Source organism: Muscardinus avellanarius (genome assembly GCF_963383645.1).
Source record: "Muscardinus avellanarius genome assembly, chromosome: 3".
In the NCBI taxonomy this organism is placed as follows: Eukaryota; Metazoa; Chordata; class Mammalia; order Rodentia; family Gliridae; genus Muscardinus; species Muscardinus avellanarius.
In genome coordinates, this window is record NC_137788.1 from 147,420,256 (window position 1) to 147,540,322 (window position 120,067).

The 120,067-nt window shown below is 49.0% G+C and overlaps 8 protein-coding genes across 12 annotated transcripts in view; 3 read left to right on the plus strand and 5 right to left on the minus strand.

Moving 5' to 3' along the window:
- The window catches only part of UNC45A (unc-45 myosin chaperone A), a gene marked incomplete at both ends in the record, with an annotated part of 16,888 nt that extends 454 nt beyond the window's left edge, over window positions 1–16,434 (plus strand). For both annotated transcript variants that reach the window (XM_080691801.1, XM_080691800.1), the window contains 18 exons: window positions 126–162; window positions 426–601; window positions 4,729–4,821; window positions 5,713–5,880; window positions 7,940–8,108; window positions 8,378–8,548; window positions 9,665–9,836; window positions 10,962–11,262; window positions 11,848–11,942; window positions 12,023–12,164; window positions 12,418–12,558; window positions 13,813–13,940; window positions 14,046–14,112; window positions 14,520–14,633; window positions 14,823–14,938; window positions 15,682–15,799; window positions 15,886–16,041; window positions 16,177–16,434. In XM_080691801.1, coding sequence (XP_080547927.1) covers window positions 126–162; window positions 426–601; window positions 4,729–4,821; window positions 5,713–5,880; window positions 7,940–8,108; window positions 8,378–8,548; window positions 9,665–9,836; window positions 10,962–11,262; window positions 11,848–11,942; window positions 12,023–12,164; window positions 12,418–12,558; window positions 13,813–13,940; window positions 14,046–14,112; window positions 14,520–14,633; window positions 14,823–14,938; window positions 15,682–15,799; window positions 15,886–16,041; window positions 16,177–16,434 — 2,622 coding nt within the window. The remainder of the gene's footprint in view (window positions 1–125; window positions 163–425; window positions 602–4,728; window positions 4,822–5,712; window positions 5,881–7,939; window positions 8,109–8,377; window positions 8,549–9,664; window positions 9,837–10,961; window positions 11,263–11,847; window positions 11,943–12,022; window positions 12,165–12,417; window positions 12,559–13,812; window positions 13,941–14,045; window positions 14,113–14,519; window positions 14,634–14,822; window positions 14,939–15,681; window positions 15,800–15,885; window positions 16,042–16,176) is intronic.
- A 2,202-nt stretch (window positions 16,435–18,636) lies between these two features.
- On the plus strand, window positions 18,637–24,061 carry RCCD1 (RCC1 domain containing 1; the record flags this gene model as incomplete). Its single annotated transcript, XM_080691185.1, has 7 exons — window positions 18,637–18,799; window positions 18,901–19,291; window positions 19,376–19,497; window positions 21,050–21,136; window positions 21,416–21,586; window positions 22,597–22,626; window positions 23,913–24,061. The coding sequence occupies 7 exons, from the start codon at window positions 18,637–18,639 to the stop codon at window positions 24,059–24,061; spliced, it is 1,113 nt and encodes a 370-aa protein (XP_080547311.1).
- Window positions 24,062–28,720: 4,659 nt separating this feature from the next.
- On the minus strand, window positions 28,721–52,162 carry PRC1 (protein regulator of cytokinesis 1; the record flags this gene model as incomplete). Of its 3 annotated transcripts, XM_080692287.1 has the most annotated exons (14): window positions 52,046–52,162; window positions 51,514–51,636; window positions 48,837–49,070; window positions 48,354–48,524; window positions 47,997–48,146; window positions 47,325–47,472; window positions 44,184–44,320; window positions 41,260–41,355; window positions 36,049–36,195; window positions 35,799–35,909; window positions 33,144–33,254; window positions 31,793–31,969; window positions 31,427–31,468; window positions 28,721–28,792 (listed from the first exon to the last, which is right to left on the minus strand). In XM_080692287.1, the coding sequence occupies exons 2-14, from the start codon at window positions 51,622–51,624 to the stop codon at window positions 28,721–28,723; spliced, it is 1,707 nt and encodes a 568-aa protein (XP_080548413.1). In that variant the 5' UTR covers window positions 51,625–51,636; window positions 52,046–52,162. The 3 variants fall into 3 exon arrangements, with proteins under 3 accessions (XP_080548413.1, XP_080548414.1, XP_080548415.1); XM_080692288.1 differs by lacking the exon at window positions 31,427–31,468 and having other exon boundaries at window positions 28,764–28,792; window positions 31,870–31,965; window positions 33,140–33,254; window positions 52,046–52,144; XM_080692289.1 differs by lacking the exons at window positions 31,427–31,468; window positions 41,260–41,355 and having other exon boundaries at window positions 28,764–28,792; window positions 31,870–31,965; window positions 33,140–33,254; window positions 52,046–52,144.
- Window positions 52,163–61,372: 9,210 nt separating this feature from the next.
- On the minus strand, window positions 61,373–79,527 carry VPS33B (VPS33B late endosome and lysosome associated; the record flags this gene model as incomplete). 2 transcript variants are annotated; one of them, XM_080692611.1, is made up of 23 exons in its annotated part: window positions 61,373–61,452; window positions 61,739–61,855; window positions 61,948–62,023; window positions 62,196–62,297; window positions 62,741–62,814; window positions 63,367–63,499; window positions 64,258–64,304; window positions 67,115–67,169; window positions 67,281–67,345; window positions 67,574–67,648; window positions 67,890–67,980; window positions 68,167–68,253; window positions 68,950–69,019; window positions 69,206–69,287; window positions 69,487–69,583; window positions 70,133–70,237; window positions 70,511–70,605; window positions 71,290–71,335; window positions 72,983–73,050; window positions 73,521–73,570; window positions 75,573–75,634; window positions 75,978–76,058; window positions 79,432–79,527. In XM_080692611.1, 23 exons carry the CDS (start codon window positions 79,525–79,527, stop codon window positions 61,373–61,375), a joined length of 1,854 nt encoding a protein of 617 aa, XP_080548737.1. The 2 variants fall into 2 exon arrangements, with proteins under 2 accessions (XP_080548737.1, XP_080548738.1); XM_080692612.1 differs by lacking the exon at window positions 75,978–76,058.
- A 2,123-nt stretch (window positions 79,528–81,650) lies between these two features.
- Window positions 81,651–86,677, minus strand: NGRN (neugrin, neurite outgrowth associated; the record flags this gene model as incomplete). The annotated part of the gene is made up of 3 exons (XM_080691041.1): window positions 81,651–82,260; window positions 86,076–86,186; window positions 86,517–86,677. The coding sequence occupies 3 exons, from the start codon at window positions 86,675–86,677 to the stop codon at window positions 81,651–81,653; spliced, it is 882 nt and encodes a 293-aa protein (XP_080547167.1).
- Window positions 86,678–87,376: 699 nt separating this feature from the next.
- On the minus strand, window positions 87,377–101,837 carry TTLL13 (tubulin tyrosine ligase like 13; the record flags this gene model as incomplete). Its single annotated transcript, XM_080691016.1, has 14 exons — window positions 87,377–87,633; window positions 88,009–88,327; window positions 89,217–89,396; window positions 89,687–89,867; window positions 90,164–90,349; window positions 91,131–91,315; window positions 92,439–92,670; window positions 92,976–93,061; window positions 93,170–93,313; window positions 93,629–93,785; window positions 93,999–94,129; window positions 99,585–99,703; window positions 101,007–101,047; window positions 101,578–101,837. The coding sequence occupies 14 exons, from the start codon at window positions 101,835–101,837 to the stop codon at window positions 87,377–87,379; spliced, it is 2,478 nt and encodes an 825-aa protein (XP_080547142.1).
- Window positions 101,838–105,821: 3,984 nt separating this feature from the next.
- On the minus strand, window positions 105,822–106,979 carry GDPGP1 (GDP-D-glucose phosphorylase 1; the record flags this gene model as incomplete). Its single annotated transcript, XM_080691685.1, has 1 exon — window positions 105,822–106,979. The coding sequence occupies one exon, from the start codon at window positions 106,977–106,979 to the stop codon at window positions 105,822–105,824; it is 1,158 nt and encodes a 385-aa protein (XP_080547811.1).
- A 4,930-nt stretch (window positions 106,980–111,909) lies between these two features.
- CIB1 (calcium and integrin binding 1) lies at window positions 111,910–117,099 on the plus strand (the record flags this gene model as incomplete). Its single annotated transcript, XM_080691686.1, has 6 exons — window positions 111,910–111,960; window positions 112,070–112,104; window positions 113,697–113,796; window positions 116,404–116,554; window positions 116,703–116,821; window positions 116,890–117,099. The coding sequence occupies 6 exons, from the start codon at window positions 111,910–111,912 to the stop codon at window positions 117,097–117,099; spliced, it is 666 nt and encodes a 221-aa protein (XP_080547812.1).
- Window positions 117,100–120,067: the final 2,968 nt, after the last annotated feature.

Below are 120,067 nucleotides of genomic sequence, written 5' to 3' on the forward strand. Positions count from 1 at the left end.
GCCGCGGTTGCTGGGTGTCTGTGGGGGATCTGGTGACTCTGGAACCACAGGGCCCTACTGCCCGGCGAGTTAGTGCCTGGAGAGGGAGACGACCGACCTCTCAGGCGCCTCTCTTGCTCTTACAGGAAGATTATGAGAAGGCAGAAGCAGAGGCATCTAAAGGTAGGGGCAAGTGGGCCCTCCTGCAGCTGTGGGCCGGAGCACTGCCATGTCTTCTCCTCTGGAGCCCGAAACGCACTGCCTTCTTTCTTTCCCACTTCTTCGGGCATTTCCTTTTCTGCAGCTACCCTCACCTTTTCTGAGGCTGAAGTACCAGGCCCCACACGCGTCCCCCACCTTCCTCTGGCCCTCGAGATATTTTCCTTCTGCTCTTGCCTGGAGACGGTGGCCTCGCGGGTGCTGACAGAGCTCCCGTTTGTGCTCAGCCATTGAAAAGGACGGTGGGGATGTCAAGGCACTCTACCGGCGGAGCCAGGCCCTGGAGAAGCTGGGCCGCCTGGACCAGGCAGTCCTGGACCTGCAGCGATGTGTGAGCCTCGAGCCCAAGAACAGAGTTTTCCAGGAGGCCCTGCGGAGCATCGCGGGCCAGATTCAGGAGAAGGTGTGTGAGGGACTGCGAGGTGGGGGCATGGACGCCCTGGCGGAGGGGTCTGGGTGGAAGGTGTAGACGTCTCCTGAGGGGAGCTGATGGCAAATGAGCCACCCATGCCAGTGGTTCAACATCTGTGATAATAATAGTAATAGTAATATTAATAGTGGTAGCAACAGCAACAGCATGGTACTGTATATTTTAGTGACCTATTTGGCAAATGGGTAAAAACTTTTCCAGAAAGACAGAGGCAGCAACTTAGTGGTAAAGTGGGGAGCGTGCACTTGGTCATGACCAGTAGGGTATACACTGATACGGTTCCTTTGGAGAGTACATTAGTGTATCTGTTACTTTTTTGTGGTACTAGGAATCCAGCTCAGGGGCATTTCTTCCTCCAAGCTACAACCCAGCACTTTTTTTTTTTTTTAATGTTTTGTTTTGAAACAGGGTCTCGCTAGTTTGCTGAGAATCTCACTACTTGCTGAGGCTGTCCTCCTCGAACCTGTGATCCTCCTGTCTCAGCCTCTCAAGTACTGGGATTACAGGCGGGGGCCACCACACCCAGCATCTGTTAAAATTTTTAAATGAGAAGCCAGGCATGAAGCTACTTAGTGAGCCCTCTGCAACTTAGTGAGACCCTGCTTCAAAATAAAGAATGAAAGATAAGGCTGACAGTGATTCACAGAGGTAGAATGCCCCTGGGTTCAATCCCCAGTACCGAAAGGAAGGAAGGAAGGAAGGAAGGAAAGAAAGGCTGGCTGAGGGTGTAGCTCAGAGGTAGAATGTTCCTGGGTTCAATCCCAGTACCGCAAAAAAAAAAAAAAAAAAAAAAAAAAACCCAAATGAGTATGTCTTGTGATCCAGTATGTCAGTATGTTTACTTCTTACTGTTTCCCCTAGAGAAATCTTGCTTATGTCTACAGGTACGCTTGCATAGATACGCTTGCATGTGTTATTTTTTTTATTTATTGGTACATTATTTAAATTTTTTTTTTTGGTGGTATTTTTTGGGGGGTTCCTGGAAGCCCTCCTACCTCCGGGCTATACTCCCAGACCAATTTTTACATTTTTATTTGGAAACAGGGTCTCCTAAGCCAGCGTGCGCGGCTGGCTTCGAATCTGCGCGATCCTCCTGTCTCTGCCTCCCAAGTGCGGGGATTACAAGCGTGCGCCACCACGCCCGGCTAAAAATATTTTTATTGGTGCAGTTTTTACTGTTGTATATATTTATAGGAAGGAAAACTTGGAATTCACCTAAATGCCCAACAACAGGGGAATGGCTACATAAAACAGGGCAGTGGCATTATTACTACTCTGTTGTCATTACTGATAATAGATCCACATGTATTCACATAGAAAGCTGATATTTGCTGGATGAAAAAGCAGAGTACACAGTAATATATATAGCAGCTGCTCTACCACTGAGCTATATTCCCAGCCTAATAACATGTACAGTGTCAGATTATGTATCTCCCACGTACATACCAAGACAGTCCCCCTCACCGTGGGTTTACTTGAGCAAAGACATACAAATATATTGAAAAAAAATCTTTACATAAAAAATAATTGTGATGGCTGGGCGTGGTGGCACACACTTGTAATCCCAGGATTTGGGAGGCTGAGACAGGAGGATTGCGGTTTGCGGCCAGCCTCAACTACTTAGGGAGGCCCTTCGCAACTAAATGAGACCCTGTTTCAAAAATAAAAAGATAATTGCCGGGCGTGGTGGCGCACGCTTGTAATCCCCCGCGCTTGGGAGGCGGAGACAGGAGGATCGCGCAGGTTCGAAGCCAGCCGTGCGCTGGCTTAGGAGACCCTGTTTCCAAAATGAAAATGTAAAAATAGGTCTGGGAGTGTAGCCCCGAGGTAGAAGGGCTTCCAGGAACCCCAGTACCACCAAAAAAATAAAAAATAAAAAAAATAAAAAGATAAGCTGGGTGTGGTGGTGCGTGCTTGTAATCCCCGAGCTTGGGAGGCTGAGAGAGGAGGTTCACACAGGTTCAAAGCCAGCCTCAGCTACTTAGTGAGGCTCTCAGCAACTTAGTGAGACCCTGTTTCAAATAAAATATAAAATAGGTCTGGGAGTATAGCGCAGAGGTAGAAAAGCCCCTGGGTTCCATCCCCAGTACCACACACACACACACACACATAAATAAATAAAAAGAAAAAGAAAACCCTGTTTCAAAAAATAAAGAATAAAAAATAGGGCAGGGGGTGTAGTTCAGGGGTTGAATGCCCCTGGGTTCCATCCATAGACTTGCAAAAAAAAAAAAAAGACAGCTGGGCGTGGTGGTGCACGCTAGTAATCGCAGCATTCAGGAGGCTGAGACAGGAGGATCACGATTTGCAGATAGCCTCAGCTACTTAGGCCCTTTGCAACGCAGTGAGAATCTGTCTCAGCCCGGCTGAAACCTTTTTTTTTGTGGTACTAGGGATGGAACCAAGGGGCATTGTACCTCCAAGCTACAGTCCCAGCCCTAATTTTTAGTCTTTTTAATTTTTGAAACAGGATCTCACTGAGTTGCGAAGGGCCTCAATAAATAGTTGAGGCTATTCGCCTGGCTGTAACCCTCTTATTTTTCTTTTTTTTTCTTTTTTCTTTTTTTTTTTTTGTGGTACTGGGGTAGAAACCAGGATCTTTTACCTCCAGGCTATACTCTCAGACCTATCATATATACACACACACACACACACACACATATACACATATATATACATATATATAATATATATTACCTATTTATATATCTATATTACCTATTATATATAATACCTATTATATATAAATAGGTATTATTATAATATACCTATAAATAGGTATATTATTATATGTATAATACCTACATATATATATATATATATATATATATATATATATATACTCTCATACCTATTTTATATATATGTGTGTGTGTGTATATATATATATATTTTTTTTTCAGGTCTAGGGATGGAACCCAGGGGCATTTGACCCCTGAGCTATATTCCCTGCCCTATTTTTTATTCTTTATTTTGAAACAGGGTCTCACTAAGTTGTGAAGGGCCTCACTAAGTAGCCGAGGCCGTCTGCGAACCACGATCTTCTGGTCTCAGCCTCCTGAATGCTAGGATTATAAGCATGCGCCACCACGCCCAGCCTACTTCATATTTTATTTGGAAACAGGGTCTCACTAAGTAGCTGAGCCTGGCTTCGAACCCGCGCGATCCTCCTGTCTCAGCCTCCCAAGCGCGGGGATTACAAGTGTGCGCCACCACACTCGGCTATTGAAACCTTTTTTCAAAAGAAAAAATAAGCTGGGTGGTGGGGCACGCTTGTAATTCCAGTGCTTGGGAGGCTGAGACAGGAGGATCTAGGTTTGCAGCCAGCCTCAGTTACTTAGTAAGACCCTGTTTCAAAGTAAGAATAAAAAACGGGGCTGGGGGTGTGGCTTGGAAGGTTGAATGCCCCTGGCTTCCATCCCCAGTACTGAAAAAAAGAAGAAAAAAGAAGGGAGAAAAATAAATTAAGAGAATTCTGGAGCTGAAGGGGGTAGCGGAAGCGACCTCCCAGCTTTCCAGCTCCCTTGCAGGGTGTGGAAGTGCTGCTCTGGGCCTTGAGTTCAGAGCATGGAGGGCGCTTCAGGTTGGGTCTCCTTGGGGCCGAAAGATACCTCCTGTTCTTCTTCTTTTTTTTTTTTTTTGATACAGGGATGAACCCCAGGGGCATTGTACTTCCGATCACCCCCAGTTCTATTTTTTATTCTTCATTTTGAAACAGGGTCTCACTAGTTGCAAAGGGCCTCACTAAGTAGCTGAGGCCGGCCTCAAACCGTAATCCTCCTATCTCAGCCTCCCAAATGCTAGGATTACAAGCGTGTGCCACCATGCCCAGCTATACCTCCCCTTCTGTAAAGCTCTCCCTTTAGCATTGGTGCTGCTCCTATTGCTCAAGTAGGAAACAACTCGGAGAGAAAAATAGCTTCAGGAAGTTTAGGAGACGCTACCTTGCAAGTCCTTTCCTGCCCAAGCTAGCCCGGTGCTAGGCCTGAGCCCAGACATCCTCCCTGTGCCTCCGGGAGCCAGGAGCTGGACGAACACATAGACAGGGAGATGTGACTGGCCAAGAGAGCTCATTTCTTCTGCTTGTCGGTTCATTACAGGTGCGGTACATGTCCTCAACAGATGCCAAAGTGGAGCAGATGTTTCAGATACTACTAGACCCAGAAGAGAAAGGCACCGAGAAGAAGCAAAAGGTGCGGACCCTGGAGTGAGCGGGAGGGGGCTGACCCCACTAGAGCCGCCCGTCACAGCCCGTCCCTGTCGCCCGGTGTTGGCCTCGGGCCCTGCTGAAGCTGGTGTCGTGGCGCACACCTGTAATCCTGGTACCTAGGAGGCTGAGACAGGATTGTAGGTTCAACGACAGCCTCAGCAAGTAGTGAGACTCTCCTCAGCCTAGTGAGACCCTGTTTCAAAATGAAAAATGAAATAGGGCTGGGGGTGTATCTCAGAGGTAGAATGCTCCTGGGTTCAGTCCCTAGCACTGGAAAAAAAAAAAAAAAAGGTGGCCCTGCTGGCCCGGTCTGATGTGTGTTGCCCCTCAGGCTGTAGGGCCTGGGCCGGAGCTCTGAGGGCTCAGTGTGAACCAAGGAAAGAGAACCCGTGTTCACCAGAACAACTCATGGCCAGCCCTGTGCCGGGAGCTGGGAGCACAGAGGTAATGGAGCCACTGTCGCTGCCCTGGGGGCCCCATTTGCTCTAACCGTCCATGCTGGGAGCGCGGACTTCCTCTCCTTACAGAGGAGGAGGCTGAGGCTGGGAGTTAAGTGCATGGTCGCTCAGCTGTGCGGGCCGGAGCACGGGCCTCTGCTTCACCTGCCCCGTGTGCCGGGGCAGCCATTTTTTGTATGTGGTACTGGGGGTGGAACCCAGGGGCTTTTCTACCTCCGGGCTCTACTCCCAGACCTATTTTATACTTTATTTGGAAACAGGGTCTCACTAAGTTGCTGAGAGCCTCACTAAGTAGCTGAGGCTGGCTTCGAACCTGCGCGATCCTCCTGTCTCAGCCTCCCAAGTGCGGGGATTACAAGCGTGGCCACCACGCCCGGCTGGGGGGGCAGCCTTTTAATGTGCTTCCTTTGACACAGGCTTCTCAGAACCTGGTGGTGCTGGCCCGGGAGGATGCTGGGGCTGAGAAGATCTTCCGGAACAATGGGGTTCAGCTCCTGCAACGCCTGCTGGACACGGGAGAGACTGACCTCATGCTGGCCGCTCTGCGCACGCTGGTTGGCATTTGCTCTGAGCACCAGTCACGGGTAGGTGGGGCAGAGGGTCTAGTTGTCGCTTCAGTTCATTTGTCTGTGAGTTGTCCATCCATCTGTCCATCCACCTGGCCACACCCTTCCATCTATCTTTCTGCCCTGTGTGTGTGGGGGGGGTGGGGGGGCACTGGGGATTGAACCAGAGGCATTCTACCTCTGAGCTGTACTCCCAGCCCTATTTTATATTTTTATTTTGAAACAGGGTCTCACTAGGTTGATTAGAGTCTCACTACTTTTTTTTTTTTTTTCAGTACTGAGGGTGGAACCCAGGGGCATATTCTACCTCCAAGCTACACCCCCAGCCCTTTTTTTTTTTTAATTTCTTTATTTTGAAACAGGGTTTCACTGAATTGCAAAGAGCCTCACTAAGTAGCTGAGGCTAGCTGTGAACCGCGATCCTCCTGTCTCAGCCTCCCCAATGCTGGGATTACAAGCGTGCGCCACCACGCCCAGCTTGAGAGTCTCACTACTTGCTGAGGTTGCCCTTGAGCCTGCGATCCTCCTCTCAGCCTCTTTGTGCCACCTCGCCCAGCTTCCGCCCCCCATCTTATTCCAGAAAGAACTTAGGACAGAGTATAGTAAACAGAAGATATACAACTAAGGAAAAACAAGCTAGCAACTGAGAGACCAACGTGAGTCAGTATGAAGTGGGGGGGCAGGAAGGACGAAAGCAGCCCCCGCACCCGGAGCCCGCTAGCCCACAGCAGCCACAGACACCAGGCCCTGACGCATCAGCGTCCGTGGGTAAAACAAGCTTGTTGCCCAGAAAAGGCACCTGTCCTTGCCTCAACACCAAACGGCCTTCTCTGAAGAGGGGTCCTCACATCAAGTTCTGAGGTCGGAGATGTCACCCACCCCCTTCACCATGGAAACAGTGACCTGAGACCGAGGGCCCGCCCCCGCCCTGATTCTCAGCCTGGCCTGGCCCAGCACAGACGGGCCAGCGAGAATGGACCTGCCCTTGGGCAGCGTAGCGAAGTCCACGCCCCGGGCTCTCGCCTGAGCTGACTTGAGCTAGGACAGGACTAGGCCCTCGGCTGCTTGTAGAGGCAACTAGAGCTCCTGGATAGAGGCAGGACTGGGAAGGACTCAGTGAAATCTCCTTAGCCGAGCATGGGCTATATATTTCTGGGCCTCTCAGGGCTAAGAATGGTCAAAACTTGTAAATTCTGTTCTTAGCCAGATGTGGTGGTGCGCACCTGTATTCCTGGTAATTGGGAGGCTGAGACAGGCGGATCACAGGTTCGAGAACAGCCTCAGCAACGGAGTAAGGCCCTCCCCAACTTCGCGAGACACTGTTTCAACATAAAAAATAAAATTAGGCTGAGGGTGTAGCTCAAAGGTAGAAGGCCCCTGGGTTCGATCCCCAGTCCACATTTAAAAAATTTGTTTTTGACGCCGGGCGTGGTGGTGCACGCTTGTAATCCCCGCGCTTGGGCGGCTGAGACAGGAGGATCGCACGGGTTAGAAGCCAGCCTCAGCTACTTAGTGAGGCTCTCAGCAACCTAGTGAGACCCTGTTTCCAAATAAAATATAAAAAAGGTCTGAGAGTATAGCCCGGAGGTAGAAAGCCTTTGGGTTCCACCCCCAGCACCACCAAAATAAAAAAAAAGATTTGTTTGGCCCTCTGAGATGGGCCAATGTGAACTGGGATGGAATGGACCTTCTGGGGTTCTCCAACTTAGAAATGGGGCCTTGCTCTGAAAAAAATAAAAAGAAGGGAGGGAGGGAGGGGGGAGCCTTTGAGGTCCATCCCATGCATCTGCACGTCTTCCAGCTGTGGCTGGACCTCAGGCAGCCTCGTCCAGCTTTGCGTGTCTCCTTTTGGGGGGGACAGGAGGCAAAGCACTGCTCCTAGGGCCAGAGTTTGCCCCCCTGGTTGGGAGGAGGGAGAGAGGAGGTGGGGGACTTCTCGGGAATGTTCTCTTCCCAACATGGCTGTCCTGGCCTGACCTCACTCCTTCCTCTCAGAGGTCCCCCCACTGCTGGCCACCCTCTCCAGCTCGTAGATGGGAATCTCAGGAACCTCCTGTCTGCCTCTATCCCATCCCAGACAGTGGCAACCCTGAGTGTGCTGGGAACTCGGAGAGTGGTCTCCATCCTGGGCGTGGAGAGCCAGGCCGTGTCCCTGGCTGCCTGCCACCTGCTGCAGGTTATGTTTGATGCCCTCCAGGAAGGCGTCAAGAAAGGCTTCCGTGGCAAAGAAGGTGCCATCATCGTGGGTGAGTGAGGCCGGTCTGTGGAGGCTTGCTCAGAGTATTTTACTCTAGATTCTAAGCAGCCAGGGTGCCTGAGGGGGAAACGGGAGCTCAGCCCCAAGCCCAGCACGCAGGTCCCTGCTCCCTATGTCTCCCTGGCTCCTTGGAGTTCAAGGGTCAGGCAGTCTGGACCACTGTGGATCCCACTAATGCCCTCTTCCCCCGCCCCCTTGGCGCTGAGGCTTGAACCAGGGCCTTGCGCATGCTAAGCACGGATGTGTTCTTGTGACCAGATCCTGCCCGGGAGCTGAAGGTTCTCATCAGTAACCTCTTGGAGCTACTGACTGAGGTCGGGGTCTCTGGCCAAGGCCGAGATAATGCCCTGACCCTCCTGATTAAGATGGTGCCCCGGAAATCTCTGAAGGACCCCAACAACTCCCTTACCCTCTGGGTCATTGACCAAGGTAGGTGGTATAATTCACAGATACTAGTTTGGGCAGCTGAGGTCGGCTTATCCTAGGAGAGATGGGAAAAGTAGCAGCAAATATACAGTCATGCGTCTGCACCGAAATACATCCAGGGCCTGCGTGGTACCTTAAGACAGCTCAAAGTGAAAGCCTTTGATTGTGTAAGTGTGCAGATGGTAACCAAGCCTTCTTGCAAGCAGGTTGACAGAAAAGCTAGATTAGTTTTTTAGCTAAAGTGTTTTTTTTTGTTGTTTTGTTGGGGTTTTTTGTTTCTGTTTTTTTTGTGTGTTTTTGTTTTTTTGGTAGTCCTAGGGATTAAACCCAGGGGCATCTACCTCCGAGCTACATCCCCAGCCCAACTTTATTTTTATGGTATGGGGTGTTGAACTCATGAGTGTTCTACCTCTGAGCTATACCCCTAGCTCTATTTTATTTTTTATTTTGAAATGGTCTTAACTAAATTTCACAGGGCAGGCCAGGCGTGGTGGCGCACGCTTGTAATCCCAGCGTTTGGGAGGCTGAGACAGGATGATCCCGGTTTGTGCACAGCTTCAGCTACTTAGTGAGGCCCTTTGAAACTCAGTGAGACCCTGTTTTAAAATAAAGAATAAAAAATAGAGCTGGGGGTGCAGCTCAGAGGTAGAATGCCTCTGGGTTCTATCCCCAGTACTGCAAAAAAAAAAAAAAAGAAAAAGAAAAAGAAACAGGGTCTCAAGTTGTGGAAGGCCTCACCAAGTAGCTAAGGCCGGCCTCAAACCCTTGATCCTCCTGTCTCCGGCTCCCAAATACTGGGCTTACATGTGTGTGCCTCCATGCCTGGCTTGCATTCCCCTTCTTAAAATCCATCCTTAGTCACTATCACTGTAAAGTATATCATGATGTGAGACTATAATGCACCAATGAAAGTATAAAAAAAACCCGGCTGGGCGTGGTGGCACACCTTTGTAATCCTAGTACCTGGGAGGCTGGGACAGGAGGATCGCAGGGTTGTGGCTGGCCTCAGCTGCGTAGTGAAGCCCTCTCCAACTTTTCTGTGCCTGCCAGGAAGCCTCTTCCTTTACCTGTAGGGCTTGGAACTCGTGTTTTGCTGTCTACATGGGGTGTCCTTTGCAGGTCTGAAAAAGATCCTGGATGTGGGGGGCTCCGTGCAGGAGCCTCCCGGGGAGCTGGCGGTGACAGCGAACAGCCGCATGAGTGCCTCCATCCTGCTCAGCAAGCTCTTCGATGACCTGAAGTGTGATGCTGAGAGAGAGAATTTTCACCGACTCTGTGAAAACTACATCAAGTAAGGGGGTTTGTCCTCCTGCCCGTTCCCAGGGGTTCCAGCAAAGAAGTTCTGATTCCTTAGGGAGGGACAGAAATGCCGAGCTTTTAGCCAGTAGAGCGGCTTTAGGAGTTCTAGCAGGGACTAGACAAAGTGGTCCCAAGGCCCGCTTTTGTGTGTGTGTGTGTGGGGAAGGTGTCTTGCTATTTTGTTCAGGCCGGCCTTGAATTCCTGGGCTCAAGAGATCCTCCCGCCTCAGCCTCCTAAATTGCTGGTACCGCAGGTGCGAACCACTACGCCCCGCATAAGGCCGTCCTTGTTCCAAAGTGAGCGCGCCGGGGAGGTTCTTTCTCAACTGATTTTCCAATAATGTAACAAATGGATCAAGCCAGACCGGGTTTACTTAGAGCTTTGTTTGCATTTGTCCCAACACAGAAGGAAAACAAGATAAGCCTTGCCCTTAAGGGGCGTAAGGCTATGGGGAAGATGACTGATAATAAATTTGGAAATTCGGAATGTTCTCAGAGCTTCTAAGTGCCAGAAAGGAATAAGCAGGTGTCGTGAGTGAGGCTCACTGTGGTAGGCAGTGGCTCATCAGGAAAGGCCTGGATGAAAGTTGATAAAACCAAGTTGATAAGCCAGGTGTGGTGGCACGTGCGTGGCAGCCCAGATCTTGGGAGGCTGAGACAGGAGAATCACAATGTGAGGCTTAGTGAGACCCTGTTTCACTTAAATTAAAAAATAAGAGAGGAGCCAGGCCTGGTGGCGTACATTTGTAATCCCAGCATTCGGGAGGCTGAGACAGGAGGATTGTGGTTCGAGGACAGCCTCAGCTACTTAGGCCCTTTGTAACTCAGTGAGACCTGTCTCAAAATAAAGAATAAAAAAAAAAAAAATAGGGGTGGAAGTGTAGCTTGGAGGTAGAATGCCCCTGGGCTCCATCCCCAGTACCGCTAAATAAATAAATAAATAAAACGAAGAAAAGAAAAGAAAATCTACTTCCATCCTGGAAGAAATGCCTGTCTTCCCTGGCAGCTGTTTCAGCCCAGCAGCTCAGGTGCCCGCAGCGGAGCAGAGCTGGGGGAGGGGAGAGAGGAGAGTCCCTTGGTGCCTGCCTGCTGTGACGCTGTCACCCTGTGCCCCTAGGAGCTGGTTTGAGGGCCACGGGCTGGCCGGGAAGCTCCGGGCCATCCAGACGGTGTCCTGCCTCCTGCAGGGCCCTTGTGACGCCGGCAACCGGGCCCTGGAGCTGAGTGGGGTCATGGAGAGTGTGATCGCGCTGTGCGCCTCCGAGCAGGAGGAGCAGCAGCTGGTGGCGGTGGAGGCTCTCATCCACGCGGCCGGCAAGGCCAAGCGGGCCTCGTTCATCACTGCCAATGGCGTCTCGCTGCTGAAGGACCTGTACAAGCGCAGCGAGAAGGACAGCATCCGCATCCGGGCGCTGGTGGTGAGGGGTCGGGCGCTGGTGGCGAGGGGTCGGGCCTGGGCCGGCGGGGTCTGGCCTGGCTGGTGACTCGTGGTTCGGCCTCGGTACGATCTACGTCAAGAATCCAGCATGTGCTGATGCCATAGGCCAGGGCCTGCTTCCTCCTGCCTCGGTTGAGCCAGGGAGATGAGCCAGGAACGGAGGACCCGGGGATGAGGCGCGAATGCCGTCCCCTCCTGGTCAGAAGGGCCGCGGGAAGGCTGGCCTGTGGGCGTCAGGCGGCACCCGGGCAGCGGCCTGGGCACTGCCTAGCCATCCGCGGGCCGGCTGGCTCTGCTCCTCGGGGCACTTAGTCCTGGATTGCTCTGTTCTCGGAAGGATTTGGGCCATGGCTGAAGCACCCCTCTTTCCCTGGTACAAAGGGCTTTCTTGTACCACATGCAAAGGAACAGCCGTGTTCAGCGTAGACAGGGCAGGGTGGGGCCTGGACGCCATGGTGTTGGCCCGGGGCTGGCTCCGGGGTGTTTGTGCTGCCTGGAGGGAAGGGTGCCGGTGTGTGGGCTCTGGAGAGCCAGGGAGAGGCCGACGCCTCGTGTCCTCCTCCAGGGACTCTGTAAGCTGGGCTCTGCTGGAGGGACCGACTTCAGCATGAAGCAGTTTGCTGAAGGCTCCACGCTCAAACTGGCCAAGCAGTGTCGGAAGTGAGTTGGGTGGCGTCCCTGCGGCCGTGGGTGGGCCTGGGGTGGGCGCCCCGGCCCTTCACACCCCTGCGTGTCCCCAGGTGGCTGTGCAATGACCAGATAGACGCAGGCACGCGGCGCTGGGCAGTGGAGGGCCTGGCTTACCTCACCTTTGATGCCGACGTGAAGGAGGAGTTTGTGGAGGACGAGGCTGCCCTGAAGGCTCTGTTCCAGCTCAGCAGGGTAGCTGCTTGGGACCCCGCGGTCACCCGGGAGACAGGATTAGAGCTCAGCGGGCTTTCTTGCAGGCCTTGGCACGGTCCTCTGCCCCAGGGAGGGAGGGAGGGCGCCTGGGCAGCCCGGGCACCGGCCGTTTCAGGATGGGGAGCTCTGGGAGGAGCTGGGGAGTGGAGTTTGGGGCCCCCAGGTCTGCGGTTGGAGGGGCGCTCCCGCCGCTGCTGTGCGGGCGGCCTGCTCAAGCCTCTGCTCCCGTCAGTCTGAGGAGAGGTCGGTGCTCTTTGCGGTGGCTTCGGCACTGGTCAACTGCACCAACAGCTACGACTATGAGGAGCCAGACCCCAAGATGGTGGAGCTGGCCAAGTACGCCAAGCAGCACGTGCCCGAGCAGCACCCGAAGGTGAGGAGCGTGCCCGCTGGGCCCGGGTCCCTGCATGGGGCCCAGTGACCAGGCATCTCCAGAAGAGCCTTCATTTATCTGTTTACTTGTTTGTTTTTGTGGTGCTGGGGATTGAACCCAGGGGCACCACGTCACCATGCCTGGCTCAGAGATAAAGCCGGACGCGGCGCACACTTGTAATCCCGGTACTTGGGAGGCTGAGACAGGAGGATCAAAGGTTCGTGGCCAGCCTCAGCCACTTAGGGAGGCCCTCCACAACTTAATGAGACCCTGTTTCTAAATAATAAAAATAAAAGGCCGAGCTGGGCGTGGTGGTGCATGCTTGTAATCTTAGTATTTGGGAGGCTGAGACAGGAGGATTGCAGGTTCAAAGCCAAAGCCAGCCTCAGCAATTTAGCAAGGCTCTGAGCAACCTAGTGAGACCCTGTTCCAAATTATTTTCTTTATTTTTTATTTTTTGGTGGTACTGGGGTTCCTGGAGGCCCTTCTACCTCCGGGCCACACTCCCAGACCTATTTATACTTTTTTATTTTTGGAAACAGGGTCTCTCTTTTTTTTTTTTTTGTGGTACTGGGGTTCCTGGAAGCCCTTCTACCTCCGGGCTACACTCCCAGACCTATTTTTACATTTTTATTTGGAAATAGGGTCTCCTAAGCCAGCGCGCGCGGCTGGCTTCGAACCTGCGTGATCCTCCTGTCTCTGCCTCCCAAGCGCGGGGATTACAAGCGTGCGCCACCACGCCCAGCCCCTTGTTCCAAATTAAAACAAAAAAAAAATTAGGCTGGGAGTGTAGCTTGGAGGTAGAATGCCTCTGGGTTCAATCCCTAGTTTGTTTTTTTTAAAAAAAAACCCCAAAGATTTAAGCCAGGCATGGTGGCGTGCTTGTAATCCCAGCATTTGGGAGGCTGAGATGGGAGGATCATGGTTTGAGGACAGCCTCAGCTACTTAGGCCCTTTGCAACTCAGTGAGACCCTGTTTCAAAATAAAGAATAAAAAATAGGACTGGGGGGTGTAGCTCGGAGGTAGAATGCCCCTGGATTCTATCCCTAGTATCAAAAAATCCCCAAAAAACTAGGGATGTAGTTCAGAGGTAGAATGGCCCCTGGGTTAATTCTCCAGTACCAAAATTTAAAAAAACAAAAAGAGGCCGGCTCTTCCCCTGTGTTCTGGTGTATGCTCACCAGTCCCTTCTGTGAGAAGGACCCTTTCGGGTCCAGCTGGCCAAGCCCCTCCTGAGCAGCTCTCTCCTGCAGGACAAACCGAGCTTCGTGCGTGCTCGAGTGAAGAAGCTGCTGGCGGCGGGGGTGGTGTCGGCGTTGACGTGCATGGTGAAGACCGAGAGCCCCGTGCTGACCAACTCCTGCAGAGAGCTGCTCTCCCGGTGAGCTAGCGGTGTGGCTGCAGAGCGAGCAGCCGGTGCTTCGGGCCTCTTGGAAGGAGCGAGGGCTGCCTTCGCTTGCTGAGCCTGGCCCCCCGCCCCCCGCAGGGTCTTCCTGGCCTTGGTAGGAGAGGTGGAGGACCGAGGCGCCGTGGTTGCTCAGGGAGGAGGCAAGGTACAGTTTCCTGACCTCTTGCTGATGCTAAGCCAGAGTGTATAAAACATGACTCGGTGCCTGCGATGCCGGAGACTGGGTTGGATGCAGCACCGAAGGACATTATTAGTGGCCAGCGGAACCTCTTCCTGTGGAGTGATGCGGGCGTGGGAGGCTCCGCGGAGTCCCTCAGCACTTTCTGCCCATTAATGTCCCAAGCTCACCTCCTTTTCCCATCTCATTACCGCCAGGGCCCCGGGGCCTGGCACAACCCATGCTAGCCCTTAATTGGGTAGCTTAATTAGAGGCCTCAGAGGTGAAGAGGGTCTGAGCAGGGAGAGGCCCAGGTCTGGGCAGAGGAGGGCCAGGGCACAGTGAGGGCCTGATGGTTTGGACACATCCTGGCCACTGATGGGCTTGTCCTATAGGCCCTGCTCCCGCTGGCCCTGGAAGGCACGGATGTGGGGCAGACCAAGGCCGCCCAGGCCCTGGCCAAGCTCACCATCACCTCCAACCCGGAGATGACCTTTCCTGGTGAAAGGGTGAGTGCCTCGCCCTGCACCGGCCCTGATGGCTCTGGCCCCGGCTCCGCCTTGGGGCCGGCAGCAGCGGGGGCTTCGCTGGCCCTGGGGTAGGGGCAGCCCTGGAGAGCAGCTCTTGGGTGGGCTCCTCCCGGGTCGGGGTGAGTGGGGGCTGTGACGACAACACTGATAGGTGTTGTGCGCCCACAGATCTACGAGGTGGTCAGGCCCCTCGTCTCCCTGCTGCACCTCAACTGCTCGGGACTGCAGAACTTCGAGGCACTCATGGCCCTGACGAACCTGGCAGGGATCAGCGAGAGGCTGCGGTAAGGGCCCGGCTGGGCGCCTGGACCTGGGTTATCTGAAGGAGGGCACTTTACAGTTTGGAAAACACTCCCCAGTCACTGGCCTCATAGCGACTCCTCTGTGTCTTGTGAATGAGCGAGGGGAGGCACCAAGTGCGGTGTGAGGACGTGGTGGGTCTGGAATCAGACGGCCTGGGTACAGATCCTGGCTTTACTAGTTACCCATGTCTAACCTCAAGCAAGTTATCTGCTCTGCCTCAGCTTCCCCGTCAGTGGGACGATGGTAGTAGGTACCTCAAGGAGTAATGGTGAGAGTTACACGAGACAGTGGCGGTACACGGTGTCCGGCCGTAGCACCATGCCCAGTCAGCATGTGTTTGCTGTTAATACTGTGACCCTGAGCACTGAGCTGGGTCCGCCCTCCTGCAGACAGGAAGGATAATCACGCCGCCTCCTTTACCGCAAGGTCACAGTAACAAGAAAAGAAAGCCCGAGCCTCTGTCGGGTTTACGCAAAGGTTAGGTGTTAGCATTGGCATCACCGCCACCCTGGTCTCCTGCTCCTGGTTTCAAGCATTTCCCGTGGTTCTGTGCTGCTTCCTGGTGTCAGAGGGCTGGACGCCACAGCGCCTCACAGAGGCACCCGAGGGTCCTTGAGCGTTGCTGCCGGGAATCCCCGGCCCGGAGCTGGTTTGATGGGGTGCGTAGGGTGCTGGGGGTGGACATAGAAGCTTGGCAGTGCTGACTCATCCACTCCGTCCGCAGACAAAAGATCCTGAAGGAGAAGGCCGTGCCCATGATTGAGGGCTACATGTTTGAGGAGCATGACATGATCCGCCGGGCCGCCACAGAGTGCATGTGTAACTTGGCCATGAGCAAGGAGGTGAGGGTTGGTCCAGGTCGTCATGACAACCAGGCAGGCAGCCAACCCAGTGCCCGGCTGATCCGTCTTCCCTCACGGGGCCACAGGTGCAGGACCTCTTCGAAGCCGAGGGCAACGACCGGCTGAAGCTGCTGGTGCTGTACAGCGGCGAGGACGATGAACTGCTGCGGCGGGCCGCTGCCGGCGGCCTGGCCACGCTCACCTCCCTGCGGCCCTCCCTCTGCAGCCGCATCCCCCAAGTGGTCAGCGCCCTCCTCGGTGTGGGAGGACTGTGGCCCCTCCCGGTGGTGACTGGTGGGCGAAGTCCCAGGGCTCGGGTGCGTCTTGCCAGGGTCGAGCCTGATGCCGGGGGTTTCCACCTGCCCTGTTCCCTGCAGACCACCCATTGGCTGGAGATCCTGCAGGCCCTGCTTCTGAGCCCCAACCCGGAGCTGCAGCACCGGGGCACCGTGGTGGTGCTCAACATGGTGGAGGCCTCGAGGGAGATTGCCAGCACCCTGATGGAGAGCGAGGTGTTGGAGATCCTGTCAGTGCTGGCCAAGGGCGAGGAGGGCCCCGTCACGAGAGCTGCCGCGGCCTCCCTCGGGAAAGCCGTAGAATATGGGCTCATCCAGCCCCATCAGAATAAAGAGTGAGGGGCCGCCCGGCCGGCCCACGCACACGCCACCTACCGCAGCACCAGCCCAGCGAGGACCGAAGCAGCTCTGGCTGATGGGGTGGGGTGCCAGCACCCTTGCCTCTCCGCCCCAGCTGCACATCCGTCTCCTCTGTTCGAGTTGAGACCACACGCAGTCACCGCTGTGCGCTGCCAGCACTCCTCCACTCTTGCTCAGAGGCGCCTTCCCTACCGCTGGAGGGGAGCGGCGTCCCCCCATTGGCAGCAGCCTCTCCAGCCGTGAGCATCACTGGAGCTTGCCAGCGAGTCTGCCCCTCTAATAAAGTGTGGAACTCTAGTAAAGTGTGTGCCTGTTCCTGGGCAGGGAGGGCTGCTGTGGTGGGCAGTTTGTGGATGGGCTGGGTGTGGGTGTGCAGCAAAGCTCAGCGGTAGCAAGACCCCTTATGGAAGGCCCAGGGCCCGCCAAGTTGCTTTTTAATCCTGATGGAGGAATAGAGGGTAGGACTAGGAAACTAGTTAATGTTTTTGTGTGTGTGTGTGTGACACTGGGGATGGAACCCAGGGGTGTCCTACCTCCGAGCTACACCCTCAGCCCTATTTTTTGTTCTTTCTTCTTTCTTTCTTTCTTTATCTCATTTTGGTGGTACTGGGGTGGAACCCAGAGGCTTTCTACCTCCAGGCTATACTCCCAGACCTTTTTTATATTTTATTTGGAAACAGGGTCTAAGTTGCTGAAAGCCTCACTAAGTAGCTGAGGCTGGCTTCGAACCCATGCGATCCTCCTGTCTCAGCCTCCCAAGCGCGGGGATTACAAGCATGCGCCACCACGCCAGGCTTTGCAAGTCTCACAGACTTGCAAAGGGCCTAAGTACTAAGCTGAGGCTGTGATCCTCCTCAAACTGTGATCCTCCTGTCTCAGCCTCCCAAATGCTGGGATTACAAGTGTCCACCACCATGCCTGGCTTTAATCAATAACTGTGTGTGTGTGTGTGTGATACTGGGGGTGGAACTCAGAGGCTTTTCTACCTCCCAGACCTATTTTATACTTTATTTGGAAACAGGGTCTCACTAAGTTGCTGAGAGCCTCACTAGTAGCCGAGGCTGGCTTCAAACCAGGTTTGTAATCCCAAACGCTGGGATTACAAGCCTGAGCTATTATGCCCAGCATTAATAATTTTTTTAAAGTCCAGTTTCAGCCAGATGTGGTGGCGCACGCTTGTAATCCCAGCATTTGGGAGGCTGAGACAGGAGGATCACAGTTCAAGGACAGCCGCCGCTACTTACGCCCCTTGCAACTCAGACCCTGTTTCAAAATAAAAAATAGGGCTGGGGATGTAGCTTGGAGGTTGAATGCCCCTGGGTTTCATCCCCAGTACTGCAAAAAAAAAAAAAAAAAAAAAAAAAGGTCCAGATTCCTGGAAATAAGGCCATTTGTAGGGTGCAGATTCCCGTTTGCTTGCTTTTCATTACGTCTGTCTTTCTAAAGTTCTCGGTGACCTCCGCTCAGGCAGGGGTAGGGATTCGGGCTTGGCGGTTCCTAGGCATCCCGGCGGGAAGAGGCGGCGTTCGGAGCCCAAGCCAGCGCGGAGCTCTGGCTCGGTGAGTGACAGGCCCCGAGCCAATCACCGGGCGGGAGCGCCCGGGGCGGCCACGCGCTTCCGGTGGGCTGGCGGGGCGCGGGTCACCGGCCCCCGGGAGCCCTCCCCGGGCCCGCCGAGCTCTCGCGGGTCGGCTGGCGACCTGGGCGGGCAGGCGGGGGCGCGCGCCGTCCTCGCCCCTCTGGGCCCGGGGGCGGCCCCCTGCGCCCGCGTGTCCTGGGGAAGGGCCCCCGAGCCCGGGAGCCGCCTCCAGGTGTTGGGAAACACCTGTACGGTTCCGATCGGGCCGAGCCTGCGGTGGGCGCAGGTGGCGGTGTGGCCCAGAGTTGGGGCGCGGCGAAGGCGTGTTGAGGGAACACATGGCCAGACGCGGGCCAGTCTAGACCTCTGAAAGCCAGTAAGGTCACACTGGTCAGCTCCGAAGGCGCTTTGGTAAAAGTAGAGATGCCGTGGGGTCCAGGTTCGCACATGGGCCAGCTGCAGAGGCGCACGGGAGCCGGGAGCTGCTGGTCAGGAGGATGGCACTTCCCTGTTTTACAGATAAGGCCTCTGCAGCCCCTGGACGGCCAGCGGGTCCCTGCCAGATCCCCCTCGGTCCCGGGCGCCGCGGGAGTCGTGGGAGCATGGCCGAGGAGGCCGGGGCCTGGTTCGGCTTTGGCTTCTGCGGCTTCGGGCAGGCGCTGGGCTCTGGGCGCGGATGCCAGGTGTGGAGCCCGGAGCCGCTGCAGGCAGGCGGCGACCTCTGCCGGGTGCGCGCCAGCTGGAGCTACACCGCCTGCGTTACCCGTGAGCCTGCACCTGTACACTACCCCCACCCTGTCCAGACCCCGCTTACCCCTCTGGGCGGAGGCCTCAATAGTGTGCCACCCTGCTCTCTGCCCTCGCAGGGGAAGGCTGTGTGGAGCTGTCCGGCTCAGTGAGCGGCGTGGCAGACGGCTGCAGAGACGCGTGGGCCTCCGAGGGGCTCCTGGTGCTGCTGCGGTCAGGGCCCAACTCTGGGATGGAGCTGCAGGCCTGGGTGCCCCACTCAGCGCTGCATGGAGAGCCCCTCTGGACCCAGAGGCTGGTGCCGGAGGCTGAGCAGGAAGACGAATCCTCCAGCGAGGTCCAGGCTGGGTTGCTGCCCCTGCTACCCAGTGCCTGCGCCTACGTGAGCCCCCAGCCGCCCTTCTGCCGGGCTCTGGCCCCGGAGCTGCGGGCCCGCCAGCTGGAGCTGGGCGCAGAGCATGCGTTGCTGCTGTGCGCTGGGGGCCAGGTGTTCTCCTGGGGTGGTGGCAGGTAAGGAAAGGCCAGCAGAGCGTGATGAGGAGAAGCAGAGGGGGTGCTTAAGTGACTGCAGCTGACCAGCTGCTCCCTACTCAGGCACGGACAGCTGGGCCACGGGACGCTGGAGGCTGAGCTGGAGCCCAGGCCGGTGGAGGCCGTGCAGGGCCTACCGATGGCCGAAGTGGCGGCTGGCGGCTGGCACTCTGTGTGTCTGAGTGGTGAGTAGCCCGGTATTTCTCCAGGCAAGCTGAGTGTCCTGTTCATGCTTTCCTCCCCTTCCAGTTCTGTGGGCGCCCCCAGGCCCGCACCCGGACTCCTCCAGCTCAGCCAGCCTCTGCCTGCACCACCATGGCTCCACGGGGCCCTCAGGAGCCCCTCCTGTCCTCACTACCCTTCCCACCCCTCCCCAGCGGGTGAGGGGCTGACTTCCTAAGGCAGCCCCACCCAGGGAGCACAAAGGGTGAGAGAGGCTGCCCTGCTTGGCATTGGCTGCAAGGATACCCCCCAGGGAGGTTGAAGGGTGAGTGTGACTGGCAGCGGCCTGAGAAGGAAGGGAAGTCCCTCTTGTTTTTTTTTTTTTTGGTACTGGGGTTCCTGGAAGCCCTTCTACCTCCGGGCTACACTCCCAGACCTATTTTTACTTTTTTTTCTTTTATTTGGAAACAGGGTCTCCTAAGCCAGCGCGCGCGGCTGGCTTCGAACCTGCGCGATCCTCCTGTCTCTGCCTCCCAAGCGCGGGGATTACAAGCGCGCACCACCACGCCCGACCGAGGAGGTCCCTCTTGTTGAGTGAGCCACATGGTGGGCCACCCAGGTGCCGCCATTTCCCAGGCGCCGGGTGCTTGGACTCAGAGGCTGTGGCTGGGAGCGCATGACGTCTGTCTGGGGCTTAGTCTGGCCGCCACTTACACCACCACCTGGGGCTTTAACAGCTAGAGTGCCTTCACTCCCCAGTCTCAGCCGCGGGGGTCGGAGGGCAGAGAGCAGAGGGCGGGAGACAGCTTGAGCCTTGAATTTGGAGCAGAGGCTGCTGAAGCATGAACGCATCAGGCTCTGCCCCGGGAGCCTGGGCCTGGAGCCTGAACTCTGCCTCGGTGGCCATAAAAGATGGGGATATTGTCATTCAGTTCTCTGCAGAGTTGTTGTGAGAATTAAAGGTTATGTTTGGAAAGTACACCAGCTCAGGTTGAGCACTTATGAAATCAGCTGCTGTCATTAGTGAAATTTAGCATGAGGGCTATGGCAACTCTCAGCCTCTCAGCCTCAGTGCAGCAGGAGACAGGAGAGGCCTCGGAAGGACCCGGCAGGTGGGGGGGGGGGAGGACACCAGAAAGTTCCAGGGATACTACAGCGTGGGGGCAGTTTAGCAATATAAGAATGAGAACGGAGAAGGTCCAGCAAGGGAGTTAGCTCAAAGAAAAGGTGGCCCAGGCTGGGGATGGTGGCACATGCTTGTTATGGTTTGTGACAGGCGCCATGAGGTGGTTTTTTTTCAATTCAAATAGATAATATTGAGTCAGAAAAACTGAGAACTCATAGACCACTCATTTGCAGCTCAAGCAAATAATCTTTATTACAAAAGGAAAGATAGCCAAAGAAAGGCTTGTAGGTCAGAGAGCTTCAGACAAGGAAGGGCCTGGGGCTGCGGGCACCTTTGCTGCTGCGAGGGAGGGCAGGCTGCAGCTGACCCGGGGCGCTGACGGGAGGGCTGGGCAGTTTGGATGATGGACGGGCTTCGCAGCTTGTTTAATGGCCCCTGATCTCTTGCAGAGATGGGGGATATTTACATCTGGGGCTGGAATGAGTCAGGGCAGCTGGCCCTGCCTGCGAGGAGCCTGGCAGAGGACGAGGAGGAAGGTGAGGGTCTCCACAGTGTCGCTGTCCTTCCTGGCCATGCAGCTGGAGAGCGAGTGCCCAGGAGCCCGCAGTATCCTCGTCACCCTAGAGCACACTGCGGAACTCCGAATCCCCTCTGCAGGCCAGGCTGCGTCCAGCCGGCACTGCATAGTCAACACTTCCTGTAGTGTGTGGGTGGGCGCCAGCGTCGGAGCCAGAAAATAACGCGCTGTCGTGGTGATAACTGAGTAAGGCGCAGCTCGGAAGTCAGGGTTGAATGTCGGTACGATTGTTCTGAAGCCACAGAGCTGAGTGAAGATGGTTCCAGAGCAAAGAGGACGGCTGGGGCAGAGGACGGAGCCCCCGCCCCCTTCATAGCTGTGCAGCCCTTCCCGGCTTTACTGGATCTTCCCCTGGGCTCAGATGCAGTCAGCGCCAGCTGTGGGTCCCGGCACACCGCCGTGGTGACACGTAAGTGGGGCTGGGCGGGCTGGCTCAGGATGGAAGAGAATGCTCCGCTGTGCGCTAGCTAGGACTGCTGCAATGGTGCCGTCAACTTAAAATCTTTCTGAAGCCGATTATGCTGGCGCACACTTGTAATCCCAGTACTTGGGAGGCTGAGACAGGAGGATCGTGGTTCTCGGCCAGCCTCAGCTACTTAGTGAGACCCTGTTTCAAAATAAAGAGTAAAAAATAGAGCTGGGAGTGTAGCTCAGAGGTAGAATGCCCCTGGGTTCCATCCCCAGTACTACAAAAAATAAATAAACAAATAAATAACAAAGAAAAAACTATCTTTTAGCCGGGCATGGTGGTATACACCGGGTGTGGTGGCGCACGCTTGTAACCCCCACGCTTGGGAGGTAGAGACAGGAGGATCGCGCAGGTTCGAATCCAGCCTTCCTGGTTTAAGAGACCCTATTTCCAAATAAAAATATAAAATAGGTCTGGAGTTGTGTAGCCCGGAGGTAGAAGGGTTTCCAGGAACCCCAGTACCACGAAGAAAAAAAAAAAAAAAAAAGGAAAGAAATAGGGCTGGGGTTATAGCTTGGAGGTAGAATGCCCTGGGTTCAATCCCCAATTTTGAAAAAAAAAATTGTTTTTGGTGCTGGGAATCAAACCGAGGCCCTCATGCGTGCTTGGCAGGCGCTGAGCCTCTCAGCTACGTCCCATGTGTGAGTTTGAGACTCCTGTCTGAGGCATAGTTGACATATACGAGCGGCTGCCTTGGTTAGAGTCAGGCTCCTACTCCCAAGCAGCTCTAACATACCGCCCTTCAGCCCAGAGGTTCTTCCTCTGACATACAGGATGAACTTTGCAGCCTGATGCTTTACCACAGCAAATCCCACTAGACCACTATAAAGAGGGAACGTGGTGTTTTGTGCCGGGCACCCCCCCCCCCCGAGGGTTGGAGCATGTGGGCTGTGCCTTGTGCCAGGCTACATTGCCGAAAAACATACCGCTTCCTGTCCTTTTGGTTGCAGGAACAGGAGAGCTGTATACCTGGGGCTGGGGTGAGTACAAGATTGCTTTTGCTGACCTTTAGCCAAGGGGAGAAAAGAAGGCGGCAGGCGCTACAGCCCCACAGACAGGACGGTGCAGGGGCTTGGCCTGAGCCCTGGGAGGCCGAAAAGCTGAGCAGAATGATCTAGGTGCCCCCAGAAGGTCCAAGGCCAGAGATGACATCAGCAGTACCTATTGGCCTTTTTTTTTTCCAGGTCTGGGGATGGAACCCAGGGGCATTCTACCTCCAAGCTACACCCTCAGCCCGATTTTTTATTCTTTATTTTGAAACAGGGTCTGAGTTGCAGAGGGCCTACGCTGAGGCTGTCTACGAACCACGATCCTGAGGGACTTTTTTATTTTTTGGTTTTGTACTACTGGGGTTCTACCACTGAGTTACACCCCCAGCCCTTTTTATTTTTTAGTACTAGAGATTGAACCCAGGAGCATTCAACCTCTGAGCTATTTTTATCTTTTATGGCACTGGATATTGAACGCAGGGACATTCTACCTCTGAGGTACACCCCTATCCCTATTTTCTTTCTTTCTTTTTTTTTTTTTTTTTGGTGGTACTGGGGTTCCTGGAAACCCTTCTGCCTCAGGGCTACACTCCCAGACCTATTTTATTCTTTTTATTTGGAAACAGGGTCTCTTAAGCCAGCGCGCCAGCTTCAACCTGCTTGATCCTCCTGTCTCCGCCTCCCAAGCACGGGGATTACAAGTGTGCGCCACCACGCCCGGCATCCCTATTTTTTTAAATTTTTGACACAAGGCCTAATTAGCTGAGGTTGGTTGCAAACCCAGATCCTCCGGTCTCAGCCTCCCAAGTACTGGGATTAGAAGTGTGTGCCACCATATCTGGCTCTTATTTTTTTGAGATAGGGTCTGGCTGTATTGCCTAGGCTGGCCTGGAACTTGTGATCCTCCTGCCTCAGCCTGTCTCAGGGATTAGACCTGTGCCACCATGCCTGGCTTTGAAAGGAGAGTTTAGCTGACATTTACAGAACATCCTTGTGTTGTCTTGGCATTGGAAGAAAAAGTTAAAATGGAAAACTGTGCTCTGGACATCTTGGACAGGCAGCAGAGGAGCCTGGAGGGGGCTCTCGCCTGGAGGGGCTGGTGGCCACTGGTCTCTGGGGACCCGGAGGGGTGCCTGCTCTGGGGCTCTGGTCCTGGCCTGCTGGGTTCAGAGCTGGTACCGGCAGGTGGTGGGTGCGCCCTTGCCCTCCCCTCCCTTTCTGGAGGAGAGAAGCAGGGGAGCCCAGCAAGGGGTGTCATGGGGTTCATGTCACTGCAGGTAAATACGGGCAGCTCGGCCACCAGGACCTCACCAGCGTGGACCGGCCCTGCCGAGTGGAATACTTTGTAGAGAGACAACTCCATGTAAAGGCTGTCACCTGTGGGCCCTGGAACACCTATGTGTACGCGGTGAAGGGGGAGAGCTGACATACATGTGTGCACATGTATGTATAGATGCTTATATTAGAATATAGAAATGTGCATAAAACAAGTGTATATTATATTTAAAAGTTATGATGCTAGCACTTGAAACCCCAAACGCCAGCACGCAAAGGCCCTGTCTGCATTTATGCATCCCCATTGGAGCCCGCCCTTCATTGCAGTGTGTATGACAGACACACACTGAGGATGGAACCCCAGGGACATTATCTACCACTGGCCCTTTATTTCTTTGAAACAGAGTCTGTTATGGAGGGCATCAGTAATTTGCTAAGGCTGACCTTGAACCTGCAATCTTCCAGCCTAAGCCTTCCAACTCCCTAGATTACAGGCGTGGGCCACCACACTGTCCAGATTTACTGCACTTCAGAAACACCTGGGGATCTTGAAAACTGTGCCCCAGGCCAAGACCCCAGATGAGGAAATCAGCTTCTGGGTATGAGGCTCAACACTGGTACATTTTATTTATTACCTCAATATTTTTATTGAGGTACTGGGGATGGAATCCAGGGAATTCTCTCTCCAAGCTACACCCCCAGCCCTGTTTTTATTCTTTATTTTGAAACAGGGTCTCATTAAGTTGCGGAGGGACTCACTATGTAGCCAAGGCTGGCTGTGAACCTGTTATCATGTCTCAGCACCCCAAGTACTGGAATTACAAGTGTGCACCACCACATTTGGCTAATACCAGTACATTTCAAAGTGTTTTAACTTCACCCAGCTGGGTTTTTTATTTTTTAGGTATTGGGGATTAAACTCAGGGGTGCTATACCATTGAGCTACATTCCCAGCCCTTAGCACTAGGGATCGAACTCAGGGTTATTCTACCTATACCCACAGCCCTATTTTATTTTTTGTTGTGCTAGGGATTGAACCCAGTGGCATTCTACCTCTGAGCTACACCCCAGCTCAATTTATTCTTTTTTTTGAAACGGCCTAAGAAGTACCTCACTAAGTAGCTGAGGCTGGCTGAGAACCCAGATACTCCTGTCTTAGTCTCGCAAGTACTGGGATTACAAGCGTGCGCCACCACACCAGGCTGTTTGCTTCTGCATGTTAATTTTGTTCTGTGAATTAGGATTGCTCTTGTGGACATTACTTGGTGTCTCTTTTTTCTACTCAACATAGTATGATCCATCCGTGTTGGGTCCTGGAGGTCTTTTTTTTTTTTTTTTTTTTTTTGCGGGTCTGGGGATGGAACTGAGGGGCATTCGACCTCTGAGCTACACCCCACCCTATTTTTTTATTTATTTGAAACAGGGTCTAAGTTGTGGAGAGCCTCAGTAAATAGCTGAGGGTGTCCACGAACCACGATCCTCCAGTTTCAGCCTCCTAAATCCTGGGATAACAAGCATGTGCTACCATACCTGGCTGGTTTTTTTGTTTTTTTTTTTTTTTTGCGGGTCTGAGGATGGAACCCAGGGGCATTTGACCTCCAAGCCACACCCCCTGCCCTATTATTTATTTTGAAACCGGGTCTCACTGAGTTGCAGAGGGCCTAAGTAGCTGAGGCTGTCCGCGAACTGTGATCCTCCAGGTCTCAGCCTCCCCAATGCTGGGATTACAAGCATGTGCCACCACGCCCAGCCATTTTTTTCTTTTTTTATTGTGGGCTTGGGAGTGGAACCCAGAGGCATTCGACCTCCGAGCTACACCTCCTGCCCTATTTTTTATTCTTTATTTGGAAACTGGGTCTCACTGAGTTATAGAGGGCCTAAGTAGCTGAGGCTGTCCACGAACCACGATCCTCTGGTCTCAGCCTCCCGAATGGAGGGATTACAAGCGTGCGCCACCATGCCCAGCTGAGTTCATTCATTTTTATACCAAACTATTCAATTGTTTGAACATACCTCAAGCTATGTCACAATGGCTGAGGCTGTCCTTGATCCTCCTGTCTCAGCCTCTAAAATGCTGGGATTACAAATGTATATCACCACGCCTGGCTTAAAAGCAACTTTTTTTTTTTTTTTTTGTGGTACTGGGAATAGAACCCAGGGGCTTGCTACCCCCGGGCTACACTTCCAGACCTATTTTATATTTTATTTGGAAACAGGGTCTCACTAAGTTGCAGAGACCCTCACTAAGTAGCTGAGGCTGGCTTCAAACCTGCGCAATCCTGTCTCAGCCTCCCAAGTGCTGGGATTACAAGCGTAAGCAACCATTTTTAAGCATATAATTCACATGTATTTCAGCAGGTCTGTTGTTCTGGGAAGAACTGGGGCATTCTACCTCTGGAACTATAAAAAGTATTTATTTGGAAATAAGGCCTTGCTGAGTTGCTGAAACTCTCCTGGAACCTGTGATCTTCCTTTCTCAGTGTCCCACATACCAGGGCTACCATTTGCTACCACAACCAGTTTATATCTTCTTTAAATATGTAGTATGACCCACCAGCTGGAGTTCTCATTATCAGAAGCTTTTAAAATGGATTTCATTTTTTCCATAGATACAGGACTATTCAAACTATTTCTTTTTGGGTATGCTTTGGTGATTGAAGGATTTGTCGGCCAGGCTCATACCTGTAATCCCAGTACTTGGGAGGCTGAGACAGGACGATGGCAGGTTTTAGGACAGTCTCAGCAACTAGTGAGTCTCCTCAACCTAGGTAGACCTTGTTTCAAAATAATAAAACAGCTGAGGGTGAAGTTCAGATGCAGAATGCCCCTGGTTCGATCCCTGGCACCACACAAAAAATATACAGGCACAATTATTGGCTGCAGCAAGTATTAGATGAGGGACAGTGAGCATCAAAGAGGTCGGGAAAGTTTACAGAGGGGAAAGGCTTTCAAAGTCCTCAGAGCCAGCCGTCGTAGTGTACACCTATAATCCTAGAATGTGGAAGGCAGACGGGGTTTAGGTCAACGAGCACCCCTGGGTTCAACCTCAATACACACAAAACAAGCCCCTCCCCCAAACAATGTAAGCCATAGTCTCATAGTCTGTTATAGATATAAAGTTGCCCCTGAAGAGCTCATCAATTGGTGTTTGGAATTAGTATAACTGAGTCACGAAGGTCTAGTCCTAGGCCTAGGCGGTGGCCCAGATGAGCAAGCAGGGTGTGGCTGGAAGTGGGTCCCTGGGGGCGCACCTCACCTGAGGATAGATTGTCTGTGGCAGCTCCTCTTGCTCTCTGGCTTCTGCCTCCTTGCTACTCGATAAAGCCTGTGCTCTTCCTCTTCACTTCTCACAACCATGCCCTGAGATCTGCAGTGTTTGGCCTCATAGGGATAAAGCAGCCTTCCTTAAACTGGGAGTGATGGGGCACGCCTATGCTCTCAGTAACTTGGAAGGCGGAGACAGGAGGTCCCAGTTTCAAAGCCAGCCTCAGCAACGTGGTGAAGTTCTTAGCAAGTTGGTGGGACCCTGTTTCCAAATTTAAAAATGGGCTGGAGTGTTGCTTGGAGGTACACTGTCCCCTGTGCTCAATTCCTAGCAGTACACACAAAAATCTTCCTTCTTCTGTTACATGGTCAGGTGAGTTCTTTAGCTTACAGTGGTGAAAGTGCTGAGAAATAACATAGTCCTAAACTAAGAAATTCTATGTCTTTTTTAGTATTTTGTTTTCTACCATCTAAACCAAACAAAAATTAATTTGGGGAAAAATCAAAACAAACAGTGTCATTCCTTAAAGGCCACTATACACATTTTAATTTATTTTTAAGAATATATTTATGTCTTAAAAACAGGCCATGTATACATATAACAGCATGGCTGACCTACAGATCAGGTCCACACTGGTGAGCTTTTGAGAACCATTTAACGTGTGACAGTGGTACTGGCGCATGCAGGTGGAGTAAGAATAAATAGTGCTTTAGGAAGAGCAGTAGTGATGGACAGGGGAGGTAAAGCCTTGTCGTAAAAGTTATAATAGGAATAAGACATTTAATGACATGTGCAAAGATGCTCATCTCCACGACAAAAATAGCCCAACCCACTCAGACAGCCTCCCCACTTGGCTGGCCTCTGCAGGGGTAGAGCTCACAGTAGGCCAAGAAATAGGGGGACTGGACCCAGAGAAACCTCTGAAGAAACAGTTCAAACCAGCATGTGTGTCCACAGCCACAGAGAGATTGTACTCTGATAGAACTGTACACAATTTAGCACAGGTGCTCTCGGCCACTCTTTGGCAGTAGAGCAGGCCACCTCAGGCTGATACGCAAAGGCATCTGCATCAGGAGGAAGGGGACAGGCCTTTTGGTGAGAGCAAAGCTGTAGCTACGTTATTGACTATCTCTAGACAAAAAATGTCAGTTGCTAATTACAAATAAGCCAATATTACTTTGTGTAACACACCACAAGGTTGGGTGCAGTCACTACACAAAAGTGAAATAAAAGTCCTCAATCATGCTTCAACAAGTAGAACTGGGGTGGAAGAAGAAATTGTGTCCCAGATGCTAAGATTTGTATTTACTGCTAAAAACTAAGTTTAAAGTATTTGAGTCAAAAATAAAGAGCCTACCTCTGGAACTTTGGCTGGCTAAATCACTAACAGACTTCTACCTGTCACACTCAGGTCCTTAGGTTAGGCCCATGGTAACAAAACTTCTCCAGGGTTTGGAGTACACCTAAACTGAAGAGAAACTAAAACCACCCCTCTACAATGAAGTCCATTCCAGGCACAGGAGGCTGACTGCTCAGGGCTTCTTCTCAGGCCTGGATGTTGGTTGAGTTGAGGACTTGAGAAGTAGCATCAGATTTGGAAGCCTTTGAAAGTTCTCGCTGTTGAAAAATAAATAACATGAATGGCAGTGCTACCCCTATCATGCACGCCCCTCCTTTCCAAGCACTGTGAAGTGCCAACACAGTCCCGAGGACAGTTTCTCTGCACAGGCTGTTAGAATTGGAAGGCTCAGGACCCTGAGCGCCATTCGGTTAGCCACATTCCAAGCACACGTGCACACAGGCCCCTTCCTCAGCCAGTCCATTCTTTTTTCTTTTTTGCGGTACTGGGGATGTAACCCAGGGGATTCTACCTCTGAGCTATGCACCCAGCCCTATTTTTTATTTTGAAACAGGGTCTCAAAATAAAGTTGCAAAGGGCCTCCTCAATAAGTAGCTGAGGTTGTCCTCGAACCGCAATTCTCCTGTCTCAGCCTCCCAAATGCTGGGATTATAAGCGTGCACCACCATGCCTGGCTAGCCAGTCCATTCTTTTAAAATGACACCAAGAGAAACCCCTCAGACATCACAAAACTACTCTTGGCATCATCGAGTTATGTAACCAAACTTTGGTTTCAAAAGCCCTTTATAAACAATGGGCTGGACTATCAATCCCTGGGGCTGAGGGCCTTATAACCTGCTGGTGATTTGATCTCATGCTGGAGCACATGGCAGAGAAGCAGAAGATGAAGCTTGAACAACCACTGAGAAAGGTGTTAGCAGAGGTTAGTTTTAGTTAGGCTTTTATACTTGCTAGTAGAATCTATCAGCTTTTTATTGTATATGTGGTACTGGGAGTTGACCTCAGGGGCATTCTACCACAAAGCTATACCACCAGGCCTATTTTTTTTTTTTTTTTTTTTTTTTTTGCAGGTCTGGGGATGGAATACAGGGGCATTCGACCTCCAAGCTACACCCCCTACCCTCCTTTTTTTTTTTGGTGGTACTGGGGTTCCTGGAAACCCTTCTACCTCCGGGCTACACTCCCAGACCTATTTTTTTTTTTAATTTTTATTTAGAAACAGGGTCTCTCAAGCCAGCAAGGCTTGGCTTCGAACCTGCACGATCCTCCTGTCTTAGCCTCCCAAGTACGGGGATTACAAGCATGCGCCACCACGCCCGGCTCTTGCCCCATTTTTAATTCTTTATTTTGAAACAGGGTTTCACTAAGTTGCGGAGGGCCTCACTAAGTAGCTGAGGCTGTCTTCGAACTGCGATCCTGTGGTCTCAACCTCCCGAATGCTGGGATTACACGTGTGCACCACCACGCCCGGTTTATTTTTTATACTTTATTTTGAAACAGGATCTCACTGAGTTGCAAAGGGCCTAAGTAGCTGAGGCTGGCTGCGAATTGGGATCCTCCTGTCTCAGCCTCCCAAATGCTGGGATTACAAGCGTGTGCCACCAAGCCCAGCTCAGGCCTATTTTTTATTTTGAAACAAGAGTCTCACTAAATTGTGGAAGGCCTCCCTAAGTTGCTAAGACTGGCTGCAAACTTGCAATTCTGTCACAGCCTCCCAAGTACTGGGATTACATGTACATACACCATGCCCAGCTGAGTCTATTAGCTTTAACAACCCAAACTAGATACCACCCCCATACCCCGGGCTGGCCATAGAGATAGGCAGGCACTTTTTTTGTAGTTATTTTTTGTGGTTATTTTGTATTTGTATGTTACTTGGGGTTGAACTTAGAAGTATTCAACTTCTAAACTATACCCCCAGCCCCATTTTATTTTCTGTTTTGAAACAGGATCTTGCTAGGCTGCCAAGGCTGGCCTTGTACCTATAATCCTCCTGTCTTAGCCCCCCAAGTACTGGGATTACAGACATGTGCCACCAGGCCCAGCTGGCAGGCTCAGTTGGCATTTCATTTAAATGGATGAAATAGTGTTTGCTGAGCCAGCATAAGAGAAAGCCTGACCCTCTGTCCAGCAATCAGGATCCAGAACATGAAGCCAGCTCAGTGCTCCACACTAGTTACAGTTATGGTAACTTTCCCATTCTCCATCCTGGCAACAGGAGAGGAGACAGCCCAGACTTTAACTTAGCCTCCTAACCTCCGATTGTCCCATGGTAAGACACTCAAGGGAGAGAACTGCTTGTTAAGAGAAAGGCACTGCAGTTAGGTATTAGCAGATACAGAAGAGGTTCAAGATGAAGACCATTCTGGAAAACCTATGGTGGTATAAACAGGCAAAAGTGAGGAGAGGAGCAGTAGCTAGCGAAGGTGGTCAGAAAGTTTGAGATTCAGCCCTGAGGGGTTAGTAAGGCATATACTCCAGGAAATAATCAGCACACAGGCCAGGAACCTCAGTATAAGCACACAGCTGGGGCTCCCCTCCCCATGTGATGAGCCGCTATTCTTTCCATCACTTTCTAGGCCTTTGGTGTCATAATTGGGGAGGGTGAAGATTTTCTTCTGTGAAATGTTTTTAAAATTCTTCACCTGACTTTGGATGGGGCTGAGAATCCAATTCAAGTCTGAACAAGATTTTTATTAGTCAGCAGGTTAATTGGTCTGTTGGGAACATAAGCCAAATATTTATTTTTGAAGTTCCTTTGTAAACAGGTTCAGTAATACACAGCTGAGGTTATGGGTTAGTGTAGCTCAATGCCCAGATGGGAATGACACCAGCAGATGACAGATCAGTTTGAAAAGGGACTTTGGACATGCAGGGGTTGCCATACAGACCTGAAGCCCAAAAGTGGAGCTGTCAGAGAGGGACGGATCCTTCTAAGAACAAAGAATTAAGGCAGTTACCAAGAACTCCATCACGAGAGCACCAGGGTAGTGATGAGGGCCGCCTCCTGCAGCCAGGGAGTGGTATTATCTTAAGCAGAAGGACCAGTGTAAAACGTCTGGCAGCTACTGCCAACTGTCTTGCTATGCAGACCCCCCTTCAGCCACCACCCCCTCACCATGGTCAAGACAGGAAAGGGATTCTCAGCCTCCAAGACACCTGTCCTGACCAAATAGCCTGGCCACCCTTGGGAAGACACCAACTGCCCCAACTGTGTGCTCCCCAGAGACTGGTAGATATCAGAAAAGGTGAATTACCGCAAACTCAGAATAGGTGCTGGCAACAGAATTAATGCTGAAGTTGCGCTGGAGGGGGGCAGAGTCGGGGTACCCACCACTCAGGATGCTTCCATTGAGCTCCAGGTTTTCTTTGTTGGCCCCGTACCTAGCAGCTCGGGGTGTTTTCTTTCCAGAACAGGTAGAAGTGAGGACTGGCTGCAGAGAAAGGAAAGATGGATCCATGTCACCTTATAATGAAGGCATAGATGCATGTAAAAACCCTAATGGACAAGGGTTGATACTATTTATATGCCTATAATCTTTTGGTTTATAAAAATATGGGTTTTTTTTTTTTCTTTTTTCGAGTGGTACTGGGAGTGGAACCCAGAGGCTTTCTACCTCCAGGCTATACTCCCAGACCCATTTTATATTTTATTTGGAAATAGGGTCTCGCTAAGTTGCCGAGAGCCTCACTACCTAGCAGCTCGGGGTGTTTTCTTTCCAGAACAGGTAGAAGTGAGGACTGGCTGCAGAGAAAGGAAAGATGGATCCATGTCACCTTATAATGAAGGCATAGATGCATGTAAAAACCCTAATGGACAAGGGTTGATACTATTTATATGCCTATAATCTTTTGGTTTATAAAAATATGGTTTTTTTTTTTTTCTTTTTTCGAGTGGTACTGGGAGTGGAACCCAGAGGCTTTCTACCTCCAGGCTATACTCCCAGACCCATTTTATATTTTATTTGGAAATAGGGTCTCGCTAAGTTGCCGAGAGCCTCACTAAGTAGCTGAGGCTGGCTTCGAACCTGCACAATCCTCCTGTCTCATCCTCCCAAGCACAGGGATTACAAGCATGCACCCCACGCCCGGCATTTTTTTTTCTTGAGATATATGTGGGGGGGAGAGTTGCTGGGAATTGAACCTAGGGCCTTGCACATGCTAGGGAAGTGCTCTACCACTAGGCTCTACTGAGACCCTTGAATCCTTAATAATTTACTGAAAATCTTTCATGAGCATAGCCTGTAGAGTACCTGAAATGCTAAAACATTTTAGCAGCATCCCTATCTCTCTTTTTTGAGTACCTTCTAGAGATGCAGTGTTGCTGAGCTGAATTCAGAGGCAGGAGCATCTGAGGTCACAGAGATCATGCCTGATCCCCAGATTCCCTGACATAGCCCAGGACTGCCTATGGCAGTGAGCTTGTGACACTTTTTTCTCTCATTAGTTTTCTGACCATTATCTAATGATTATCTGGCTCATGTCTGTCAACTTTCAGTTTCTCAATCATGACTGAATCCAAAGATCTTAGAAACTAGACCAAGTAGGTGGGGCTTCTGGGGAAACAGAGAGTACACAAGGATGTGCTTGTATACAGAATGTACTAACCTTGCTGCCAGAAGGAGGAAGGCGAGATACAGGAGAGCGGTAGATCGTCCCCCCAAACATAGGCCGAATGCTATTATTGGCTGTAGCATTGGACATGGTGGTAGTGTTGAGCTAAAGGGAAGAATAGACACATTACTGATATGAGGTAATACCCTCAGCCTTGCCAGCATGCCGTCTCTACACAGCAGAGAAATGAGTACAAGTAGTCCAGAAAAGATGGGTCTGTATGACAAAGAGCCTGCTATGTCTAATGTTATGTAACCGTTAGTAAATCCATGATGTCTTCAAAGCCTGTTTATATCCAGTATATGGGACTATAAAATTGTATAACCATGAGCTGGAGGTGGTGGCACATGCTTGTAATCCCAGTACTTGGGAGGCTGAGACAGGAGGCTCATTAAGTTCATGACCAGCTTCAGCTACTTAGTGAGATTCTCTGCAACTCAGTGAAACCCTGTTTCAAATTAAAGAATAAAAAATAGGGTTGGGGGTTTAGCTTGAAGGTAGAATGGCCCCAAGTTCAATCCCCAGTATCACAAAAAAATAAATAAGTAAAAGTAAATTCGTATAACCAGTTACAGCCTAAGTCATTTACCATATGACCCAAACACCCAAACATTCTAATAGCATTTCTATACAAAAACTTATACACAAATTTTTTTTTCTTTTTTGTGGTACTAGGGATGGAACAACTCAGGAGCTTTTTTACCTCTGGGCTATACTCCCAGACCTATTTTACACTTTACTTGGAAACAGGGTCTAAGTTGCTGAGAGCCTCACTAAGTAGCTGAGGCTGGCTTTGAACCTGTGCGATCTTTCTGTCTCAGCTTCCCAAGTGCTGGGATTACAAGCGTGCGCCACCACACCTGGCTATACACAAATGTTTATGGTTTTAGCTGTAATAGCCAAAAGCTAGAAAGAGTCAATACTGTGTGTGTGTGTGTGTGTGTGTGTGTGTGTGTGTGTGTGTGTGTGTTACTGGGGAATGAACCCAGGAGGCATTCTACTTCCAAGCTACACTCCCAGCCCTTTTTTTTTTTTTTCTTTTTGGTGGTACTGGGGTTCCTGGAAGCCCTTCGACCTCCGGGCTACACTCCCAGACCTATTTTTACATTTTTATTTGGAAACAGGGTCTCCTAAGCCAGCACGTGTGGCTGGCTTCGAACCTGCGAGATCCTCCTGTCTCTGCCTCCCAAGCGCAGGGATTACAAGCGTGCGCCACCACGCCCGGCAACTCCCAGCCCTTTTAAAAAAATTTTTTATTTTTGAAATAGGCTCTTGCTGAGTTGCTGAGGCTGGCCTTGAACCTGCAACCCTCCTGCCTCAGCCTCCTATGTACTGGGATTACAGGTACGTGCAACCATATGGGCCTAGCTAAATATTCCATTTATTAGTCACGAAAGTTGTCTTCCACTTAGCACCATGGTCACTTGTTCAAGTTACAGGATGAAGACCTCTGAACGTTTAACAGAATCACACAATGTTGCTTCACAACATCACAGAATACTGGCAGTTATTGGCCCTGGGTATGTGTAGTACTAGGGATTGACCCAGGGCTGTTCTACCTTTGAGCTATACCCCCAGCCCTTTTGTTTTGAAACTGGGTCTTACTAGGCTGCTGAGAGTTTTGCTGCATTTGCTGAGGCTGTCCTAGAATCTGCAATCCTGTCTCAGCCACCCACGTACTGGGATTACAGGTGTGTCCCACAACACCTGGTCTTCTGGAGGTTTTATTTATTTATTTATTTATTTATTTATTTATTTATTTATTTATTGGCACTGGGGATGGAACCCAGGGCTTTCTACCTCCGGGCTATACTCTCAGACCTATTTTATATTTTATTTGGAAATAGGGTCTCACTACGTTGCTGAGAGCCTCACTAGGTACCTGAGTCTGGCTTCGAACCTGCGCAATCCTCCTGTCTCAGCCTCCCAAGTACTGAGATTACAAGTGTGCGCCACCATGCCTGGCTGGCCTTGTGGGAGTGTAATGCAAGGACTTGACTGGTACTCATCACAGCTGACCACTGTGTGTGTGTGTGTGTGTGTGTGTGTGTTACCAGGAATGGAACCCAGGGGCTTTCTACCTCTGGGCTATACTCCCAGACCTATTTTATATTTTATTAGGAAACAAGGTCTCACTGAGTTGCTGAGAGCCTCAGTAAGTACAGTAAGTAGCTGAGGCTGGCTTCGAACCTGTGTGATCCTCCTGTTTCAGCCTCCCAAGTGCTGGAATTACAAGCGTGCGCTACCACACCCAGCTTACAGCTGACCACTTCTTTTTTTTTTTTTTTGTGGTACTGGGGTTCCTGGAAACCTTCTACTTCCAGGCTACACTCCCAGACCTATTTTATATTTTATTTGGAAACAGGGTCTCTTAAGCCAGCAAGACGGGCTTCGAACCGGCGTGATCCTCCTGTCTCCGCCTCCCAAGTGCGGGGATTACAAGCGTACGCCACCATTCCTGGTGAGCTGACCACTTCTTGACTATTGCTATAAGCCACTACTCAAAATTAAATGACAGTCTTCTATGCACTCAAATGGAAACAACCTGGAAGGGAGGAAGAACATTTCCCATGTGGGCAGGACAGAGGGTGAGAGGACCAAGATGCCCAGCCTCCTGCCCTGTGGGCAGCATTTCTCAGCCGAGTTTACCTTGCGCACTTTGCCTGGCGTGTTGGGAGCCAGTCCTCGCCGCTTGCTGGGCGTCCGGGGAGCGCTGCCATAGAGCATCTCTGTCTCTGTCTGCTTCTTGTTCTTAAGTTGCTGTGTGAAATTGGAAGCAACAGTGATGAGCGACTGAACAGAAGCAGGCCAGGAATTCCACATCCCGAGCTGCAAGGCACTGCCCTGTCCAAGCAGAGGCGCTGGGCTGTGCACAGCAGCTGCCTGAGTGCACACTTACTCTCTCTTGCTTGGCTCTCTCCTTCTCCAACCGATGCATCTCCCATTGTTCCATCACATACTCCATGAATTTCTGCCCATTCACCACAAATGCCTTAGATTGCTCCTGTTCCCACATTTCAATCCGTGCCTTCAACTCCTCTTCCAGCTGAGACCAGAAACAAAGACTTACTACTTTAATCTGTGGTGTGATTGTCTAAAAGAATGACACTTCACCCCTAGGTGTGGTGGTGCACCTGTGTAATCCCGGCTACTCTGAAGGCGGTGGCAGAGGATCATATATATGAAGCCAACCCGGGCAACTTAGCAAGACTCTGCTTCAAAAGAAAAAAGAGCATAGCAGGGCGTGGTGGTACACACTTGTAATCCCAGCATTTGGGAGGCTGAGACAGGAGTATCACGGTTTGAGGCTAGTGTCAGCTACTTAGTAAGGCCCTTGCGACTCAGAGAGACCCTGTTTTGAAATAAAGAATAAAAAATAGGGCTGGAGGTCAGAGGTAGAATGCCCCTGGGTTCCATCACCAATACCAAAAAGAAAAAAGCAAAAGAGCTCAGGGTGTAGGTCAGTGATAGAGCACTTGTCCAGCATGTGCAGGGCCCTGGAGTCAAGCCCCAGCACCACAAAGAAAAAACAAATGATGACTTCCTTCCCAAAATAAGTCAGACTTCAAGCAGCTGGACCCACGTGGGAACAGATCAGGGTGGCCATAAATCAAAGCCTCTAGATGGTTCATCACAACACATACAAGGTAGAAGAAAGCAATAACTCAGAACCTGAATACTGCAGTGTTTTCTTCTGCAGTACTGAGGTTTGAACTCAGAGGCATTCTACCTCCAAGTTATTCCCCAGCTACTGAACCAAGAGACTGAACAAGGGGTATGCTACCTCCAAGCTAACCTCAAGACATGTTTTATTTTGAAACAGGGTCTCCCTAGGTTGCTGAGAGTCTAATTTGCTGAGGCTAGTCTAGAACCTGTAATCTTCCTGTCTCGGCCTCCCAAGAACTGAGATTACAGAATACTGAGGTTTTGACATTTACAGTTAAAGGCAGTATCAGTAAGATGAGTAATATTAATTAGATGCTATATTAAAAGCAGGACTATGGAATCAGACTATCTGGGTTTCAATCCAGAATCTACCTCTTACTGCTTATAAAAAGGTAGGCAAGACACTTAGTACCTGTTTCCTTATCTGTAAAAGTGGAAATATATCAACCTCAAGGGATGATGTGACACTGTTTTCTTGCATCTCAGAAACATTTATTCATAAAGCCAGGCGTGGTAGCGCATGCTTGTAGTCCTAGCATTTGGGAGGCTGAGACAGGAAGATCCAAGCCAGTTTCAGGTACTTAGTGAGGCCCTTTGCAATTTAGTGAAACCCTGTTTCAAAATAAAGAATAAAAAATAGGCTGGGGCTGGGTGTGGTGACGTGGGCTTGTAATCCAGCATTTAGGAGGCTGCGACCAGAGGATCGCAGTTCCTAGATAGTCTCAGCTACTTAGTGAGGCCCTCTGCAACTTAGTGAGACCCTGTTTCAACCTAAAGAATAAAAAACAGGGCAGAGGGTGTAGCTCAGAGGTCAAATGCCTCTGGGCTCCATCCCCCGACCTGCAAAAAAAAAAAAAAAAAGAGTGCTGGGGTAGAAAGCCCCTGGGTTCCATCCCCAGTACCACAAGAAAAAAAAATTTTTTATTCATGCCACACAGTAAATATTGTACTTGTACAAAGGTATAACAATGCTCAGTGTTCCCATTTAACATGGATTGTTTAAATATACAGGCAGAAGCCAGAGTGGTAGCGCATACTTGTAATCTCAGTACTTGGGAGGCTGATATAGGAGGATTGCCAGCCTCAGCTACTTAGTGAGGCCCTCAGCTACTTAGTGAGGCCCTCTGCAACTTAGTGAAACCCTGTTTCAAAATGAAGAATAAAAAAAAAAAAAATAGGGCTGGGTGTGTAGTTGGGATGTAGAATGCCCCTGGGTTCCATCCCCAGCAACACACACACACACACACACACACACACACACACACACACACACACACAATTACTGGCATTTGAAGTTTGTACTAAAAATAAGTTGATAAGTTGGTTAATGACGATGACCATGAGCAGGAGCAGAACCTTTCAAAGCTCTTTTTTTTTTTTTTTTTTTTTTTTGCATATTGGGGTTGGAGCCCAGGGAATTCTACCTCCGAACTCCGAGCTATACTCTCAGCCCTACATTTTATTCTTAGGGTCTCAATGAATTGAAAAAGGCATCACCAAGTAGCTGAAGCTGGCTGCCAACCATGATTCTACTGTCTCAGCCTCCCAAATGCTGGGATTAGAAGCATGCGCCACCACGCCCAGTCAAAACTCTCCTATTACCAGCATTCTTTTTTTTTTTTTTCTTTTTTTAATTTTATTTTGGTGGTACTGGGGGTGGAACCCAGGGGCTTTCTACCTCCGGACTATACTCCCAGACCTATTTTATATTTTATTTTGAAACAGGATTTCACTAAGTTGCAGAGGGCCTCACTAAGTAGCTGAGGCTGGCTTCGAACCTGTGCCATCCTCCTGTCTCAGCCTCCCAAGCGCAGGGATTACAAGCTACCAGCATTCTTGATTTTATAAATAATGAAGCTCATCAACCCTACTCACATCCAAATCTCCTGATAAACCTAGGTATAGTAGGGTTTCATGGGGACCCAGAATTTTTTAGTAATGGTATGGTTTGAAACATCTTTGCAGGACCAATCACTCCATGGTGCTACACTTATATGAACAAATAACAATGAAATAAGCCGGGCATGGTGGCGCAGTCTTGTAATCCCAGCATTTGGGAGGCTGAGACAGGAGGATCATGGTTCGCAGATAGCCTCATCTACTTAGTGAAGCCTTTGCAACTCAGTGAGACCCTGTTTCAAAATAAAGAATAAAAAATAGGCTGGGCATGGTGGTACACGCTTGTAATCCCAGCATTTGGAAGGCTGAGACGGGAGGATCAGGGTTCATGGACAGCCTCAGTCGTTTGGTGAGGCCCTTTGCAATCAGTGAGACCCTGTTTCAAAATAAAGAATAAAAAATAGGGTTGGGGGGTCAGGAGTGGTGGTACACGCTTGTAATCCCCGTGCTTGGGAGGCTGAGACAGGAGGATCGCATGGGTTCGAATCCAGCCTTAGCTACTTAGTGAGGCTCTCAGCAACTTAGCGAGACCCTGTTTCCAAATAAAATATAAAAAAGGTCTGGGAGTATAGCCCGAAGGTAGAAAGCCTCTGGGTTCCACCCCTAGTACCACCAAAAAAAAAAAAAAAAAAAAAAAAAATAGCGTTGGGGGTATAGCTTAGAGGTAAAATGTCCCTGGGTTCAAACCCCAGTACCGCAAAAAAAAAAAAAAAAAAAAAAAAAAAAAAAAAAAAGAAAGAAAAAAGAAAAAAAAAGAAAAAGATAAAAAAGGCGGGTGTGGTGGCACATGCTTGTAATCCCAGCATTCAGAAGACGGAGACCAGAGGATTGTGGTTTGCGGACAGCCCCAGCTACTTAGGCCCTTCACAACTCAGTGAGACCCTGTTTCAAAAAATAAAAAAAGACTAGCTGGGCATGGTGGTACATAAGCCCCAGCATTTGGAAGGCTGAAACAGGAGGATCATGGTTCATGCCTCAGCTACTTAGTGAGGCCCTTTGCAATCAGTGAGACCCTGTTTTAAAATAAAATAAAAAATAGAGCTGGGCATGTCGCTCAGAGGGTAGAATGCCCCTGGGTTTTATCCCCAGTACCGAAAAAAAAAAAAAAAAGACTAAAAAATAGGTCAAGGGGTGTAGCTCAGAAGTATAATATCCCTGTGTTCCATTCTCAGTACCAAAACAAAACAAAAAACAGGAAGTAGTTTTGTCAGTACCAGGGTTAATAAACTCAGGGGCATTCTACCTCTGAGTACACCTCCAGCCCTACTTTTATTTTTTTATTATTATTATTATTTTTTTTTTGTAGTACTGGGGATGGAACCCAGGGGCATTCTACTTCTAAGCTACAACTCCAGCCCTATATTTTATTCTTTTTTTTTTTTTGGTGGTACTGAGTGTGGAACCCAGGGGCTTTTCTACCTCCGGTCTATACTCCCAGACCTATTTTATACTTTATTTGGAAACAGGGTCTGAGTTGCTGAGGCTGGCTTCAAACCTGTGCGATCCTTCTGTCTCAGCCTCTCAAGGGCTGGGATTACAAGTGTGCGCCACCACGCCCAGCTTATTATTTTGAAACAAGTTCTCACTAAATTGCTGAGGCTGGCCACGAACCTCCAATCCTCCTCTCCCAGCCTCCAAAGTACTGGGACTACAGCATGTGTCACCACACCTAGCTTAAAAATGAAACTAATAATGAAGCCTACAACACTTTCTCAAAAGCTTGCCTCATGCTACAGGCTGAATAGTTACTCTAAAATTCACATTGAAGTCCTAACTCCTGGTAGCTCAGAATGTGATTGTATTGGAGTAAGAACTTTATTATTATTATTATTATTATTTTTTTTTTTGCAGTACTGGGGATGGAACCCAGGGGCATTCTATTTCTGATCGACAGTCCCAGCCCTATTTTTTATTCTTTATTTTAAAACAAGGTCTCACTGAGTTGCAAAGGGCCTAAGTAACTGAGGCTGGCTTCGAACCTACATGATTCTCCTGCCTCAGCCTCCCAAATGCTGAGATTACAAGCATGTGCTACCACGCCCGGCTTGGAGTAAGAACTTTAAAAAGGTAAATGAAGCCAGGCATGGTAGCGTATCCTTCCCAAATACTGGGATTACCCCAGTATTTGGGAAGCCAAAGCAGAAAGATTATAGGTCTGTGGACAGCCTTAACAATAGGGCTGGAGTGTAGCTCAACATAGAGCTTTCCTCTGGGTTCAACCCCCCAATACCACCAAGAAAAAGAAAGAAAAAAAAAAAAGAATTCCAACCCTGCCAGTGACACTGTCTTCTAGCTTCCAGAATAGTGAGAAAATAAGACTTCTGCTGTATAAATCACCTAGTCAGCAGTACTTTAGCATGGCAGCCCTCATAGGTTAACACATTTCAATATGCTCAGCTGTTTACACTTAAAGTCCAGTGTATATTATCCTGCCTAAACTTTGGAGGAGAAGACAGTTTGGGAACAAAATAATACAAAGCAAAGAACATACAAAGAGTGAGGTATCTTGGAGCCAAGCACCCAAAACTCATAGGAATACTAGTACCTTGGGGAGTGTTTTCTGGAGCTTGGCTCGTTGCTTTTCTTCTTTTAGAAGATTTCCTCCCCGGTTTGTAAATCGACTTGGATCTGAAGCTTTTCTCTGTGAAGAGTACAATTTAATTAGAGTAAAACCTAGGACAGTGAGACCAGTTCTGCTAAAATTTCTTGCTCTCACGAGATGATCCAATATTAAAGTAACTTTAAGAATTTTGGCAGCCGGGCGTGGTGGCGCACGCTTGTAATCCCAGCATTCGGGAGGCTGAGACAGGAGGATCACGGTTCGTGGACAGCCTCAGCTACTTAGTGAGGCCCTCTGCAACTTAGTGAGACCTGGTTTCAAAATAAAGAATAAAAAATAGGGCAGGGGGTGTAGCTTGGAGCTTGAATGCCCCTGAGTTCCATCCCCAGACCCATTAAAAAAAAAAAAAAAGAATTTTGGAAGTCGGGTGTGGTGGTGCACGCTTGTAATCCCTGCGCTTGGGAGGCTGAGACAGGATCGCGCAGGTTCGAAGCCAGCCTCAGCTACTAAGTGAGGCTCTCAGCAACTTAGTGAGACTGTTTCCAAATAAAAAAAATATATAATGGGTCTGGGAGTATTGCCTGGAGGTAAAAAGCCTCTGGGTTCCACCCCCAGTATCACCAACAAAAAAAAAAAAAAAAAGAATTTTGGAGCCAGGCATGGTGGCACACACTTATAATCCTAGCATTTGGGAGTCCGAGACAAGAGGATCGTGGTTTACGGACAGCCTCACCTACTTACTGAGGCCCTCTGTAACTCAGTGAGACCCTGTATCAAAATAAAGAATAAAGGCTTGGCATGGTGGCACATGCCTGTAATCCTAGCACTTGGGAGGCTGAGACAGGAGGATCGAGGCCAGTGAAGACCTTCAACAACTTAGTGAGACCCTTAAAAAAAAAGAACAAAAGATAGGACTGGAGGTGTACCTCAGAGGTAGAATGCCCTTGGGTTCCATTCTCAGTACTACAAAAAAAAAAAGTAATTTTTTTTCTTTGGAAACCAGGTGTAATGGCGCATTCTTGTAATACCAGTATTTGGGAAGCTTGGGACAGGTGGATCACAGGTTGAAGGAAGGCCTCAGCAAGTAGTGAGACTCTCATCAACCTAGTGAGACACTTTTTGTGTGTGTTTGTGTGGTATTTGGAATTGAACCCGGGGACATTCTACCTCCCCACACTTGGGAGGCTGAGACAGGAGGATTGCACAAGTTCGAAACCAGCCTCAGCTACCTAGTGAGGCTTTCAGTAACTTAGTGAGACCCTGTTTCCAAATTAAAAAAATATAAAAAATAAGTCTGGGAGTATAGCCCGGAGGTAGAAAGCTCTGGTTCCACCCTCAGTGCCACCCCCGCAAAAAAAATAATAATGACAATAATAAAAAATAAAATAGGGCTGGGGGTGTAGCTTGGAGGTAGAATGCCTCTGGGTTCAGTCCCAAGTTCTGCGCAGAAAAAAGAAAAGAAAATGAATACATCCCAATATCTAGACAGTTTTCTTAGAAAAATAGCAAAAGTTGCAATGGTAGGAAATAATTGAAGCAGAGCGTGGTGGCGCACGCTTGTAATCCCCTTGCTTGGGAGGCTGAGACAGGAGGATTCCACAGGTTCGAAGCCAGACCCAGCTTACTTAATGAGGCTCTCAGCAACTTAGTGAGACCCTGTTTCCAAATAAAATATAAAATAGGTCTGGGAGTATAGCCCGGAGGTAGAAAGCCTCTGGGTTCTACCTCCAGTGCCACAAAAAAAAAAAAAAAAAAAAGGTAGGAAATAATTGCCTACCTCAACCTCCATCCATTCTTCTCTCCTCCTAGTAGCAGAACAGAACTTGTCTGGGGGCAGCAGTTCTTGCACCTCTGCCAACGTGTACCCAAGTGTTGAGACAAAGACCGGGGAGCCCTTCACTAGGGGACTCTCCCCTAGCACACTGCCTGGAAGGTGGCTGTGTGGGTGAGAGTGCCAGTGTGGACTTCATTCATGGGAGAAACTTCTACCTTATACTTCATTTAAGCTTTTACCTGGGTATTTTTTGCTTGTATGCCCTAGTATACAAGCTTAATTAATAATAAAGAAAGATATCTGGTGAAGAACAAAGGAAAACTAGACTGAGTTTATAGGGCATGCTTTTTTCTTTTCTGGTAGTACTGGGGATTGAACCCAGAGTTTCATTATTGCTAGGAATATGCTTTATACTAAGCTATACACCAGCCCAAGGCATGCACACCCCCCCCACACACACACACACACTGCTGAGGATTGAACCCAGGGACATTATACCTCTAGGCTACACCCCAGCCCTAGTTTTTAGTCTTTTTATTTTTGAAACAGGGTCTCACTGAATTGCAAAGGGCCTAAGTAGCTGAGGCTGTCCAAGAATGGAAATCCTCTGGTCTCCACCTCCCGAATTTGGGATTACAAACATGTGCCACCACTCCTGGCTCAAAATTTTATTTTTTGTTTTTGTTTTGTGGGTCTGGGGATGAAACCCAGGGGCATTTGACCTCTGAGCTACACCCCTTGCCCTATTTTTATTCTTTATTTTGAGACAGGGCCTAAGTAACCGAGGCTGTGCATGAACCACGATCCTCTGGTCTCGGCCTCCTGAATGCTGGGATTACAAGCAAGCGCCACCACACCCGGCTTATTTTTTATTTTATTTTTTATATTTTTTGAAGATTTAAAGAAGTTTATTAAAATATAGAAATACAGAAAATAGAAATACAGCCCCATGCCAAAATGGCATGAAGGGGTGACTCGAAATGAATACACCCTTATTTTTTATTTGGAAACAAGGTCTCACTAAGTTGCTGAGGCTTCCAACCTGTGATCCTCAGGCATGTATTACCACAGTTGGCCCAGGGCATACTTTCTTGGCATTTCAGTTCACTCTACAAAAACAGAATTAGGACAATACCTCAAACTCTAAGAAAAGCTTCCAGCTCTCTTCCCACTTCTGGACACCTTCAAAGAGTTCCTTGTGAACTTCATAGTAGTTTTTTAATCGCACAATCTCAGCATCATGAAGCTGGAGCAGGTTTTCTGTGTAGTCCTCTGAAACATATAGTACAGGTAGTTTAAAAGCAATTCCTCTAGGGCTTAGTACCCAAATTTATGAATCCCCACTCCTCTAAAATGGAAATGTTTTTTTTCCTTATAATAAATGATACAGAAAGCTGGGTATGGTGACACACACTTGTAATCCCCACGCTTGGGAAGCAGAGACAGGAGGATCATGCCGCTTTGAAGCCAGCCTCGCTGGCTTAAGAGACCCTGTTCCCAAATAAAAATAAAAAGAAACAGGTGTCTGGGAGCGTAGCCTGGAGGTAGAAGGGTTTCCAGGAACCCCAGTACCATAAAAAAAAAAAAAAAAGAAAAGAAAAAAAAAAGATACAGAGCATGGTATGGTTTGTCCTTACAATAAATGATACAGAGCATGTATGACTGAGGTAAGAGGATTGCAGGTTCAAGGGCAGCCTCAGAAGTAGTCTCTCAACCTAGCAAGACCCTGTTTTCAAAATAAATAAATAAAATAGGGCTGGGAGTGTAGCTTGAAAGTAGAATGCCCTCAGGTTCAATCCTCAATACCACAAAACAAAGCAAATAATAAATTATAAAGAAGTGTGTATACCAGAGCTAATAAAAAGGCCAGGCCAGGGCACTTGGCTCAGTGGTAGAACACTTGTCTAGCATGTGCGAGGTCCTGGGTTCCATTCCCAGTACTTCTAAAAGAAAACAACCTATTAAAAAAAAAAAAAAAAAAAAAAAAAAAAGCCAGCTGGGCATGGTGGCATAGGCTTGTAATCCCAGTACCTGGGAGGCTGAAATAGGATTACAGGTTTGAGAATAGCCTCAGCAAGTAGTGAGAGCTTCATCAACCTAGTGAGACCTTGTTTAAAAATAAAAATTAGCTGGGTGTGTTGCTGCATGCTTATAATCCCAGCATTTGGGAGGCTGAGACAGGAGGATCGTGGTTCACAGACAGCCTCAAGCTACTTAGTGAGGCCCTCTCAGTGAGACCCTGTTTCAAAATAAAAAATGGGACTGGAAGTGTGGCTTAGAGGTAGAATGTCCCTGGGTTCCATCTCCAATACTGCAAAAATAAATAAATAAACAAAATAAAATAAAAGCCAAGTTTGGCGTGGAGGCACAGACTTATAATCTCAGTACTTGGGAGGCTGAGACATGAGGATTATAGGTTCAAGACGAGCCTCAGCTACTCACTGAGGCCCTATTTCAAAATAATGAATAAAGCTGGGCATGGTGGCACATGCTTGTAATCTCAGCATTCAATCCCAGCATTTGGGGGGCTGAGACACAAGGATCATGGTTCACGGACAGCCTCAGCTACTTAGTGAGGCCCTCCCCAACTCAGGAGACTCTGTTTTAAAATAAAGAATAAAAAATAGGGTAGAGGGTATAGCTTGAAGGTAGAATGCCTCTGGGGTTCCATCCCCAGACCTGCAAAATAAATAAATACATAAATAAATACATAAATAAATAAATAAAATAATAAAAAAATAAAGCTAGGGCGGTAGCTCAAAGGTAGAATGTCCCTAGGTTACATCCCCAGTACTGCAAAAACAAAATAAACCACAAAAAAAAACCAAAAACAAAATAACAAAAGCCAGAGGCAGACAGGCATGGTGGCACTCACCTATAATCTCTTGGAGTACTTGGGAGGCTGACACAGGACAGCCTCAGCAAGCAGTGAAACTCATCAACCTAGTGAGATCCTGTTTCCAAATAAAACTGGGCTAGGGGTGTAGCTCAAAGGTAGAATGCCTCTGCGTACAATCCCCAGAGCCATACACCCAAAAAATAATATACAGATAAGATAAAAGGCAGCTGGGGTGACAGTATAAGCCTGTAATCCCAGAACCTGGAAGGCTGAGACATGAGATCACAGTAGCAAGACTCTCAACAAGCTAATGAGAACATGTTTCAAAATAAAAAGGGCTGAGGGTGTAGTCTGGAGGTAAAACGCCTCTGGGTTCAGTTTTGTGTGTATTGGGGGGGCAGCAGATACACACAAATAGAAAATAAAAAAGTAAAACAAGCTGGTCACCAACAGCCTGGGAGGTGGGGTGTTGCTGAGTAACTAGGGTATGGATTAAAATGATTAATATTCTCCAGAATCTGTTGTCTCTTGACTTATTATCTTAGGTTTCTTTCATATTCTTCCTTCTCCAATCATTAGTGTCAGTCACAGAAAACTGTTTAAAATTGTTTGTTAAATTTAGTTAGTACAGCTTCATCTTTCTGGTCCATTCATGTCAGCCTCCTGCGGGCTCAAGCACTTGCCCCTCGGCGGCTGTGGGTTAAGTTGCTCCAGTTTATATGCTTTAGTATCCTCATCTCTTGACATAAAGATTATGTGAGGCCAGGTGTGGTGGTGCATGCCTATAATCACAGTATTTTGGAGGCAGAGACAAGAGGATTAGATTTTTTGTGATATTTGGGGACCCAGGAACACTACCTCCAAGCTACACCCCCCGGTCCTATTTTTTAGTCTTTTTATTTTATTTTTTTGTGGGTCTGGGGATGGAACCCAGAGACATTCGACCTCTGAGCTACACCCCCTACCCAATTTTTTATTCTTAATTTTGAAACAGGGTCTCACTGAGTTGCGGAGGGCCTCACTAAGTAGCTGAGGCTGTCCGCGAACCACGATTCTCCAGTCTCAGCCTCTCAAATGCTGGGATTACAAGCATGCACCACCACGCCCGGCAGTATTGTTGAAGGACAGCTTCAATAACTTAGCAAGACTGTTTCAAATAAGAAGGACTGGGGATGCTGCTCTGAGGTAGAATGCTCCTGGGTTCATTTTCCAGTATATATATCTTATATACACCACAAGTTGCTGTAAGGTAGAATGCTCCTGGTTTCAATCCCCAGTATATAACACACACACACAGGCACGCACACACAGAGTTATGAGAACATTGTTAAGGGTTGGCTATTATCTGTTCAGAAGAAGAAATACAGACTTCTGGGTGAGTTCTGTGCTTGTAAATACCAGTGCAGGCTGTGTGAACACCACTGCTTCTGTACTAACCAGCATAGAAAGGGGCAAAAGCTTGTCTCTGCTCCTGGCTGTAGAAACACTGGTCCCAGTACTGGGCCAGTTCCACGCGAATTGCTTCGATCACTTTCTTCATGTTTTGCATTTTCAGTTCTTCCAACCGATCCACTTCTAATTGCAGCTGAAAGAAAAAGACCTGTTAAAGGTGGTTGTCATAGCTTTCTACTCACTCAGGCTTGTGAAAAGTTTCTCCTTTTTAATACAATTACTCTACAAAGACACAGGGATAAATCAACCCTCTTTTTGACAATGACATTAAAGGACCCAGAAATCTAAGGAATGTACACAGAAGATAAAAGCAGGCTATTGCCACTCCCCCTTTTTTTGCAGTACTGGGAATTTAACCCAGGAGCATTCTACCTCCCAACTATACCCCCAAGCACTATTTTTTATTATTTTGAAACAGGGTTTCACTAAGTTGCAGGGGGCCTCACTAATTAGCTGAGGCTGGTTGCAAACCTGCGATCCTGTTGAGCTTCCCAAGTACTGGGATTACAAGCATACACCACCATGCCTGGCTGCCACCCTTCTTTGAAGCTCATCTTGAGAATGGGCTGGTGTAAGGGAGAAGTCAGCAAGGACATCAGACTGGACCCAGAAATGCTCATGGAAGACTGCTTATCTGGCAAACACTGGGTTTCTTACCGCTTTCCTGATCTTGGCCTTCGAGCCAGTCATAACCGTGGCCACAGCCTCCCTCTCTTCTTCAGGTATCTGCAGCCTGTCCCAGAGCTCCCGGATTTGAGCACGTAGACCCTCACACACTGCCTCATTTTGTGACTTTCGAACTTCTAGCTGTAGCAAGGAAAAAGCAATGGTTACAGCAAAGTGTTAAGTAGCAAGGAGAAGTCTGGCCCTCTGGCTTCCCACTGAGAACTGTCTGGACCCACATGGAGAAGTACCCATAAGAGAGTTACAAAAGGCATACGGCCTTGCCTTCTGAACACAGCTAAAACTGCTGCACACTACTGAGATCCCAGGCCAGATTTGTGAAGACATTACCTGCCGTAGCAACTTCTGTAGTGTTTCAATATTCTCCAAAGATAAGCAAAAGGCATCTTCATCTTCACACACCACATCTCTCTCAAAGCTTGTGTCTGGAGTATGATCTAACTCTTCCATACACAGTATGATCTGTCTCTTTATGCTGACAAACTCTTCACGCCTAGATGTCTATAAAACAAAACAATTATGCCGGGCGTGGTGGCGCACGTTTGTAATCCCCGCGCTTGGGAGGCTGAGACAGGAGGATTGCGCAGGTTCGAAGCCAGCCTCCACTGGCTTAAGAGACCCTGTTTCCAAATAAAAAGTATAAAATAGGTCTGGGAGTATAGCCCGGAGGTAGAAGGCCCCTGGGTTCCACCACCAGTACCACAAAAAACAAAGACAAAAACAACAACAACAAAAAAAAAACCTAAAAGAAACCAATTACACAATAGCCAGAGGAAGGCTTACTTTCAGGACGCACATGTGCAGGGAGCATACCTTTGTTTCCCTCAGAGTTGCCACATGTTGTCTGAACAGGCTCAGCTCTTCTAAGCTGGGAATGGAGTTGCTGTCAATGTCATAGTGGGGCATGCAAAGAATTTCACACAGTTCTTGATCTTGTTCTTGAAGTAGCTTCAGTTCCTGTTTTCTCTCCCTCTTCTGTTTACGCAACAATTCCACCTGAGTACGCAAATCTTTTTCTAGTTGCAAGATTGTTGTTTCTCCTTCTTCCTGTGTTAAGACACAAGTGCCAGTGTTCTAAGGTTCCAAGTGATTCAATTAGAGGATGAGAAGGACAATAGGAGAAAACTTAGGTGACAGACTTTCAGTTAAATTTACAAATAAGTCAACTCATGACCAAAAGAATATAGCACAGAGGATCTTCTTTTGATTGGTACTAGGGATTGAACCCAGGGACATTCTACTTCTGAGCTACATCCCCAGCCCTATTTTTTATTCTTTATTTTGAAGCAGGGTCTCACTGAGTTGCAAAAGGCCTAAGTAGCTGAGGCTGGCCGCAAACCATGATCCTCCTGTCCCAGCCCCCCAAATGCTGGGATTACAAGTGTGCGCCACTATGCCCAGCTCTTCCCCACACTTTTTTGAAATTGTCTGAGTTAGCCGGGCATGGTGGCGCATGCTTGTAATCCCTGCGCTTGGGAGGCTGAGACAGGAGGATCGCATGGGTTCGAAGCCAGCCTCAGCTACTTAATGAGGCTCTTGGCAACTTAGTGAGACCCTGTTTCCAAATAAAATATAAAAAAGGTCTGGGAGTATAGCCCGGAGGTAGAAAGCCTCTGGGTTCCACCCCCAGTACCACCAAAGAAAAAGAAAAAAAAAAGAAAGAAATTGTCTGAGTTACCAAGCATTGGCCTTGAGCCTGCTATCCTCCTATCTCAATCTCCCTATTTATTTATTTGTCTATTTACTTACTGTTACTTTATGGTGCTGGAGATTGAACCCAGAAGTATTCTACCTCTGAGCTATACCCTCAGCCCTGCTTTTTATTTTTATTTTGAAACAGGGTCTCACTAAGTTGTGGAGGGCCTCACTAAGTAGCTAAGGCTGGCTACGAGCCTCTGATCCTCCTATCTCAACCTCCCAGGTATTGGAATTACAAGAGTGCGCCACCACACCCAGCTCCAAATTTATTTTTATTGTTGTAAAATACACACAACAGCCAGGCGTGGTGGCACACGCTTATAATCCCAGCACTTGGGAGGCTGAGACAGGAGGATTGCGTAGGTTCGAAGCCAGCCTCAGCTACTGAGTGAGGCTCTCAGCAACTTAGTAAGACCCTATTTCCAAATAAAGTATAAAATAGGTCTGGGAGTGGTAGAAAATCCCCTGGTTTCCACCCCCAGTATCACAATAAATAAATAAATAAATAAATAAATAAATAAATAAAATACACACAATATAAAAACTTAGCATCTGCTTGTAATCCCAGAACTTGGGAGGCTGAGACAAGAGGATCACACAGGTTTGAAGCCAGCCTCAGCTACTTACTTAGGCTCTCAGCCAACTTAGTGAGACCCTGTTTCCAAATAAAGTATAAAAACTAGGTCTGGGAGTATAGCCGGGAGGTAGAAAAGCCCCTGGGTTCCACCCCCAGTACCACAAAACAAACAAACAAACAAAACAAAACAAAACAAAACAAAAAACCCTTACCATCCTAGCCATTTTAACTGTATAGTTTAGTGGATTTTTTTTTTGGGGGGGGCAGGTCTGGGGATGAAACCCAGGGGCATTCGACCTCCAAGCTACACCCTATGCCCTATATTTTATTCTTTATTTCGAAACAGGGTCTAAGTTGCAGAGGGCCTCACTAAGTAGGCTGAGGCTGTTCACAATCCGTGATCCTCCAGTCTCAGCCTCCTGAATGCTGGGATTACAAGCATGTGCCAGCATGCCCAGCAACGCACTGCATCTTACAAAACAAACTCTGGCTGGGCATGGTGGCACATGCTTGTAATCCCAGTATTGGGATGAGAAAGGAGGATCACAGGTTCAAGAACAGCCTCAGCAAGCAGTGAGACCTATCAACCTAGTGAGACTCTGTTTCAAAAATAAAAACAATGTCGGGCGTGGTGGCGCACACTGGTAATCCCCGCGCTTGGGAGGCTGAGACAGGAGGATCGTGCTGGTTCGGAGCCAGCCTCGCTGGCTTAAGAGACCCTGTTTCCAAATTTAAAAAAAAAAAGATCTGGGAGTGTAGCCCAGAGGTAGAAGGGCTTCCAGGAACCCCAGTACCACCAAAAAAAAAAAATAAAATAAATAAATAAATAAATAATAAAAAATAAAAAAATAAAAACAATAGTTGGTTTTTAATAACCTTTCCTTGTGTCACTACTTTTGCTTCCTAGGTACCCTTTTCATTTTTTCTCAGAAAATGAATAGCACACTGCCTCCTGTACATACCTTTTCCTCAGTTTACATAAAATGCCACAGAGCAGACCCAACAGGAAGCAGCTTTTTTTGATGACCTATTGACTGCTTCATCATAACAGGGCAACTCTACAGATGTGAATATTACTTTGCAGAACTGATCAGCCAGGCAGTGCATCTTCCCCATTTCTCAGTTCTAGCACCAATCCTACAGTCCCGAGTCAACGCTTCTTCCAACATCTCAGAGTCAAGCTGGATTCCCCTGAGACTTATGGGCTGCACATACCTGAAAGGGCTCAACTTGTAACTCACTGCACAGGGTGTTCAGCTCTTTTTGGCAGATAGATATGCTTTTGATAAGCCTTTCCTTCAGGCTCTCCTCTTCAGCAATCATCATATCCAAAAGATCCTATAAGAGAGAAAAATGATCCACAAAGGTTTGAGACTCCCCAGTGTCAAAATCAAAACACTCATAACTTCAAGAAGAGATTTAAATGAAAACAAGAAGAGACTGAAATCCTAGTGCAGGTGATCAGATGTCTTGGCTGAGACACCAACATCCTTACCCTGGAGACCAGCAATACTTGGCTCACTTTTTTTTTTTTTGGTGGTACTTGGGGTGGAACCCAGAGGCTTTCTACCTCTGGGCTATACTCCCAGACCTTTTTAATATTTTATTTGGAAACAGGGTCTCACTAAGTTGCTGAGAGCCTCACTAAGTAGCTGAGGCTGGCTTCGAACCCGTGCGATCCTCCTGTCTCAGCCTCCCAAGCACGGGGATTACAAGCGTGCGCCACCGCGCCCGGCACTTGGCTCACCTTGATGTGCTTCTTTACAACCTCTGTTCTTTGTAGCCGCTGATCCTCTGGAATCCCAATTAACTCCCATATTTCCCGAAGGTGAGTTAGGGCTCTTTGGAGACAGACTGTGGACTCCTCTGCCACTATCTCACTGAAAAACAAAATACTTTTGTTACATCAATCACTGCCTCAAGACCAAAAGTAGCATTTTTAGGAACTAAGTAGTCTAGCTTCTCAGTGGCCTTAAGGATAAATAAAATAAACTGAAAACATTCATCTTAATTCACTTCCCCCAAAATGCCACACAAGCAAAGCAAAATTCAGTATTGCATTACATCATGAAAACAGTCTTCTAGATAACACTCAGAATATGAACTTTCAATGATTCTATCTATGATAGTATTATATAGAATTACAAATATCTCTATTAAAGGAAAACCTGACAAAACATCAGTGAGATAAACTAACACAAATACCTGCTGGTGAGAAGCTCTTGCAAAACAGCTGGCAATGTATTGTGTGTGTGTGTGTGTGTGTGCGTGTGTGTGTGTGTGTGCGTGTTAGTAGGGATTAAACCCAGAGCCTCATACATGCTAGGCAAGTGCCCCACCACTAAGTTTCTTCACCAAGTCTTTTTTTTGTTTTGTTTTGTTTTTGTGGCACTGGGGGTTGAACCCAGGGGCATTCTACCACTGAACTACACCTGAGCCCAATTTTTTCTTTTTCTTTCTTTCTTTTTTTTTTTTTGTGGTACTAGGGATGGAACCTAGGGGTATTCTACCTCTAAACAACAACCCCAGCCCTATTTTTTTTATTATTTATTTATTTATTTATTTATTTGCAGGTTTGGGGATGGAACCCAGGGGCATTCGACCTCTGAGCTACACCCTCTCCCCAATTTATTATTCTTTATTTTGAAACAGGGTCTCACTGAGTTGCAGAGGGCCTCACTAAGTAGCTGAGGCTGTCCGTGAACCACAATCCTCTGGTCTCAGCCTCCTGAATGCTGGGATTACAAGCGTGCGCCACCACGCCCAGCTTTATTCTTTATTTTGAAACAGAGTCTCGCTGAGTTGCAAAGGGCCTAAGTAGCTGCGGCTGGTCCATAAACCGCGATCCTGTCTCAGCCTCCCAAATGTTGGGATTATAAGCGTGCACTACTATGCCCAGCTCCTTTTATTCTTTATTTTGAAACAGGGTCTTACTAAGTTGCAGAGGGCCCCACTAAGTAGCTGAGGCTGGCCGTGAACCTGGATCCTCCTGTCCTCCTGTCTCAGCCTCCCAAGTACTGGGATTACTAGTGTGTGCCACCACACTCAGCTAATCATTTTTTTTGTGGTACTGAGGGTTGAATCTGGGGCATTCTATCTCTGAGCTATACCCCTATCCCTTTTATTTTTATTTTGAAACAGGGTCTCACTCAATAGGCTGATGAGAGTCTCCCTACTTGCTGAGACTGTCATTGAACCTGCAATCCTATCTCAGCCTCCCAAGTACTGACTGGAATTAAAGGCATGGGACAAGTCCTTTATTTTGAGATAGTCTCACTAAGTAGCCCAGGCTGGTCTCCAATTTGAAACCCTCAGCCTCCTGAGTAGCTGGGATTCCAGGTGTAGGCCACTATACCTGACCTGCTTTTGTTTGTCCTGGTCTTCAAATGGCTGAGACTGGAGAATTGCAGGTTCAAGGCCAACTCACTAACATAGTGAGACCCTGTTTAAAAAAATAAAAAATAAAGCCAGGTGTGGTGGAGCACACCTGTAATTCTAGTTCTTGGAAGGCTGAGACAGGAGAACTGCAGGTTTGAGACAAGCCTCAGCAATGTGGCAAGACTCTTAGCAACCTAATAAGATCTTGTTTCAAACCAAAAAATAAAAGGGCTGGGGTATAGCTCAGAGGTAGAATGCCCTTGGGTTCAATTCCAGCAACACACACACACACACAGTCTGTAGTTTAGAGGTAGAACAGTCCTGGGTTCAATATTACCACATACACACAAAACAGTATTTTGTTTTTACCTCAGTTTCTCCAAAATTTCTGGAACATTCACAAAAATCTTAAAACACTTCAAGCAATTAAATCCCAGTTTAAAAGTTACCAGTGCTTTCTGCACAAATACTAGTTGTCCACAATAACATGGCCAGCCAGTATCAATAGCTACTATAATCTCGTGCATGAGTGAGAGTAAGCGTGAGTGTATAGTGTGTGTGTATGTGTGTATATATTGGAGACTGGACCCAGAGGCATTTTACTGCTAAGCTACCTTTTTGGTTTCTGTTTTGAAATGGACTCACTGGATTCTGTTTTGAAATGGACTCACTGGATTGCTAAGACTGTCCCTCAATTGCTGAGGCTGATTTTAACCTGTGATCCTCCTATCTCAGAACTGGGACTGCCAGCATGCACTACCACATCTTTACTATTTTCATTTTACCAGATACTAACACAATGAAGCTAGGTGTGGTGGTACACGCCTGTAATCTTTGTATTTGGGAGGCTAAAACAGGATGATCAGAGGTTTGAGGCCAGCCTCGGTAACACAGTGAGACTAAGCAACTTAAAAAGACTTTCAAAATAAAAAATAAGGCTGGGGCATAGCTCAGAGGTAGAATGCCCCTGGGTTTCATCCCCTATCATACACAAAAGTAAATAAATAAACCAGCAGGGTGTGGGGGCACACTCCTGTAATCCCAGTATGTGGGAGGCTGAGACAGGAAGATCATAGGTTCAAAACCAACTTCAGGAACTTAGTGAGGGTGAGACTCTGCTTCCAAAAAGAAAATAGGGCTGGGTATATAGTTCGGAGATAGAATGCCACTAGGCTCAATTCCTTGAACAACAAAAAATAAAGTGGGGACAGTGGCCCACTTCTGTAATCCCAGTATTTGGGAGTTTAAGACAGGAGGATCACAGTTTCAAGGTCAGCTTAGCAGTTTAGAGAGACTCTCAGAAGCTTAGCAATGGATCCCAGTTCTTGGAAAGCCTCAGCTACTATTTAGTGACGCCCTTTGCAACTCAGTGAGACCCTGTTTCGAAATAAATAAAAATTACCGCTGATGGTGTAGCTCAGAGGTAGAATGCCCCTGGGTTCCATCCCCAGTACCACAAAATAATAATAATAAACAAAAAAGAAACACATAGCTATGATTACACAAATTATCCAGAATAAAAATAGTTGTGGGATATGGACCATAGTGCAAAAATGTTTTAGAGGATGATAATGTTCTAAAACCAATTGTCAGGCGGAGCGTGGTGGCACACGCTTGTAATCCCAGCATTCGGGAGGCTGAGACTAGAGGATCGTGGTTTGCAGATAGCCTCAGCTACTTAGTGAGCCCCTCTGTAACTTAGCGAGACCCTGTTTCAAAATTAAGATTCAAAAATAGGGCAGGGGGTGTAGCCCCTGGATTCCTTCCCCAGACCCACAAAATAAAAAATAAAAATATAAATAAATAAATAAATAAAACCAAATGTCAGTACTTGGGAGGCTAAGACAGGAAGATTACAGGCTCAAAGCCAGCCTTGACAATTTAGTGAGACCCTGTTTCCAAATAATAAAATTGGGCTGGATGTTTAGATCAGAGGTAAATGCCTCTGTGTTCAATCCCTGGTGACACACACACACACATTTTAAGTCAGGCACAGTCTGGCTCACAGTCCTTTCTAAAAATGAATTATCTGAAATTCGGATGTACCCAAAAACCAAAACCTAGTTCTGGTGTAGCAGAGTAATCCCAATTGCTGTTTTAAGCCAGGCATGGTGACGGACGCATGCTTGTAATCCCAGCACTCTGGAGGCTGAGACAGGAGGATCTCGGTTTATAGGCAGCCTCAGCTACTCAGTGAGGCCCTTTGCAATTCAGTGAGACCCTGTTTCAAAAAAAAGAATAAAAAATAGGGCTGAGGGTATAGCTTGGAGGTAGAATTCCCCTGGGTTCCATCCCCAGACTGGCAAAGAAAAAAAAAATTTGCAGTTTTAAAATTGAATGATAGCTGGGTGTGGTGGCACACGCTTGTAATCCCAGCATTCGGGAGGCTGAGACAGGAGGATGGCAGTTTGTGGACAGCCTCAGCTACTTAGTGAGGTCCTTTGCAACTCAGTGAGACCCTGTTTCAAAAATATGGAATAAAAAATAGGGCTGGGAGTATAGCTCGGAGGTAGAATGCTCCTGGGTTCCATTCCCAGTACCAAAAAAAAAAAAAAAAAAAAAAAAAGAATGATAAACCAGCCATGATGGCAAAGACCTATAATTTTAGAATTTGAGAAGTTGGGACAGGATCACAGATTAGAAATCAGCCTCAGCAATTTAGTTAGCCTGTCAGCAATTTACTGAGACCTTGTTTCAAAAATAAAAAGCCAGGAGTGGTGGAGCAAGCCTGTATGTGTAATGGGCCAGCCTTTAATCCCAGTACTTTGGAGGCTGAGACAGGATTACAGGTTTGAAGCAGCCTCAGCAATTTAGTGAGGCTCTCAGCCACTTTGTAAAACCCTGTTTTCAAATAAAAAATAAAGCTGGGCGTGGTGGCACACACTTGTAATCCCAGCATTCAAAAGGCTGAGAAAGGAGGATGGTAGTTCGAGGACAGCCTCAGCTACTACTTAGTGACACCCTTTGCAACTCAGTGAGACCCTGTTCCAAAATAAAGAATAAAAGCCGGGTGTAGTGACGCATGCTTGTAATCCCTGCGCTTAGGAGGCTGAGACAGGAGGATGGCACAGGTTCGAAGCCAGCCTCAGCTACTTAGTAAGGCTCTCAGCAACTTAGACCCTATTTCCAAATAAAATATAAAATAGGTCTGGGAGTATAGCTCGGGGGGTAGAAAGCCTCTGGATTCCACTCCCAGAACCACAAAAATAAATAGATAAATAAAGAATAAGAAATAGGACTGGGGGTGTAGCTCAGAGGTAGAATGACCCTGGGTTCCATCCCCTAGTACCAAAAAAATTAAATTAAATTGAGGCAGAAGATAGGCATGGTGGCACAGGGTTGTAATCCCAGTATTTGGGAGGTTATTGGACAGCCTCAGCTTCTTAGTGAGGCCTTCTGAAACTTAGGGGAAACTTGTTTCAAAATAAAGGAATATTATATAGGGCTGGGGGTGCAATACTACTGGGTTCCATCCCCAGTAACACACACACACACACACACACACACAAAAAAAAAAAAAAAAAAAAAGTCCAGGAGTGTATCCCAAGGTTATATCCCCACCACACACACACACACACACACACACACACACACACACACACACACACGCGCGCGCGCGCGCGCGCGCGCGCACCATTTAAGAATTTACAAGCCCTCTGCTGGGGCACATGCCTATAATTCCAGTACTTGAGAGGCTGAGACAGGAGGAATGCAGCTTAGAGACCAGACCAGACTCAGCAATTTAGAGAAACTCAGCAACCTAGCAAGACTGTTTCAAATATAAAAGATGGGAGTAGCTCAGAGGTAGAATGTCTCTGGGCTTAATACCAAGAATAATAACAACAAAAACTACTTCAGATGCACCATTAGCTCGAAAAGCATATTACCCTTTAGATTTTAAAATTATTGTAGGGCTGGAATGTAGCTCCAGTGGTGGAGTGCTTGCCCTGCATGCCGCAGTTTGATTCCCTGCACCAGGGGTGGGGGAGAGATCACCTGTAATCCACAACCTTGCACTAAATTTGTTTCTGGAACGATAGTAACGATTTGTACTCAATTTCCACTCTCCCGAGGGCAAGCAGTATTTAGGAAACCCTGATCAGAATTAGTAATCATTGAGCCAAGAATCTTATACAAAGCCTCGGGATAATCCGTTTGATCAACCACTATAAATTACTTAGTACTAAATCGTCACAAGACTTCACCCACCACTTTCAGAAAGTATTTGCATAGCCTTAACACACAAGCCCACACTCACTGCTATTACTTATTTTAGAAGAAAGAAAGCTGGTTCTCAACCTCCTGCCAGAGTCACTGGTGGAGTTCAGACACTCCCTTCCCAGCAGGCGGGAGGCTGTTGAAGCACCGGAAGGGACTTCCAGTCGCGGTTTATTAACCTGCCAGGAAACCAAGCCGGCCAGCCATCTTTCCACACAGGCGAAGGCTGACGCCCAGGGCAGACCAGTCCAAACCGAGGATAGGTTTAAAACCTGAGGGCCCGGGGGTCGGGACGCGGAGGACGCCACGGCCGAGCTGTCAAGCGGCGGCACCTGGCGCGGCGGCCGGGCGGCCTGGCGAGGGCTGCGGACCCCGGCCCGCCCCCGGCCCCGCAGGTGCCGCCCGCGCCCCGGGCGTCGACCCTCCCAGGGCCCCACTCCTCACACCTTCTTCTCATGGCGGACGCTCCAAGCAGCCGGGAGCCGAGACTCCCGACCTCCGCGCCGGCGCGAGTTCAGCAACCACCCGCACACACCCGCTTCCACGCTCGGGTCACTCCTCCACGAGCCGTTAGGCCCCGCGGAATTTCAAACAGAGCCCTGAGGCGGAGCGGCCTGCGATTGGCTCGGCGCTCCGTCGCTCCTCGCGGGGCTCCGCCCCCTCACCGCCCCTCCAGGCCGGGCGCCGTTGCGTGAGAAGCGCGTTCGAGGGGCCAGCGTGTCTGCGCGTGCGCACAGCCTAGCCGGGGGGCGGGGCCAACACATCGCCCCGCCCACCCGACAGCGCCTCCAGCTCGAGCCAATGACGTCACCCGAGCCCCACCGGCTCTCCCGTTTAGATTTGAAGTTAGCTACCCACTCCCCTGGCCCTGAGCTCCAGCAGGGAGCCGGCCGCAGGTGGCTGGGTCAAGATTAGCTAGATCAACTAGCGAGGGAGCCTGGGAACTGATCTTTCGTGGGAATTCCCCCGAGGTCGGAAACCGCACTTTAACTGGGAAGAGGAGGAACACTGAACGCTGCTCAGGACCTGGTCCCTTTCTAGACAAGTTATCCTTTTATTTTTCTTGATGCTGAGGATTGAACACAAATACATTCTACATCTGAGCTACACCCAGCCCTATTTTATTTTTTCGTGGTACTGGGGGGTTGAAATCAGGGACATTCTACCTCTGAGCTACACCCCAGCCCCATCTTATTTTTTTGAAACGGTCGTGCTAAATTGCAAAAGCTGGCCTCAAAACTGCGATCATCCTATTTCTGGCTTCCAAGTAAAGGTATTACGGGCGTGCACCATCAGGCCTAAGACATTATTCTTTTACTGTGGAGGCTTTAGAAGAAGCCTTTGCCTTGAGCTGCTGTGAAGACTGGACTGACCTATCACACCAAGAAAAAAAAATTCTAGCTAGAGACTTGAAGCATGCCTATTCCTTGGAATATTCTCTGATAAAGCATTATTATTCTTGGAAAGGTTGCAGTCAGTAACTCAGGTTTTTATTTTCTCCCTTTTTTTTTTGGAGGTACTGGGGGTGGAACCCAGAGGCTTTCTACCTCTGGGCTATACTCCCAGATCTATTTTATATTTTATTTGGAAACAGGGTCTCACTAAGTTGCTGAGAGCCTCACTAAGTAGCTGAGGCTGGCTTCGAACCTGTGTGATCCTTCGGTCTCAGCCTTGCAAGCGCTGGGATTACAAGCGTGCACCACCACGCCCGGCTTATTCTTTATTTTTGAAACAGGGTCTCACTAAGTTGTAGGCCTCACAAGTAGCTAAGGGTGGCCACAAACCCAGATTCTCAGACTCAGCCTCCCCAGTACTGGAATTACAAGCATTGCCACCACACCTAGTTCGTGCCATTTATTTATTTATTTTTCTTTTTTTTTGCGGGTCTGGGGATGGAACCCAGGGACATTCGATCTCCAAGCTATACCCCCTGCCCTATTTTATATTCTTTATTTTGAAACGGTCTCACTAAGTTGTGGAGGGCCTCACTATTATTATTTTTATGATTTTTTGTGTGTGTGTGTGGCACTGGGGATGGAACCCAGGGGGCAGTCTACCTCCAAACTACACCCCCAGCCTTATTATTCTTTACTTTAGAGTGTGTGTGTGTGTGTGTGTGTGTGTGTTATTATTCTTTAGAGTGTGTGTGTGGGGGGGGTACTGGGGTTCCTGGAAACCCTTCTACCTCCAGACTACACTCCCAGACCTATTTTATATTTTTATATTTGGAAACAGGGTCTCTTAAGCCAGCACTGCTGGCTTCAAACCTGCACAATCCTCCTGTCTGTGTGGGGGTTACAAGCCTGCTCCACCACAAACCTGTGCCACCAAGGCAGGCTTATTCTTTATTCTGAAACAAAGTCTCACTACTTTGATGAGTCTCACCAGTTGCTGAAGTAATCTGTGAACCTGTGATTCTCTGACTCAGCCTCCCAAATACAAGGTTTACAGGTGTGCACCACCACACCTAACTGGTTAGTGATTTTTGATAGCCTGGAGCAATAAAGTATCCAGGCCACAGTGTGTGTATGGGGGGGGTGGTAGTGCATGACTAAAAACCCAGTACTTATGAAGCTGAGACAGGAGGATCACAGGTTTGAGGTCAGTCTCAGCAAATTAGTGATGCCCTCGGCAACCCTGTTTCAAAAATGGGGCTGGGAGCCGGGTGTGGTAGCACACGCTTCTAATCCCAGCATTGCAGAGGCTGATACAGGAGGACCTTGGTTCGCAACAGCCTCAGCTACTTAGTGAGGCCCTTTGCAACTCAGTGAGACTCTGTTTCAAACTAAAGAATAAGAAACAGGGCTGGAGGTGTAGCTTGGAGGTAGAATACTCCTGGGTTCCATCCCCAGTACCACAAAAAAAAAAAAAAAAAAAAAAAAAAAAATGGAGCTGGGGCCAGGCGTGGTGGCACACCTTTGTAATCCCCACACTTGGGAGGTTGAGACAGGAGGATCGCACAGGTTCGAAGCCAGCCTCAGCTACTCAGTGAGGCTCTCAGCAACTTAGTGAGACCCTGTTTCAAAATAAAGAATAAAAATAGGGCAGGGGTGTAGCTCGGAGGTCGAGAGACCCTGGGTTCCACCCCAGACCCACAAAAATAAATAAATAAATAAATAAATAAATAAATAAAAGAGTTCAGGCCATGAAGTGCAAGAAGCCCCAGTGACAGCCCCTCTGTGCTTTCACTAACAGAGAAGACAGTGCAGAGCTTCAAGGATCTGATATTTAAGAGCAGAGTCTTTATTTACAAGGATATTAAATAGGATTTAGCAAAGGATACCTGTTCCCCCTTGTCTTAGCTGCACGGTCTCTACTTCATAAATGGGGGCAGGACACGAACTTTCTCCTCAAGATATGTTCTTTAGGTCCCAATGAGTTCCATGCCCCCAGTTCTGGGCAGCAGAGTGGGAGTCACTTCCTTAGCAGCTGTGTGTGCTGTTGGAGCCGTCCAGGGAAGCCTTCACCACCAGGAGCCTCAGGCTCTCATCTCACTCATGGCCTCCATAAGGCGAGCACTGTTTGTGACGGCTGTCGTCAGAAAAATGAACCTGTACCCTAAGGAGACCAGAGCAGTGGCAGTGACAGCAGCTGATTTCAGATCCCAACAGAAACCACGCAGAGCCGCTCCGGTTTCAGCCCCCACCAGATAAGAGCACCAGACAGAGGCGCTATACTACCAGGCTCTGGAGCGCTACAGCCTGCCGAGCCCGGCGGGCCAGAGCACCAGCCTGCAGCAGGCTAGGCCAAGTGGACCTCGGCCAGGAGAAAAGCCTTCCTCCGCAAGGTGCTTCTTCCCCCAGAGCCCGCAGCAGACTATCCTTGACTTCCTGTTCTCTCTTACCTTTCTCTTTGCCCAAGAACCGCAGGGCTGAGAGCTCAGAGAACGTGCACCCGCCCAAGAACACCACTAAGATGAGGCGCAGGGACTCGCTGGAAGCCTTTTCTTCCTTGGCCGTGTCTGAGGATGAGAGCAGACCCAGGTCTTCAGTGACACCCCGGCCTGGGCGATGCAGCCAGCCCACCCCGTGGCCGCCTGCCCACCCCACACACCTGTGAATGCAAACTCACTGCAGTTGAGCAGCCGTACCACCTCGTCAAGGCCCTGCCAGCTGCGCCGCTCCAGCACCTGGGAAGGCAGAAGCACTGGTTTCAGGCCTGCGCCAGGAACACACTTTGGCACAGCAGCCAGACCATCTTGCTTCTTGCTAGTTACTCAAGCAGTGAAAGGTAGAAGGGACCCAAGGCCAAGAGAAAGCAGAGAGCAGATATGAACGGGAGCAAGACGGGCTGGTTCCTACCTGCTCAATGACTCGGCAGCTTAGGGGCACATAAGCGCCACTGAAGACATAGGCCATGTCTCGGGGCACTTTCAGGTCATACTCGCCATCCACACGTGGGATCTAGAAGGCAAAGGTACTACGTTCAGCAATCCAAGCCTTTAAAGAGTCAGATAAAAGCAGCTCATCCCCAAGAGTTCCTGTCTCAACTAAAGGGAGAACCAGCAAGTCTGAAAAAGAAAATAATCCACAATCACACGGTGTCTTGTGCTCACTGCCTGCGGTCTCTGCAGTGAGTTCACTGTCCTGGGGGGAGAGCCCTCCTTCCCAGCCTTCTCTGCAGCACCTTCATGGGAAGCATGGACACACGTGCACCCTGAATCTTCTGGCCTTAGCAAGCGCTTGTTACTTGTTTATTAAATGCGTGAATTTGTGTCTTGTTTCATATTTAATTAAGTTCATGCTACATGGCTCTTCATAAAAATTAAACAAGATTTTTATGGATTCAAAGTACTCCACAAAGGAATGAACCCACAGCAGCCTCTTTCCAGCCCACTTCCACCTACCAAATTTAGCTTTTTGCTGATGGCACGAAAATTGCTCCTCTTGGCCAGAGAACTGAAGGCATCAGTAATCTTTCCTGGGGAAGAAATCTGTGCTAGGTTCCATCAAAGGTCTATGGATTCGTGACACTGCTGTGGGCAACACGATTCAGGACACGATAGGACCTGTCATCCAAGGACTTCCCTTGAAGCCATTTGCCTACGGTTCCCTGGAACTGATCAAGACTCTCTGTACCCCTCTCCCCACCCCTCATCTTCCTCCTCCAGGGCCCCAGCAGCCTATTAAATGCGCTCTACAATTTACTAGTTAAATGTCTGGGCTTTGGAGTCAAACCAACCTGACTTACTGAGAGACCTCGAACAATCACTTCATTTCCCTAAGCCTGTTTCTTCATCTGTAAAATCAGGGAAAGAAAACTGACCTCACAGAGACTTTGTGAGATTTAAATGAAAAATTCTATGTAAGAGGTTAGCACATGCTAAGCATTCAATATATGGAAGCTGCTCATCCAGAAGCAGCAGTGCTAACGACAGTAATAGATGGGATCTCCTCCCCCTGCTCGCGTCCCCAGGGGCTCTGCCTGTTGAGAGAAGAGGGGACACGGAGGGGAGTCGCCTGGCCTGCTCACCTGCAGCCTTGTCGGTCACCAGCTTGCTTACTTTACTCTCCACTGCCGTGAGGGTGTCCCCCGGGGCCTGCTCTGTTAGAAGCCCAGCTCGCCGCAGGTTGGAGAAGGTAAGCAGGTGCTCAGGGCCATAACTCTGAAGGAAGTGCAAGTTGGCTATTGATGGAGCGTCCCCCAAGCCTGGCACTGCTAGGTGACACGGGGGTGAGGGGAGGGAATCCACAGCCTCGCTCCGCAGCCTCTGTCCTGCAGGAGCTCCCACTCGCTCTGCAGCATTTTCCCATCGGAAATTAGTGGACGCCAAACAAAGGGATAGGAAGCAGCCTGGAACTGCTGAAGAGCAGAGAAGGCCATGGCTGTAAAGATGGTGAGTAGGGCTTCAGGGATGGAGAAGACGTGAGGAAGACCAGGAAGGTAAGCTCGGTCACTGCCTCGCTGTAGGGTTTTCAAGTGAGAAAGAATTCCAAGAGAAAGAGCCCACTGGCCAGGCGTGGTGGCACACACCTGTAATCCCAATACTTGGGAGACTGAGACAGGAGGATTGTAGGTTCAAGGCCAGCCTCAGCAAGTAGTGAGACTCACCTAGTGAGACCCTGTTTCAAAATAACAATATACGGCTTGGGGGTGGGGGGTAGCTTGGAGGTAGAATGCTTCTGGGTTCAAGCCCCAGCACCACAAAATAAATAAATAAATTCTCTTAGCATTGGTGGTCCACCACTGGGACAGGGGTGGGGGAGTGCTGAAAGGGGACTTTCCCTAGCATCTCCGGGAAAGAGGCTAAAAAGGAATTTGAAGAGGACAGGAAAGGGACCATTTTGACTCATGCCTCTTTCAAAAGTGCCCAACAACTGCCCTCCACCAGGTTCCCTCAGGAACACATTCTGCAGGTCCTACCTGCAGATACTGTGTTTTCAGAGATCGGTAATCCTTGGGTATCAAACCTAAGGGTGAGAAACACAAGAAAGGCTGGCTGAGGTACTCTAAATGTACACCCAAACCCACCAAACACCATCTAGAGGGCGGATTCGGGAAATGTTTACCTGGCATAGGAAAGTTAATTCTAAATGGAATGCTAAATTGGAGCTTGCTTATTAAAAACCAAAACCTGCGTCTGAGAGTTCCAAGGACGAGCTCTGAACTGCAGCATGCTGAGGGGACACTGGAATTAATGCGAATGCTAGACGGGGAGGGAGGAGCCCAGACTTTGTGCATTTCTTTCCAACTAAGGGGCAGTTCTCCCCGGAAGTGCTTTACAACTATAGAGAAATAAAATGTAAAAAGGGAGTTCCATGGAAGTATGAAGAAACAGACTTTTAACTACCATAAAAGGGATTTAGAGTACACAACATATAGCCAGGTGTGGTAGCATAGCTCGTAATGCCAGTACTCGGGAGGCTGAAGCAATATGATTGCAGCTTCATGGCCAGCCTCAGCTACTGAAGTGAGGCCCTCCATAACTTAGTGAGACCCTGTTTCCAAATAAAGAACAAAAGCTGAGCGTGGTGGCGCACACTTGTAATCTTAGAGCTTGGGAGGCTGAGACAGGAGGATCGCACAGGTTCAAAGCCAGCTTCAGCTACTTAGTGAGGCTCTCAGCAACTGAGACCCTGTTTCCAAATAAAGTAAAAAATAGGTCTGGGAGTATAACCCGAGGGAAGTAGAAAAACCCCTGGGTTCCACCCCTAGTACCACAAAAAAATAAATATAAAAAATAAAGAATAAGGGCCGGGCGTGGTGGCGCACACTTGTAATCCCTGCGCTTGGGAGGCCGAGACAGGAGGATCACACAGGTTCGAAGCCAGCCTCAGCTACTTAGTGAGGCTCTCAGCAACTTGGTGAGACCCTGTTTCCAAATAAAGTATAAAATAGGTCTGGGAGTATAGCCCGGAGGTAGAAAGCCTCTGGGTTCCACCCCAGTACCACCAAAAAATAAATAATAAAAAAATAAAAAAAGAATAAACTGGGCATAGTGGCCCACACCTGTAATCCCGGTACTTGGGAGGCTAAGACAGGAGGATCACAGATTGGAGGACAGCCTCAGCAAGTTGCAAGATTCTCTGTAACCTAATGAGACCCTGTTTCAAAATAAAAATAAGACTGGGAGTATGTATAGCTTGGAGATAGAATGCCCGTGGGTTCAATCCCCAGTACTAATGAATAAACAAAAAAATAAAACATAGGGCTGGGGATGTAGCTCCAAGGTAGAATGCCCCTAGGTTCAAGCCCCAGTTCCACATATAGAAAAGAATATGCAAAATATTCTCTAAGCAGAAAACAATCTTGAGCTGGGCGCGGTGGCGCACGCTTGTAATCCCAGCATTTGGGAGGCTGAGACCAGAGGATCACGGTTCGCGGACAGCCTCAACTACTTAGTAAGGCTCTCCGCAACTTAGTGAGACCCGTTTCAAAATAAAGAATAAAAAGCCGGGCGTGGTGGCGCACGCTTGCAATTCCCACACTTGGGAGGCAGAGACAGGAGGGTCGCGCAGGTTCGAAGCCAGCCTAGCTGGCTTAAGAGACCCTGTTTCCAAATAAAAATATAAAATAAATAAATAAATAAAAATAAAGAAAGAATAAAAAACAGGGCAGGGGGTGTAGTTCAGAGGTCAAATGCCCTGGGTTCTATCCTCAGACGTGCAAAAAAAAAAAAAAGCAATCTAGAGGAATATTGACCAACTGGAATACTTTAACAGAAGAAAGCAAGTTGCCATAAAAGTTTGCAGAATCTAGCCAAGTGTGGTGTTACAAGCCTGTAACTCCAGTACTTGGGAGGCTGAGATAGGATCACAGCCTCAGTAACTTAGTGAGGCTCTCTGCCACTTAGTGAGACCCTGTTTCAAAACAAAATCAGGCTGGGGGTATGGTTCAGAAGTAGAATGCCCCTGGGGTCAATCCCCAGTAACACACACACACACACACACAGTTTTTATTAAAAAAAAAAACCTGTCCCCAAATAAAGAATAAAAAAATAGAACAAAAAAATAGAACTGGGGGTAGCTCAGAGGAGAAATGCCCAAGTTCAATCCCCAGTATCAGAAGAAGAAGAAGAAGAAGAAGAAGAAGAAGAAGAAGAAGAAGAAGAAGAAGAAGAAGAAGAGGAGGAGGAGGAGGAGGAGGAGGAGGAGGAGGAGGAGGAGGAGGAGGAGGAGGAGGAGGAGGAGGAGGAGGAGGAGGAAATAAAAAAAAAAAAGAAAAAAACTCATGAAGCCAGGCATGGTGGCACATGCTTGTAATCCCAGCATTCAGGAGGCGGAGACCGGAGGATTGTGGTTCTTTGTGAGGCCCTTCATGACTCAGTGAGACTCTGTTTCAAAAAATAAAAAGACTAAAAAATAGGACTGGGGGTGTAGCTCAGAGGTACAATGACCCTGGGTTCCATCCCTAGTACTGCAAAAAACAAAAATAAGCTGGGTGTAGTGGTGCACACTTGTAATCCCAGCATTTGGGAGTCTGAAACAGGAGGATTATGGTTTGGGGCCAGCCTCAGGTACTTAATGAGGCCTTCTGCAACTAAGTGAAACCCTGTTTCATAATAAAGAATAAAAAATAGTGCTAGGGGTGTAGCTTAGAGGTAGAATGCCTCTGGGTTCCATCCCCAGTACTATAAAACAAACAAAACAAAACAAAAACAAACAAAAAACCCATTAAATGAAAGAGAAGCATTCTGTTTGCTAATAATTTTGTCTTTCAAAATTATTTCTTCCTTCCCTGAGGCGCAGATCTCAATCTGCCTTCTCATCTTTCGTCTTACCATTCTCGGTGATGGACAAAAGGCACAGGAGGCGGAGGCTCTCCATGGGCGACACCTGCAGGAGAGTGGAGGAGAGCTGAAGTGCCACAAGCACACTCTTCCCTCCTCCTGCTTAAGCAGCCCTCCCTAAACATCACCCAGCCTCCGTGGCCCTGTCCCTACTCACCTGCCGGTCTATGTGTTCTTCAATGTAGCTGGTGCTCTCCCGGATGTTGAACCCCTCTAGCAGTGCTGTGAGTAATCAGGGGATTAGCTCAGCAGATGCCATCTATGACAACAGGCCCCTGTCCCCTGCCTCTGTCTCCATCCTTGGGATGGGTTAAGGGACCCCAGGACTTCTAACAGCATTCCACACAGCCAGCATCAGCTGGAAAGGCCAAGAAGCATCTTGGGGCAGGCGGGGGCTGGCACTGAGAGCCGGGTAGGAGCATGAGAAAGCACAGCCAGGCTGCTGGTTACCATGCTCTGTCTTGATCAGCTCCTGGAAATCCTGCTTGGTTTTCTTTTTCATGATGGATTCACAGGCCCCAATATCTGCAGATAGGACAAAAAGGGAGATGGCATACATATTCCTAGTTCTAGAAGGATGTCTCCTTATCATCCAGAAGAATAAAAACCTCTTGCAATATTCGGAAGCACTTCTTCCCATTATAGACCGAATGAGACCATTCTTGGCCTGGTGTACAGGGATCTCCTCCTGGAAGGCAGCGGCCCTGGACAGCATGCCCCTGAGGGTGTGGAGTCGCTCCCCTCCCACCTCCAAGCTGGTACCTACGGAGGCTCAGCAGGCGGTGCTCCTGTTTCAGTCCTTTGAGCTCCTGGGACACAAAGTTCTTCATCTGCTTGATATCCATGCCTCTCCTGCGCTGTGGGGACATCCCCCTAAGGTCAGCACCTCAAGACCTCCAAGAGAAATCACCCCCTCCCTCAGCTGCCACCCATCCAGAAGAATAAACAGGGGCCCGATGGCAGTAGTGGAAGGGGAGTCAGAAGGCAGCAGCTTTGGGGCACCACTAAAGAGACAAACAGAGGAACAGGGCTTAGAGCCTCACATCATACTGGGCCTGCAGGTTCCGGGCTTTCTGGCTCAAGAAGCCAAAGACATTGGAGAAGTGCTCATTACGAATCTCATTAAATACCTGTGAGGAGAACAAGATGGGAATAACTTACTATGTCAAAACCACAGCTCCTCCCTTACTACCCCACCAGGAGGATGGCAGTACAGGAAGAATGCTTGCAAGTACAAGGAAAGCATCAGCTACTTAGGGAGGCCCTCTGAAACTTAGTGAGATTCTGTTTCAATATAAAGAATAGCTGGACATGGTGGTGCACGCTTGTAATCCCAGCATTCGGGAGGTTGAGACAGGAGGATCGCAGTTTGCGGCCAGCTTCAGTTACTTAGTGAGGCCCTTTGCAACTCAGTGAGACCCTATTTCAAAATAAAGAAAAAAAAAATAGGGCTGGGGTGTAGCTCGGAGGTAGAATGCCCCTGGGTTTCATCCCCAGTACTGCACACACACAAAAAAAAAAGAATAAAAAACAGGGCTGGAGTGTATCCAAGGATGCAGAATGCCCCTAGGTCCAATTCCCAGTACTACAAAAAAAAAAAAAAAAAAAAAAAAAAAAAAGAAAAAAAAAAAGAAAGAAAAAGTACAAGGATACAAGGACAACCGAGCTGATCAGTAAGTGGGTGTCAAACACCTATGCTGTTATGTGTATGCTCTTAGCTGGAGCAGAAGCCTCTCCCATGGCCGCGGGCCCTCGTCCAGAGCTGGGCGCTAAGCTTGGGTAAGCAGTCACCCTGGGTACACCACCGCCAGTGCCCATGCCCTCACCTTGTCCTCTGCATTCAGTAGCACCTTCAGGCTCTTGTCAGAGGATGTGACTTCTGGGCCAAAGTCCACACTTCCTTTGAGAGTAGAAGGGGGCTGTCAGGATACCCACTGAAGCTTCTCCCGCCCTCTGCTGAATGGCATGCCGGAACGGGTCCCCAGTGCCATTCCTGCCTCAGGAGCCGGCATCTCTCCCAGAAGCCCTATCCCATTGTGGAAGGCTCCAGAGCAGATGACCACTTCCACAAAGACTTGGCACTTACCACACTTGATGCGGAAGGTATCGTCCACCAGGCCCTCGTAAACCACTTGAGAGCACAGTGCCGTCACAAAGTCCATGTCTGAAACCAAGAAGCCGACCTGAAGGCGCCCCAGGCCCAGCTTTCCACAGTTTGCTGACATCAGCTGGAGCATTTGCACAGGCCCACGTGGCTGTGATGGACTCACAGCTCCAACTGGAGGATCCTAACTTTACTAGCATATTGCATATTTCTGTGTCTTCTAGGGCCAGAGATAAGAGGAACACTGAGCATAATTTACCTCTGTCCAGGAGAAAGATGTGTCCGATCTCTGGCCTTCGGCCTTTGGTTTCACTATCCTCCTCCTCATCCAGTTTCCTCCACAATTCATATGACATCTGTCAGGGACCGAGACATTCTCAATTTTGGGTTCAGGTTCCTATGGAGCCATACCTACAGAGGCCAAGCCCCTCTTGTGACACTCCACCTTGCACCCAAGAGGGGAGCTAATTATGAACATGAACCTATTCTACTGCCATCTGTTCCCCGCCCTTCCCAGCCTCACCATCCCAACAAAGATATAATGCTACCTGCTCCTGGGATGAAAAGACACTTAGAAATGCAACCTATCCTATCCGATCCTATCCAGGGTTATTCCACCTCTAAGCTACACCCTCAGCCCTATTTTATGTTTCTTTAATTTTGAAACAGGGTCTCACTAAGTTGCGGAGAGCCTTGCTAAATTGCTAAGGCTAGCCACGAGCCTCAGCCTCCCAAGTACTGGGATTACAAGTATGCACTACCGTGCCCGGCTCTCTGAGGAGCCATTCTGGAACATGAAGCAAGGTAAAGAAAATACCTTATACCCCAAAAGCCTGTGGATTATCCTTCCGGGGAACAGAACAGGGAAGCAGGGCTGAGGGACAGCAGCAGGACGGCGCTCTTACCCGGGCACACCTGCCAATTCCGTAGCAGTTGGGGAAGGGCCCATAGAGAGTGCTGAGAAGGTGTAAGGCCTGAGCAACAGTGTTGGTCCAACGCTGATCTCCTTCCTGCAGGGATCACATGGCCACGAAGATACATACAACCAGCAGGCCCAACTGGAGAAGCCTAGTCCTAGAAGATCTGAAGCAGGATGGCCCGGTCTGGGGAATGCTGGAATTCATTTTATTTCCCCTGAAGGAAGTCCCCTCTAGACCCACCTATACATAGCTTTCAATCATGAAATCACTGTCACATTGCATGAGTTGGACAAAGGTTAAATCATTATTTCTGGCACACTAGATCCCATCCCTTGAAACCAAGACCCAAGAGCCTGCATTTACCAGGAAGTAGTCCCTGAAAAATTCTGGCAGCTCCATGCTCAGCAGATCTACATCAAGTGGCAGCAAAGAGAAGGCCCACTCGTCACAGCTCACATCTGAGGGGAAAGAGAATGTCAGACTTCCTGCAGAAGGCACTTAGCTCCGTGGTAAAATGAAGATCTTCCACAATCATAAAACAAATACTTGAGTGTCTGCCACATGCCAGGGACTGCGTTTAGCACTGGGAAATTACAGAAGACTAAGAAACAGTCCTGTCCTAGAGAGCACAGTCTGACAATGAACGCACACAGCGTGGCTGACAATACAACGTGGCAAGCCATTAGGGGATAACCGTAAGTGCAGAGGAAACATCCACTCATTCATTCACTATTCAGCAAATACTCTGAAGTCCCTCTATGAGCAGGACTATGCTAAGTGCCACGGAGAGAAGGCTGCACTGAGGAGCCCAGGCTCTGCACCAACCCATGAAAGGAATTTCAGCAGCGAGGACCGTGAGCAGGTCTGAGCTGATGGGGAAAGAAGTAAAGAAAACGGAGGAGGGAGACCCAATTCTTCCCGGTGGGAGTTTTGGGAAGTGCAGCTGGTCACTGCCCAGTCTGAGCCCTGGCATCCCTGTGTGTTCTCAGTTGGGGTCCTGCTCCCACACCCATCCTCAGGAGCCTCCCCTCCCACCAGTGCAACACGAGTAGGTCCAGGGGAGGCGTGGGAGGGGTGACAAGAACAGGGTCAGGCTTCTACATGTCCTCTCTCCCTTTCCACTCACGTTCGTCTCCTCTCACCTCCATAGATTCCCTCTTCCTCAAGCACCATCTCACATGCATAAAACTGAAAGAGGGAAGATGATTAGTAACCATGTTCTTCTCTGTTCTATTGTAAAATCACACTTGAATATATTTGTATATCATAGAAAATGTGCAACATAAAATATAAACTGGATCCAGGCGTGATGGCGCATGCCCGTAATCCCAGCATTTGGGAGGCTGAGACAAGAGGATCGCGGTTCATGGACAGCCTCAGCTACTTAGTGAGGCCCTTTGCAACTCAATGAGACCATGTTTCAAAATAAAGAATAGAAGCTGGGTGTGGTAGCGCACGCTTGTAATCCCAGCGCTTGGGAGACTGAGATAGGAGGATCGCGCAGGTTCGAAGCCAGCCTCAGCTACTTAGTGAGGCTCTCAGCAACTTAGTGAGACCCTGTTTCCAAGTAAAGTATAAAATAGATCTGGGAGTAGAGCCCGGATTTAGAAAAGCCCCTGGGTTCTACCCCCAGTACCACACACAAAAAAAAAAAGATGAAAAAATAGGGCCGGGAGCGTAGCTCAGAGGTAGAATGAATGCCCCTGGCTTCCATCCCCAGTACTGAAATAAGTAAATAAAATATAAGCTGGTACAGTGGCACATGCCTATAATCTCAGTATGTATAAATATAAGACAGAAGATGGCAGGTTCAAGGCCAGCTTTGGCAACTTAGCAAGACCCTCAGCAACTTAATAGGATCCTGCTGCTTCAAAATAAACAGATTTAGCCAGGCATGGTGGCACACGCTTGTAATCCCAGCATTCGGGAGGCAGAGACAAAAGGACTGTGGTTCGCAGACAGCCTCAGCTGCTTAGTGAGGCCCTTTGCAACTCAGTGAGACCCTATTTCAAAAGTAAAAAGACTAAGCCAGGCGTGGTGGCGCACGCTTGTAAGCCCCGCGCTTGGGAGGCTGAGACAGGAGGATTGCACAGGTTCGAAGCCAGCCTCAGCTACTGAGTGAGGCTCTCGGCAACTTAGTGAGACCCTGTTTCCAAATAAAATATAAAAGTAGGTCTGGGAGTATAGCCTGGAAGTAGAAAGCCCCTGGGTTCCACCCACAGTACCACCAAAATAAATAAATAGATGAATAAAATTTTTTAAAAAATTTTAAAATAAAAAGACTGAAAACTATGGGGGATATAGCTCGGAGGTAGAATGCCTCTGGGTTCCATCCCCAGTACTGCAAATAATTAATTAATTAATTAAAAAATTTAAAAAGGGCTGGGAGCCAGTACTTGGGAACCTGAGACAAGAGGATCTCAGGTTCAAGGACAGCCTCAGCAAGTAGTGAGACACTCATCAACCTAGCAAGAACCTGTTTCCAAATAAAAATAAAATAAAGCTGGGGGTGCAGCTCAGAGGTAGAATGCCCATGGGTTCAATCCTCAGTATTACAGAAAAAGGGGGGCTTGGGGATAATAGCTCAGAAGTAGAGTACCCTGGGTGGGTTCAATTCCTAGTACCACCCCCCCCCCAAATTCTACGTAGATGCCACCTCTCACAATTCTACAACACTCATTTTCAGAGAGTTTGTAACAAACACTCTGAGTAACAATCATGAAATCATTCATAAAAAGGGCAGCTGTTCATACTTTATTTGATTTGAGGGAGACAGCACCCTTGGCCCCTCACCCAGTCTACACCCTGTCCCACTCCGCCGCAGTCCACACTCACCTTCTGAGGGCTGAAGATCACTTTGTACTTTCGCGTTCGCCCAGCCGATTTGTCTGCATTGACAAGATCTACAGAGAGAAGAAACGCAGCCCAGAAGCCACGGGTGCCTGCTGGCCTGCTGGCCCAGAAGGAAGCAGACGCCCACACACGTGCTGTAGTCAATCCCAACAGGCAGTTCAGACGCCCGCACACGTGCTGTGGTCAACCCCAACAGGCAGTTTATTCTGAAAAGGTCTTCTAGGGCCGGGCGTGGTGGCACACACTTATAATCTCAGTACTTGGGAGGCTGAGACAGGAGGATTGCAAGTTCGAAGCCAGCCTCAGCAGCTTAGTGAGGCTCTCAGCAACTTAGTGAGACCCTGTTTCCAAATAAAATATAAAATAGGGCTAGGTGTATAGCTCAGAGGTAGAAGGCCCTTGGGTTCCATTTCTAGTACCACAGGAAAAAAAATTTTAAAAGGGTCCTCAAGGCCCAAGGCCTTCAATCTTGCCCACCCTCTTCCAGCCCTGGTCACATACCATCCCCAACAGTACTCACTGGCTATATAGCGCATGTTCTTGATGCGAGGCCTGACCAGGAAGCACAGTCTACGAGGGAGGGAGAAGACACCGGAGAAAAGTCATACAGTCGGCAACAGCAGCTTAAAAGAAACTGAGCCGCCGGGCGCGGTGGCGCACGCTTTTAATCCCCGCGCTTGGGAGGCTGAGACAGGAGGATCGCACGGGTTCGAAGCCAGCTTCAGCTGCTTAGTGAGGCTCTCAGCAACTTAGTGAGACCCTGTTTCCAAATAAAAATATTAAAAAAAAAAAAGGTCTGGGAGTATAGCCCGGAGGTAGAAAGCCTCTGGGTACCACCAAAAATAAATAAATAAATAAAAGAAACTGAACCAATGTCAACTCTTAAACCATATGTTGTGTGTGTGCGCGCATACGTGTGTGTGTGTGTGTGTGTGTGTGTGTGTGTGTGTGTATGTGTGTGTGTGTTACTAGGGTTTGAATCCAGGGGCATTTTACCTCTGAGATACACTCCTAGCCCTATTTTATTTTTATTTTGAAACAGTCTCGCTAGGTTGATGACTCTCACTACTTGCTGAGGTTGTCCTTGAACCTGTGATCCTCTTGTCTCAACCTCCCAAATACTGGGATTACAAGTATGTGCTATTATGCCTGGCCCATCTGTCCTTCTTAACAGCGCTTATAGTTAGTGATGCCAGTTCTTTTGGCCTCTCATGTACCAACCACAGAAAATACCTTTTACCATAAGAGGCACACCATGATGAGTAGGGTGCCTTTACTGATCCTATAGTGGACTCAGAAGTTCCTGGTCTAAGTTGAGTGTGGTGGCGCACGCTTGTAATCCCCATTTGGGAGGCTGAGACAGGAGGATCACATAGGTGTGAAGCCAGCCTCAGCTACTTAGTGAGGCTCTCAGCAACTTAGTGAGACCCTATTTCCAAATAAAATATAAAATAGGTCTGGGGATCTGGGTATATAGCCCAGAGGTAAAGTCCCTGGGTTCCACCCCTAGTACCATCAAAAAAAAAAGTTCTTGGTCTAAACCAGGCATGGTATAATCCCAGTACTTGGGAGGCTAAAACAGGAGGATCACAGAATTGAAGTCAGCCTCAGCTTAGTGAGGCTCTCAGCAACTTGAGAACTTGTTTTCAAATAAAAAACAGGGCTGGGGGTATGCCCTGAAGGTAGAAGGCCCCTGGGTTCTATGCCCAGTATCTCCCCCCCCCCAAAAAAAAAAGTTCCTGGTCTAAAATAATTTATAATACAACGGGCAAAAAAGATGCATATAGTATGAAGTATATTCATCCTCCAGTGCTAAAAATAATAAAAAGAAGCCAGATATGGTGGTATAAGCCTACTTATACACACACCCATACTTGGGAGGCTGAGACAGGAGAAATGCAGGTTCAAGGATTGCTGGGATTGTATAGCTCAGTGGCTGAGCACTTGCCAAGCTGTGTGAGGCCCTGAGTTCAATCCCCAGCTCCACCAAAAAAAAACAAACAAAAAAACAAAAAAACAAGAGAGAGACAGAGACAAAGGGAGAGAGATTCTCAGCAATCTAAAGAGACTCTGGAGCCGGGCGTGGTGGCGCACGCTTGTCATCCCAGCATTTGGGAGGCTGAGACCGGAGGATCGCGGTTCATGGACAGCCTCAGCTACTTAGTGAGGCCCTCTGCAACTCAGTGAGACTTGGTTTCAAAATAAAGAATAAAAAATAGGGCAGAGGGTGTAGCCCGGAGGTCGAATGCCCCTGGGTTCCAACCCCAGACCCACAAAAAAAAAAAAAAAAAAGACTGTTTCAAAACCAAAACTAGAAAAAGGGCTGGGTGTGTAGATTGGAGGTAAAATGCCCTGGGTTAAATCCCTAGTAAAACATACACACACACACACACACACACACACACACACACACACACATAAAAAGACTACACAATAATCTAGGCATGAGACTGTGAAAGTTCAGGGACATGAACCGTATCACAGACACCATGGTTCCAGGTCAAGGACAAATGTGTTCCTGGGGACTGGCTGGTTTGGAGGTGCTGCAGGTGAGAGAGAATCTTAAACTCACTGTTCACTGGAGCTGAAAGCGGGCTTGTTCTCCACCTTGTACAGCTTGTCTACTTCATGTTGCTACAGGAAGAATCCAACAAGACAGTGGACATAAGAGTAATTGAAAAGCACAAAGCAGTTCACAAAGACCAGGGAGTGCCAAAGGGCTTCTCGTTCATGCCATTTCTGGGAAGCCAAGCTCCCCTGAAAACCAATCCCCAGAGCCTTTCTCAAACTGTCAATGGGAAAACCAAAGATAAAACAACACAAAACAACATTATCAGTCCCTCTTTGCCCAATTCAGCTACTCTGTTTTGGCCCTGTAAGGACAGTCACTTTTTAGACATTTATACTGTTCATCCAAACAAAAACTGCTCAAAGAGGAAAGAGGGCAAAGAGCCTCCCTGGGGAAAGGGGGCAGTACCTTCAGGATGGACACGTTGGCGATCCGATCCAAAGGGCTCATGAGATCTGCCTCGATGAACAAATCCTTTTTTCCAGGAAGCTGAAGGAAACAGATTCTGGGGTCACCCATAGGTCACACTTTCTTTTTCAGTTGAGAATTCATCTAGCCCACTCACTAGAAACATGATCTCCAAGTTGGAAGGGCACTAGCATCTTATTTACCATATCCACAGGTGAGATTTCTCTGTATATTCACTTAACTGGGAGAGATATTCCACCTTCTTTCTCAGATTAACCTGCTAAGTAAGCATTTTACAATATGGGACAAATCCTACAACACAGAATTACCCAGCCCAAAATGTCAATAGAGCCAGGCTTCAGAAATCTTGATGTAGGCTGGGTATGGTAGCACATGCCTATAATCCCAGTATTTGAGAAGCTAGGAGGATTACAGGTTCAAGGACAGCCTCAGCAAAAAGTGAAAGTCATCAACCTAGTGAGCCATGGTTTCAAAATAAAAATGAAAATAGGGCTAAGGGTATAGCTCAGAGGTAGAAGGCCTCTGGGTTCAGTCCACAGAAACACATATAAATAATTAAGTAAATAAATAAATATGTCTTTTTTTTTTTTTTTTTTTTTTTGGTGGTACTGGGGGTGGAACCCAGGGGTTTTCTATCTCCGGACTATACTCCCAGACCTATTTTACATTTTTATTTGGAAACAGGGTCTCACTAAGTTGCTGAGAGCCTCACTAAGTAGCTGAGGCTGGCTTCGAACCTCTGCGATTCTCCTGTCTCAGCCTCCCAAGCACGGGGATTACAAGCATGCACCACCACGCCCGGCCTAATAAATATGTCTTGATATAGGAGAATGGTGGAAAATAAAAACTGAAATAGTTACTGATGGCAAATACTTGCAATCTCAGTACTTGAGAAGTTAAAACAGGAGGATTGCAGGTTTGAGGACAGCCTAAGCCAGTAGTGAGACTCCCATCAACCTAGCATAAACACTGTTTCAAAATAAAAATTTTAAGGCCAGACATAGTGGAACATGCTTGTAATCCCAGCATTTGGGAGGCTGAGACAGGAGGACCCAGGTTTGTGGCCAGCCTCTACTACTGAGTGAGGCCCTCTGCAACTCAGTGTGAACCTGTTTCAAAATAAAGAATACAAAATAGGGCTGGGGGTGTGGCTTGGAGGTAGAATGTCCCTGGGCTCCATCCCTAGTACCGAAAAAATATTTTTTTTAAAATAAAGAAAGAATAGAGTTGGGCATAGTGAAGCACACTTGTAATCCCAGCATTTGGGAGGCTGAGACAGGAGGATTGTGGTTAGAAGACAGCCTCAGCTACTACTTAGTAAGGAGCCCGGCGTGGAGGCGCACGCTTGTAATCTCAGTGCTTGGGAGGCTGAGACAGGAGGATCTCACAGGTTCAAAACCAGCCTCAGCTACTTAGGGAGGCTCTCAGCAACTTAGTGAGACCCTGTTTCCAAAATAAAATATAAAAATACGTCTGGGAATATAGCCTGGGTTCCACCCCCAGTACCACAAAAAAAAAAAAAAGAAAGAAAGAAAATACTACTTAGTAAGGCCCTTTCCAATCAGTGAGACCCTGTTTCAAAATAAAAAATAAAAAACCGGGTTGGCGGAGATACAATGCACCTGGGTTCCACCCTCAGTACCACAGAAAGGAAGAAAGAAAGAAGAAAGAAAGAAAGAAAGAAAGAAAGAAAGAAAGAAAGAAAGAAAGAAAGAGAGACATGCTTATAATTCCAGCATTTGGGAGGTTGAGACCGGAGGATCACGGTTCGTGGACAGCCTCAGCTACTTACTGAGACCCTTTGTAACTCAGTGAGACCCTGTTTCAAAATAAAGAAAAAAAAATAGGGCTGAGGGTGTAGCTCAGAAGTAGAATCCCCCGGGTTCCATTCCCAGTACCACAGGAAAAAGAAAAAAAAAAAGAATAAAAAATTGGGCTGGGGGTGTAGCTCACAGGTAGAATGCCCCTGGGCTCGCTTCCCAGCAACACACATACACCATCACTTTCTTTTCTTTCTTTTTTTTTTTTTCTTGGTACTGGGGTTCCTGGAAACCCTTCTACCTCCGGGCTACACTCCCAGACCTATTTTTTTTTAATATGTTTTTATTTGGAAACAGCATCTCTTAAGCCTGCGAGATTGGCTTCGAACCTGCGCGATCCTCCTGTCTCCGCCTCCCAAGAGCAGGGATTACAAGCGTGTGCCACCACGCCTGGCTACACCATCACTTTCCCTCGTTCTCACTGCCACCAATTTCCTGTAGGCCTATATTACTGCATTCCGTTCTACAGACTTCTGTTGCAGGTTTACTCCAACCCATACTTTGCTATTAGAATCATCAAGTAATCAAGTATTGCTTCATGCCACAAACGAGGGGAGGAGACTTCAGTGGCTTCCTGATGCCTACCATGTAAAGTCTGATTGCTTTTTTCTCTGCTCATACTTTGTCTTTCCCCAGATTATCAATTTTGCTCCTACCAGTCTGTAGAGCATGTTCTCCAGTCTCCAAAGAAATTACATTACTCTTCATTATTCCTCACATCCCAACTCCCAGAAACTCCAAGATCACTCTAGCTACATATAATTGCTCTGTGTGTGTGTGTGTGTGTGTGTGTGTGTGTGTGTGTGTGTTAGTTACTGGGGATTCTACCTCTGAGCGACACCCCAGCCCTAATATTTTATTCTTTATTTAGAAATGGTCTCACTGAGTTGCAAAGGGCCTCCCTAAGTAGCTGAGGCTGTCTGCAAGCCAGCACTCAGATGCTGGGATTACAAGCGGGCGCCACCACGCCTGGCCTTTAATTGCTTATTTGGAACTCTTTAGGCAACTACCACTGATTTACCACCTGATACCCTGTATGTAGTAACCTACTTTACACAGGGCTCCAACTGGTGCCTAAGATCCCTGGTGTCAGAGAATTCTTAACCATCTTTCCATCCCCACTTCTGCCTAGCCCGAATGGTATCTTCCTTGACTGTAAGGAAAAAACAAAACAAAAACACGGGGGTGGGGGTGTATGTTTGTAATCTTCTCAGTACTTGGAGGCTGGGAAAGGAGGATCGCAGGTTTGCAGACAGCCTCAGCTATTTGGTAAGACCCTCTATAACTTAATGAGACCCTGTTTCAAAATAAAGAATAAAAAGCAGCTGGGGAGGTAGCCCGGAGGTAGAATGCCCCTGGATTCAATCCCCAGTATTGGGTAAAAAAAGAAAAAGATTTCCATTAATGTCTGGCTGTGTCCCAAGAAGCTCTTACTACTACTCTCTTAATCCGCTCTTACTGCTGATTGTTCCATTTTGGAGCTGCCCAAGAAGCTTCAAGGGCAATACCCAGAACCAAGAACAAAATTAATGAGCCGCAGCAAGGAAGAAGTACGCGTCCAGTGCGCCCTAAACCATGGATGCCTTAAAGCGCCAGACGTGTCTGGAACCGACCTGCTCCAGAAGATAGATGAGCTGGTCTCGAGCCAGCCTTTTGAGCATGGAGAAGTCGGGCAGCTCGGGAGCGTCCGGCCGATGGGGAAAAGCCATGGCAGCGTTCACCTGTGCAGCGGTGCGCAAGGAGGGGGATGCCCTCCGTGTTCAGGAGCCGGCGGCAGCCCAGGGTGAGCGTAGGGTGGCGACGCTGTCCTCCTGCGCACGGAATCCGGGGCCCCCGAGGGGCCCTCGGTCTTCAGTGGCACTCGAACGACGGCCACCGCCTGGCTAGACAACCGCAGACTCGGAGGAGGGTGTCCGCAGACCCGCAGCCACCGCGGCGCGACCCTTCACCCCCAGATCCTCACGCCTGTCAGCGGAATTCCGGTCTACACCCGCAGACCCGGTGACAAAAGAGAGGACCCCGCCTCCGGCCAGAGAGACGCGACTTCCTAGACCTCCCGGAAGTCCCGCGCACGGGCCCACGCTTCGCCTGCCGGGAAGGGGACGGCGTCCGGAAGGGGACAAAAGGCACGCAGAGCCCGCCAGCTTGCCAGTCTCTTTCCTAGCCCGAAGATCGGGTTCCGGGATACAGTAATGATACCTTCAACTAAACTTTAATTCAGTTTTTCTGGCACACCCAAGGAGTTGGGCACTTAGTTTTCAAAAGCTTCGCAAAAAGGCGAAACCAGCTCAGTTTGGAGAGCACCGAGCCCTGGGTTCAATCCCCAGTGACACACACACACACACACACCACGACATTATAGTGATCAAATCAACCACATCCAAAATGTACTATATGGGACAAATGACCCAACCTTTTTTTTTGTACTGGGGATTTCTTTGTACCCAGAGGCATTCTACCTTCAAGCTACACCAGAGCCTGATTTTATTTGGAAACAGGGTCTCATTAGGTTGCTGAAAGCCTTGCAAAGTTGCCAAAGCTGACTTTGAACCTGTGATCCCCCTCAGCCTCCAGAAGTACTGGGATACAAGCATGCGCCACCATGCCCGGCTGACTCAACTTCTTAAATAGTAAGGGGGAAATTTTAAGGATGAAACTACTGAATAAGACTTAAGGGACATCAACAAAATGTAACGATGCAATGTATGGATTTTATTTGAATACTAATTCAAGTAAACCAACAGTAAAAGGGGGAACCCAGGGGCATTCTACCTTTGAGCCACACCCTCAACCCTATTCCATGAACCACGATACTCCTGTCTCAGCCTCCCAAAAACCAGAATTACAAGCATGTGCCACCATGCCCAGCTTTTTTTTTCTTTTTAATAAAAATTTTTGTTGTATTGGGGATGAAACCTAGGGGCCTTCTACCTGTGGGCTACACCCTCAGACCTATTTTATCCTGAAACAGGGTCTAAGTTGCTGAGAACCTCACTAAGTGGTTGAGGCTGGCTTCAAACCTGTACCATGTTCCTCTCAGCCTCCCAAGTACTGGGATTACAAAGGTGCACCACCACACCCCCTTCTCCCCCAGCCTTTTTTTTTTTGCAGGTCTGGGGATGGAACCCAGGGACATTCGACCTCCGAGCTACACCCCCTGCCCTATTTTTTATTCTTTATTTTGAAACCAGGTCTCACTGAGTTGCAGAGGGCCTAAGTAGCTGAGGCTGTCCGCGAACCGCGATCCTCCAGTCTCAGCCTCCCAAATGCTGAGATTACAAGCGTGCGCCACCACGCCCGGCATTCCCCCAGCCTTTTCCATTCCATCCTTCTCCAAGACTCACAGAAGAACCTTCCCACCCCAGAGAACACCAAGCAACACAGACTACTACGTTTTTGTTTTTTTTTTTTACTTTTTTCACATAAGGAAAACAATTAAGCATTTCCACAACTGTTTTGTGTTCAGTGTGAGAAGGAAATGAGGTCAGAGGGAAAGTTCACTTCCTGCCAAACATATTATCACAGAAACACAACATACACAATACTTGTTTTCAACACAGAGTCCAAGCAACAAAGGAGCCCAGGGCTCGGAGGAGAGCTCTGTGCCTGTCAATGTAGCCTTGGGGCCTCGGCGAATACTGAAAATCCACATGGGTCAGACTGGGAGTGGTGCTCCAGAAGCCTGAATCTACCAAGCAGCTCTTTTTGCCCACATTTCAGGCTCATCTTCCTCCTATTTCAAATTGGCTAACTGATAATGCAGAAATCCTGGCAGCACCAAATGTATTTGCCTGGTTGATTCACGTGGCGTCTCCACAAGGCAGGCCTCAGCTCAAATTCTGTACAAAAAGTTGCCGTTGCTATCAAAGAACTCCCGCCCCCTCTGCACTACTTTGCTGCTGAAGTTCTGGTCACCTCGCTCGCCTGCCTTCAAATCTTCCATCTTCTTGTCACGTGGCCACGCGCTGCTCTCAGCTCCTCCAGTGCCTTGACAATCACTGGGGCGGTTCTGCAGCTCCCAACGAGGACCCAAGGCTGCACTGACAGGCACAGAGCTCTCCTTCTCCGAGCCCCGGACTCCTCTGTTCCTTCCCTTCTGTCTTCTCGGTGTATCTGTACTGGGAGTTTTTGACTCAATCACTTTCAAAGCGGTGCTGTGACTCTGAGCTTTGGATGAGGCTTTCTCCCCTGGCGTCAGCAAAGAGCCTGATACAGAGTGGTCTGCAGCAAGTGGCTTCGAGGTATCGTTAGAGCCCTGAAGCTGCTGGAGGGAGGGGGTTAGCCCAGCTTTCTTAAGGACTTTTTGATCCTGCTTTAGTTTCTGCTCCAAAGTAGGTACAAATTTACTTTTCAAAACCCTTAGGATCACATCGGTGCTTACATCAAAGCCTTCAGCCAATCTGGGAACTGACCAGGACTCTGCAAACTCCTTATGAAGATACCTATGGTGAAAAGAAACAGGTTTTCAAGTTGTGAAGATGTCTCCTACTGTAACAGTTACTTGATAATACTAATGATAAATAAGTAAAATAAGAGGGCTTGGAAAAACCACAAATGTGGTCCTTCTATTGTGCCACTTAAATAGCCAGTAGCTATTCTGTGTGTGAACAGCAACAACAGCACTTTGTCAGGTCACTTCAATTCACATCAACTGAAGGCCTGCCTCTGCGCGTTAGTTTCTAGGGATGCAGGAGGACTGACCTTTGCTTCCAAGAGCATGAAGTCTGGTGATGGATACACCAGACGATGGCACTATGCTAAACCTTACAACAGAAGATGCAGTGAGCCCAGCCAAGAGGAAGCCCCAAGGACAGGCGAGTACAAAATCTGCAGCCTGACCCGAGAAATGCTTCTGCAAGCCAGGCATGGTGGTACGTGCTTGTAATCCCAGTACTTTGGAAGCTGAGACAGGAGGATCACAGGTTTACGGCCAGCCTCAGCTACATAGTGAGGCACTTCACAGTGAGACCCTGTTTCAAAATAAAGAATAAAAAATGGGGTTGGGGTGTAGCTTAGAGGTAGAATGGCCCTGGGGTTCAATCCCCAGCACCACAAAAAAAAAAAAAAAAACCCACAAAACTTCTGCAGGTCCAAGCTAGAGCTGATTTGAAGTGATGAGAATGAGTTATAAGCTTGCAAAGAGGAGGACAAAGGAAAGATCAAAGACACCAACAGAGTGAGCAGCACATACAATGCAAAGAAGCACATCATGTTTGTCAGGAATAGTTCAACAGACAGGACAGGATAGGATCATGTCATGCTGAGGAGTCTGGAGTTTATTCTAAAGAAACAAGGAGGTTAAGCCAGGCATGGTGGCGCACGCTTGTAATCCCCGCGCTTGGGAGGCTGAGACAGGATGATCACACAGGTTTGAAGCCAACCTCAGCTACTTAGTGAGGCTCTCAGCAACTTAGTGAGACCCTGTTTCCAAATAAAATATAAAATGGGTCTGGGAGTATAGCCCGGAGGTAGAAAGCCTCTGGGTTCCACCCCCAGTACCACCAAAAAAAAAAAAAAAAAAAAAAAGGTTAGCCAGGCGTGGTGGCACACGCTTGTAATTCGCAGTTCGCGGACAGCCTCAGTTACTTAGTGAGGCCCTCTGCAACTTAGTGAGAACCTGTTTCAAAATAAAGAATTAAAAAAATAGGGCAGGGGGTGTAGCTCGGAGGTCGAATGCCCCTGGGTTCCATCCCCACACCCGCAAAAAAAAAAAAAGAAAAAAGGAAAATATCCCTTTCCAAATAAACATACAATCATACAATGTGTAGTTTGTACAGTAGCAAAAAAGTGATATGCCCCAAACCCATCTCAGCCCTGAAGGCTCGCCAACAGTGCTGCATGACTACAGTAGGCCTTTTACAAAGTGTTCTAAAAGTGTAAGAGTAAACCACACACAAGAGGTTACTTCAAGGTTAAAAAAAAATAGGTGGTACTGGTGATGGAGCCCAGACACATTCTACCCCTGAGCTACACCCCAGGTCTATTTTTTCTTTCTTTCTTTCTCTTTCTTTCTTTCTTTCTTTCTTTTTTTCTTTTCAGTACCTCTGACCTATATACCCAGCCCCCCCCACACTTTTTTTTTTGGCAGTACTGGGAATGGAACCCAGGGGCATTTTATCTCTGAGTTACACCCCCAGTCCTATTTTAGAATTCATTTAGAAACAGGGTCTCACTAAGTTGCTGAGTTTCACTAAATAACTGAAGCTGGCTTCAAACCTGTGTGATCCTCCAGTCTCAGCCTCCCAAGCGCTGGGATTACAAGTGTGCACCACCACACCTGGCTTAGTCTTTTTATTTTTGAAACAGGGCCTCACTGAGTTGTGAAGGGCCTAAGTAGTAGCTGAGGCTGTCTGCAAAATGCAATTGTCTCAGCCTCCCAAATGCTGGGATCACAAGCATGTTCCCACCATGCCCCAGACCTATTTTATTTTGAAACAGGGACTCATTAAGTTGCTGACAGCCTCACTAAGCCTCACTAAGTAGCTGAGGCTGGCCTCAAACCTGCACAATTCTCCTATCTCAGGATCCCATTAAATTGCAGAGGTCCTTACTGAGTAGCTGAGGCCAGTCACAAACCTTCAATCCTCCTGTCTTAGCCTCTCAAGTACTAGGTTTACAAAGGTGTGCTACCATGCCCAGCTAGTTTTCAAAATTTTATTGGTGCATTATAGTCTCACATCATGATATAGTTCACAGTGATAGTGACTGAGAATGGATTTTAAGAAGTGAAATGCAGGCCAGGCATGGTGCTGCACCCTTATAATTCTAGTACTTGGGAGACTGAGACAGGAGGATCGAGGGTCCGAGGCTAACCTTACTTAGGCCCTTCACAACTTAGTGAGACCCTGGTTTCTTTCTTTTTTTCTTTCTTTTCTGGGTCTGAAGATGGAACCCAGGGGCATTCGACATCCGAGCTATATACCTCCTGCCCTATTTTGTAATTTATCTTCAAACAGGGTCTCACCAAGTTGCGGAGGGTCTCACTAAGTTGCGGAGGGCCTCACTAAGTAGCTGAGGCTGTCTGCGAACCATGATCGTCTGGTCTCAGCCTCCTAAATGCTGGGATTACAAGCATGCGCCACCATGCCTGGCTTGAGACCCTGTTTCAAAAATAAAGAATTACGCCGGGCGTGGTGGCACACACTTGTAATCCCAGCACTTGGGAAGCCGAGACAGGAGGATCACGGTTCAAAGGACAGCCACAGTTACTACTTAGTGAGGCCCTTTGCAACTCAGTGAGACCCTGTTTCAAAATAAAGAATAAAAAATAGGGCAGGGGGTGTAGCTCTGAGGTCGAATGCCCCTGGGTTCCATCCCCAGTGCCTCCCCCTCCAAAAAAAATAAAAAGGGTTTGATGCCGAGTGTGGTGATGCACGCTTGTAATCCAGCATTCAGGAGGTGGAGACTGGAGGATTGAAGTTCATGCAGACAACCTCAGCTGCTTAGTGAGGCCCTGTGCAACTCGGTGGGACCCTGTTTCAAAAAAAAAAAAATAAAAATTAGCCAGGCGTGGTGCACGCTTGTAATCCCAGCATTTGGGAGGCTGAGGCCAGAGGATTGTGGTTCGCGGACAGCCTCAGCCACTTAGTGAGGCCCTCTGCAACTCAGTGAAACCCTGTTTCAAAATATAGAATAAAAAATAGGGCTGGGGGTATAGCTTGTAAGTAGAATGCCACTGGATTCCATCCCTGTACTGCAATACATAAACAAACAAACAACAACGTCAGGCCGGAGGTGTATCTCGGAGGTAGAATGCCCATAAGTTCAATCCCCAGTACTGCAAAAGAAAAATAAATAAATAAATAAATAAATAAATGGACTGGGCGTTTAACTCAGAGGTAGTTCCATCCACCTTTGGGTCCAAAAACATCTAACTTTAGTGACAAATTTAGAAAGTTCATTATATTACTGTATTTTCTGTTTGAAATTTCAATAGTAGACCCGGGCATGGTGGCACACGCTTGTAATCCCAGCTCTTGGGAGGCTGAACAGGAGGATCGCACAGGTTCAATGCCAGCCTCAGCTACTTAGTGAGGCTCTCAGCAACTTAGTAAGACCCTGTTTTCAAATAAAATATAAAATAGGTCTGGAGTGTAGCCCAGAGGTAGAAAGCCCCTGGGTTCCATCCCCAGTATCACAAAATAAATAAAAAAAATTTCAATAGAGAAGTAGACACAAAATGCCAAAAAAGCCAAACCCGTATTCTAGCCCCAGGATCCTTTGTCCCTCATCACAGAAGATGTATATAACGTCTTACCGGATCTGCTCCATCGCTTCCCTCGTCAGGGTTCTGGGCGGAGCACCTGGCGCCTCCATCTGCCTCCGAATTTTCTGGAATCGGATCGCGTTTTTCTGTCGTTTCAGGGTGCTGGGGGAGAGAACCATTGGCAGAAGCCATGCGTGGAAGCAAGACGGGTGTTTGAGGAGTCTCGGGCTAACTCACGCAGAGCCCAGGCCTATGTGTCAGTAAAGGCCACCGGGCCAGTCAGCCAGCTTAGGGATGCTCGGTCCACCGCCCCGAAAGTCTAACATCTAGAACAACAACTGCCCGTCAGCACGCCCAACTATCCAACCGGGTGATGAAATACGTCACTAGCGAAGGGACCTGTGGTGAAGAAGCTAGCGCCGCTGCCGAGGCGCGGCCGGGCGCCGGGGGCGGGGGCCGGCTTCAGGCCGCGGGCCGGGGAGGAGCCGGTACCTCTCCACCTCTTGCAGCTCACGCTCCTCCGGCTCCCAGTCGGAATCGGGGTCCGGCTCGCGGCCGACGGGGCCCGGGCCCGCCACGCCCCGGGTAGCGAACCCACGAGAGACAGCGGCGCGAACGCGGCTGCACAGCAAGAGGTTCAGGGTAACCGCCATGGCGACGTTAACAATTTTTTTTCAGCCCACTGCGAACCGCACCGGAAGCGGAAGGGGCGGGACGAGCGAAAGGGGGCCAACCGGAAGCGGGTGGCGAGTGGGCGGGGCCTCGGCTGCCCCGCCGCCTGCCCTATCCAGCTGAAATTGTTAGGGCTTCCCCGAAACGCAAGGGCAGTAATGAAGTGTCGGACGATCCTGGAAAACGACATAAACTTTAATAAAATGACGGATCAATAGCCGTGAGCCGCCCCTCTGTCCCAGGTCTGCTCGTCTCCGCCACCGTACAGGGAAGCGCGTCCCTTCCACAGTCTTCTGACAGCGACGGCCCGGGGCCTTTGGCGCTCGGCTCCGAGGGGAAAGGGCCTCCCTGTCGCCGGGGTGACCTCCAGCCCCCGGCTGAGCCCAGGGTCCAGACCCATCACCTACGGCTAAACCCAGCCCAAGGTTTGAGGAGCAGAGATGAGCATTTGGCCGACCGCGGCTCTTCATCTTTACCGATCCCAAAAGAATCTTAGGGTGTTGAGGAATTCTTGGTGTCTGTGTGTTTTGCCTTTTGCAAACAGGGTTCCTGACCCGGGCTTTCCAAACTGGAATTTGGTGGCGGTCTTTCATGTAGCAAAGATTGAAAGCCCTTTGTTCCTGTGGAAACCCGAGGGGGTTCTTCAGGAGAGGTTGAGTACGGGACTAAGCTCCTGCTTTTTACCTGTGCTGGCTGACGTTGAGGAGTGTATTGGAACGCTGCAGAATAGGTGCAGAGGTAGGGCAGAGGGTACGGTCCCCCGTCTTGGCAGCCCTGTTTTCAGAGTTTACCATGGAAGGCAAGGTGCATTCGGTCCAAGAGTCACTCTCCACTCTTTCCGGCTGCAGAAGATAGCCCTGCTTTGGGGTTAAAGTGGATGGCACTGATCCTGTCAGGGCTCGGTTGATGGCTTCTAGCCTTCTGCTGGCTTGGCCTTCTGCAGTGGAAACATGGGTCCCCCTGAGTTGGGACACACAGAAGAGACTGGCTCTCTGCTTTCCCAACTATGGCCCCGTTACCAACACAGGAATGGCTCCCCATGCTTTCCTCCAGTATCTTTACAACACTGTATTGTAATGGTATGTTTACTTGCCCATTTCCTTGCTCCCTTTGTTGAGGGCCAGGACTGTATTTCTGCCATTTATATCACCAGGATCTAGTACATAAAGGGAGGTAAATAAATGGGCCCACCACCTCCCCATTCCTATAGAACTAGAAGTACCATGTTATATTTAGGGAGCGTCCCAGGTGGAATATTTGCTATGGGGATGCATGCAGGTCATAGTAACTTCAGCTAGTTTTGTATACTTACGGCTAGTGAGCCTGACTCTAGCACTGGAAAAATAGTGCCTCCCATATTTCTTCATTGACAATGAACAGGGGGGCATGGCTGCTGGATCTCCTATCCAACTGAGGTTCTTGGGCTGCAGATGGTGCCGGGAATTAGGTGGAATTTCAGCATGCATGCTTGGCAGTGGCTCTAAGATCCTGGGAATCAGTTCATGGGGCCGCAGTGGTTGCAGGAAATGAGGATGGACCTGCTCTGAGGTGGCCCTTCTCAGGAGCACCAATGGGACCAGACTCACAGATTGCTGCTGTTGATTGCCCAGCCCGTCCTGGTGAAATCTAGGCTAGAGGAGAAGATCAGCTCCTTACCACAGTTCTTGTGAGGTAGGATGAAGTGTTGGAAGAAATAGGTAACTGACACGTCTCTCCCTCTCCGTGTGTGTGTGTGTGTGCGTGTGTGTGTGTGTCTGTCTGTCTGTCTGTCTCTCTCTCTCTCTCTCTCTCTCTCTCTCTCTTTTCCAGGTCTGGGGATGGAACCCACGGACATTTAACCTCCGAGCTATACCCCCTGCCCTATTTCTTATTCTTTATTTTGAAACCGGGTCTCACTGAGTTGCAGAGGGCCTCACTAAGTAGCCAAGGCTGTCCGCAAACCGCGATCCTCCGGGTCTCAGCCTCCCGAATGCTGGGATTACAAGCGTGCGCCACCACGCCCGGCTGACAAATCTCTTGTAGGCCATAGCCACTAACTAACCAGTTAGTCCTTTTGGATTCAGCAAATACAGAGGGCCCAACAGATTTGCTACTAGCCCAGGGAATAGCAAGTGCAGCAGCTGTTTTGTTGGACCAACTGTTTACTTATCTCCTGTTAGAGCCAGGACACTGGTGGTGGTAGGGAAAAGATTACACAAACCACTAAAGGCGGTGGTGGCCTTGTTATTTGTCAGTCATGAGTTTGGGGTTACTCTGAAAAGGGACTATAGAGAGCAAGTCTCTTGTAATTGAGGAATTGGGAGCTGTGCTTTGCTGGATGTCAAGACCCAAAACAAGGGAGCTGGGGAACAGGTGCAAAAAGAACCAACAAACCCTTCCCCAAGGCCTATTGTACTCAGCTTTCCCAGGTTCCACTGAGCAATATCATCACTTAAGCCTCCTTTGGTGTGACCACCACCATGTGCTGGTATAATGGCCCATTTCCCCCTGTTTTGCAGAAGGCTTTGTAATGACCCTCACCCGATACTCATGAAGTTTTTTCTGGCCCCTATGGCTGGCGTGCAGCATTCGGGTCAGCTGCTCTACAATACCCAGGCTTCGGATGAGATTTTCCCTTTGTAGTAGAGCCTTCATTCGCTCTAGCTCCTCCTCTTCCACAATTTCTTGAGGCTGCATAGTGTCCACGCATACTGGTAGCAGCTACAAAGTACACAAGAGATAACTGCAGTATCTCCAAGGACAAGTCCCAGCTCTCAGGGAGGATGGCTGCAGGACTCCTGCCCACTCTACCTCCTCCCTGCCCCACCCTCTTGTAATGTTCTCCTTGCTGTCTGTTCTCTCACCTCCTGCTCCAAAAGGTCAGATTCAACTTACTGATTAGGAACTCATCTCTCTTGGGCAAGGGGAGGAGAGGACAGCAGAGATGCCCTTCTCTAGTTGTCCCAACCCATTTTCCTGCAGAAAGATAAGAGTCACAAAACCCCTGACACCTCTTTCTCCTTGTTCCGGTTCTTGTAAGCCAAGTGGGTGGAAAGGCCCCGGGGCCATGCCCTGGGTCGGCTCTTCTCCCCAGCTGATTCACCCAGGTTGTGGTCCTTATTCTCCTTTCGCTTCTTGGTTCCTGAGTTCTCCTGCTGTTCCTGCTTCAGGCGGATCTCTTCCAGTTGCTGCCTGACAAGAAACAACAGTTTCAGACACTGGAGAGTATGTGTTGGAGAAGAAGGAAGCGTGAGAGAAAATGGGGATGGACAAAAAGCAAGAAGTCATGATCTGTTCTTGGAACCCATGGAAACCGAATGAGGAGGAAGATGAGAAACCTACTGAATGGAAAGAGTCATTGAGACTCATAGAATTTATAGGTCCACTCCTCTTTCCTCCAGTGTTTGGCTTCCTCTCCTGCTGGGGAGCAACTGGGCTTCAGGATTTCCCCCACTCACATGTAAAGAGAAGAATGCAGGGAGAAGTACCTGGCACACTCCTCTCTGGCCTTGGAAGCGGCAGTCTCCTGGAAGAGGGAGCCATTGTGTTTGAAGAAGGGTGCATACTTCCCTGTGTCGGGCCCAGGGTAAATCCGCCGATAGCCCCCCCGGTGGGAGTCCTCATATCGTTCCTGGTCCTGCATGGCTGCGTGAGAGGACTCAATCTGTTCTTTCCTGTGGAAAACGAGCTCAGGGGAGTCAAAGGAGGGCTTTGAGAATGTTCAGTAGGGAAAGGAATCCCCAATTCTGCAAATAAATAAAATCAGCTAATCAAACCACCTAAATCTCTTCATGTGCTATAAAAAATGGCTCTAAAACACACTGATATCTGGGTGTGGTGGTGTGGACCTCTAATCCCAGTACTTAGGAGGCTGAGACAGGAGGTTTGTAAGTTCGTGGCCAGCCCCAGAAACTTAGCAAGAATCTATTTTTTTGTTTTGTTTTTGTTTCTTTTTGATATGGGGATTGAACCCAGAGCTACACCCCCTCAGACCTATTTTTTATTTTTTGTTTGAAATACTGGATTGAAGAGACTCTTGCTATTTGCTGAGGTTGTCTTCAAACCTGTGATCCGCCTGTCTCAGCCTCCCAAGTATTAGGAGTATGACAGACATGTGCCACCTATCCTGGCTAAAATGTTTTGTTTCTTTGTTTGTTTTTGGTGGTACTAGGGTTCCTGGAAGCCCTTCTACCTCTGGGCTACACTCCCAGACCTATTATTATACTTTCTTATTTGGAAAGAGGGTCTCTTAAGCCAGCGCAGCTGGCTTCGAACCTGCGCGATCCTCCTGTCTCCGCCTCCCAAGCGCGGGGATTACAAGCGTGCGCCACCACGCCCGGCTAAAATTTTTTTTAATAGTTCATTGTCCCCATTGACCATCTCCTTCTAGAAGACTTTTACTCTCAGGAAAGTAACAAGGTATACAACTAAATACATGTCAGATACCTCAGGCACTTGGCCTCTCGTTGCTGTTGGTGGCACTGGAAAAGCCTCTCCTTGACTCGCCGCTTCTCCTCCTCCAGCACCTTCCTTTTGTCACAGCCCCGGAGGTTGACAAGGGTCATAGCATCACAGAGAAGCGCGTCCTTCACCTCTCGGTCAAGGCGGGAGTCCGTGGTGAAGCTCGGAGAGTGATTTACCTGCCAGGAGGAGTTAGCATCACCCTTCTTAGAGCATCTGAGCAGGTGGGGGTCTCTTGCTAAGGTCCTGAGTGAACTTAGTGTGTCGGGGAGACACCTCCTCCTCTGGTCACAGCCAAAGAGCTACATGCTCTGGCTTCCAAGGTCACAGCGTTCTGCATAGAGATCCACCCAGTGCAAAGCCAGGTGAGAACAAATCAGACAGCTCTACAGATATGGCTGCTTTTTTTTTTTTTTTTTTAATTGGTACTGGGGAGTGAACCCAGGGCATTGTGCCTCTGAGTTAAACCCCAGCCCTTTTTTATTTTGAAATGGGGGTCTCAACTTAAGTTGCTGAGGGTTTCACACCCAGCTCAAATTTTTAAAAAATATAATGGAGTATAGCTCGGGAGTAGAATGACTCTGGGTTCAATCCCCAGCACCGGCAGCCAGGCGTGGTGGTGCACACTTTTAATCCCAGCATTTGAGAAGCTGAGAGAGGAGGATCTCAGTTCACAGACAGCCTCTGCTACTTAGTAAGACCCTATATCAAAATAAGGGATAAAAAAATAGGGCTAGGGGTATAACTTGAAGGTAGAATGCCCCTGGGTTCCATCCCCAGTTCTGGGGGGGAAAAAATCCCCAGTACTGGGAAAAAAAATAAAAACAAAAAAACACAAGTCACCAAAGTTTGACCAAAAGGGCAAAAGCAAGCCAAAAGCAAGCCAAAAGGGTGGAGTAGAGATCTTGTGCCTTCTGTTGGTTCTCAGCCACACTCGGGCTCCATGTCCCCCATTCATTCTCTCCCTCTCTCTCTCTCTCTCTCTCTCTCTCTCTCTCTCTCTTTTTTTTTTTTTTTTTGGTGGTACTGGAGGTGGAACCCAGAGGCTTTCTACCTCCAGGCATACTCCCAAGGTCTCACTAAGTTGCTAAGAGCCTCACTCAGTAGCTGAAGCTGGCTTCGAACCTGTGCCATCCTCTTGTCTCAGCCTCCCAAGCACGGGGATTACAAGCGTGCGCCACCACGCCCGGCTCTCCATGTCCCCCTATTCTCCATTCCGCCACCCAAGTCCATCTGTCCCACATGTCCAATTTAGTAAAGCTTCTGGATGTTGGTCTTGCAAAGCCCAGGAGAGAAACTTACCTCCAGCAGCCAGGGCTTTAGCTTGTGGTCCAGCAAGACATCAAAACCCAGGATCTCAAAACAGGCACATATACCACTACTTAGATATTGGGGGAAACAGGTCCGGTAGTTGTGGCGAAGAACAGAGTGGGCCGAGATGATGGTTTTGATGATGATGTCTTCGATGTCCCCCCACAATTCTCTGGGGTCGTAGCTGTGTTCTTGCAGCCAGGTATTGAGGGTGGACAGCTTCCTGTGAGGCCCAGTGCTCAGAGGAAGACCCATTTTTATGCCAGCAGGCCCAGCTGTAGGCAGGAGGCTCCCTGATATGGACCCTAATTTGAAGCCTGCACCCCTGTGCTAGAGCTGGGATTAGCTATTGGAGGGGTTTGGGGGCTTCACTAGAGCTCGGGCACAGGACTCGGGTCTATACAGGTAGACTTTTCCTAAGAAATCACTTTCCCCCCAAGACTCAGCTAGGTTTCATGGGCTCTTGAGACTGTGGGGATAAGGAGCAGAGGATGCAGGGGAAAAAAACCAAAAAACAGTGGGGAATACCTCTTACTGCCCACAGCATCGTCGCGCACAAAATTCTCATTGTGTTTGTTGATAGCGTAGTTGGTCAGGTGCATGCAGACATCCTCCTGGGGATGGAGCAGCCCTGGGCTCAGACTGCTTCCATGCAGCCCTCTCTCCCCAGAACCTCAGCACTCGTGGCAGAGGAAGAAAAGAGGGTGCCGCCTGCCCCTCACCAGGTTGTTGTGGCTGGGCTCCACGTAGGGCATGGTGGCAAAGCGGGCCAGGCCCTCCTCATACATGAAGATCCGAAGTGGGTCACAAGACGTGATCAGGACGTAGATTCGCATGTCAAATTTGAAGCCGTCGATGAGGAAGGGCTGAGATGCAAACCCAGGGGGAATAATGAGCTTTCCTAGTGCTTAGTGTGTATCACACACTGTTGTAACTGCTTCAAATGCATAAGGACCTGTTTCATTCTCACAAGCAACACAAAAGGATTTCCTGGTACTCTTCCTATTTTATCAATGTGGAAACAGATAAAGAAAAGGTTAAGAAGCCTGCCCAGGAAGACATATGTAAGACGTGGAGAAGCTGAAGTTCAAACTTGGGCAGGCTGGCTCTGAGCCCCCTGGCTGTGGGAGGGCGGAGGTACGCTGGGGTGGGGTGGGCTGTGGTCCCAGGGCCTCCTTCACCTTGGAGATGTACTGCTGGCAGATCATGTGCTCTCCTGGCTTGATCTCCCGGGGGTTTCGGGTGATGAAGATGCCACGTCCCTGACAGCCGCTGTCTGGCTTGCAGATATAAGTACGGGGCTTCCGCTGACGACCGTAGGTCTGGAAGTCCCCATAGCTAAGGCAGAGAAGGGCTGGTCAGAAGGTCCCCGTGCATCAAGCCACCCAGGGCCCCAACATCATCTAGTCCCGAAGCACTCAATCTCAGACCCACTTTTTTTCTTAGACCAGCTGAAACTGTCGTGGCTTACTCCCAGCCCTGAGACATGAGACATGCTGAAGGCACTGGAAGGGCGGCCCCTTTCCTGCCTAGGAAGCCAGGCTCACTTACTCCGCAGGGAGGCACCAGGTGCGGGGGAAGATGTTGTACTCAGTGGGGTAGAGTTTCTGCATGCGGTTGAGGTTCCGAGCCAGCAGATCCTTGCGGCAGATTTCTGTCATGCCGGGGAAGTGGTTGATTTTCTGAAACAGAACCAGTTGGTTAAACCACCACCCAGAGTGAATGAGGGTTCCCTGGGCCTGAGCGTCCCAGGAAGCAGTGTGGGGGAAAGAAGTGGAGGTGAGTGTTGTACCCAGTACCACAAGGGTGAAAACAGGAAGATTCCCTAACAGGAGAGAAATCCTCTCAGGGCTTCTGCCTCCTGCATCTCCACCCCAAGCTTTGGAAATGAAGGACAGTGGGAATAGGGTATACTAGCCAGGGCTCCTAACGTGCCTCAGACCACCAGGGCTAATTGTGTAGAGTAATGATGCATGAAAGCACAAAGGAATAATAAAACAGCTGGGCGTGGTGGCGCACGCTTGTAATCCCCCCCACACTTGGGAGGCGAAGACAAGAGGATTGTGCAGGTTTGAAGCCAGCCACGCTGGCTTAAGAGATCCTGTTTCCAAATAAAAAGTATAAAATAGGCCTGGGAGTGTAGCCTGGAGGTAGAAGGGTTTCCAGGAACCCGAGTACCACCAAAAATAAAAAAGAATAATAAAACATATCTTGCAGGTTTGCAGCCAACCTCAGCCTCTTAGTGAGGCCCTCTGCAAGTTAGTGAGACCCTGTTTCAAAATAAAAAATAGGAGAGCTGGGCATGGTGGTGTATGCTTGTAATCCCCACGCTTGGGAGGCTGAGACAGGAGGATCACACAGGTTTGAAGCCAGCCTCAGCTATTTAGTGAGGCTTCCAGCAACTTAATGAGACCCTGTTTCCAAATAAAGTATAAAATAGGTCTGAGAGTATAGCCCGGAGGTAGAAAAACCCTGGGTTCCACCCCCAGTACCAAAAAAAAAAAAAGAGGAAAAAAAGGAAACTAAGCCGGGTGTGGTGCCACATGCTTGTAATCCCAGCATTTGAGAGGCTGAGACAGAAGGAGTGAGGTTCACAGACAGCCTCAACTACTTAGCGAGATGCTCTACAATGTAGTGAGACCCTATTTCACGATAAAGAATAAAAAATAGGGCTAGGGGTTTAGCTCAGAGGTAGAATGCCCCTGGGTTCCATCCCCAGTACCTAAAAAAAAAAAAAAAAAAAAAGGAAACTAAGAATGGGTGCAGGAATGCACGCCATGCACACAGAGACGACCTGGCCCTGCTCTGGAGCCTGCCGGAAGCCCCTGGTTCCTGTCCTACAGAGGGGGCAGCATCCTCACAGCGAGTGCCTTCTCACCAGCCTTCTCAGTCACTAGCTGTTTGAACTTAGTATTTCCAAGTCTTGGTTTCCTCCTTTTAACAAAGACATATCTGCTACTCAGGGATTTTTTTTTTTTTTTTTGCAGTACTGGGGGTGAGCCCGGGGCATTCTACCTCCAAGCTATACCCCCAGCCCTATTCTTTATTATTTATTTATTTATTTATTTATTGCGGTACTGGGGATGGAACCCAAGGGTATTCTATCTCCTAGCTACACTCCTAGCCCTATTTTTTAGTCTTTTATTTTTGAAACAGTGTCACTGAGTTGCAAAGGGCCTTGCTAAGTAGCTGAGGCTGTCTGCCAACCACAATCCTCTGGTGATTGCCTCCCAAATGCTGCGATTACAAAAGTGCACCACCACGCCCAGCTTTATTCTTTATTTTGAAACAGGGTCTCACTGAGTTGCAAAGGGCCTCACTAAGAAGTAGCTGAGGCTGTCCTTGGACCCCAATCCTCCTGTCTCAGCCTCCCAAATGCTTGGATTACAAGCCTGTGCCACCACGCCTGGCTTTTATATTTATTTATTTTATTATTTATTTATTTATTTATTTTGCAGGTCTGGGGATGGAACCCAGAGGCATTTGACCTCTGAGCTACACACCCTGCCCAATTTTTTATTCTTTTATTTATTTATTTGGTGGTACTGGGGTTCCTGGAAGCCCTTCTACCTCCAGGCTATATTCTCAAATCTATTTTAAACTTTTTTATTTTTGGAAACAGGGTCTCTTAAGCCAGTGCACTGGCTTCGAACCTGCGTGATCCTCCAATCTCCACGCCTCCCAAGCACGGGGATTACAAACGTGCGCCACCATGCCTGGCTTATTCTTTATTTTGAAACAGGGTCTCACTAACTTGCAGAGGGCCTCACTAAGTAGCTGAGACTGGCTGGGAATCTGCAATCCTCCAGTCTCAACCTCCCAAGCTGGAATTACAAGTGTGCGCCACCACGCCCAGCTCCTCAGGGATGTTTTTAAGAATTTAATAACAACATACAAGCACGTAAGGCAGCCTGTGACAGATACACAGGGCACCTTCAATAAAAGCTATTAGTTGTAGTCATCCTCATCTGGCAACAGCCCCCTGGATGCCTCCTTCTTCAAACCTCCTGAGCACATCTAGCACCTCCTCTGTTTTGGGCTTGTCTCTTAAGACTAGGACAGATTACAATTTCTTCAACATCTTCCTTGGCTTCTTCTAAAAATAAGCCTAAATCCCCATTTTTCCCCCCGTACTAAGGATCTAACCTAGGCAGCTACTCTCACTGAGTTACATTCCCAGCCCTTTTTATTTTATTTTATTTTGACAGGGTCTCACTAAGTTGCCCAGGCTTGCCTTGAACTTGGGATCCTTTTGCTTCAGCCTCCCAAGTAGCTGGGATTACCAGTATGTGCCACTGCACCCAACCAGCCTTTTATTTTATTTTTTAATATATTTTTATTGGTGCATTGTAGTCAAACATCACTATGGAATACATGACTTGTGAGGATATCCAAGTACACATCATCCAATTAGCCTTTATCCAATCCCCATCCCACACCTTCCCCTCCCTCAATCCCATGCTTGATTTAGTGATTAACTTTGATATATTTGTTTACATATATCATGTGTTTTAAAGAAATTCCATCTTCCCCCATCTCATCCCCTCTGATTGGTCACCTTAATTGCTCCTCCACAGGGTCCTTTCTTCCAGTAGATTTCCTCCTATTATCTCTTTCTTCCTAGTTTTTGCATATTAGGGAAAGCATCTGATTTTTTATTTTCTCTGATATTTCTCTGTGTATGCCGCATTGCAAGTTCTGATCTCATTCTTGAAGGCCCCGGCACCAGCCTGGCCACCCTGCAGACTCTGATCCCGGCCTTGCTGACTCCAGCAATGGCCTTGCCTCATGGCAGGCTCTGATCCCAGCCTCGGAGGCCCAAGCACTGGCCTTGTCTTAAGGCAAGCTCCTATCCCTGCCTCACTGGCTCCAGCTACGGTCTCACCGCATGCCAGGCACCAATCCCGGCCTTGCTGACCCTAGCACCGGCCTCACCACATGGCAGGCTTCAATCCCGGCACCAGCCTTGCCTCACGGCAGGATCTGATCCCGGCCTCGCTGGCCCCAGCACTGGCCTCACCCCTCAACAGGCTTCGATCCCAGCCTTGGAGGCCCAAGCACCGGCCTTGCCTCATGACAGGCTCTGATCCAGGCCTCGCTGGCCCGGTGCTGGCCTCACCCCTCCGCAGGCTCTGATCCCGGCCTCGGAGGCCCCAACACCGGCCTTGCCTCATGGCAGGCTCTGATCACGGCCTCGCTGGCCCTGGCACTGGCTTCATCCCTCTGCAGGCTCTGATCCTGGCCTCGGAGGTCCAAGCATGGCATTGCCTCACGGCAGGCTTCGATCCCAGCCTCACTAGGCCCGACAGTGGCCTCACCCCTCGGCAGGCTCCGATCCTGGCCTCGGAGGCCCCAGCACCGGCCTTGCCTCACGGCAGGCTCCAATCCCAGCCTTGGAGGCCCAAGCATCAGCCTTGCCTCATGACAGGCTCTGATCCCGGCCTCACTGGCCCTGGCACCAACCTCACCCCTTGGAAGGCTCCGATCCCGGCCTCGGAGGCCCCAGCACCGGCCTTGCCTCATGGCAGGCTCCAATCCCAGCCTCGCTGGCCCCAGCACTGGCCTCACCCCTCGGCAGGCTCTGATCCTGGCCTCAGAGGCCCCAATACCGCCTTTGCCTCATGGCAGGCTCCGACCGGCCTCAGAGGCCCAAGCACTGGCCTTGCCTCATGGCAGGCTCCAATCCCAGCCTTGTTGGCCCCAGCACCGGCCTTACCCCTTGGCAGGCTTCGATCCCGGCCTAGAGGCCCCAGCACAGCCTTGCCTCATGGCAGGCTCTGATCCTGGCCTCACTAGCCCCAGTACTGGCCTGACCCCTCATCAGGCTCCAATCCCAGCCTCGGAGGACCCAACACCAGCCTTGCCTCACTGCAGGCTCTGATCCTGGCGTCATTGGCCCTAGCACCGGTCTCACCCCTTGGCAGGCTCTGATCCCGGCCTTGGAGGCCCAAGCACCAGCATTGCCTCACAGTAGGCTCTGATCCCAGCCTCACATCCAGACCCTTTTATTATTTATTTATTTATTTATTTATTTATTTATTTATTTATTTTTGCTGGTACTAGAGGTAGAACCCAGAGGCTTTCTATCTCCGGGCTATACTCCCAGATCTTTTTTTTATATTTTATTTGGAAACAGGGTCTTGCTAAGTTGCTGAAAGCCTCACTAAGTAGCTGAAGCTGGCTTCGAACCTGTATGATCCTCCTGTCTCAGCCTCCCAAGCTCGGGGATTACAAGCGTGCACCACCACGCCCAGCTGCCAGACCCTTTTAAATTATAGTAACTATTGCACAATGATGGTTCAGTTGATAATATACCACATACATAATGGTGGTCCTATAAGATTATGTTACCTGGTGATATAATAACCATTTTATTCTATGTGCATTTACTTATGAAGTTTGCACAGTGATGAAACATATCCCTGTCATTAAGTGGTGCATGACTTATTTATATTGCTAAATATATAATAAAAAATACCACAAGATAGTAACATTCTTCCCCAGGACCTGGCCCTCTTTCCTGACTTTCTTGCTACCAGGCAGAACTCCACACTCTTTTTTTTTTTTTTTTTTTTTTTTTTTTGCGTGTCTGGGGATAGAACCCAGGGACATTTGACCTCCAAGCTACATCCCCTGGCCTATTTTTGAAACAGGGTCTCACTAAGTTGCAGAGGGCCTCACTAAGTAGCTGAGGCTGTCCGCGAATCGCTATCTTTTGGTCTCAGCCTCCCAAATGCTGGGATTACAAGCATATGTCATCACACCCAGCTTCCCACACTATCTCTTAATAGATGTGGGATGCTAAACCAAACTGCTTAGGTGCCTGGACCATTCACCTGGCCCTGCTGTGAGTTCTGAAGCACCTTCTAGTCTTCCCCCTGAGATGGGCTCACCTGACCTGAAAGAGGCAGGCTACACAGATGCTACCAGGCAGAGCAGATGTGATATGATGTACCTACTGGAAACTTCTTTCAGATAACAGAAGCTCCAGAGAGGTAAGAAGAGATATTTCCATGGAGCAAAGACCTTGGCTTGGCCTTTCTTGCCTGCTCAAGGGTACAGCCACAGAGTGGCAGTCTCAGGTGCCTGGGGGGGAATTGCAGTGGTCATTCCGAGTGTAGGTCAGGACCTTGGTACCTGAAACCTCTTCATGTCCATGACTCGTTCCAGTGAGACAGAGCAGTCTGTCCAGTACACAGTCCACTCCTCATCTTCCCCCACCTCCTTCAGGCCACACACTTGGGCTGCCCGCCGCACTGTAGAGACAGAGGCAGGGGGCAGGGTTGGTGGCCTGGGGAACCAGCTGATTGCTGCAACTCTAGCTGGGTAAGGAGAGGATCGGACTGAAGGGCAGGTTGAGAGGGGAGGGGTGCTTATGTCAGCCCTGTATCTTAGTTACCACAGAAGGCAATTCCAAGCTGATGAGGCTGTGAGGGCCCTTCCCAAGTATGCAGCTGAGAAAGCCAGAGCCTGGCCCCATGCTCCTGGCAGTTCTCTCTCAATCAGGACAGTTTCTGCAGAGTTGACCCTAGGTGGGGACCACATTGGCACCTGACACTCTGGATGGTCCCTTGCCTGGATCTCAGCGGGGAGAAGGGGAAAGGAGAAGACTGACCCAGCTGGGTTGTTTTTTTTTTTTAATTGCGGAAGCCCCTTCAAAGCTTCCTTGAAAAAAAACTGTGGGGTTTTTTTTTGGGGGGGGTTGGTTTTGTTTTTTATTTTGCAGTGCTGGGGATTGAATACAGGGCCTTGACATTTGAGTGTGTTAAGCAAGTGGTCTACCAGTGAGTTACACACCAGTCCCCCAAAATGTGTTTTTCTTGTTGTTGGTGGAGGTAGTGGTGGTGGTTTTTTGTTTGTTTGTTTTTGGTATTGGAAATTGAACCCAGGGGGATTCTACCTCTGAACCACACCCCCAGCCCTATTTCATTTTTATTTTGAAACAGGGTTTTGCTACGTTGATGAGAGTCTCACTACTTGTTGAGGCTTGTCCTCAAAACTGCAATCCTCCTGTCTCAGTCTCCCAAGTACTGGGATTATAGGTGTGCACCACCAAACTCAGGTTAAAAAAAATTAACTTCAACTCTGCTAAAATCTGGGAAGGGTAGGGGCAATGATGATTCTCAGTCTTTTTTCTTTCTTCTTTTCTTCTTTCTTTCCTCCCATCATTCCTTCTTTCTTTCATACTGAGGGTTGAACCCAGAGGCATTCTACCTCCAAGCTACACCCCCAGCCCTATCTTTTAAAACTATGACACAGATTTCACTAGTTGCTAAGGCTGACCTTGAACCTGTGATCCTATCTCAGCTTGCGCCACTGTGCCCAGCTGCCTTTTTTGTTTTTAGCTAACTGGAGACACTGTCCTACCACTGGGCCCAATTGGAAGAACAATATCTCAATTGCAAGTATCTGAGCCAGGGCACATGTAGGAACCTCAATATAGGTTCTAGGTCAGTATGGCCAGATCCAGGAGCTGGGAGTCTGACTGGAGCTTCATCCTTAAAGAAAGAAGGACATCCCTCTTATGCAGTTGGTGTGAATGCGGAGCCAGACGCTTACCACTCTCATACTTGCAGTTGCTCAGGTTGATAGCCAGGGGTCTGGAATGGAGGAATAGAGGAAATCAGGCATTGGGAAGGAAGCACAGATCCTGGGCTGCCAGATGGAAAGATACCCGACAAATTCAAAACAGTTCATTTAGCTCGGCGTGGTGGTGCACGCTTATAATCCCAGTACTTGGAAGGCTGAGACAGGAGGGTCATACAGGTTCGAAGCCAGCCTCAGCTACTTAGTGAGGCTCTCAGCAACTTAGTGAGACCCTGTTTCTAAATAGGTCCGGAGCACAGCCCAGAGGTAGAGACTCCTGGGTTCCATCCCCAGGGACACCCCCCCCAAAAAAAAATAGTTCATTTGTTTTAGAAGCTACTGAAGTAAACACCAGGGTGCTATAAACATATTGATATTTCAAACGGGGCCAGCTTAAATATTTCTGAATTTTTTGTTCTACCAAGAGGTTAATGAGACTCCAGCCTTTTCTCTCCTCTTCCAAAGGTTAAAGAGCTTAGATTCCAGTCTCCCAAATGCTGAAAGGAGGGCAGGGGGTGACTCTCTGGAGTCGGGGAAAGGTTACCTGCGTTTTCTCCTTCTCTTTCTCTTCACAACTTCTAAGTCATCTGCTTCCATCGGGGCTATGGTTTTCTTTGGAATTTTCTTGGCTACAATGGATAAGGGCACCCCATTCTCAAATGCTTTATGGTCATCCTTGGAGAGTGTCTGCTGTGAAGGGTTAGAAGGGGTGGTGTCTTCCTCTTTAACACACTCCTCCTCAGATTCCTCTTCCTCCACAGAGTCTTCCTCAGATTCACTGGCCTTACAAGCATTCAGCTCCATTCTCTTAGATTCTAAGGGGGAAGGGGATTACATATATATCAAACTTTCTTCCAGGACAGGGAGGCCTGCAGAAATCCACCCAAAGGCCCTTCCTGTGGTTATAAAGAAATGGTGCTACCCCTTCCAAGCAGAACAATTCCCCTGCACAACGGGATGCTGGCAAGTGGGAAGGAGGATTGCCATGGAGATATGGGTTCCTTGACTACAAGTCCCACCATCGGGGTGACACTGGATCATAGGACATATTGCGGTGCACGTAGATGGACAGAGCTGGCAGGGGCATCCCCAAGGCGCATGTGTTCCTGGTGGGAAGGGGGGTGGCTGGGAGAGCTGGTGGGATCTTGGCTTTACAATAATTCTGCAGATCCAAGGTGCTCTAGGCCAGCCTTTCCCTGTCCCAAGACTCAGTTCCTCCGCGTGTACACACTGGGGCCAGGCACCCGGTGGCTAAGACCCCTTGGGCTCTGGCTGCACGGGAGCCCATGGCGGGCAGTGCCCACCCGAGGTTCAGAGGAGAGCAGAGGGACTGCTGGGGCTGCCCTAGCAGCTGGGGGCCGGTCCCGGCTGGTAGCTCATGGCCGCCCTCCGCCCGCTTCCGGGACCGCCTCTCGTTCCACAAGGCTGTCTGTCCCCCGGGTCGCGAGGGGGAGCCCGCTCCCCCTCCCCCGGGGTCAACTCCTGGCTGCGAGAACCCGACGGCGGCGGCGGCTGTCGGCTCGCTGAGGGAGGCGCCGCCGCCGCCGTCGCCATGGATACGAGGGCGGCTCCGTGAGCTCAGCGTTCGGGGCGTGGTCTTCAGGCCACGCCCACTGGTCCAGCCCCAGGTCGCTCTGTTCTACTTAGCTACTTCTTTCTATAGGGTATTTTCTTTCTTTCTTTTTTCTTTTTTTGCTGGCACTCGGTATTAAACCCAGAAGCATTCTACCTCCGAGCTAAACCCCCAGTCCTATTTTATTTTTATTTATTTATTTATTTTTGCGGTGCTAGGGATGGAACCCAGGGGCATTCTACCTCCGAGCTACACCCCCAGCCCTATTTTTTCTTTATTTTGAAACAGGTTCTCACTGAACTCCAAAGGGTCTCTGATCTCAGTCTCCCAAGACTGAGATCAGAGGATCATAGGTTCAAAGGCAGCCGTGACAACTTAGTGAGGCCCTCGGCAATTTAGCGAGACCCTGTTTCCAAATAAAAAATAAAATCGGTGGGAGGCTGAGACAGAATTGAGGTTCGAGGACAGCCTCAGCTACTACTTAATGGGACCCTTTGGAATTCAGTGAGAACCTGTTTCAAAATAAAGAATAAAAAATAGGGCTGGGGGTGTAGCTCAGAGGTAGAATGCCACCACGCCAGACTACAAGGGTATCCTTTCTTTCTTTCTTTTTTTTTTTTTTTTTTTTTTTTGCTGTACTAGGGATGGAACTAGGGGCATTCTACCTCTGAGCTATACCCCCAGCCTATTTTTTATTCTTTATTTTGAAACAGGGTCTGAGTTGCAAAGAGCCTCACTAAGTAGCTGAGGCTGTCTACGAATCTCGGTCCTCCTGTCTCAGCCTCCCAAATGCTAGGATTACAAGCGTGCACCACCACGCCCTGCTAGGATATTTTCTAATGTAGACTTCTTGCTCTTTCTCCAGCATGTTACCTGTATGAAATGCTCTGTGGTCCTTGGTTTCCAGGACACTCATTTTTCTCATTCTGTCAAAAAATATTTAGTGTTCTAGGATCTGGACCACCCTAATTTCTTTCCTTAATCACCATCCCGCAACCTCTTTATTAGATTCCGAATCTGTTTTTCACTCAAACATCCTCCCCACTGCAGCTTAAGTATTTTTCCTAAAATGCAAATCTGGTACTACTCAACTTAATATACCCTTTACTCCTTTCATGGTTTTCCATTGGATGGAGTCCATGCTCCTTTAGCATCCGAAGCCCTTCATCGAGAGGCAAGCAAAGAGGTGAAGATGGAGATAGAGCGCCTGTCTGGACCAGAACTCCCTACCATGGCTCTGAGTACAAAGGGTCCCTCTTGAATTTTTTTTTTTTTCCAGTACTGGGGATGGAACCCAGGGGCATTCCACCTCTGAGCTACACCCCACCCCTACTTTTTATTTTTATTTGGAACAGGGTCTCACTAAGTTGTGAAGGGCCTCACTAAGTAGCTGAGGCTGGCTGCAAACTCATCCTCCCGTCTCAGCCTCCCAAATGCTGGGATTACAAGCATGTGCCGCCACGCCTGACTTGAATACTTTTTTAAATTAAATAAAAAAAATTTTTTTTTTTTTTTTGTGGGTCTGGGGATGGAACCCAGGGGCATTTGATCGCCAAGCTACACTCCTTGCCCTATTTTTTATTCTTTATTTTGAAACAGGGCCTCACTAAGTAGCTGAGGCTGTCTGCGAACTGCCATCCTCCAGTCTCAGCCTCCCGGAATACTGGGATTACAAGTGTGCGCCACCATGCCCAGCTCCTCCTGAATATTTCATATTACAACTTAGAAAAAGCTTCAGTCCAAATCCCTTTGTGTGTGTGTGTGTGTCGTACTGGGTGTGAGTTGAACTTTGGGGCAGTCTACCTCCTAGCTACATCCAAGGCTTTATTTATTTTTGCAGATCTGAGAATTGAACCAGGGATACTCTACCTCCCACCTTCACACTCAGCCCTGTTTTCTATTTTTTTTTTTTTTGTAATAGTAGGAATTGAATCCAGAGGCATTCTATCTTCAAGCTAAACCCCCATAGTTTATTTCTATTTTGGAAACAGGGTCTCCCTAGGTGATGGACATCTCGCTACTTGCTGAGGCTGTCCTCGAACCTGCGATCCTTTTGTCTCAGCCTTCCAAGTACTAGGATTACAAGCGTGTGCCACCATGCCCAGCTTTTATGTTCATTTGGAAACAGGGTCTCTCTAGGTTGGTTAGGCTCACTAGTTGCTGAGGCTGTCCTCAAACCTGCAATTTTTTGTCAGCCTCTGCTACTTAGTGAGGCCCTTAGGCTACTTAGGTGGCCCATGCTTGTAATCCCAGCATTTGAGAGGCTGAGACAGGAGGACTGAGGTTTGCAGACAGTCTCAGCTGCTTAGTGATATGCTCGACAATGTAGTGAGACCATTTTAAAATAAAGACTAGCTGGGCGTGGTGGTGCACCCTTGTAATACCCACACTTGGGAGGCTGAGACAGGAGGATCGCACAGGTTTGAAGCCAGCCTCAGCTACTTAGTGAGGCTCTCAGCAACTTAGTGAGACCCTGTTTCCAAATAAAAAAAAAATATAAAATAGGTCTGGGAGTATAGCCCAGAGGTAGAAAGCCCCTGGGTTCCACCCCTGGTAACACACACACACACACACACACACACACACACACACAAAAAAAAAATAATAATAATAAAAAATAGGGCTGGAGGTATAGTTTGGAGGTAGAATGGCCCTCGGTTCCAACCTAGTACTGCAAAAAAGAAAAAAGTGAGAAGCAGGCACACCCATGAGAGTACACTTATTTATTTATTTTTGTGATACTGGGGATTGAACCCAGGAGCATTCTACCTTCGAGCTATACTCCCAGCCCTATTTTATTTTTTATTTGGAAACAGGGTCTTACTAGATTGACGAAAATCTCACTACTTGCTGAGGCTGTCCTTGAACCTGCAATCCTCCTTCTCATAAGGCTGAGAGATTGAAAGGCAGTCATGAAAATCAATGCCCCAGTGCCCATGATGAGCCAGTGTGGTGGAGCACACCTGTAATCCCAGTACTTGGGAAACTGAGACAGGAAGATCATGGGTTTCCAACAGCTTGAGCAAGTTAGGGAAGTCTCCACAACTTAGTGAGACCCTGTTTCAAAATAAAAAATAAAATGGAACTGGGGATGTACCTCAGAGGAAGAACCCCTCCGGGGTTCAACCCCTCGTAACACACACACACACACACACACAATTAAAAAGTTTGTGTCACGATAACAGTTAAGTTAGCAAAGAAATCCTCCAGAAGCATTACGTTTCTTGTTGGGCCATGAGGTCCACCAGTGCAGTCTGTACCTCGTCTGCCTGGGCTGGGGGCAGCAGACAATCCTGAACCAGGGCTAAGGCAGCCGCCTCAGTCAAGCTGCTGAAGTCCTGGGATGTTTTGACAGGGAGGTGCCCAGCCAGCTCACAGAGGGCAACGTTGAAAGCGTCGCCTTCCTTTATTCCAAAGCTGGACCTCCGGGCCCACAGGATTACGCGGACCCCTGTGAGGACTGCGGAAGGTGATGCCTCTCCAGGCGGAGCTCCCCGGGTCACGAACAAATTATGTGCAATCTCGTGGTCAGTGAGGTAGTCAGTGGCCCGACATACTCTGCTAACCAAGGCTTCCAGGTCTGGCCCTGTCTTGCTAGTGTAAAAGAGGAAACCAGGAGCGGGGACAGCCTGGAGCAGATGCAGGCGGCCCTCTGGGTCCAGGGGCTTGCTTGGCGCCCCTTCCACAGGCAGCCTGTGGTTCAGGTAGTAGCCGTGCAAGTGGAGGTGGTTCACGGAGGCCAAGCCCCCCAGGCTGTTGAAGCCTACCCGGAAGCCTGGGTGCGAGCTGAGCAGCACAGCCTGGAGCCCGGCCCGCAGCGCGCCTGGCCGCAGGCGCTGGGGGAGCCCGCAGGCAGGCTCAGGCACCAGCAGCACATGGCCCCACTCCAGGGGACTGACATTGATCATCACAAGGATGTCCTCGTGGTGGGGATGCCCAGGGCCACAGGGCTCCTGGTGCAGGCGGAAGAGGACTTCTCCTGGTCGGATCTTGTTGAAGTTAAACTGTTCGGGGTCAAATGCTTGCCTCACACTCTTAATGTTCTGGGGGCGTCTCCTCTGTACACCTCGTTCCACATTCAGCTGAGCCACAAAACCCATGGCCCCAGGGAGGGTTTGGGTCTGCAGCTCCCCTAGGCGGTAACGGAAGAGCCCCAGCTCCATTCGCTGCCTCCAGGCAGCGCAGAGTGCAGAGTCGAAGCGGGACGGCGGCAGTGGCCCCGGCGTGCTGGGCGTGCTGCTTGGCCACTGAATGCCCTCCACCACAAGTTCCTGCGGCCCATAGACAAAGGCGGGAATGCCACGCTCCTCCCAGTCCTCACTGTTTGGAGGCAGCAAATAGCATGTGTCACTTGAACCACTCAGACTAGCCATGAAGCTCACCTGAAACAATCAGAGAGGAAAATTACATGATAGTAGGCTTGTTTTCAGAGATTTTTATTTTCAGATAATCTTTACTTTTGGTTCTGATTAGAAAAGCAATATATCATGCTGAAAACACGGAAACTGCTCATATATAATTCCATCACCTGCAGAGGAGTTTATGTTTTACTGAATTAAAAGTATATCTCCAGCTGGGTGTGGTGGCACAGGCCTGTAATTCCAATAGGGGAGCCTGAGACAGGAGGATCTCAGTAAGGCTGTCAGCAATTAGAGAGACTCTGTTTCCAAATAAAAATAAAAATGACTAAGGGTGTAGCTTGGAGGTAGAATCGAATGCCTCTGGGTTCAATACCTAGCATTACCAAAAATAAAAAATAAAAAAAAATAAAAAATAAATGGGAGAAGCTGAGTATGGTGGCACATACCTGTAATCCTAGCACTTGAAAGGCTGAGGCAGGAGGATCAGAGGATGGTGGCTAGCTTTAGCAGATTAGTGAGGCTGTCAGAAACTTAATAAGACCCTGTCTCAAAATAAAAAATAAAACAGAGCTGCAGTATAGTTCAAAGGTAGAATGCCCTAGGGTTCAATCTTCAGCACCACCAAAATAGCTAACTAGCTAGCTAGATAGTATGCCCCCCCCGAAAAAAAAGGAAACTCTGACAGGTGCTACTCCGTGGACAAGGCTTGAGGACATCACACTAACTGATATAAGCCAGTCACAAAAAGACAGATACCATACGATTTCATCTAAGTTCATAGAAGAAGCAAATTCACAGGAACAGAAAGTGGAACGCTGACTGTCAGGGGGGTGAAGGAAGGAAACAGAGAGCTATCTGTTCTTTTTTGTGTGTGGTGCTGGGGGATGGAGCCCACGGGCATTCTACCTCCCAGCTACACTCCCAGCCCTATTTTTTTATTCTTTATTTTGAAACAGGCTCTCACTAAGTTGCGGAGGGTCTCACTAGCTGATGCTGGCCGTGAACCTGTGATCCTCCTGTCGCAGCCTCCCAAGTACGGGGATTATAAGTATGCACCACCATGCCCGGCTTCTGTCTGCTATTTAATGGGTATAGAATTTTTGTTTTGCAAAAAGAGCTCTGGAGACTGGGCTGCACAACAATGTGAACAACTGGTGCACACAACACTACACACTTCAAATGGTTAAGATACAGCCAGGAATGATGGCATTTGTCTCTGATCCCAGCACTTAGAAAGCTCAGATGGAAGGATCACAGGTTCGCAGCTAGCCCCAGCAATTCAGTGAGACCTGTTTCAAAATAAAAAATAAGCTGAGTGTGGTGGTGCCTTGCTACAGCATCTCGTGCAGGCCTCGAGCAAAAGCTTGGCCGGGGACACACAGACGCTGGAGTCCCTTGTGAGAAAAGCTAGCCCCTCCCCCTTCAAAGGAATTATTTTAAAATTATTTGAATTAATATGTGTAATTGGAATTTTATGTATATGCATATACATAAAACAGATGGGCAGCAACATGTGAGAGACTGAGTCAGCAAAGTTCTTTTTTTTCCCAAGGATAAAGTTTGGGCCAAAGATTAAGTTCAAGCTGACCTTAGTTTGGGCCAATATATAAGATTAAGTTCAAGCTGGCCTTGTGATGAGACAAAGCATACTTTCTATGATTATTTAAATGTCTGGCACCCTGCCCTGAAGTCTGTTAAGGACTTTTTCTGTCCTTGAAGTTTCTGCTTGCATGACTGTGGTTTTGTCTACTCTGCCAAGAAAAGTATAAAGACTGTAACAAATCCTGAATAAAGTCGGAGAAGCCTGCATCTGGTCTCCTGTGTCAGTCTTCTCTCACTCACCCTCGACTCTTCTCTCACCAACACACGACCCCTGACTCCTGCTAGGGCTGGACCCCGGCAGTGCATGCCTATAACCAGCACTTGGGAGGTTGAGTAAGGAGGAGCACAAGTTCAAAGACAGCCTCAGCAGTTAGTGAGACTCTCATCAACCTAGTGAGACCCTGTTTGAAAATAAAAATAAATAGGGCTGGGGATGTAGCTCAGAGGTAGAAAACCCCTGCATTCAATCCCCAGTACCATGTAATAAATAAATAAAGAAGTAAAGAAGGCTGGGGTATAGCTCAAAGTAAAATACACCTGGATTCAAACCCCAGCAACAACAACAACAACAACAAAAAAAAAAAAAAAAAAAAAAAAAAGAAAGAAAGAAAGAAAAAAAGAAAAGAAGGAAAGGTTAAGATACTAAATTTTTAGCTGGGCAGGGTGGCGCATGCCTGCAATTGCAGTACCTGGGAGGCAGAGACAGGAGGATCACAGGTTCATGTCCAGTCTCAGCAACTTAGTGAGACCTTGTTTCAAAAATAAAGAATAAAAACTCGGGCTGGGGGAGGTGTAGCTTGTAAGTAGAATGCCCCGGGTTCAATCCCTAGTAACACACACACACACACACACACACACACACACACACACACACACACACAAAAAAAAAAAAAAAAAAAAAACAACAACAACAACAAAAAAAACTAACTAAATTTTGCTTGTTTTGGGTACTAAGCATTGAACCCAGGAGTCTCTACCTTTAACCTCTACCCTCAGCCCTTTCTTAATTTTTTAATTTTACAACAAGGTCTCACTAAGTTGCTGTGGGTCTCAATAAGTTGCTGAGGCTGGTCTCAAATCTGCAATCCTTCTGTCTCAGCCTCCCAGGTAATGCGATGGCAGACATGCACCACCTCGCCCGGCTAAAAATTTAGTATCTTAACTCTTTCTTTCTTTCTTTCCTTTTTTTCTTTCTTTTTTTGAGATTTTTTTTTCTTGAGATTGCAAGAATGTGCCATCACGCTTGACAAATTATGTGCTTTCTACTAAAAAAACTTATTTTCATTGGGGAAACAAGTAATCCCAGTACTTGGGAGGCTGAGATAGGAGGATTAAAGGTTCAAGGACAGCCTCAGAAAATAATGAGGCTTTCACCAACCTAGCAAGACCCTGTTTCAAAAAAAAACTAAATAAAATAAGGTCAAACTAAATAAAATAGGGTCGGGGGTGTAGCTCAGAGGTAGAATGTCCCTGGGTTCAATCCTCAGTCACAAACACACACACAAACAGCCAGACATGGTGGCACACACTTGTAATCCTGGTACTTGGGAGGCTGAGACAGTAGGATGGCAGGTTTAAGGCCAACCTCAGATACTCAGGACCTCCACAACTTAGAGACCCTGTTTCAAAATAAAGAATAAAAAAGCCTGGAGGTGTAGCTCGGAGGTAGAATGCCCCTGGGTTCAATCCCAAGCATTGCAAATAAATAATTAAATAAATAGGAGCTGAGCATGGTGTTGCATGCCTGTAATTCCAGTACTTGGGAGGCTGAGTCAGGAGGATTGCAGATTCAGGGCCAGCCTTGGCTACTTATTGCGGTCCTCCACAACGTAGTGTGACGCTGTTTCCAAATAAATGAACCAGAGCCGGGTGTGGTGGCGCATGCTTGTAACCCCAGCATTTGGGAGGCTGAGACAGGAGGATCCCGGTTAGTGTACAGCCTCAACTACTTAGTGAAGGAAGCCCTTTGCAACTCAGTGAGACCCTGTTTCAAAATAATGAATAAAAAATAGGGCTGAGGGTGTAGCTCCTAGATAGAATGCCCGTGGGTTCCATCCCCAGTATCACGGGAATAACTTGGAGGTAGAATGCTTCTGGGTTCAGTTCCTAGTACCAATTTAAAAAAAAAAAAAAAAAAAGGCAACCTCAGCAACTAAGTAAAGCCGTCAGCAATTTAGTAAGACCCTGTTTCCAAGTTAAGAAAAAAAAAATATATATATATGGCTGAAGGTGTAACTCAGAGGCAGAATGTCCCTGGGTTCAATATCCAGCACCACAACGGGGAGAAAAAGGGGAGGGGGGTAGGAGTGTAGCTCAAAGTTAGAATGCTTCGGTCTTCAATACTTAGCACCACACAGACAGACACACGCACGAATTGGAAGACTCAAGAATTATCTTACTACCACCTCCTCCTTCCCTAAACTTGTAATCCTCACCTTTTGGAGTATAGGTTCCTTCAGTCATGCACGTATTAGCTGGGATACTACGTGCAAAAATTGCCCACGGGGTTGAGAGGGGCCAAAAACAGGGGCTCGGTCTCTGCAGCCTGGACCCGGCAGTCTGGGGGCTGAGCGGGGTCAAAGGCGGCCAGACACCTGGAATGACGAGAACCGGGCAGGGGGCGCCTTGGAGCGGACCACCGGTCAGTGTCTAAATACTGGGGCCCGGGCCAGACGCTGAAACCTTCAAGACACGTATTCCATTTGTAACATGGGACCCTACCTTGTCGGCGGCTCCACGACTTCGGGCAACTCAGCACAGTGGGTCCTGAGTCAACAGCCTTAAGAGGCAGAGCCGGCTGTGGTTAGCTCGGGCAGGTGGCAGGGTACCACGCGCCGGTTGATAGGATCTGAAATGCCCTCTTGGGGCAGACGGGCGGCCGACCGCCTGCAGCCATTCGGTGGGCTCCAAGGCTTCCGGAGTCCTCTGGCGGCGGGGACCTCCTCGGTGCCCCTCACCGGCCTCCCCAGCCGCCCGCAGGCCCGAAGGTGAGGCGGAAGCACCGCGCGGCGTCCCGCCACCCCGCCGGAGCCCTAGCCCGGACGGACCGCCGTCGACGCAGGCGCAGTGCGCACCACGCACGCGCGCGGACGCCCCGCCCACTGTGGGCGGGCCTGAGGCCTGGGTCCGCCCCGGGCCCGCCCCCGGCTCGCCAGGGACGGCGGGAGCCGCAGCTCGCCTGGGAGGGCTCCGAGAGCCCGGGCGCGGCGAGGCGGGGCGGGCCGGGGGCGGCGGCCCAGCAGCGGTTGCCGCGGGGGCAGGGCGGTGACGCAGCTCGAGGGCGGAAGTGAGAAGTGGCCGGCGTCCCGAGGAGAGTCGGCGGACGGCGCGCGGCGCGGCGATGGGGAGCTCGGGCAGCCGCCTGTCCAAGGAGCTGCTGGCCGAGTACCAGGTGCGCGGGGCTCGCGTGCCGGCCCGAGCGCGCAGCGGTGTCTGGGGCGGGCGGCGGGGCTGCATGCCCCCCGGGCGGCCCCAGACCCCCTCTCTGGTTTGCTTTCCAGGACCTGACGTTCCTGACGAAGCCGGAGATCCTCCTGTGAGTGCTGCCCAGAACCCAGCTTCCGACTTGGACCCGCTAGGGGAGGTTTTGGGGGACGCCGTCTTTCAGGTCCGAGCCGCCGAGCCCCTTGAAGGGGGGGCCGCGCTTGCGGGAGGCCGGCCGTCCACGCCCCAGCTGCGCCCCTGCCCGGCGCGCCCTCCTAGCGTGCACCGCGGAGCCATCTGTTAGGATCCGGGAAAAGTTGGGCGCTGTTTGACCTGCGTTTCCCTGGCTTCTGCACTACCTAACCTACTGCCTCGGTCCAGCAGGGGCTGCTCTTGCTCTCGGCCGACTTTGCCCACCGACAAAAGCAGTGAAGCCTTGGGGAACCGGGCATTTTTTTCTAGCATTATCTGAATAATATAATAACCGTTAACGCTTACTGAACACTTGTCTTAGACCAGGAGCTGTGCATACATTACCTAATGTAACCTTCAGAAGGGAGGCACAGGACAAGGAAATGGGCAACGCGCCTAAGACTGCACGGGGAGTTAGTGGATTTAATGAGATTCCTGTGCAAAGATCATTCTTGGTGGGGGAGGAAGGGGTGTGGTTGAGGAGGAGGATAGTTCAGGGAGGGTGGAGGAGCAGGAATCCCTGCTGCGAAATCCAGGTGAGATTGTGGTTTTGCTCCCTACCTGCCTTCCTTTCCTTTTGTATTGGGGATTTAACCCAGAGGCATTCTACTTCTGAGCTACTACATCCCCAGCCCTTTTTGTTATTTTATTTATTTATTTAGGTACTGGAGATTGAACCCAGAGGAATTCTATCTTCGAGCTACACCCCTAACCCGGCTTTTTAAAATTTCTTATCTAGAAACAGAGTCTCACTAGGTTGTTGAGAGCTATACTAAGTTGCCAAGTCTGGCTTTGAACATGCACTCCTTCTGTCTCAGGCTCCCATGTACTGGGATTACAAGCGTGGACACCACGCTGGCATTTTTTTTTTTTTTAAGAGGATCTCAGTTGCGCATGGTGGCGCATGGTTGTAATCCCAGCATTGGGGAGGCTGAGACAGGAGGATCGCGGTTGAGGACAGCCTCAGCTACTTAGTGAAGCCCTTTGCAACTCAGTGAGACCCTGTTTCAAGATAACGAATAAAAGATAGGGAGGTAAATGCCCCTGGGTTTCATCCCCAGTACCACACACACACACACAAAAAAAAAAGGATCTCACTGAGGCTGGCCTTGAACCTGCTATCCTCCTGTCTCCACCTCCCAAATACAGGAATTAGAGGCACAGACCACCTTGCCTGGCTTTTTTCTCCCCTATTTTAAGGGCGTATTTCTGACTCTTTCTCTAACCTCTCTATACCTCAGGGATCTAGAATTAGTGCCCAGCTCAGTGGCAGAAGATACACAGTAGGCCCTCAGTAAATGCATCCTGCAAAATGGACTTCCAGCCTGTACTCTCTTGTGTCTTATCTCCCTTTGGCTGACCTTGCCCGTGATTCTGTTCAGTGTATGTGGCTGAGCTTCTCACCTGGCTAATGACGGGTCTAGTGTCAGGCAAGGAGTGGGAATGTAATACCCACAGGGAGGCTGATTACTTGGGAGTGACAAGTTCACCTCTCCTTGCCAGAGCCCACAGGAGGTTTTGTGAGCTGCTTCCCCAGGAGCAACGGAGCGTGGAGGAGTCACTGCAGGCCCGAGTGTCCTTTGAGCTGATCCTCAGCCTTCCAGAGCTCAAGGTGCAGACCCCAGCCCCTCCAGCCACCCTTGCTTTGCCAGACTCCCCAACACTTCCTTCAGATCATGTAGTCACTGGCCCTCATTCTGGTCTTTTTTCTGCTTAGCCCTAATTTCCTGGGAGCAAGGCATAACCAAAATCACCCGGCAGAATTATCTAGAATGGTGCTTATTAAATTGGAGTTCTAAGCCGGGCATAGTGGTGCACGCTTGTAATCCCAGCATTTGGGAGGCTGAGACAGGAGGATCACAGTTCACGGACAGCCTCAGCTACTTAGTGAGGCCCTCTGCAACTCAGTGAGACCCGGTTTCAAAATAAAGAATAAAACATAGGGCAGGGGCTGTAGCTTGGAGGTTGAATGCTACAGCCTGGGTTCCACCCCCAGAAACACACACACACAAATTAAAGAATAAAAAAATTAGGGTGGGGAGTGTACCTTGGAGGTACAATACCCCTGGGTTCAATCCCCAGTACTGCAAAAATAAATAAATAAAATAGGTCTGGGGGTATAGCCTGGAGGTAGAAGGCCCCTGAGTTCCATTCCCAGTATAAAAAAAGAAAAGAAATTCTTAACTGTGAGAGAGAGAGAGAGAGAGAGAATGAGTGTGTGTGTGTGTGTGTGTGTGTGTGTGTGTGTGTGTGTGTGTTATTGGGAATGATTGAATCCGGGGGCTTTTTATTTTTATTTTTATTTACTTTTTTTTTTTTGCGAGTCAGGGGATGGAACCCAGGGGCATTCGACCTCCGAGCTACACCCCCTGCCCTATTTTTTATTTTATTTTGAAAAAGGATCTCACTGAGTTGCAGAGGGCCTCACTAAGTAGCTGAGGCTGTCCGCGAACCTCGATCCTCCAGTCTCAGCCTCCCAAATGCTGGGATTACAAGCGTGCACCACCACGCCTGGCTCCAGGGGCTTTTTAACTCTGTACTACACCTCTAGCTCTATTTATTTTTATTTCGAAACAGGGTCTCGCTAGATTGAGGCTGGTCTTGAACATGCAGTCTTCCTGTCACAGCTTCCCAAGTACTGGGACTATGGGCATAAACCACCACACCTGGCTAAAGGCTTGGTTCTTTAAGGAGTTGAATTACCTTATTGCAGTTGGAGAACCCTATTGTACAGGCTGATTGCCACTACCCAGGGCTACTGTGAAAATTCCTAGGTGCTAGCTGTGATGCAGCTACTCAGGAGGCTGGGGCAGGAAGATCACAAAATCAAGGCTAGCCTGGGTAACTTAGCAAAACCCTGTCTAAGAAAGTAAAAAGGCTGGAGGGGGTACAGCTCAGTGATAAAGTTCCCATGGTTCAATCCCCAATATGACAAAAAATAAATTTCTATATAAAGGGCCTGGCCCATTGCCTATAACCAGTAGTTGTCCAATTAAATATTCTTGTTTTAAAATAATCAGCCCTGGCCGGGCGTGGTGGCGCACGCTTGTAATCCCCGTGTTTGGGAGGCTGAGACCGGAGGATCACACGGGTTCGAAGCCAGCCTCAGCTACTTAGTGAGGCTTTCAGCAACTTAGTGAGACCCTGTTTCCAAATAAAATATAAAAAAGGTCTGGAAGTATAGCCCGGAGGTAGAAAGCCTCTGGGTTCCACCCCCAGTACCACCCAAAAAATAAATAAATAAATAAAAATAAAATAATCAGCCCAAGCCGGGCGTGGTGGTGCACGCTTAGTGAGGCCCTCCACAACTTAGTGAGACCCTGTTTCTTTTCTTTTCTTTTCTTTTTTTTTTGTGGTACTGGGGGTGGAACCCAGAGGCTTTCTACCTCCGGGCTGTATATCCCATCCCAGGCCTATTTTATATTTTATTTGGAAACAGGGTCTCACTAAGTTGCTGAGAGCCTCACTAAGTAGCTGAGGCTGGCTTCGAACCTGCGAGATCCTTCTGTCTCTGCCTCCCAAGTGCAGGGATTACAAGCGTGCACCACCACACCAGGCCCCTGCCCTGTTTTTTATTTTTTATTTTGAAACAGGGTCTCACTAGCCGGGCGTAGTAGTGCACGCTTGTAATCCCCGCGCTTGAGAGGCAGAGACAGGAGGATCGCGCAGGTTCAAAGCCAGCTGCGTGTGCTGGCTTAGGAGACCCTGTTTCCAAATAAAAATATAAAATATGTCTGGGAGTGTAGCCCAGAGGTAGAAGGGCTTCCAGGAACCCCAGTACCACCAAAACAAACAAACAAACAAACAAAAAAACACAAAAGAAACAGGGCAGGGGTATAGCTTGGAGGTCAAATGCCCCTGGGTTCCATCCCCAGACCCGCAAAATAAATAAATAAATTAAAATAATCAGCCCATGTTGCTCCCTTTGCTTAGGATACCCCCCTTCCCACTCTGCCCCATTTATGTCATTTACACCTTTGAGTTAAGCAGATTCCCAGGAAGCCGTCTGCCCTCCCAAGCCGGCTTGTTTGGCCCTTCTGTGCCCCGTGGCCGTCCGTCCCCCGTGGCCGTCCGTCCCGGCCCCAGAGCTTCCCTGTGAGCCTGAGCTCCATGCGGCTGGCACTGGGACCTGCTCTCCAGTGTCTGGTTGTCTGGTTGGCTCTGAGGGTGTTCGAGCCGGGCAGTGTCCTGTGCATTCACAGAAGGCTTTTTCACCTAGGCCAACCCCTTCAAGGAGCGAATCTGCAGGGTCTTCTCCACGTCCCCCACCAGAGACAGCCTGAGCTTTGAGGACTTCCTGGACCTCCTGAGTGTGTTCAGTGACACAGCAACCCCAGACATCAAGTCCCACTACGCCTTCCGCATCTTTGGTAGGGACCTGGAGGAGCTGGTGGAGCACTATCCCTTCCCACGCGGGCTTCGGGGAGGCGCTGCTTGTGAAACGAGGTGGGGGGTAGCCACAGAGCTCCTTCTGACTGTGTTGTTCTTTGGGGTGGGCTTCCTATGTCTGCCCTCTAGACTTTGATGATGACGGGACCCTGGATAGAGAAGACCTGAGTCGGCTTGTGAACTGCCTCACGGGCGAGGGTGAGGATACACGGCTCAGTGCCTCAGAGATGAAGCAGCTCATTGACAATGTGAGTGGCTTGGCTGGGGAGCCGGAGGGACAGGTTGGGGCTCCCGCCTAAAGCTCTCTCTATCCCAGATCCTGGAAGAGTCAGATATCGATAGGGATGGGACCATCAATCTCTCCGAGTTTCAGCATGTCATCTCACGCTCACCTGACTTTGCCAGGTATTTCTCAGAGGTTGTCCTGCATTCTGGGCACCCACAGATCCTCATCTGCTCTCTCTGGATCCAGAGTGTCATTGTGGGAGGTGGTACTGGGGAGAGAGAAAACTCCTGCTTCCTCTGAATATCTCAGGTCACTCTTTCAGAGTGGAGGGACTTGGACAAGGGACATAGCCCATTCAAAAGAAGGGTCTTACGGAAGGGGTGTCTATGTTTGGGTTTAGTCCCTATCCTCCCTTTTGGTCAGAAAACCCACGTTGGGCTGGGGGTGTAGCTTTGTGGTAGAGTGTGTGCTTAGCCTGTGAGGCCTTGCATCTAATTCCCAGCAATGCAAAAGAAAAAAAAAAAAACTCAACTCTTTTTTTTGTGCAGTTCCTTTAAGATTGTCCTGTGACAGCAGCCCTGGTGTGTGTCCCAGCACCCTGTCCAAGACCTCTCCACTGCTGAACTGTGGCCAAGGTCATGCCTGCCTTGTCAGGGCGGGCCACGCTGGCCCAGCCTGGAGCTGGCACTGTGCAGTCTCGCCCTGGGCAGGGGAGGGCGCTACCCATCTCCCCTTCATTGTCATCACTGTTTCCACTAATCAATAAAGGCTTAGAAGTTTTGATCCTGTGTATGGCACTAGAAACACTGGTTTGCGGAAGGACTGGACTTTTAGGAACCTCTGATCAGGATAGGAATAAGTCACATCTAAAGAAGGGGCCAAGCCGGGCATGGTGGCGCACGCTTGTAATCCCTGCGCTTGGGAGGCAGAGACAGGAGGATCGCACAGGTTCAAAGCCAGCCTTGCTGGCTTAAGAGACCCTGTTTCCAAATAAAAATATAAAATAGGTCTGGGAGTGTAGCCCAGAGGTGGGGTTTCCAGGAACCCTAGTACCACCACACACACACACAAAAAAATAAAAGATAAAAGAAGGGGCCAAGCTGGGCCGGGAGGTGCACACTTGTAATCCCAACACTCAGGAGGCTGAGACAGGAAGATTGCAGTTTCTCGGCCAACCTCAGTTACTTAGTGAGGCACAGCTTCAAAATAAAGAATAAAAAATAGGGCTGGGAGTGCAGTTCAGAGGTAGCTCAGTGGTAGAGTACTGCAGAAAAAAAAGATAATAAAGAAGGGGCCAGTGGGAAGCCAAGCCCTGCCTGCCCCCAAGTGAAAGTATAAGGACAGATTGAGGCAGAACACTCTGGATCCTGGGAGTGGTAGTGGTTGCATGAATTTTTGCATGCATGAAAATCTCAATAACTATGCCAACAGGAGAAAGTCAATTTGTGATCATTAGAAAAATTAAGAATTGTTAAGCCAGATGTGGTGGTACACGCTTGTAATCCCAGTTCTTGGGAGGCTGAGACAAGAGGATCGTAGGTTCTCAGATAGCCTCAGTCACTTAGTGAGGCCTTCCACAACTTAGTGAGACCTTGTTTCAAAAAATAAAGAATAGCTGGGCGTGGTGGCGCATGCTTGTAATCCCCGCACTTGGGAGGCAGAGACAGGAGGATCGCGCTGGTTCGAAGCCAGCCCCGCTGGCTTAAGAGACCCTGTTTCCAAAAATAAAAAAAGTATAAAATAGGTCTGGGAGTGTAGCCTGGAGGTAGAAGGGCTTCCAGGAACCCCAGGACCACCAAAAAGGAGAAAGAAAAAAAAAAGAACAAAAAGCTGGGCGTGGTGGTGCATGCTTGTAATCCCAGCATTCAGGAGGTGGAAACTGGCTGGAGGATTGCAGTTGGCAGACAGCCTCAGCTACTTGGCGAGGCCTGCTTCAAAAATAAAAAGACTAAAAACTAGGGCTGAGGGTGTAGCTTGGAGGTACAGTGCCCCTGGGTTCCATCCTGGTACCGCAAAAAAAAAAAAAAAAAAAAAAAAAAAAAAAATTGGGCTGGGGGGTATAGCTCAGAAGTAGAATGCCCCTTGGTTCAATTCCCAGTACCACAAAAATAAATAAGAAAAATTAAGAATTGTAGAATTAAAAACCTCAACTTCCTATGCCCCCTCTGCTGATCTGAACTGGGAATGTGGAGTAGAGGGGTTGAGGTAAACCAGGAGAAGCCTTGCCCAGTAGTGGGTGACCTGTGCCCGCAGAATGCCACTCCTCTGGGTGTTGTCCAGGCCAGGCTGGCTCTTCTCACTGGCCACTGGAAGGAAGAGGCTTGGGACCTTCGGAAACAGACCATCCTCTAAAAGCAAGGAAGGGCACATGCCTGTAATCCCTGTACTTGGGAGGCTGAGATAGGAAGATTGCAGGTTCGAGGCCACCCTCAGCAACTTAAGCTCCCAGCAACTTAGCAAGATCCTGTTTCCAAATAAAAAACAGGGATGGGAGTGTGACTTGAAGGTAGAGTGCACCTGGGTTCAATACCCAGCAGCACAAAAAGAAAAGAAAAAAGAAAAGCAAGAAAAGCTTACCACTGAACAATCGTTCTTCAGGTTTTATTAAAAATAAAAAAAAGTAAAGTGCATCTTATTAAAAAAAATATAAAATCCACATGAATCAAGGACCCTGTGCTGGGCAGTGTCAGTATCCCTTAGTGTGGAGACGGGCAAGGGGTGAGGGGAACTGAGGGCAGGGAACAGTCACCTCACTGTGTGGAGTCCTAAGACAGGGCCAGGTGCTGGAAGGGACACAGGGTTAACTCAGGCTGGGGAAGGAGGCGGGCAACAGTGTCTATCGTGAATCCAAGGTGAAGGAGTACGTTGTCACAAACTTTGTGGGCTCACAGTCCCTCTGGTGTGGCCACAAGCACTGGCCAGGAGGTCCAGGAGTGGAGCTGGGAGGGCTGCAGAGCCAGCCTGGCCCTCTGGTCCCTGAGGTGGTGGGGTGACGGCAGCAACAGCCACGTCCTCGCTGGCCGGCAGGGCCAGGCCCTCGGAGCCCAAGCTGGGCCTGATTCCACGGGGAGGACAGCGTGCAGCAGTCAGTAAGGCGGAGGGTGGTGGGCCAGCTGGTGAGGGGTCTCTAACTTGGTCCAAGAGCCTGGATGGCTGGAAGGGTGCAGCCTGGCCTCCTACACGGCGTCCATGCCCGCTCTCCCCTCGCTCTCTGGCTTCACATTTTCGGTCTTTTTGAAGGGCTCAGTTTACTCAGGAGCACTGTTCT